The sequence below is a fragment of the Pelophylax lessonae genome (assembly GCF_965119305.1).
Source record: "Pelophylax lessonae genome assembly, chromosome: 3".
In the NCBI taxonomy this organism is placed as follows: domain Eukaryota; kingdom Metazoa; phylum Chordata; class Amphibia; order Anura; family Ranidae; genus Pelophylax; species Pelophylax lessonae.
In genome coordinates this window covers 249,120,705-249,264,883 of record NC_138770.1, presented here as the reverse complement: position 1 = coordinate 249,264,883, position 144,179 = coordinate 249,120,705, and the positions used below count along the sequence as shown (strand labels likewise).

The window sequence follows — 144,179 nt, the reverse complement described above, 5'->3', positions numbered from 1 at the left end:
CGCAAGTGTGAGGGCTACGAGTGCCCCAGATGGACAAAATGACTCGCGCGCGCCGAGACGACACTCTCAAAGAGAGGCGGTCTCCACCGTGCCGGGTCACACACAGCGATGAAGGGACGGGCAGTATCTTGTGTGAATCAATACAGCATGCAGGACTTTCTCTGTCCTTTTTTTCTTTTCCCTCCGTTTTTTTGTTTTTTCCCCTCGTTCCCTTTTCCCCCTCCCCCCCCTCCTTCCCCTTTTTTCCTCTTTTCCCCTCCTCCTTCTCTCCTCTTTCCTTTCCCCCCCCCCCCCCTTTCTCCCCTTTTTGCTTTCTACCCATTCACATCCATCTTAACTCTCTGTGTGATATATAATGGATCTATTTAAGCCTTTTTCGGATAGGGCTCTGTTTTGGTTTATGTTTCATATTGTATTTTTTGTATTTTGCTTTGGCTATTTATAAATACCTCCGTTGTTGACTCCCTTTTCCCCCTGTTTATTCCCCTTACTCATTTAACATCATGAGACCAATGTATTATATGCTTCAGGTTTTTTTGACATATCTATGTACACCAATTCCGCAGCCTTGCACACCCCCCCTCTGTGTTCAATGGTAGAGATACATTTTGTTCAAACTATTGCGGACACTGTGTGAGTTCCAGATAGTGTCCGCTTATTGCATGCTGTATTGATTCACACAAGATACTGCCCATCCCTTCATCGCTTCACATCACTCCACTCTCCCACGATCTTATTATATGGCCGCAAAAAACTTTGCTTCCTTATAAGAATACCATCATCTATATTTTTTTAGGCAACAGCCTTTCCATATTTCATTTGACACCTGAGCCTGCTGTTGTTTGGACTCCAGCCACACACAGTTTCCTATGGATGGGACCCTGTAAGTTCTATGTAATCTGAGAGTGGTCTATCCCTCTAGATACAGGTCTCTCTGATCTTACAGAAACCTGCCCACCACCTACACCACCTAATGGACACACAGGGGGATTGCCGAGTCTGCCGAATTGGTTTTAATCTATGCATGCAGAATTGTTCACATACAGACAGAGACTATGCAAGTATGTATTCCTTAAAACCTTTCTTCTAATAAATATGTAAAAGTTGTATAATTTTCCTGAAGAATATGTTAAGTTATACAATATAACTAACTGTCTCTAACATACTTCTATGTTGTTTTCATTATAGAAATTTGTGTGCAATCTTTCATATTACCCCTGAAGAAGAAGCGAATAGCTTCGAAACGCGTTGGGTATTTGTCCGTGAACCTAATTGCACGTCTCTATAGCTGTACTGTATTGCATTTTCTGCCCGTGTATATTCTATGCATATGTTCAATATTTGCTGTTTTTAGACCCTTATTGTCATTTAATAAAAATTTCGATACTTTTTCTTAAAAATTCTACACTCATACTTTTTTCATACTACCTTGAGTGCCTAAAAAGTCCTAACCCCTTAGGGGAACCCCTTTCCTTTGCTGTTTTTGCTTACCCGGGATGTGGCACCTGCCCTAAGGGGGTTCTGGCTGAGGATAATCTTTGTATACTATTGAGCATTTGTGGGGCATCCTCAAATGGAAGGTGGAGGAGCGCAAGGTTTCTAAAATCCACCAGCTTCATGATGTCGTCATGGAGGAGTGGAAGAGGGCTCCAGTAGCAACCTGTGAAGCTCTGGGGAACTCCATGCTCAAGAGTGTGAAGGCAGTGCTGGAAAATAAGGGTAGCCACACAAAATATTGACACTTTGGGCCCAATTTGTACATTTTCACTTAGGGGTGTACTCATTTTTGTTGCGGTTTAGACATTTATGGCTGTGTGTTGAGTTATTTTGAGGGGGAAGCAAATTTACACTGTTACACAAGCTGTACACCTACTACTTTACATTGCAGAAAAGTGTAATTTCTTCAATGTTGTCTCACGAAAAGATAAAATATTTACATAAATGTGATGGGTGCACTCACTTTTGTGAAATACTATATATATATATATATATATATATATATATATATACATGGGCGTCCGCAGAACTTTTATCAGGGGGGGCATCATTTTAAGGTAACCCATGCTCCGCCCCTTTTCAACAATGTCATGAAGGGGAGGGGCTTTGTCATTATACTTATTTTGAGTATTTATTTTTAAAAAGCAAACAGCAAAATGTATTTTTAAAGCATTTGTTAACCTAAAAAAATGTATCCTGTTCCCCTAAAGCATGTTATACAGTACAGTGCTTGTGCTGTGTAACTTGGCCCCTTCTATCACCTAAAATATGTGGCTGATCCTGCCTGGCTATGTCCTCCCCTCTGTAAGCTGACCACGGTATACCATGGCTGCTGAGCCTCAACACTGTGGTCAGGTTACGTGCCTCCGTCATCCGCAGCCCTCCTGTCCTCCTCTGTCCTCTCTCCCTGCCTGTCGGTTCCCTTGTCAGTGTCCGCCCCCTCCCCTCCCCTCCTGCTGCTGTAGTTTCATTTAAAGTTTAATATCCTGTCTACAGTCTGTTTAATAATCCTGTGTGCCCCTGGGTCTGTGCTTTATAAAAATAAGCCATAAGAAAGTTTTCAGGGCGCCACTCGCCGCTCACGTGACCAGCCGCCTCTCTCTTCCTCTCCCCCTCCCCTCCTCCTCCCCTCCCAACTGACATCAGTGAGGAATCCTCGGCCCCGCCTGCTGCAGGCAGCTGTCAGACAGGGATTGGGGAGAGTGGACGGGTCACGTGAGCGGCGCTCGGCCCTCTGAAAACTGGTAAAGAACGGCTTATTTTTTTAAAACAGGCACACAGGATTATTATACAGACCAGACAAGATGGTATAAAGTGGCTTAACAACCACTTGAAAGGGGAAGTTGAGATTCCAGGGGGGGCATTTGCCCCCTCTTGCCCCTACCTGCGGATGCCCATGTATATATACACACACACACATATATATATATATATACACACACATATATATATATATATAGGCTGAGGACTATACCATGTCAAACTGATATGGGGTATCCTCCCCGTTGTCATTTTTAGACTGCAGAGGACCTTCTGGGTATATTAGAGGCACTTATCCCGCCTATCGATTTATAGGTGGGTTCCTCTTCCTTCCCCTGTCTTTTGGAATATAGTCCACTCACTTCATTGTATTTACTCCTCACCTAACTAACATTTTCCATTATTTCTATCCTTGGGTTAGCCTTGTTTCTTGCATGCCACTGCACCCGCCTGGGAGACCTTTTGATGTGGTTTGAATGCCAAATAATTTCCATCTGTGCCCATTCCTTTGGGATTTAGGCATAGGGGGGAGCACACTGGTGTTGCTTTTGGGACGCAATCAATGAGCTGCTTTTATAATGTATGTACATGAGTTATGTTACTGACGCTGTTATTTTGTTTCACTGTAACTATAGCACATGTACCTGCTTATACAAAATACTTCTGAAAAAGCGGTCTTAACACCGCGAAACATGTAAAGTGTTGTGGATGGACATGGGAGTTTTTATACACCAATCACCGGATGTTGTGTTTTTTTTAAAAGTCTGTACTTTTCCATGTCCTAATGCATTTATATGTTGGAATGTACTCATTCTGTCTTTTGCACTTTTAAATGTCTTTTTTTGATGTAATAAAATAACTTTTTATTCACATTGTCTTGTTCTTACAATCTGTGTAAAACACCATCAAAATCCCACCTAGGCCCCCCCCCTTTTTCTGTCTTTTCTCTGACTACCCACGTTGTGGATGCGATGGCCTACTATACCTGGGGTGGATTGGCATCTTCCACCACTATAGTTGGGCAATCTCGCATCTGCTTCATGGAGAGTTTTTGAAACATTTACACATATATATATATATATATATATATATATACACATACATACATACACACACTATATAGTTATCAGCCAGTAGTTTTGTAGATGTTAATACTGGCAATTCTCAAAAAAATTTGAAAGGAATCTATATATGGGCTTGAAAAAAAAAAAATCTTTATTATGATCAGGACAAGGGAAATCGGTTTCTTACCTACAGTACTCTGGGTGACCTTACCATTATAAAATGCTTAAAATACTCACCTCATCTGTGGAGGACCCCGTGTCTGCATGTAACTTGAATCATAACCAAATTGTATGTGCTGAAGATGTAGTCGTTATGAATGATCTTCAATACATTGATATGTGTAAACGTATTCTGAACAAATGATCTTGGTACAAAAAGGTAGAAAGCTCCTGTCTAGCTAATATTTCATGTGAGTTCTATTAATTGATTGATTACGATTATACTTTGGGTACGATAACCGAAGAATTACTTGAATTTCAGAGAATTAAAGAACCACCACTCCTACATTTTAGGCACTCCCCAAAGTGCATAAATGCCAAAAAAAACCTCCAGGACGTCCAATTGTGTCTGGCATTATTAGCCTTACACAAAATGTGAGTTCCTTTATTGACATATACCTTAGACCTCATGTTGAATCTCTCCCTTCATACCTAAAGGATACAGTGCATATGCTTATGACATTGGCTGGTGTTGAGGCTTTCCCTGATACAGTTTTAGTGTCTATTGACGTTGAGGAACTTTATTCAAATATTCCACATAAGAAAGGTATAGAGGTAGCTGAAACTTTCCTAAATGAAAGCGGTTTGGAACAGAGAAATCTGAACAGATTTGTTGTGGATATATTGTACTTGTACCTGGAGGGGGGGAGTGGGAACACTGGTTGTTTTCTTCCGAACCCATGTCACGATATCTCCGCCACGTTGACATGTGGAGAAGATATATCAATGACATTTTCATTTTGTGGTCCAGGACCGTTTATCTCCTGAGGGAGTTTGTGTGTGAGCTTAATAGGAATGTCTTTAATTAACAATTCACTTTCACCTATGACAATCAAAAAGTCTCCTTTCTGGATTTAATGATATAAAAGGGCCCTCACAACATTTTATCTACTACCCTGTACCGTAAGCCCACGTCTACCAATTCATTGTTACATGCCAATAGTGGCCATCCTAAACATGTGATCAAAAGTATTCCTATGGGACAGTATTGCAGGATCCGCAAAAAACGTTCTGAATACGCTGATTTCAAACAGTAGGCACAAGATCTGCAACGTTTCCTACAGAGTGGATATAGTAATAAGAGAGAAAGATTCTGCCTTTAATAAGACAAGAATCATCACAAAATTCAATGCACAATCAGAACAGACACGTAAGATCTTGATGAAACATTGGCATATTTTGGTTGAGGATGAGGTATTAACTGAATTCGTTGATCCAAAACCCAGGGTGACCTACAAATGTAATCAATCAATCAAAGATATGGTAACTTCTAGCCACTATTATAGGGGACATAAAAATGACCCCTGTCGCAGACTGCCCCTGGATATGTTCCCATGTGAGAACTGCGGCTATTGTTCATATACAATCCACAAATTCTCCCAAATACTACATAATGGGAAAAAAAAATTTCCTCTCGACATTTCGTATCATGCCAAACAGTGGGTTTAGTTTATCTAATGAGGTGTACATGCTCAGCATTCTATGTAGGTAAAACGAAACGCCGAATATGGTAAAGGATATGCGAACATGTTGGCTATGCTAAGGGAGACGATTTGGAAAGCCCCATAGTTTGACTCTTTGCACAAGCTCATGGCTATAAATTTCAAAATTTCCATGTGGGCATACAACGTGAATGCTGCAGGATTTTCAATCTAAATTCATGCAAAAAAACAGGACTGAATGAACAACTCAGCTTAGCTCCCTTTTTGGAGAGTTAGACTATATATAAATTATTAAAAAAAAAAAAAAAAAATTTCTTGGAATTTTCTTTCTCCCTCAATCACAATTTTTTATCTATTGTAACAATATTTTTGTGACAGCAATGATGGAAGCATCGGGATGAGCAGGTCGGCTATAAAGGCAACTCTCACAATGAAGTAGGATATTAATATACTCATGTAACCCTTTTTTTACTGAGACTTTGTGAATAAATTATAAGTAGGTGTTATGGTTTGAATAAATATTTATCTAAACTTATTAGATAAAACAAATGGAACTATAAAAAGGGGGAGAGGAAAGGGAGAGAAGAGAAAAAAATGGATTTTTGTAAGAACTTACCATAAAATCCTTTTCTCTTGAGTCCATTGACAGATGCAGTTCTTATGCTTTTTATACCGTTGGGTTATGCTGCCCCCTGCAGGAGTAGTACTAGGCAGGAAAAAAAGCAATTCACTATGCCCACGGGGGCTGTCCTTAATGCATTTCCCCACACACCCTGCTCCAGCAAACCAGTTTCGTTGCAAGCGGTGAAAAGAAGACACAAACATCCCCATATCAGAGGGGAAGGTGCTGCGCCTGTCAATGGACTCAAGAGAAAAGGATTTTACGGTAAGTTCTTACAAAAATCCAGTTCTCTCTTTCGCTTATTGACAGATGCAGCTCTTATGCTTCTTATGCTTCTTATACCGTTGGGACGTCCCAAAGCAGTGTAGGCATGAGGAGTGGGGAGAAACGCAACCAGATAGTAAACAAACTCCAAAGGCTAAACTTAGCCAACCGGGTAACAAAGCTCAAAAAAACAGGAGCTCACCCATGAAAGAAAAAAAACCCTAAAGAGAAATAAAACGATTCTCTTATGAAACAGAAGCCGGCAGAACCTTGCTGCCAAAGGAAGCATCCGAAGATGGCAACAAATCTACCTTCTAGTATTTTGTAAAAGTGTGCACAGACGACCAACGGAGGAACCTGACCCTTCAGTGAATAAGCCTGAACAACCGTCTGCCTGATACATCTGGATATGGTCGCTACAGACGCAGCCAAACCTTTTCGAAGTCCTTCGATAAGCACAAAGAGAGAGTCCGATTTCCTAAAAGACTCAGTTACCATCAGATAAACCCTTATCGCACGAACCACATCTAGAGAGTGCAAGGCAATTTCCTTGGGATGCTTGGGCTTAGGACATAGGGAAGGCAACACAATGTCTTCATTGAGATGAAAATCTGACACCACCTTAGGAAGAAAAGACGGATTAGGTCGGAGTACCACATTATCTCTGTGGACCACCAAATAAGGAGAACAACGGGACAGCGCCGCCAACTCAGACACTCTGCGGGCAGAAGTATTTACCACCAGAAAAGCCACTTTCTGTGACAAAGAAAGCAGAGAATTCTCCCTAATGTTCTCAAAAGGAGGCTTTTGAAGAACAGACAAAACTAGATAGAGATACCACGGAGGAGGACCTCCTCGGAGAAGCCAGATGACGCACCCCCTGAATAAAAGTGCAAATCAAGCCATTAGTAGCCGATGGACGTTGGAAGTAAAATGCCAAGGCCGACACTTGGCCCTTGATAATGCCCAAAGCCAACTGCTGTTCAACCACTTTATGTAAAAAGGCCAAAACCCTAGCTATAGAAAATAAGCGAGGGTGCAGCTGCAGCGATTCACACCTTGAAATGTACGATTTCCACGTACAATGATAGATCTTCCTGGACTTCGACTTCCTGGCCTTCAAAAGTGTAGGAATCACAGAGTCAGAAAGACCTCTATCTCTCAACACAACACCTTGCTTTCAACAGCCATGCCGCTAATGCCAGCGACTATAAAGCAGGATGGAAGATCGGTCCCTGGGACAGCAGATCCTCCCGCAGAGGAAGTCTCCACGGAGGATCGACGACCAATTTTACTAGGTCTGCGTACCAAGACCAACGAGGCCAGTCTGGGGCCACCAGAACAACCGGGATTCCTTCCACCGCCACCCTGCAGAGAAACCTCTGCAGAAGTTTGATCGAAGGGAAGGCATAAATCAGCCGATACTGGCTCCAAGGAGCCACCAAGGCATCTGTGGCATCGGCCAAAGGGTCCCGAGACCTGGCCACAAACCCCTGGACTTTTTTGTTGAGGCAAGGCGCAAACAGATCTACCTACGGAGTTACCCACCGGACACACAGGAGATGAAACACCTCCGGATGAAGGGACCATTTCCCTTGGTCCAGCACTTGACGACTCAGGAAATCCGCTTGCCAATTCTCCACACCCGGAATATGGACTGCAGAGAGCCGGAACATTGTCTTCCGCCCATACCTGAATCTCAGCCACCTCCGTGGCCGCCAGGACACTCTTCGTGCCACCCTGATGATGTAAGCCACAGCCATGACATTGTCTGATTGGATCCGAACCAGAGAACCACGTAGCTAATTCGTCCAGTGGAACAGGCAAAGCTTGATTGCTCTGAGCTCCAGAATATTGGTCGGTAAGGAAGACTTCTCTGTCGACCAAGTCCCCTGGGCAAATAGCTTCCCCAGCACTCCACCCCAGCCTGACATACTGGCGTCCGTGGTGACCACCGTCCAAAATAGCGGCAAGAAGGACTTGCTCTGACACAAAGCTGGCAACTGGATCCACCAGGATAGAGCAAACCTCATGAGGTGGCTCAAATGTATAATCTTGTCTAAAGACCGTGGATCCCTGTTCCATTTTGCAAGAATCTCTTTTTGCAGCAGAGGTCAAGTGAGACTGAGCAAACAGGACCGCCTCGAAGGTTGATACCATCAGACCCAGGACTCTCATGCTAGTACGTATGGAGGACTGATCGGTTTCAAACAGCAACCCGATCATCCCTACAACTCCTGAAGCGTTTCCAAGGGAAGAAAGACCCTCGCCAAGGGGGAATCTAGGGTCAGCCCCAGATAAGTCAACCGTACTGAGGGCGTCAGTGCAGATTTTTTTTTAAATTGATAGTCCACCCGAATTCCTAAAGAGTCTGAACTGTAATTGACTGGTCGCCCAACAGAGCCGACTGAGAGTCTGCTCTTAACTAGTGTTGAGCGAACACGGACTGTATTATTCGTGTTCGTACCGAATAATTGGATTTTTTTTACCCGAACACGGACACGGACACTTTACTGTATGTTCGGGTAAAAATCCGTGTTCGGTCGTTTTATTTCCGGGTTTTGCATGCTTTGGCGCTCTTTTCATGGCGGGCTTTCAACAGCCAATCAACAATCGTTTAACTGGTGTGCCTTAAGCCATCCCAGCCATGCCTGCAAATGTCTTAGTAGCTGTGATTGGCCGTCTGAAGCATGTGACCAAGTCTTTATAAGTTCGAGGCAGCCGCCGCAGCAGCGTCATTCTGCTGCTTAGCTAAGGGACAGAGCACACATCAATGTGCTGGCTGCTGATTAGGGAAAGATAGGCAGGAAAAAACCATTTGTGTCCGGATAGAATTGAGGGACAGGTCGGAGTGTTTAGGCAGGGCGAGTTGTAGGCATTTTAGGGATAGAGTCTGCTGAATTATAGGGTCAGTGTCTTCTACAAACTACAATCGATATTGCTGTGTGGGGGGTGGGGTGAATCTGCACTCAATCCTGATCTACGATCTCTTCTCAATCCTGTTAGGGACAGAGTCTGCTGAATTTTAGGGAAACTGTGTTCTACAAACTACAATCGATATTGCTGTGTGGTGTGGGATTGGAGATAGGCAGGTGTCAGTGATCCACATCCATTTTTCTGTGTGTGAGCTGCAGTGAACACAATCTTTTTGGGCTGCAGTGAACACAATCTTTTTGGGCTGCAGTGAACACAATCTTTTTGGGCTGCAGTGAACACAATCTTTTTGGGGTGCAGTGAACAAAATCTTTTTGGGGTGCAGTGAACACAATCCTTTTTGGTGTGCAGTGAACACAATCTTTGTGGGGTGCAGTGAACAAAATCCTTTGTGGGGTGCAGTGAACACAATCTTTTTGGGGTGCAGTGAACAAAATCCTTTTTGGGGTGCAGTGAACAACATCCTTTTTGGGGTGCAGTGAACACAATCTTTGTGGGGTGCAGTGAACAAAATCCTTTGTGGGGTGCAGTGAACACAATCTTTTTGGGGTGCAGTGAACAAAATCCTTTTTGGGGTGCAGTGAACAACATCCTTTTTGGGGTGCAGTGAACACAATCTTTTTGGGGTGCAGTGAACAAAATCCTTTGTGGGGTGCAGTGAACACAATCTTTTTGGGGTGCAGTGAACACAATCTTTTTGGGGTGGAGTGAACAACATCCTTTTTGGGGTGCAGTGAACAAAATCCTTTTTGGGGTGCAGTGAACAAAATCATTTTTGGGGTGCAGTGAACACAATCTTTGTGGGGTGCAGTGAACACAATCTTTTTGGGGTGGAGTGAACAACATCCTTTTTGGGGTGCAGTGAACAACATCCTTTTTGGGGTGCAGTGAACACAATCTTTTTGGGGTGCAGTGAACACAATCTTTGTGGGGTACAGTGAACAGAATCTTTGTGGGGTGCAGTGAACACAATCTTTGGGGGGTACAGTGAACACAATCTTTTTGGGGTGCAGTGAACACAATCTTTGTGGGGTGCAGTGAACACAATCTTTTTGGGGTGGAGTGAACAAAATCATTTTTGGGGTGCAGTGAACAACATCCTTTTTGGGGTGCAGTGATCAAAATCCTTTTTGGGGTGCAGTGAACACAATCTTTTTGGGGTGCAGTGAACAAAATCCTTTGTGGGGTGCAGTGAACAGAATCTTTGTGGGGTGCAGTGAACACAATCTTTGGGGGGGTACAGTGAACACAATCTTTTTGGGGTGCAGTGAACACAATCTTTGTGGGGTACAGTGAACAGAATCTTTGTGGGGTGCAGTGAACACAATCTTTGGGGGGTACAGTGAACACAATCTTTTTGGGGTGCAGTGAACCCAATCTTTGGGGGGTACAGTGAACACAATCTTTTTGGGGTGCAGTGAACACAATCTTTGTGGGGTGCAGTGAACACAATCTTTGGGGGGGTACAGTGAACACAATCTTTTTGGGGTGCAGTGAACAACATCCTTTTAGGGTGCAGTGAACACAATCTTTGTGGGGTGCAGTGAACAACATCCTTTTAGGGTGCAGTGAACACAATCTTTGTGGGGTACAGTGAACAGAATCTTTGTGGGGTGCAGTGAACACAATCTTTGGGGGGTACAGTGAACACAATCTTTGTGAGGTGCAGTGAACACAATCTTTGTGGGGTGCAGTGAACACAATCATTGTGGGGTGCAGTGAACTCAATCTTTGTGGGGTACAGTGAACACAATCTCATACTTCTGAAGATTTGAGGGTGCTGCCTGTTCCATACTCCCCCTACTCCTCATCTAGCCTTTTAGGGGTACAAACAATAGTAATTGGGGCCTAGTGTGGTTGTGTACGTGTGATATACATACACTTTTTTTGGATCATATTTTCTATTCCGCTATTTAATCAAAAACCTTTGGGGATCAGTTAAATTGGGGGATAGTCTGTGTTGGTACGTGTGAGAGAGATCCACCTTTCCAAGTTGTTGGGGTTCATCTCATACTTCTGAAGGTTTGAGGGTGCTGCCTGTTCCATACTCCCCCTACTCCTAGCCTTTTAGGGGTACAAACAATAGTAATTGGGGCCTAGTGTGGTTGTGTACGTGTGATATACATACACTTTTTTTGGATCATATTTTCTATTCCGCTATTTAATCAAAAACCTTTGGGGATCAGTTAAATTGGGGGATAGTCTGTGTTGGTACGTGTGAGAGAGATCCACCTTTCCAAGTTGTTGGGGTTCATCTCATACTTCGTAAGGTTTGAGGGTGCTGCCTGTTCCATACCCCCCCTACTCCTCATCTAGCCTTTTAGGGGTACAAACAATAGTAATTGGGGCCTAGTGTGGTTGTGTACGTGTGATATACATACACTTTTTTTGGATCATATTTTCTATTCCGCTATTTAATCAAAAACCTTTGGGGATCAGTTAAATTGGGGGATAGTCTGTGTTGGTACGTGTGAGAGAGATCCACCTTTCCAAGTTGTTGGGGTTCATCTCATACTTCTGAAGGTTTGAGGGTGCTGCCTGTTCCATACTCCCCCTACTCCTCATCTAGCCTTTTAGGGGTACAAACAATAGTAATTGGGGCCCAGTGTGGTTGTGTACGTGTGATATACATACACTTTTTTTGGATCATATTTTCTATTCCGCTATTTAATCAAAAACCTTTGGGGATCAGTTAAATTGGGGGATAGTCTGTGTTGGTACGTGTGAGAGAGATCCACCTTTCCAAGTTGTTGGGGTTCATCTCATACTTCTGAAGGTTTGAGGGTGCTGCCTGTTCCATACCCCCCCTACTCCTCATCTAGCCTTTTAGGGGTACAAACAATAGTAATTGGGGCCTAGTGTGGTTGTGTACGTGTGATATACATACACTTTTTTTGGATCATATTTTCTATTCCGCTATTTAATCAAAAACCTTTGGGGATCAGTTAAATTGGGGGATAGTCTGTGTTGGTACGTGTGAGAGAGATCCACCTTTCCAAGTTGTTGGGGTTCATCTCATACTTCTGAAGGTTTGAGGGTGCTGCCTGTTCCATACTCCCCCTACTCCTCATCTAGCCTTTTAGGGGTACAAACAATAGTAATTGGGGCCCAGTGTGGTTGTGTACGTGTGATATACATACACTTTTTTTGGATCATATTTTCTATTCCGCTATTTAATTTAACTGGGCCTCCATGCGAGACCTGTGTGCCTTGTTGCGCTGTTTTGAGTACTCCACCAACATGGCCAGTGGCAATGACGCCGTTCTCAGCTTAACTATCCCACTTCTATGCCTCCTTGAAAAAACAATTCGGGCGATGATGGAAGAGGATGTGGCACAGGATGAGGAGGAGGAGGAGGATGAAGAGGTAACATTTCCAAGGCTTTCAGGGCAGTCATTCGCAAGGGGCTCCGAGGGTGGGTTCCTGCACACGCAAACGCCAGGGACGCAATTGTCCAGCAGGGGCACAGTTCTGGAGGATGAGGAGGATGAGGAGGAGGAGGAGCTGGAGGAGGAGATGGAACCATGTTCACAGCAGGGTGGCACCCAGGCCAGCTCATGGCCATCACTGGTGCGTGGCTGGGGGGATACAGAGGACACGGACGATACACCTCCCACAGAGGACAGCCTTTCGTTGCCTCTGGGCAGCCTGGCACACATGAGCGATTACATGCTGCAGTGTCTCCACAACGACCGCCGAGTTGCCCACATTCTAACTTGTGCTGATTACTGGGTGGCCACGCTGCTGGATCCCCGTTACAAGGACAACGTACCGTCCTTAATTCACTCACTGGAGCGCGATCGCAAGATGCGCGAGTACAAGCGCACGCTGGTAGACGCCATGCTGCTGGCATTCCCATCTGACAGCGGGGCCACAGTGGAAGCACAAGGCAGAGGAGGAGGAGGAGGAGGTCGCCAACGCAACCAGGGCACCGCCAGCACCTCAGAAGGCAGGGTTAGCATGGCCGAAATGTGGAAAAGCTTTGTCAGCACGCCACAACAAACAGCAGCACCAGCAGCTCAGATGGAACGTCTTAGCAGGAGGCAGCATTTTACCAACATGGTGGAGCAGTATGTGTGCACACGCCTACATGTAGTGAATGACGGGTCTGCCCCCTTCAACTTCTGGGTCTCCAAATTGGGCACATGGCCTGAGCTTGCCCTTTACGCCTTGGAGGTGCTGGCGTGCCCTGCAGCCAGTGTATTATCTGAACGGGTATTTAGCACGGCTGGGGGCGTTATAACAGACAAGCGCAGCCGCCTGTCCAGAGACAATGTGGACAAGCTCACGTTCATTAAAATGAACCAGGCATGGATCCCACAGGACTTTTCGGTACCTTATGCAGAATAGTAATGGATACCGACCTTACCCACCCATTGTTCCATTTTTGCTCTTTCTCACTCTTTTGGGGTGTACCCTCATTTAAAATTTTTGAAAAGAAGCAGTGTTGGCTACCTCGTCCTCCTCCTCAGGGCCAGATTAATGTAGGGGCTATTAGAGCTGCAGCTCCAGGCCCCTACCTTTTATATAGGCCCCGGGTTGGCCATATTCACTGTTACCGCTCTTCTGTCACTTGTAAACACAGAAGTCTGGCTTCTATGCTCGCTTCCCCAGGCAGCACCCTCAGAACCTCCCCACACAGCGTGAAGGCCGGAAAAGGAGGGACAGTTGGCGATGCATGGATGTGTTTATGGGCTTCAGAGACAGCATCCCATGTTGAATTAGGCATGCATGGCTGCACCCTTCCTCCTCTGGGTGCATGGCAAGGCACGGCCCTTAAGGCCCTTCAAAATCCTCAGCACCAAGCCCATGATGCTGTTAATCCGGCCCTGGTCCTCCTCCACCGCCGCTTCCACCTACACCGCCCATAGGTGTGCGCAGCCTATTGCATTAAGGTGTGCACCCCAAAGTTGAAATACACATGCATGTGTTTGCCAGCAGGGAGAGTAATGTATCGGGGCCATGTACCTGTAGGCAAGGAGAAATAGAGCAGAGCAGGTCCCAGGGAGATCTTTCCCATCTCCTCACTGGCAATGCTATGTGCCCTAGGTGATTAGGGTGTGCCCAGGCACACCCAGCACACCCTGTGCGCACGCCTATGTCACCGCCACATCCACCACCACCTCAACCTCCCTCCTACTCCATATGGGCCTCGTCCTTCAGAGATGAAGAAGAACATTGTTTTATTTTTCTGTTTTTTTTTTGTTGTTTTAAGTTATTTCCCTATCCACATTTGTTTGCAGAGCACTTGCCATGCTCTTAATTACGTTTTGCTGCCATTTGCAGCACTCTAGCCCTTTCCTTTGGTGTTTTAGAGCCATTTTAGTGCCTTAAAGTTCGGGTCCCCATTGACTTCAATGGGGTTCGGTGTCCGGGAAAAGTTCGGTAAAAGTCCGGGACACGGACCCGGACTTTTTTTTAAAGTTCGGCCGAACCCGTCGAACACGGACATCTAGGTGTCCGCTCAACCCTACTCTTAACCACTTGCCAACTGCCTAACGCCGATCTACGTCGGCAGTCAGCCCCTCACAGGCAAAGTGACGTAGGGCTACGTCACTAGCTTGTGAGGGTCTAGGGAGCGAGCGCGCGCCCCCGGAGGCGCGCTCCCGCGTGGTCACGGACCCCCCCGCGCGTGTGACCAGCGGACCCGATGTCCGCCGGTCACTCGGCGATCGGCGGGGGAGAGGGAGAATGTCAGGCAGCTTGTGTAAACAAGCCACCTGTCATTCTCCTCACTGTAAAGACACTGATCAAACGGATCTAGTATGTAGATCCGTTGATCAGTGTCCTTACAAGCCACAGCCAATCACAGTAGAAAGCACGCCCCTAGGGATACACACAGCCCCTCCCTCCCAAATAAAGTTAACCCCTTCACAACCAGTGTATTTTTACAGTAACAGTGCATATGTATAGCACTGATTACTGTACAAATGTCACTGGTAACCCCAAAAGTGTCACAAATGTCAGTCAAGGGTCCGATCTGTCCGCCCCAATGTCGCAGTACCGCAAAAAAAATCGCAGATCGCCGCCATTACGCGTTAAAAAAAAACCAACAAAAATGACAAAAATCTTTCCCTTTGTTAGTAAACGCGATAACTTTTGCGCAAACCAATCAAAATACGCTTTTTGCGATTTTTTTTACCAAACATATGTGGCATAAAACAAATTGGCCGAAAATTTTAAAAAATTTTGATTTTTACTTTTTTTTTGTGGGGAATTTCATATAAAAAAATGTGAAAAATATTGTTATTTTTGCAAAATTGACGCTCTTTTTTTGTTTATAGCGCGTGATCAAAAATTCGCACAGGTGATCAAATACCACCAAAAGAAAGCTCTGTTTGTGGGAAAAAAAGGACGTCAAATTCGTTTAGGTACAGCGTCGCACGACCGCGCAATTGTCCGTTAAAGTCACGCAGTGCCGAATCGCAAAATACCCCCTGGTCAGGAAGGGGGTAAAATCTTCCGGGGCTTAAGTGGTCAATAGGAGATCGTCCAGATCTCCCAGGATCGCAATCCCTTTCCGATGTAACAAGGCCAACCCTGGGGCCAGAACCTTGATAAAGACTCTGGGAGCGGAGGCGAGACCAAAGGGTAACGCCACAAATTGAAAATGCTCCTCTGCCACCGCAAAGCGGAGAAATCGCTGGTGTCCCTCGTAGATGGTGATGTGGAAATACGCGTCTTTGATATTGATGGAGGCCAGAAAATCCCCCTGATTCAAAGATGCTACCACCAACCGAATGGACTCCATTCAAAACTTCTGCACCCGTACAAAACAAAACGGTTCAGAGCTTTGAGGTCCAGGATTGGACACACCTTGCCCTCTTTTCTGGGCACCGTGAACAGGTTTGAATAGAAACCTTGAAAGGGTTCCTGAGGAGGAACCGGCACAATCACTCCTTGAGCATGGAGATCCTGCACTGCGCCCCGAAGATCCTTCAAACGATCCGGAGAGAGGCGAAGATTTGACTGAAAAAACCTTTCAGCCAGCCAGGACTGGAATTCAATCTTGTACCCGGAACGAATCAGTTCATGAACCCATTCGTCTTAAATAAAGGAAGTCCAGGGTTCCTGAAAGAAGTGCAGACGTCCCCCTACCCCAGAACCGGGTGAGGGCACCCCTTCATACTGAAGAGGACTTTTCCACAGAACCGGACTGACTGGTCTTGGGCTTGCCAAACAAGGACTTCTTAGCCCCTCTGAACAGCTTACCTTTTTCTTGCGCCCCGGAGGCACGAAAAAATCTTCTATGAGGTGTGAAGGAAGGCCCCCGCTTATTACAGGGTGCTTTACCTTTGGAGGATTGAGGAAGAAGAGTATTCTTCCCACCAGTTAGACCCTTGATCAACTCCTCTGGCGAGTCGCCAAACAATCGCTCTCCCAGGAAAGGAAGATCTGTTAAGGCCTTTTTGGAAGCCTGGTCAGCCGACCAGCTTTTCAGTCACACCATGCGACTTAAGGCAATCCCCACAGCTGACACTCTGGCAACCAGGGGAGCCGCATCCAAGAAGGCATCACACAGGAACACCAGGGCCTGGGCCATCTGGTCCATAAGTTCCATCAGATCAGGGGGAACTAAGTCAGGAGTTAGTTCCCCTTCAGAACCTTTACCCATTCCGTAACCGTCTGTGATACCAAACAGACACAAAAACCGGTTTCAGGATAGAAACATCCAACACATGAAGGTGGCAGGAAAGGGATTCCACCCACCTGTCCACTGGATCCGTAAAAAATGGGGAATCTTCCACAGGCACTATAGTAGATTTTTTCAACCTGGAAACAGGATGATCCACCTTATACGGTACCGTCCAACGGTTTGAAACCATCTCAGCAAAAGGATAATGGCGTTTAAAGTGCTTAGGCACCACTAGCACATGCTTGATGCGCCGCCAGTGGTCATTAACAATATCATGAAAAATCTTGGGACAAGGGGAAACCCTGCCCGATTTTTGGGCCTTGCGGGAGTCAGAAGACAGCCGTGTCCCTGCCTGCGTGGGCTCATCTGCCATTTTTAAAGTTTCCCTTTCTGAAACAATCAGGGCTTCCACCAAAGCATGTTCCCGTGCTGCAGCTGAAGAGGACAGGTCCTCTTCACCCTCCAATTGTGAGGACAGCCACCCCTCAAGTAGGGGGAGTCCGTGGCGACCATATTAGTCTCTGAGTCAGAGGACCCCACCAATGATGGTGAAGGCAGCGACCGTTTTCAGGTAGTGACTGTTTTCAGGTAGTAACCTTTTTCATCGCAAAAATCGACCTTGGTCACCATGCTTTCCAGTGTTTCTGAAATCACGGCCAGCGACTGCGATCCAGAAGATCCGGTAGTCGCACTAAGGGGGTCTGAGGGTGAAACCACTGCCTGGGACTCCATAATTAATGCAACAGAAAACAGGAGTACCGTCACTTTAAAAGCGCAGATCCCCCTTAAATATATACAGATAGAGTGCGCAGGGATATGCCCACAGAGACCCCAGTACTATACCACCTTCAGAAAAAACTTCCTTAACTGGACTGTGCAACAGGAAAGTGAGAGTCACAGGATAGGACATCAGCCTGGACAACATGTGAAAGGTCACGCTGCCTGTGCAGCTCCATAGGGCTACACAAAAATGGCTGCCAATGCAAGTCAATGGGAAGCACAGGGAAAATGGCTGCCCCATACAAGTCAATGGGAAAAACTTTTCTATTGCCCACACTAAAGAGGGCGGCTCCCACGGCGCGCCATGCGGACAGGGGACCCCCAATATGGAGGCCACAAGGGGTCTAAAACCAGACCCAGCAGAAAAAGGTACCATTTTCACCCCCCCCCCCCAGAACGCCAGGCACCGCAGCTATAGCACCCCCAGGGGGTGGGAGAGGGGGGTAGGGCACAGGGCCAGGTATCCTGATAAGCCAGAGGGATCTTTTAGGAAGTACCAGGTCCCATTATCCCCAGGAGAGGGCCCACGTCCCCCTAGAGACCACCGAGGGACAGGGCAGGGCTGGATTTACTAACCATACCATCTGCTCCGCTCCGGACAGACCACCTCCCATCCGAAGTAGGGTGCTGCCAGTCGAGGGGTACGCTGCAACTCAGGGTGTTCCAGGTCGTCGCGTCCCAGCGAGACATCCACTCGCAGGCTCATCCCCATCCAAAAAGGGGACTGCCGTTGCGAGGCCTAGTGGGGGACTATAACCTGCTCACACGCATAGGCCAGGTTGGGAGACCTTAAGAATCTAGATTATCCAGTGCGAAACCTCAGCCAGCATTGCTTGTAGATCACCAGGAGGATCCCCCCTGAATACTAACTAGCAAAGTGAGTAAAGATAAATAAAACAAAATATTCTTAAAAGAATAAAAAAACTGAGACCGAAGTCCCAGCAGGAAGCCTGGGTCCTACTCCTTCACTAGACAGAAACAAACTGGTTTGCTGGAGCAGGGTGTGTGGGGTTATGCCTATAAGGACAACCCCCATGGGTGTGGTGAATTGCTTTTTTTCCTGCTTAGTACTACTCCTGCAGGGGGCAGCATAACCCAATGGTAGAAGAAGCATAAGAGCTGCGTCTGTCAATGGACGATAGAGAAAGGAAATTTTTTTTTCCCCTCCCTCCTTTTCCCTCACATTCCACAACCCCCCCCCCCCCTTTTTTTCTCTCTTTTCTCCCAGTGCTGGATGCTGGATCTGGCCATTGTCCTCCCTTTTTGGTCTCTGGATCACAGCTGCGGTAGTATACTTATGAATAGATTATGTGCATTTATCTATATTTCCATATGACAGTGGCCATCCTGATGGGGTCTATTTTGGCCCTTTGTCCTGACTGTACTTATTTATAGAGGGTGTTTCTGATTCGCAACTAGATGACTATGTTTTAATGTGGTCCGTATGTTTAGTTGTTTATTATTTGCTTTACTTATTTCCTCTGTAATGGCTGCTCCTATATTATTGACTGGCTGCTCTGCTGGGTGGTCTCTGTTGTGGTTTGTTATTCATTTTGGCCATCTTCCCAGTGTTATTGTCACGTCCGGTTCTTTTACCGGCAGTGCTACCATGAAGGGTAGGAACGTCCATCCACGTGCACGTGGGTTTTTATTTATGGGTAGGTGTATGGGTTCCTGCTGTGCTCCCCTCTTTTTGATTTTTACATTTATATCTGCCATTTCTCATCATAGATATAGGCACTTCTTGATGATGGATTTGGCCCTTTGATCCTTGTATATTTTATCAGGGGATCTTGTCTGGGGCGCTCTTCCCTGTTTGTTGAATCCCTTGTTTGGAATCAACATTTTGGTTCCTTTCCTTGTGGTGAACTATACAAGTTTTTCAGGTGTAGAGTGTTTGTGGTTGGTTTTATAGTTGATTTTGATGCTCACATTTGGTGTTTTATTGGCAGCAAGTTTCTTAGTAATCTGTCTTTTTTTTCACTCTTATTTATGGCACACATATGGTCTTATTTTTTAGTTTTATTATTCACACACTATTTTCATGCGTCACCTAATTTTTCCCACTTTTTTTTACACATCAATATAAATATATAGAGTGTTTTTTTCCTTTGTTGTACCTCCGTTTTATGCAGCTATTGCCATTTTAAATTCAAGATTCTGTCACATTTTCGTAACTTCAGTTGAGCTAATCACACTAAGGGTAAGGTTTTATTTGCATTTGTTTTTGGCTCCACCTTATTTACTCCCTTGCCATGTATTTGCCCCCCACAATGGCTTGTTCCAGTGCAATCTCCCACATTCCACCCACCCCTCCCCCCCCTCCTTTTTCTATCTGTTCCTTTCTTCCCCCTCCCTTTTTTTTTTGCTGCCAGCTCCTCTGTGCTTTCGTTATTGCTAATGTGCATGCTTAATTGTATTCTATGATTGATCATGTATATTGTGGGATTTAAATACATTGATAACACTTACTGTATAGTTTTATCACAAGCTTTTCTGTATGTACATATTTGGATCCTGCAACAGTTCAACGGTTTGAGCAAAACACGTCGATCCACCAACCAGATGATGACGTATTATACAGTTGTGCTCATACGTTTACATACCCTGGCAGAAGTTATGATTTCTTGGCCATTTTTCCAAGACCATGAATGATTACACAAAAACTTTTCTTTCACTCATGGTTAGTGTTTGGCTGAAGCCATTTACTATCAACTGTGTTTACTCTTTTCAAACCATAATGACAACCGCAACTACCCAAAAGATCATAATCAAAAGTTTATATACCCTCATGATTTTGGCCTGACTGATAACGTTGACACAAAGGGGTTTGAATGGCTATTAAAAAGGTAACCATCCTCACCTGTGATCTGTTTGCTTTTAAATTAGTGTGTATATAAAAGGTGATTGAGTTTCTGGACTCTTGACAGACACTTGCATCTTTTAGCCAGTGCTGCACTGACGTTTCAGGATTCTGAGTCATGGGTAAAGTAAAAGAATTGTCAAAGGATCTGTGGGAAAAGGTAGTTGAACTGTATAAAACATGAAAGGGATATAAAAAGATATCCATGGAATTGAGAATGCCAATCAGCAGTGTTCAAACTCTTATCAAGAAGAGGAAAATGAGGGGTTCTGTTAAAGCCAAATCACGGTCAGGTAGACTAAAATTAAAGCCACAACTGCCAGGAAAATTGTTTGGGATGCAAAGAAAAATCCAAAAATAACTTCAGGTGAAATGCAGGACTCTCTGAAAACATGTGGTGTGGCTGTTTCAAGTTGCACAATAAGGAGGCAGAAAGATGGGCTGCATGGTCGAGTCACCAGAAGAAAGCAATTACTACGCAAATGCCACAAAGGAACCCGCTTGCAATATGCCAAATAGCACAGATACAAGCCTCAAACCTTCTGGCACAAAGTCATTTGGAGTGATGAGATCAAAATTGAGCTTTTTGGCCACAACCATAAATGCTACATTTGGAGAGTAGTCAACAAGGCCTATGATGAAAGGTTCACAAGTCCTACTGTGAAACACAGAGGTGGATCGCTGATGTTTTGGGGGTGTGTGAGCTACAAAAGGCACAGGAGATTTGTTAAATTGATGGCAAGATGAATGCAGTATGTTATCAAAAAATACTGACCACAATATCATTGAGCCACTCTGGGGAAATCTCAAACCTGCAGTTCATGCAAGACAGCCCAAAAATTTACAGGAACTGGAGGCTTTTTGCCAGGAAGAATGGGCAGCTTTACCATCCAAGATAAAGAGCCTCATCCACAAATACCACAAAAGACTTCAAGCTATCATTGATGTTAAAGGGGGCAATACACTGTATTAAGAACTGGGTTATGTAAACATTTGATCAGGGTCATTTGTGTAGTTTGTTGTCATTATGATTTTGGTAAACACAGTTGTCTGATAATAAATGGCTTCAGCCAAACACTAACCATGAGTGAAAGAAAAGTTTTAGTGTTATCATTCATTCTCTGAAAAATGGCCAAGAGATCATAAATTCTGCCAGGGTATGTAAACTTCGGAGTACCACTGTATGTATATATCTTGACATGTTCATATTGACCGTCATTTTTTATTGGCTGTTACTTAATATTTTGGGCACACTTAAAAACTCCCCATTTCCAGGATCTACTGGCCATTTTCCCATTCCACTCTTTTTCCCCTTCCCCATTTTCTGTGTCACTGCCAGACCTGGGCTATACTTTACATTTTCTGAATTTCCAGGGGACAGTGCCAGTATTGTATTGACAGACTTACTCTCCACCCAATTTGTACTCTGGAAATCCATTATTGTATAAGAAATATTTGAAAAACAAAGGATTTGAGTACAAATCCCCTATTATATAGGTTTTATCTTTTTGTTTTTTGCATTAGAGGATTAAAAACTATTAGGTCTATAATAGGTGTTACAAACTCATACTCTGTCAACATCATTTTGCCATACATAGAACCAGTTTTATAAGCTAGTCTCATCCTCTCATCCGCCAGGTGACGTCATCAGGAGACCCCGCCCCCTCATGACACAGATGACGTCATCTGTGACATGAGGGGGTGGGGCCTCTCGATGACCTCACCGGGAGGCCACGGCCCTAATGGCTATATAACAAGCTGCAGAGACCGGAGATCGGCATAATCACCGGGGACAGAGGACCGGAGGAAGAAGAAGAGCGAGGGCAAAAAAGCAGAAGAGTGGACAGCAAAAGAGCAGAAGACCAGAAGAGCAGAGGGGGAGAAGACCAGAGCGGAGAAGACCGGATGAAGATTTTTAATAAACTTTCCAAACCGTCTCCTGACGTTATTTACATACACTGCCTTTTATGGGCTGAATGGGTAGGGGTACAGTGTACCCCATACCCATTCACATAGGGAGGGGGTCCGGGATCTGAGGGGCCACCCTTGTTAAAGGGGGCTTCCAGAATCCGATGAGCCCCCTGCCCGCAGACCCCCACATCCACCGGCCAGGGTTGTGGGGATGAGGCCCTTGTCATCAACATGGGGGCAAGGTGCTTTGGGGTGGGGGGTGCAGAGCTCCCCCTGCCCCAAAGCACCAACACCCCCCCCCCCCATGTTGAGGGCATGTGGCCTGGTATGGTCCAGGAGGGGTGGGGCCGCTCGCTCGCCCCCTCCCCCTTCCTGCCCTACCCGGCTGCATGCTCGGATAAGGGTCTGGTATGGATTTTGGGGGGGGACCCCACGCCGTTTTTTCGGCGTGGGTCTACCCTCAAATTCGGCGTGGGTCTACCCTCAAATTCCATAAAAGGACGCGAAGGGCCTGGTTCCCCCTCAAGATTCTCACAGTGCAAGCCACACCGCAAGTCCTGATCCGACTTGCAGTGCGCTTTCCATTCAAATCAATAGGCTCCCATAGGGAACCATTGATTTTGAATGGAAGAAAAAAAAAAAACGTATAACGTGGCTGAACGTACTTCATCACGTTCGGTCGCATTCGGTCCCGTTTTTGCGTTTGAAACGCCGGGAAACACGTTCGAAAGCAAATAATTGCGTTCCAAAAAACGTCCCTGAACTCAACTGCCTGCAAATGACTGTAAATGACCCCGTGTACATGGACAGATAAGATAACATGTAGGTGGGTTCAGGGGCTTCTGAAAAAAATGCTCAACTGCTCCTAAACGGCCATTTACAACGTCCCATGTACATGGAGCCTAAGGGTCACTTCAAATAAATGTTCGGGGGTTCATTTCAGGAGTAAGATTCACGTGGACCTGAAATCAAAAAGTGAAGATTTGCTGGGAACATTTTGAAATGTTAAATAAAACAATCAGAACCCACATCTAGAACACCATCTGAAAAATAAGTGTACTTCCCTGCATGTGACTCTGCTTAGACACACCTGTAGCTACAGCCTTATACAGTGGGGAGAATTATTTTTGATCCCCTGCAAAAAGGGGCTAATTTTTAGCATAGGTGTATTTTAAAATAAGAGACAACTATAAATCATAAATTTAGAAAAAAAAAAAAAAATCAAATGATAAAAATTGAGTTGCAGTTCCGCGAGTTAAAAAAAAAAAAAATTTGACTTACCCTAAAATCCATTTCTCTGATGTTCATTGACTGACATCTTCTTGACCATTGGGTTATAGTGCTTCCTACAGGAATAGGACACTAGGCATAAAAAGCACTAAACCACACCTATGGGCAGTCCCAGGAGGTAAACTCCCCCTCTCTGCTATATGTACTCAGTTTTGTTACAAGCAGTGTCAGAAATAATACAACTCCATAGAGGGGTGGGTGCTGTGTCCATAAATGATCAGAGAAATGGATCTTACGGTAAGTCAAAAATCCAATTTTCTCTTTCATTGACGGACACAGCTCCTGATTTTCTTGACCATTGGGACATCCCAAAGCAGTGTCAGACTACAGTTTAGCCCAAGGCTACACCATAGCCAACTAGATAACAGGAGCTCAAACAAAACTAGAGCCCACCTGAAAAACAATACACCCCCAAAGAGGGAACAATCCCCCTAAAACAGCCGCCTGCAAAACATTACGGTCAAAAAAAAGAGGCATCCACAGATGTAAACACATCCACTTTATAAAATTTTGTGAAAGTGTGCACAGAAGACCAAGTAGCTTGCCTTCCACACCAGCGTCACTGATGCCGGTAGGCCCAAGAAGCACTAGGCGCCCACGTAGAGTGTGCCTTTACAGGGAAAGGAGGAACCTGACCCTTAATCGAATAGGCCTTAGTCACCGTCTGTCTGATACATCTAAAAATGGTCGCAGATTAAGTGGATAGTGCTTTTTGAGGCCCATCCGTAAGCACAAATCGGGAGTCTGACTTCCTAAAAAAAAAAAGTGTCTGTACCTGCCAGGTGCACCCGAATGGCCGAAACACATCTAGGGAATGCAACGCAATTTCCTTAGGATGTTTTGGCCTGGGACACAGGAAAGGCAGCACAATGTCCTCATTCAGATGGAAATCCGCCAGCTTTTGAAAGTAACGATGGGGATGGACAGGCGCGAAGAACCATCTTATCCTTGTGGATCACAAAATAAGGGGGACACGACAACGCCACCAATTCCGACACTGCGCGCGTTGGAAGTGATAGCAACCAAAAAGGCCACCTTCTGAGACCGCATAAGCAGGGGAATCTCCCAAATGTTTTCAAAGGGAGGCTTCTGGAGAGCTGAAAGCAGCAAATTGAGATCCTACGGCGGTAGCAGGGACTGCACTGGTGGGAGTCAAATGTCGAACCCCCTGAAATAAAAGTAGGCACCAGGGAGTGTGTGGCTAAGGGTCGTTGAAAGACAATGGTCAAGACCGACACCTGACCCTTAATGGTACTCAAGGCCAATTTCTGCTCAACTCCCCATTGAAGGAAGGTCAAGACCTGAGCCACCGAAAAAGAGCGAGGATGAACGCCAAGTGACTCACACCACGAAATGTATGCTTTCCACTTACAATGGTATATCCTCCAAAAGTAGACTTCCTAGCCTTCAAAAGCCTCTATCCTTCAGCACCTGGCTTTCAACAGCCAAAGCCAATGACTAAAGCAGGATGGAAGATTGGCCCTTGAGACAGCAGATCCTCTAAGAGGTAGTCTCCAAGGGGCGTTGGCGACCAGTCGCACCAGGTTGGCGTACCAACCATAGTATGTCCGTCAAGGGAAAAAGATCAGCTGCAGGTAGGCCACAGTCCATGCTGGTGACTAGTCATTTCGACTTAGCCTGCCTTATGTTTGACAACTTCCATTGTTTATTTCCTCCTTCGGTGTTCTGGCAGGGGGAGGGTTAAATGTTATTGGTTTTAAAGAAAAATCTACATTTTATGGACACTTCTGGAAGGTTAGGAAATGTATTTTTGGCAACGAAATTCTGTAATAAAAAAAACCCAGCAAGAAAGATGAAGACTTAACTATTAAAAAAAGTTAATCAATTTTATTTTCAAAAATGTTTTATTTTATTTTCAAAAAAAAAAAAAAAGAAGAGGAATTTCCTCCCATGTTCAAAATACAATTTTAACAGTTTCAAACATTAATACAGTGTATTTAATGAAATAGAAAATCACACATTACATAGAAAAATAATCAATGTAAACATTTCTAAGGTAATACAATATATTCTCACAAATTAGAGTGGTCTCAGGTACCCATTCCAAGACCAGACTTTCCATATAGCAGCACACACTTAGTTGGATAAAATCTAGATATTAAGCTTCATTAAGTCATAAAATTTCAGCTATGTGCATTTTCTTCCATTGGCACATTTTCTTGCATTGCACATGATTTGGTTACAGGTAGGTAACCTATAGTTACCAAAATGAGACTTCCACAAACTGCAGCATGTTCAAAAAAAAAAAAAAAAAAAAACTTTTTAAAAATAAACTATATTTATTCAAACACCAATGATACCATTTAAATTCTTAAAGTATAACTTTGTTTTTATTCTATTTGATACTATAAAGACAAGACAGTGAGAAACTATGTAAGAATGTTATTTTTGTCTATGCTGGCTGTCAATGCATCCATTGTGTCCAATCCAATTACGATTAAATTTCTCCTGGCAGACATGTCTTCAGTTACAGTACCTATGGATTGCCTCCACAAAAGAAGGCACTGGCAAAGCATTGTCAACTACTTACCAATAACAAACATTCCAGCATTTCCCATAAGACAGAAAAAAAAAATTACTAGAGACATAAGACAGGAGAGAAATTGTATATAAATTGTTCTCACTGTAGTGTATTACAATATTAATATGAAAAAGGATACTCTACTCTAAAGTGATCCTATGGCCTGGCTATGGTCATAGTATTTACATATTTTAAAGACAATTTAAAAACTAGCACCCTATACCCTTTTAACTGCAGCCACTGTGGAGTAATTTACACCAGAACCATGTAGCCCACACAGCAGCTCATCTCACCTGGCTCAACGAGGGCAAAAAGTTAATTTCCGGTTTACAATTATGTGAATACCCAATTGTCCATAGCCTGGTCACAAGTTCACATTAAATGGGTTTTCTACGTTTCCTACAAAATTATGTGATTCGTACAACAAAAATGAAATTGTAACACTTATTCTACAGGAGGGATAGATTTTATATATAAAATCAACAAATATTAAAAATACTGTAACATGACACCTGATGAAGTTTATTTGGCATGATATGTTTTGTAGCATTGCTAATGCTCCCACTAGTCGCTTTTGAAAAATTCCCATTTCCCAATACTTCTAGTTACTTACCAGGTTTTTGTGCATACGCCAATTTGCATTTAAATGTGAAATCTGAACCCCTTGAATCACGTTATGTGACAATTTCAGTCAAAAGTCTGTTACATATCCAATACAAAAGAAACTTCGGTCCTGATTAATTAAGCTGTAGCAGCACATGGTGAGAAAAACAAAACTGCTCAAGTATGAAGTGCAGACACCTCAGGGTGCCCACGCATACCTGCAGTCACCTTCCAAACCTTCTTGTCAGGCTGTCCTGAGGCTCCTGATGTAAAATTCCAACACTTCTAGGTTGTTTTGGTGCAGGAGATGGGAATGGGCAGGAAAGCATCAGGAGTGATAAAACTTTGCCCATTAGCATGGCCATGTAAACGGCCACTGAGAGGTGTGTTTGGCAAGCTGCTGCAGTTTTAGATGTAGCAGTTTAGTTCCAGCAATGACTCAATTTCAGTGCAGTGCATAAGATTTCACATTACATGCAAAAGATGAAAGGAACATAAAAAGTCCAAGATCAAAATGAACACAATTTGGAAATGTATTGTTTTAACTGCTGCAAAACAAAAAAACAAAAAATCAACTGTAAACCCCTATACATGTCACAATGAGTGATTAAAATATGTCATTTAACCAAGACACCACTCATCCTAGCACACATGGACCAGAAAACAAGAATTTCGATTCCAATTTTAGGTCCACTGAGCAGGCCATTCAAATGAATATGTTTCCAAAGGTTACCTATATTTTTGTCTTTCCTAGTTGGTGGGCACTGTGTGGCTGGCACCCTGTGGTCGGTGGCTGGCTGGCACCCTGTGGTGGGTGGATGGCTGACACCCTGTGGTGGGTGGATGGCTTGCTGGTTGCCACCCTGTGGTGGGTGGCTTGAGCTATTTTGCAAAAAAGAATGGGCAGAAATGTCACTCTAGATGTGCATAGCTGGTAGAGAAACTCAAAAAGACTTGCAGCTGTTATTGCTGCGAATGGTGGTTCTACAAAGTATTGACGGGGGGGGGGGGGGGGGGGGGGGGGCTAATAAATGCATGCCACAATTTTCACATATTTGTAAAATTTGAAAAGCATTTTTAAATTTCCTTCCACTTCACAATTGTGTCACATTGCGTTGGTCTATCACATAAAGTCCCAATAAAATACATTTATGTTTTGGGTTGCAAGATGACAAAATGTAGAAAATTTCAAGGCACTGCATATAAAGCAGAACTTGGCTATACATTTCATCCAAAATCAAAAAAAAAAATCAACTCCTGTATGGCTAGCAGTAAAACTACCTGAATGCAGTTCAGTTACTCTACCTCACTCATGTACAGGTGTTTCCCAAAAACACACAGCTGAGTATCATACGATTTGCTGGTGTCATAACTAAGAGGTGACTTCGATATGCAAGGGCGGTTTGTATAGTGTTTTCTTTGTAGGGACTCAACAGCAGTAACAAGTGTACCAAATTTTAAACTTGGTCAATGTTTAACACTGCTTTAACCTCGTACAGAAGGTGAATGTGATCCATTAGGCACATAAACGGATTTCATAGTAAACCCACAAACCAATCTTTCCAAGAGAAAACAACTTGTACTAATGTGTGCACTTATTTCAGGACACTTCTGTGAGCCAAAGATGACAAGTGGGTGCAGTAATGATCTGGCAGCTGTGAAAGAGAAATAAAAAAAAAAAAAAAATTGAAAAAAATGTATTAGACATACAAAATATGCAAGATATTTAGAGGGTGTAACCTCAAAATGAAAAATGTGTGAACAGCATTAAATAATGCAGAATTGTATTAACTAAAATATATCGGGATATTACTGGCTATTTTGGTAAGGGAATTGCATTTAGTTAGGTGCCTTTCTTTAAAATTTTGGTAAATATCACAACAAAGTGGAATACAAGATACTACATTTTAGTGTTTAACCACTTAAGCCCCGGAGGATTTGGCTGCTTAAAGACCAGGGGGTATTTTGCAATTCGGCACTGCGTGATTTTTAACGGACAATTGCGCGGTCGTGCGACGCTGTACCTAAACGATTTTGACGTCCTTTTTTTCCCACAAACAGAGCTTTCTTTTGGTGGTATTTGATCACCTGTGCGATTTTTTGATCATGCGCTATAAACAAAAAAAGAGCGTCAATTTTGCAAAAATAACTATTTTTCACATTTTTTATATGAAATTGCCCAAAAAAAAATGTAAAAATCAAAATTTAATATTTTCAGCCAAAAAAAAAAAACCAAACAAACCGCAAAAAGCGTATTTTGATTGGTTTGCGCAAAAGTTATCGCGTTTACTAACAAAGGGAAAGATTTTTGTCATTTTAACACGTAATGGCGGCGATCTGCGATTTATTTTGCGGTACTGCGACATTGGGGCGGACAGATCAGACCCTTGACTGACATTTTTGACACTTTTGGGGTTACCAGTGACATTTCTACAGTAATCAGTGCTATACATATGCACTGTTACTGTAAAATTACAATGGCAGTGAAGGGGTTAACTTTATTTGAGAGGGAGGGGCTGTGTGTGTCCCTAGGGGCGTGATTCTAACTGTGATTGGCTGTGTCTTGAGCTGTAGGAACAATGATCAACGGTCCTACATAGGAGAACTGTATGTTCAGTGTTCCTACACAGGGGAGAATGACAGGCGGCTTGTTTACACTAGCCGCCTGCCTTTCTCCCTCTCCCCCGACGATCGCTGAGTGGCCGGCGGACATTGGGTCCGCCAGTCACGCGCGCAGGGGGGGTCCGTGACCGCGCGGGAGAGCGCCGCGCGCTCGCTCCCCAGAGCCTCACAGGCTAGTAACATACCAATACGTCACTCTGCGTGTGAGAGGCTGACCACCGTAGTATATGTACTTGCGGCGGTCAGCAAGCGGTTAATAGAGTAGGGAAGGATTATATCATTGTCAGCTTTTTACTACTGGGAAGATGCTAGGAACACAGCAATACAAACACTCCTTTTTAGTAAAATTTAAAATGAAAGCTGCCTTTGTTTTTTAAGTCTCTGTTGGGGGAATGTCCTCTTTTCCTGGTGAGGACTGTCAGCCATCCAAATACCAATAAACACTCTTGAAACCTAGAGAAGTGGCAACTATTCCACAGAAAAGTTTAATTTGTCTGCTTTCCTCTGGTTTAACCTATGATGAATGGAAAAAAAAACCAAAAAAAAAAAAAAAACCACATTGCTGAATGACATTAATCGCTTTAGAATTCTGTCAGCAAACATTTGCTGCAGGTGAATCAATCACCAAGATAAATCTGCAAAGAATATTTGGTTATGGTTGCTTTCACTGCTTTATATATGCCCTTCAATTGAAAATGATTTTAAAAACAAAAGCGTGGGGGTCCTATTTTGAGAACTGTGCATTCCATTTCTCTTTTCCCAAAGTAGAATTTTAATATTTGCAATAAATAGAAATTTCCCCTAAAGCTTTTTAAAGAAGGTATTTCTGATCTAAAATTTTAGTAAACAAAAACTGAAATCAATATTAAAGTGGCGGATGCAAAAAAAAAAAAAACTAGTAGCCAAAATATTTCATCAGTGTCCTTCCTGCTATAAGATCATTGTTTGTCTATGAAAGGCATGCCGTGTCTCCCACTACTACTGGCACCAGTGAATGCTGAGGAAGAGGAAATGGCGTTCGGCATTAAGACTGTTAGAGGCATAGAGGACTAGAAATAGTAGTGGATCTTTGAACTTGCTGTAAAATCCATTTCTAAGAGGGACACAGGTTTCAGATAACTGGCTTCTAGTGCCACCTATTGGATGATTTGGACACTGACAAACAAAATAAATAACCAATAAAGTATAACTCCTTCCACTCCCAACATACCTCAGCTTTGTAGCAAGAAATACTTAGAAGATCAGTGCACAAGAGTTGGACATGTGTCGCTCAATGAAGGGGAAAAATAATTTAATTACTAAAAATCAAAATTTTCGGGGGGGCGCTCAACAGTAGCGAAAACTAACAGGCACACATAACAAATAAAACCGAACAGGGGCTGATAGTTGAATGAGGACATCTTACACAAGGCTGGCATCAGATGATGCTTAAAAAAGTGCACCTAGTAAAACTTAAAGCGGAGTTCCACCCATTTTTAATAGGTTGGAATACATAGATCTATGTAATCCCCTTTAAAACGGCTTTTACCAATGGAAACTTTTTTTTTGCTAGTAAATACCTTAATTTCGGCTTTACTCCTCCTCTCCTCACTTCCAGGTCCGATCGGCGATGACGTCATTCGGCGATTCGCAGTGTGTGCTGGGATGTATTCTATTCCAGAAATCTCGCAGTAGCTGTATCTGTACTGAGCCGTGCCTGACCCGCCTCCGCCCCTCTCATTGAGTTGCATTGTATGAATGTATTAAGGCCGTTCTCTGCCCCGCCTCCTCTCATTGAGTTGTATTGCATACAATACAACTCAATGAGAGGAGGCGGGGCGGAGGCGGGGAAGAGAACAGCCTTAATACATTCATACAATACAACTCAATGAGAGGAGGCGGGACAGAGAACAGCCTTAATACATTCATACAATGCAACTCAATGAGAGGAGGTGGGGCGGAGGCGGGACAGGCACGGCTCAGTACAGATACAGCTACTGTGAGATTTCTGGAATAGAATACATCCCAGCAGACACTGCGAATCGCCGAATGACATCATCGCCGATCGGACCCGGAAGTGAGGAGAGGAGGAATAAAGCCGAAATTAAGGTATTTACTAGCAAAAAAAAAAAAAAAAAAAAGTTTCCATTGGTAAAAGCCATTTTAAAGGGGATTACATAGATCTAAAGTTCCAAAAATGGGTGGAACTCCACTTTAAAGAACATGTGCACAGAAGATCAGATGTCAGCCTTTCAAATCTGGCAAACATTTGCCTACAGCCCAGGAGGCACTGACAGATCAAGTAGAGTGTCACTAAACAGAAAGGGATGGAACCTTGTCTTTTAGACCATGCCTTTTAATAATGAGCTACTAGGAAATGTTGGAACAAAAAATCTGGCTTTCTTTGGCAGGGACCAAGAATGACAGTCAGCTTCTCTAATGGAAGCACTGGCTGGGGGAGCTACAGGAGATACACCCTGCATAAAAGGTGTTAACAGAAGCCATGGAAAACTAGCTATCTTTGGAACAAGATCACAAGTTCCAAGATGTGGCTCTTAATTCTCAGGGTTAAATGCAGATCCAGTCCTTATTGCAAGAAGGTCAGGATTCATTCCATGGAGGAGTATTTCCTGTGATGAAAGCTTCTTTTCTCACACCAAATGAAGTACGCCTTCCATGTGTGCTGGTAGACCTTGCAGAAGTAGAGTTTAAAGGTTTTCAACAATGTAGGAATTAAAGATTCTGGCCTAAAATTCAAACAGCCAAGGTGATAAAGCCAGCAACCATGAAGCAGAATGGTAAACTGGTCTTTGTGACACTAGCTAGATGGTCCAGAAGTGCCTATGGAACATCCACCAGGAAACTAATGAGGTCTGATTGCGATATCCACCTAGGTGTGCACCTTGATCATGAAGAGCAGATGAGGAAGAAGTTTTAATGGTAGGAAAGAGGAAGATCAGGCTGTACCAATCGCACCAGAGCATACACTGCTTTCGCTAGCGTAATCCTGCATCTGTAGACATACAGTACCTGTCCAGTTTGTGGTTAAACCTGGAGGCCAGTATATCAACATCCACCACTTGTAACACCTCTGTGTGTACAGCCTATTCCCATTGATGCAAACTTTAATATCTAATGAAGTTTGTCTGGTAACTGTCCACCCCTTGGATGTAAATGATGAACAGGGCTAAACGTGAAGCTCTGCCCATAAAGCATTCAGTCTTTCTTGCTGCATAAAGATGTCTGTTTTCCCCCCTTCAGCTGGAAGGGTCCAATGTTGATCGGAAGACCAAGTCCCCTTTATCAACAAGATCTCTAGGACTCCTCCCCGGCCCTTTAGGCTGGCACATGAGGCTCTCCTAAGAGATTGAGGAAGGATTTTACCAAACCCAGAGCTGGATTCCTGAGCCAACAGCCCAGAAGCAACCTGGACCTCGGTGTCAGATGAATCGGTTTTTCTAGAGATTTGTCTCAGTCACAGGCTGTTGAGTTGCAGGGCTCCTGAGTACTACTGTGCAAACAATACTGCCTTGTAGGATGCTACCATCAGCCCCAAGATTCTCAAAGAAGTGAAGAGTACTAAAGCATTCAAGTCTGAGAAGTGGAGAGTTAGCAGTTTGTCTTGGGTCCAGGATAAGACCCATATATTTCAAGAGGAGTCACTTTAAAAATGTGGAGTTCTGAACATCCAAGGTTTAACCAAACCTTTTTAAAAATGTCTGAACTGTCCTTATACTGTTGTCAGCAAGAACCTGCACTAACTATTCCCACAACAAGAGTTTGTCCAGATCTCGTGAAGACAGGAGGTAGAACCTTGGTAAAACACACTTCGTGCAGAGAACAATGAGGTCTGAGTACCACATCCACCTGGGCCAATCCAGAGCTTTGAAAATCACTGGAATGCCCTGCACCAATGGCTAACAGATGCTAAGGCCAATCAGGAAAAATCCCTAAATCACTTGTGACAAGCAGTAGTATCAGGAATCAATTACATCACGCAGAACAGCAGGAACTTTTAACCAAGTGTGTCACTTATTTCTTCAGTATTAATACTTTATGTGGTAAACTGACAAAAAAAGAAAGAAAATAAGGGCACCAAATGGTCTACCCCCAGTGCTTGGCCCACACGGCTACTCAGAAAGTAAGTCTTTAGAGACTGGGTCACAGCAGAAGCTTTGCCACAGAAAGTGCTCTGCTCCTAACAGTACACTAAGGTCTGGAAAGCACCACAATGTGTGCCAACACCACATTGCAGGATAGTCCTACAATTGTCCAGTCCAGAGAGGTCAGGGTAGGGTAGCCTCCCCCCACCAAAGCTATCACTGAAGACACCAATCCAAACTGCTGCATCTAGAGACAAGCTCAAGTAATGGAGCAGGGAAAGGCTGAGTGATGAAAAAAAGAAAAGAAGAAATGGCAAGTCAAATTGGTTAAAATTTTCTGAATAGGGGGGGGGGGAAACACCCTCTTAAGCCACTAGAAAAACACAGAGGAATGCTTGGAATGGAAAGGGCTAAGAGCTGGGCCCCGTATTTTTTTTTTTGTCAGTGTCCAAATTCCCTTGTGGTCAGCAGTACACACAAAGGTCTCTGAATCCAGTGTCCTTCAATTATTGAGCAATACATGGACTTTCTGGCGGTAGGTTAAAAATAACAGTCTCAAAAATGTCATGATCAGGTAAACATTACAATAAATTTAAGTAGCCAACTATAGAAGCTAATAAAAAAAAAATAAATAAAAAAATAAAAACCTAGTGAAGCCTTTCTTACCACTACAGCTGGTCCACATTTACCTTACAGAATCCCAATTCACCTATATGTATATGGAAAAGTTTTAGACATATAGCCATTGGGCTGTAACAGCCAGATTGACATGTTTGCAACACAGTTTAGTGCCCCAGCAGGGATTTAGCGCAATGCTGGACTCCAAAAAAACAATAAATTGTACTGATTAACCACCCAGTGAAGTGCAGGTAAATATACCTTTATTGGGCTTCTATAATGTTATAAACATAGTCAAACATACCTTTGCTCCAAGTCTGGACAAATATCTAACCCTCAAAGCAAAAGCACTCAGTGGACGAAGCCTACTTTCTGAATTCTGCCGCCTCAGTCGAGCTTGCTCAGCCCTACAAATAACATATCGCTTGGTGAATAACAGAACATACATGGTCAGGCTAGGGAAAAATAGCATTCAACTGGCATTGTGCATTAGAGAAAAAGGACAATACAATTTTATTTCTTTTGTAGATCTTTTATTTAATCAAAAAACAGACAAAAAAAGTGCGGTTTCAGAAAAATGTAACATTAAATGATTTTAGAAATACAAATTAATAATCATAAAATATTTTTAAAAAAGAAAGAAACATGAAGTGCTAGTTAGCCAACATAGTTAGAAACTTTAAGGGCTCTTTCACACGGGCGTTCCTTTTTTTTTGCCCGATCAGGTCCTTTTTTTTTTTTTTTGTAACGGACACGGATGACACTTGTGTCCTCCGGTCCGTATGTCCGTTTTTCATCCCATCCTTTTGCGGATGAAAAACTGACATAATGCATGTCTATGTAAAAACGGATGTCTGCGGATGACACCACTGACATCCGTTTTTGCTTCAGTTCCGTTTTTTGAAAGGAAGAAAAAATAGGGTTCTCCTCCGTTCAAAAAAACTGAACTGAACTGACAAAAAACGGATGTCAGAGGATGATCATCCTCTGACATCCGTATTTACATAGAGATACATTATGTCCGTTTTTCATCCTCGAACGGATGGGATGAAAAACGGACATACGGAACGCCCGTGTGAAAGAGCCCTTAAGATCATTCCAACCAAAAAAAACCTGAGTTTAATGAACAATGGTTACAAAATAAAAAATAATGCAGCCAAGAAGGGATTAAAGCTCAAGAGTGGAACTTTTGTTTTAACTGGAAAAAATGTTTTTTTTTTTTTTTTGTATACACCAGAAATTTCCCTTTATTATGAATCACTTTATGGAAAAAAAATGTAATTCAAGTAAAAGGCAAGTCATAGATTCTATTTTCTTTCCTGCCACCATGGCTTGCTGGAAAGAAAAAATTAGATTTTCCAAATCCATCCCGTAGCACTATAGTGTTTTGCTATAGCCTCCAGCAGTAATCGCATGCAAAAAAAAATCCAACAGGCTGGTTGTATTCAAGTCAATCCACGGATTGACTTCAGTACAACTAGCTTTCCCATAGATAGATCAAATCTTGGCTGCTCCCTGCTGAACCAGCCGAGATTTGATCCATCTATAGCCGGCATAAGCCTTTACCTTTTCCCACCCATATTCTATGCCTAGTCTATCAACCCTATAAAATGAAAGTCTATACTTGCCTATTCTGAAGTCGATCCGGTCACATGAGCTCTCCAGTATCGGCTTCAGTGTAGAGGGGAGATTGGAGACAACGGCTAAAGAACCTGGGCAATTGCATCACCCATAGGCTTACTATGTGGAAACCATTGTCGGCTGTCCCTCCTCTACACTGGAGCCAGTGCTGGGACCCAATCATGAGCCTGGACCACAGCCGACTTCAGAATAGGCAAGTATAGACATCTTTCCATTTACAGGGTAGATAAAATAGGCTTAGAATGGGAGTGGGAACAGGTTTAGACTTGGTTAGACTTAGAATAGACCTGAATTACACTTTAACCTTGCTGATTAACTTCAATGCCCCACAGATTTTTTTTTTAAATATGACTGGCATTCCGATCAAAACAATTACACCAAATAGCAGGAAGTGGAAAATTACACACGTCCTCAAAACTTTTCAAAGACATATGATGTAACCATAATAGAGTATTCCATATAATTTCAATAAGTACAACTGCTCCTTTGTAATGCTGATAAAAACAAAAAAACTATGGGTTGTTTTTTCTTATAACTTGTTCCACAGCCAAAATTGCAGTCTTAAAGAAGGTGTCCACATCTTATCAATATGGTTCATTCACACTTACACGTTGTGGCAATATGCAGCAACACACACATTAAATTACAGCCCCCCCCCCCCCCCCATCCTTGCCATTCATTCTAAATATAAGCACTGTACTGTGGAGTGCAAAGCATGACACACCACACTGCACCACAGCAGACATACCATACTACAAAACAAAACAAAAAAATAAAGGCATTTTTTAATCCACTGTGGTGCATTGTACATTGGCAGCCCATTCATTACAAATAGGCTGCCTTAAAACAATGTGCGTTAATGCATCGCAACAGATTGCTTAAGTGTGCACAGCCCTCGGTAGTTCATAAGAATGCCCACAACACAAAACACAGAAAAGGCACATTTGACATGTCACAAAGATGTACCAGTAAAAAAAAAAAAAAAATAATTTTCATGTTTCATGTTTAAAGTAAACATGATGCAACAATACAATTATTTCAACTGCTAAAGTGTCTCAAGACCCTTGAAGCCAAGGTGCTGAGTGTAAACTCACACTTCAAGCAGGTAATTTTATTTCTGGTTTGACCCCTCTCATACCTTACTATTGGCTCAAACCTATGATAGGTGTTCCCAGAGGCAAACAGTGAGGCAAGAGAGGAATGCCAGGGCTTGGCAAGATCAAATCTGAGATATAGAGCATTATATAGAACTTTATAAAAGATAAAGGGTTTTTCATAACATTTCTCTAGGTTCAGAGTAATTTTAAGATCCACACTGTGGCCTACAGATAACTGCACAGCCCCCCGGTCCAAATGTTCATCTGTACATTTGAGGAAAAAATGCACTCCTATGGAGAGACCACCTATCAATAGGACATGAGGGCTGGGTGAGGTTGCAGATGCTAGCGGCTGTGCCACAGCAATGATCTGGCAAGAATGAAGGAGGGAGTAGTTTAAGACTTGAGGGCAGAGAAGGGTATAGAAATGTGTACTTTTCCTTTATGCTGGTTACATTTCACTGAAAACTGGTTCAGGTTAACCAAAAACTGGTTAACCACTTAAGGACCAAGTCTATTTCTGACAGTAAAATCAGTATTTTTTGCTAGAAAATTACTTAGAACCCCCAAACATTTTTTTAGCACAGATTCTGGAGAATAAAATTGCGTTGGTTGCAATATTTTTTGTCATGCGGTATTTGCGCAGCGGTCTTTCAAATGCAATTTTTTTTTTTTTTTTAGGAAAAAATACACTTCACTAAATCTCAAAAAAACTCAACTGTAGTTAGCCCAATGTGTTTGTATATTGTGAAAGACGAGGACACCCCGAGTAAATAGATATTTAACGTTACGGTTTAAAATTGTGCACACTCAGGGAATGACGACAAAATTACGGTACTTAAAAATCTCCATAGGCGACGCTATTAAATAATTTTTTATTTTTTTTTCCAAAAACTATTAAATAATTTAACGGTTACCAGTTTAGAGACAGAGGGAGTCTTTTGCTCGAATTATTGCTCTCACCCAGACAATTGCAGCAATACCCCAAATGTGTGATTTGAACACAGTTTAAATTTGCGGGAGCGACTTACGTATGGCGTTTTCTTTGGTGCGCGAGCTCACGGGGACAGGATCGCTTTAATTTTTATTTTCCTATTTAAATTTTAACACTGTTCCTTAAAAAATAAAAATCTGATCACTTTTATTGCTGTCACAAGGAAAGTAAACATCCCTTGTGACAGTAATAGGCAGTGACAGGTGCTCTTTATGGAGGGATCTGGGGTCTAAAAAGACTCCAAACCCCTCCATTGCACTTCAAAGTATTCAAAACGCCGAAATCGGCAGTTAGTTTTTTTTTTAAATCAGTGCCGTTGCCAGCCGAGTAAACCGGAAGGGACGTTGCTTCTGGGTAACATGATCAGAGACCCGATCGAAGCCGAATACGGCTTTGTTCGTGACTCTAACCAGCTGGCAGAAGTGCTCGGGTCTCCCGGTGGGACGTGGGGGGGGGGGGGTAATTAAGACGTCCCCGCTTGCTGGGACAACGGCCGAGCCACATCGGTTGTTATCACCAGAAAGCCGACTGCTGGCTCTGAGAAAAAAAAAAAAATATGGCAGCCTCAGGCATCACCCCGGTACAACCACTTCAAGCCGAAGTACGGGTACGTCAGTTTGCGGGAAGTGATTAATAGCTTTCAGGAAATAAAAAAAGTCCTTCAAAAGAAAACAGCACCTACATTTTATTTAAACAGAAGTCCTAATTTCATCCCCCAGTCAACAGAAAACCTAACAAAGTCCAGGCAAAATAACATTGAGTTGTAATCATTACAAATCACATGTTCAAAACTAACCCATCATCCTGGAATATATCCCTTTTATTAATCAAAGTCACTTTACACTTTTTGCCCTTAGAAACAGGACAGAAAATGTGATTTTTGTACTTACCGTAAAATCCATTTCTCTGAGTTCAGCGGACACAGCGCTCCACAAATCATAACCACTGGGTTATATTGCCTCCTCCAAAAGTAGGACTAGGCAGAACAACCAAACACTGGCTACGCTGATGGGCCATCCTCAGCTTGGTATGCAACCCCCTTCTCTGCTCTAGGTAATCAGTTTTGTAGCAAGCAGTATTAAAAGTATCAGAACTCTATAGAGGGGTGGGTGCTGTGTCCGTTGAACTCAGAGAAATCTATTTTACATTTCTGTACAAAAATCCCAATTTCTCTTTCGTTCATCAACAGACACAGCACTCCATAAATCATAACTACTAGGACATCCAAAAAGAAAAAACGAGGGGTGGGGAAAATAACCCAAGGCTAAACAGAAGTGCCCTCATCCAGGACACAGGAACCCCATCAAAAAAAAAAAAAAAGTTTAAAGAAAAAACACCCCTTTAAGAGCGAACAGCCCCTCCTAAACAGCAGCCTGCAAAACTTTGCGGCCAAAAGAAGCATCCACAGATGCCAAAGTATCTATCTTACAGAATTTTGTGAAGGTATGCATCGACGACCAAGTGGCCAATTTGCAAACTTATATCGATATTGATGCCTGATGACAAAAGGCCCAAGTAGTACTCAGCACCCGAGTAGAATGTGCCGTAACAGGGAAAGGTGGAACCTGACCTTTAATAGAATAGGCCTGAGTCACCATCTGTCTGATCCTTCTGGGGATGGAAGCCGAAGAAACAGCCAGCCCTTTTGTTGGCCCGCAAGTAACCACAAAAAGTGAGTCCGACCTCCGAAAGGACTCGGTAGCTGCCAGATACACCAGAATCGCCGAACCACATCCAAGGTATGCAAAGCAAATTTCTTTGGATGAGCCGGCTTGGGACACAAGGCAGGCAACACAATGTCCTCATTCAAATGGAAGGCAGAGACTGATGGACAGGGACGAAGAACCACTTTATCCTTATGGACCACTAAATGGGGACTGCGACAGGATAATGCCTCCAATTCCAATACCCTGCGGGCCAAGGTAATAGCCACCTAGATTGCCACCTTCTGGGATAACGTAGGCAAGGGAATCTCCCGAATATTCTCAAATAGAGGTTTCTGGAGAACCGAAAGCACTAAATTTAAATCCCATGGTGGCAAAAGAGACCGTACAGGTGGGGCCACACGTCGAACACCCCTGAATGAAGGTAAACTAAAGAGCACATAGCTAAGGGTTGCTGAAAGAAGATTGCCAGGGCAGACACCTGACCCTTGATGGTACTCAAGGCCAACTTCTGAACGCCCTGTTGAACAAAGTTTAAGATCCGAGCCACAGAAAAGGATCGAGGAGGAGCGCCAATCCACCAAGAAATGTACGCTTTCCAAGTACGATGGTATATCTTGTTGGAAGACAACTTACTTACCTTCTCCATAGTAGATATCACTGATCACTTTTTTTTAATATTTATATTTATTTTTGTATTTGTTTACTGTATAATGTTGTAAAATCAATAAAAAGTTATTAAAAAAAAAAAAAAAAAAGATATCACTGATCCAGACAGACCGCTATCCCTCAGTACCTGGCTTTCAATAGCTAAGCCATTAAAACCAGCGACTGTAAAGCAGGATGGTAGCTCAGCCCTTGGGACAACTGGTCTTCTCTGAGAGTAAGGCCCCAAGGGACGTTTACAGCCACCAGGATGACTGGAAGATCCTCTTGTTTCCTCACAGGAACTGCAGAAGAAGCCTTAGCCAAAGATGATACTGGACTTACCGTGGCCCTTGGATGCCTCTATGGGCTGAGGAGGAGGAGGGCCCCCATCTGCAATGAGGCTCCTTCCCTTTCCTGTGGCAGGAAGGTAGTCTTCCCCTTCCCCCGTGATACCCTAAATGTTATCTAGATTATCCAGCCCGTCGCCCAGCCTGACAGTTGATTGTAGATCTCCCGAGAGAAAACACAAAAAAGATGTAAGGAAGGAAAAAAAATTGCTAGGATCAGAGATCCGAGCCGGGAGCCTAGGTTCTTACTCCTGACTATACAGATTAAAACAGATTACCTAGAGTGGTGTTTTTTGTTCTGCCTAGTCCTACTCCTGGAGGAAGCAATATAACCCAGTTGTTAAGATTTAATTCAGCGCTGTGTCCGTCGATGAATGAAAGAAATAGCATTTTATGCTTCCCACTATAGATCTAGCAAACATTAAATATTTTCAATGTATAAAATAGCCTCATAAAAACTATACCTCTCTGCACTAATAGTTATATAAAAATCTGATAATATACAAAATCTGGCCTGTTCCTTACACCTGATGACAATTCCAACTACTGTAGATATTTGTCTCACAGAAACCACAATTAACTTATGTTAATTCTATATTCTAGACCACAAGCATATTCTCTTATGTTCGGCATTGTTTTTTTTTAACATTTGGTTGGGGCTATCTCCCACTCTTTTACCCATGTGTAATTCTGAATAAAAATTGTTGAATTTTTCTATACTGTCTACTACTTTACCTACTTCTTTGGCTGGCCTATGCCCTTAAAATCCCTGTGGGACTTTTTATATTGTAGAATTTTGGGATGTGGCAATTGTGCCGCCATCAGCCTCGACACCCACCTACTTGCAGTTGTTCACCCTTAACTTATGATCTCACACTGATGATTTGGAGAAGTTGCTGAATGGCTTCTTATGTCAGACAGAAAAGGATCCTTGTATGGGTTTAGTCTGAGTGATTTACATGTTATAGAGGGATTCCCACATACAGATGGAAACACTAATCTGTGATTCAATAGAATAGATCGTGTTTATTTTTAAGGCCCCATGCAATGTGCAGCCATTCGTACCAGCTACAGCGATTCCACAATTGTTAATACAACAGAAAATCTTATCAGCCAGCTTGTAATATCGGATTCTCAGCCCCCATCTTCTAGCCATGATTATCTGGGCTTTAAAATAATTCTTCTCGCGCTGCTACTAACCACTGAACTCTGCCATCGCTGCTACTGACCAGTGTGCTCTGAAGATGGTAATCTGTGTGCAAAGGGATGCTGTGCCTTTTGCTATATTCAGCAAAGCATGGTAGACTAATTATCATATTGCACAATATTTTTATTTCTCTTTGCACCTGCATGTGACTCTCCACAGATAGGCAAACTTCAAAGCTGGGACATTCACCACATAGGATTCTTCACAAAAGTCAGGGGCAATCTATGCTCCCCTGGCAATGCCTGAGCAGCTGCAGATAAAAGCTCACTCATCAAAGCGGACCCAAGAACCAGCCCACTGAATGGCCATGCTCTAGGGCAGTGGTCTCCAAACTGTGGCCCTGGGGCTAGATGTAGCCCTTTGCTGGCTTTTATCTGGCCCTTGGGGCACTATTTTCATGCACAGACACCAATGGGGCATAATTCACCCCCACTGACGCTAAAGAAAGTGAAGAAGTCCTCCCAATGACACCATTGATGGGGTGCCATTCTTCCCAACACCACCAAAGATGGGGCACAATTTCTCCCAATGACACAAACAATGGGACCCAGTGAAACCAATGATGGGGTGCAATTGCTCCCAGTAACACCAAAAACGGGGCTATAGTCCTCCCACTAATACCAATGATGGGGTATGGTTTATTCTCACTGACAGCACTGCCTAAAAAGGTCCTGGCAACAGGGGAAGCAGCAATGGTCTTCTACCAGCAGGAGAAGAGACAGTTATCGCTAGCGGCTATAGCAGCCGCATGCGAAAATCAAAACTGAATCCGTCAGGCTGGTTGTACCAAAGTTGATCAAATCAATCAACTAGGTACAGCCAGCATGCCCATAAATAGTTAGATTCTCAGTTGGTTCCTGCTGAAACGGCCGAGAATCAAACCATGAATGGCTGGCCTAAGCTTCCAGCTTTAAATAGGTTAAAAATAAGGGGGCTGGGAAGTTATTACATTACACAGAAGAAAAAGCTCAGTAAGGTTTTTAAAACATGTAAAATGCTATGCAGCAATTTTTAATTTTGCTATGTGAAACAACTGAGTACAGTGACATTTTTATAATTTGCACATCAGGCCCCTTTCACACCAGTGGTCTGATCGGGTTTGCCTGTGTTTTTAGGCTGCAGATAAGCCCACTCATCAAGGTGGATCCAAGAACCAGCCCACTGAATGGCCATGCTCTAGGGCAGTGGTCTCCAAACTGTGGCTCTGGGGCTATTTGTTGCCCTTTGCTTGCTTTTATCCGGCCCTTGGGGCACAATTTCCATCCACAGATACCAACGATGGGGCATAATTCCCTCCGCCGTGTGTTTTTCAGGCGGACCCGAGCAGACCCTCCATTCTTCATGGAGCGTTAGGTGTAAAGGAACATGTGTCCATTTACACCTGACCGCCATCTGATATGATAGACTAATGCGGAACAAATCTTCCATCCGTCTGTTTTTATCAAATATGATTGGATGTCTGTGGGCGTAAACGGACATGTCCATTTACAAATGCTGCTCCATAGGGGAAAACACGAGCAGCTGATTGGGTCCACTTGAAATACTGACAGACGGACCCAATCAGTCCACCTATGTGAAAGGGGCCTTAAGTGTATCCTCATGAACAGCAAACCAAAGATGCAGCAAGCATTTTTAACAGATTAAAAACATGTAACACATATAAAAGTGCTATCCCAACTTGGCTGCCAAGGTTTAAGTACACTTTAAAAAATGTATGCCCACAATCTAGACATTAATACACGTGGCATTTAGATTAAGTGGGGGGGGGGAACCTGACCACATACCGAGAACCTGGTTCACTTAGTTTGAGCTCTTATAACCTGCTGGAGGGCAGCACACTCTAGTGGTACAAAAAAAAAATGTAACACTACAAACTTAACTAGCAAAGATAAAGCATGAGTTTTCCATCAACATGAGAACCACAGTAACTGACAGAAAAGATTACAATATTGTTACAGCAGTTCTGAAACTAGCTTGCCAATAACAAAACAGAGGCCTCGGGACCAAAAACTACCCAACTGTACTTTTACCTCTTGAACTGTCACAATAAAAACTTAACCATTTAACATCTTTCAGATTACCCCATCACTATAACACAATCTAGGATGTGTATGAAAAAAGACAAATGCATCTATACCCCTACACCCAACAACCAGTTATCTAGAAAGACTAGATAACTTTTCTTACACAATTTCTCAGTTACTTTTTAAATTAGCCCAAGTCAAGTATATCTATGGCCTCTTACTAAAATCAAACAAAAATGTGTTACAACTCTTATAAGTGCATGTGCACTCAAGTTCTCTTAGTACTCCCTGCAAACTGCCATCCTGTGATGGATTGGCAACCATGCTACACTGCTCTTAAATCCAGAGCAGAGTTGCCACCAACATGTAGGCTGCTTCTGCTTGCATGGCAGTAGGATGAAAAACGGTTACAGGGGGTGTGGCCATCAACTCGGTCACTGTTGATTCACAAGCTTTAATCAACACCTGGCCACACCTAGTCCCACCAACTGCTTTCTGGACTGACCGTTCTGTTTCTTTAGCTAACCCCCCCCCACACACACACACACACACACACACACACACACACTGTGAGCTACAGTGTCTGAAGGGGAAGCGTGTGAGAAACCAATAAAGGAGAATTTGACTCAAAGTAAAGGAAGTTTTTGAGGCGTGTGCATCACATAGTAACTGAATTTGGCAACTGCCAAGACTGTCATACAGAAGTTTTAGTGGTACTTAAATAAGCCAACTAAACTAAAAAGTGCATTTTGATCAGTTCATTTTAAGTGCTTTTATCTCACTGCACCACAAACGTTTTAGGATATCAAAATTAAGTACTGTTTAAGCTTTAGAACATTAAATTTAAATGAAATCAAATAAAATAGTTTAATGCACAATATAATTTTCAGTCCCAATGGAGACTCCAAGAATCTGAAAAATAGCATAATAAAAACCTTAAAAAAAAAAAAAATGTATTGAATGCCAGAATTTAAAGGCTACCCCTTCTGAGTAAAACAGGCTATACAGGCAAGGGTACAAAGTAGATAAAAATACATTGTGCAGTAAAGGCTTCAAGGGAGGTATGCCAGCTACATTCAGCAGCTTTTTACAAATCTGCACACTGAATTTTAATCAACTTGGACCCCTTGTCTGCAAAGTCTTTCGCTCAGAGGTGGGAAAAAAAAAAGAAGGAGTTCCAAAAGAATTTAAGCGCTCAAGAAAATAAAGTGACTTTTTAGGCAAACAGCAACTACTTAAAAAGTTTAAGTTACTAAAACAAGATAATTAAAATTAAGAGTCCCAGCCTCAGTACCAACAATTTGTGTATGTTGCCCTAGGCAATGATAATGTGCAAATAGTCCAAGATGACCATTATGGTCTATAGCCCAAATTCCTCACTTATTACAGTATTACTGTAAGTTACTTAGTTAAAAAAAGTAAACCGATGTTAACACCAATTTGACTATTCTGCAGCAAGCTCTGAAGACACTAAACTCTTCTGAGTTGACAGCTTGCTGACCTCTTTCTGCATACAGGAAGATGAGATTTTGCTATTCAGTTTCTTTTCTGCAAGAGATTATTATAAAACGGTAAGTTAAAATGGGCAGTTTAGTTCTGTTGGTTCAACCATAATAGCTGAATGATTTAAAATCAAATATATGAAAGTAAGCCTATCAGACGTATGCTATAAAAGACTAGAGGGGACAATTTACATGCCATGTGTTGCTCTGACTTTACCTACATCTTAATGGACAAAAATTAAAAAAATAAAATCCTTATATGAATATGGAATAAGCTTTCTGAATAAAACCACGTTAGTATTGGGTTACTGCATTTTGCAGTACTGCACTTCAGAAGTACATTATTAATGTGGTAGTAAATTCTTTGGTGGGGGGGGGGGATGCGTTTCCTCCTGCAAGGCAAAATCATAATGTGCTAGTAAACCCCGCATACTAGCACATTATGAAAGACTTACCTTGAAATGCAGCCCTTCAGTGGTGCGCTGTCAGCTGCAGAGGCTTCTTTCTAACTTAACCTGGTCTTCCTTCTGGGTTGTAGGTGCGGCCACCTGAATGGCTGAACCGTAATGACATCACTCATGCACGCATGTGATAGCCACAACACAGAGCACTGAAGAAAGGCATGGGTATGCTGTTCCTTCAGAGTGCACCTCCTGGTGACATCACCAGCTGCTGCTAACTAGAATATCTCCTAAACAGGCCCTGTTTAGGAGATAAATGGATTTTTGTAAAATCTTACCGTAAAATCCTTTTCTCTTAAGCTCATTGACAGACGCAGTCCTCTTGATTAATAACACATTGGGTTATACTGCCCTCTACAGGAGTAGGACACTAGACGGAAGGAAAACGTTCTGGCCACACCTTAGGGGCAGTCCCAGAGGGTATATCCTCTCTCTCTCTCTCCGCTACAGGAAGTCAGTTATGTCACAAAGCAGTGTCAGAGAATTTAACCCAACCCAACTCAAAAACAGAGGGGCGGGTATTGCGTCTGTCAATGAGCTTAAGAGAAAAGGATTTTACGGTAAGATTTTACAAAAATCCATTTTTCTCTGTCGCTCATTGACAGACGCAGTCCTCTTGATTAATAACACATTGGGACGTCCCAAAGCAGTGCCACAAATGAGGGGTGGGATAACAGAAATCAAAATCCAATCTAGAAGGCCCAACCGGTGCCAACTAGAAGTCTTAAAGGCTCAAACCAAAGGATGAGACTCAACTGAAAATCCAACAGAAAAAAAACCCTCGAGGTAGACCACCGTTCTCCTCAAATTGCGGCCTGCAGAACCTTGCGGCCAAAAGAGGCATCCGCCGATGCCATCACATCAACTTTATAAAATTTTGTAAAGGTATGAACCAACGACCAGGGAGCCGCCTTGCAAACCTGGACCACTGACGCCTGATGGCGGAAGGCCCAGGAAGCACTAAGCACCCGAGTGGAGTGCGCCTTAACAGGGAATGGAGGATCCCGACCCTTAATAGAATAAGCCTGTACCACCGTCTGTCTGATCCATTTGGAGATAGTCGCCGCAGATGCAGGCAACCCCTTTTTGGGGCCATCCGTGATCACAAAAAGTGAATCCGTTTTACGAAACGAGTCCGTAGTCTTCAGGTATACCCTGATTGCCCGAACCACATCCAAGGAATGCAACGCAAACTCCCAAGGATGACTGGGCTTAGGACACAGGGAAGGTAATACAATATCTTCATTCAGATGAAATTCTGAAACCACTTTAGGAAGAAAGGATGAATTCGGATGAAGAACCACCTTGTCCCTATGAACCACCAGATATGGGGAACGACTAGATAATGCGGCCAGTTCTGACACCCTGCGTGCAGAAGTGATGGCCACCAAGAAGGCCACCTTCTGGCATAAAGTAAGCAAGGGAATCTCCCTAATATCTTCAAAGGGAGGTTTCTGAAGAACCGACAACACTAAATTAAGATCCCAGGGTGGTAAGGGCGCGCGCACTGGCGGAGCCAGGTACCGCACTCCCTGGATGAAATTCCGCACCAGGGAATGAGTAGCCAAAGGTTTCTGAAAGAAGATTGCTAACGCTGAAACCTGACCCTTGATAGTGCTCAAGGACAGTTTCTGCTCAACCCCCTGTTGCAGAAAGGCCAAAATTCGGGTGACCGAATAGGTACGTGGGGGAAATCCAAGAGATTCACACCACGCAATATAAGCCTTCCATGTGCGATAATAGACTTTGCTAGAAGTCGCTTTCCTTGCTTTAGAGTAGGAATAACTGAAGCTGACAATCCCTTGTCCTTCAGTACCTGGGTCTCAATGGCCAGGCCGTTAAAACCAGCGATTGTAAAGCAAGATGGAAGATCGGTCACAGACCGCAGATCCTCCCTGAGAGGAAGTCTCCAAGGAGCGTCCGCGACCAGTCTGCCCAAGTCGGCGTACCCGGCTTGACGAGGCCAGTCCGGAATTACCAGGATAACTGGAATTCCCTCCACCTCTATCCTGCGGAGAAGTTTCAGCAGCAACTTGAGAGAAGGGAAGACATACGGTAGCTGATACTGCCCCTACGGGGCGATCAGCGCGTCTGCTGCGTCCACTAGAGGATCGCGGGCGCGAGCTACAAACCTCCGCGCCTTCCTGTTGAGCCGAAATGCCAACAGATCCACCTTCGGGGTGCCCCAATGAAGGCACAGCTGGTGAAATCCTTGGTGATCGACCTAAGCCACAGCCATGGCATTGTCTGACTGTATCCGAACCGGGCTACCCTAGAGCTGCTTGGTCCAGGAAATCAGACAAAGTCTGATCGCTCTCAGTTCCCACACATTTATCAGAAACTTGAGTTCTATCAGAAGTAGTGACTTCCCCTGGCTGAGCATTGGAGACCGAAGCCACCAGACCAGAGGCTCCCTGGTCCGCTCGCTCAACCAGATCAGATTCCTGGAGGGAACTGGGAATGATCTTTGGAAAAAGTAAAGAAAACGTTCTGCTCAAGGAACAGAAACTACCGCTCCCTGTAGCATCTGAATGTTGGAATGGAAGAATCGCACCGGTAGAAGTGATCGACACTCGATCTTGTATCCCGATCGTATGATCTCCTGAACCCCTTTGTCCGGTATTCAGGAAAGTCATGGATCTGAAAACTGGTGAAGACGTCCCCCCACCCCAGAGATGGGTGGGGGTGCACCTTCAGGCTGTATTGGTCTCATCTTCAGGTTTGGCTGAGTCGGCCTTTTGTTTACCCGACCAGCGCCTTTTGAAACCCCCTGAAGGGGCTTTGCCCTTCTCGCTCGTGGAGCGAACGAACCTTTTATGAGCGGAAAAGGAAGGTCCTCGCCTGTTACGAGGTCCTTCACCTTTAGTAGTCTGCGGCAAAAAAGTGCTCTTGCACCCAGTGACATCCTTTATAATCTCATCTAAGGTGGCCCCAAACAGACGATCCCCCTGAAAAGGGAGATTAGCCAAAGCTTTCTTGTAACCTTGATCCGCCGACCAGCACTTTAACCACAGCACACGTCTGAGGACTACTGCTGACATTGATGCATGCCCTAACAAGGGAGTGGTATCCAGGGCTGTGTCACAGACGACCTGTAGTCCTTGTATAATTTGCTCCATCAAATCAGATGCTGCCGGGGGGATACTTCTCCCCTTTAAGTCACGGCGTAACAATTTGGCCCATTCTGTTAATGTTTGTGAAACTAAACCAATGGTAACCACTGGCCTAAAGGTTGACCTCATCAGGGAAAAAATGGTGCGGGACTCTGCTTCCACTTTTCGATCCACCGGATCCTTAAAGGACGGGGCGTCCTCCAACGGGATAACAGTGGTTTTATTTAGTCTGGAAATCAGTGGGTCCACCACTGGTGGTACCGTCCATTTTTTAATGAGGGATTCCTCAAACGGATAGTGTCTAACAATGCGTTTGGAAATAGCAAGGGTTCGTTTCGGATGATCCCATTCCTCTAATTTTATTGCCAAAACATTTGGGCAAAGGAAAAACCTTCGCCATCTTGGTACGTTTACTAGTACCAAAAAGAATTTCCATCTCGGTTACCTCTGTCGGTGTAACCTCAAGTCTTAAGGTTTCCCAGACAGACACAACTAGTGCGTCCACCAACGCTTCTTGTGCTATGGCGGAGGCAGAAACGTCCTCCTCACTGTCTAAGGAGACATTACCTGAGACAACAGCCCCAGAAGAGGGACCTGCAGCTGCAATGACCAGCTCAGAATCTGTATCTGAAGTATCAGATGAAATAGGGGTAGGCGGGGGTCGCTTTCTTGACCCCCGTCCCTGACAGGCCACCTACACCCGGGATACCAAAGACTCCAAAACATCAATAACCAGTGGGGTACTGGAGGGTCCTGTGGCCACCTCGAGGGGATCAGGTGGGGATACATGTGTGGCAGGGTCCATAATTATACAAGACACTTGCCAGCAAACAAAAAAATAATTGCAAAGAAAAAAAACGGAATTTTTGTAAAATCTTACCGTAAAATTCCTTTCTTCGAGTCCTCCGACAGTCGCCGCCCACTCACAAGTCTTCACCAATGGGTATTGACCTTTGCTCCGCAGGAGTAGCTAGGCAACAAGAATTGTTAATACAAAAGCTTTTAGCATAGACACACCCCTAGGGGCTGTCCCCTCAGTCAATACCTCCCTGCACCAGCATTCGCAACTCAGTTTGGTAACATAGCAGTAAGAGTACACAAAAACCCCAAAAGAGGGGCGGGGGGCAGCGACTGTCGGAGGACTCAGAGAAAGGAATTTTACAGTAAGATTTTACAAAAATTCCGTTTTCTCTTACGTCCTCCGACAGTCGCCGCCCACTCACAAGTCTTCACCAATGGGACGTCCCAAAGCAGTGTAGACATGAGGGGTGGGAGACGCAACCGTAGAAAAGGCAACGCAGTACCCACATCAGAGAAAGGAACCTTACCATAGTAAGAGAACCAACTGGGCAACAGGACAAACGTGCTCAACAGGAGCAACAACCCAGGAAAACAAGTAACCCAGGGGTAAAACACCCCAATAACCAAGGGCCCAAAAAAACAAGGGTCCCTAAGAAACTGCCGCACTGAGAACCTTACGGCCAAAGGAGGCATCAGCCGATGCCTGAACAGCCACCTTATAAAATTTTGAGAAGGTGTGAACGGACGACCAAGTCGCCGCCTTACACACCTGGGCCACAGAAGCCTGATGCCGGTAAGCCCAAGACGTACTCAAAGACCTGGTAGAGTGCGCCTTCACAGGGAAGGGAGGAACCTTCCCCTTCAAAGAATAGGCTTGCTCAATGGTCTGTCTGATCCATTTGGCGATGGTCGCAGCCGACACCGCCATGCCCTTCCGAGGTCCCTCAGAAAGGACAAAGAGGGAATCCGACTTGCGAAAGGATTTAGTGGACGACAGTTAAACCCTGATCGCCCGGACAACATCCAAGGAATGCAAGGCAACCTCCTTCGGATGCTTAGGCTTCGTGCAGAGCGAAGGCAAGACAATAACTTCATTAAGGTGAAACTCCGAGATCCTTTTCGGAAGAAAGGATGGGTTAGGTCGCAAGACCACCTTATCCTTGTGAAGCACCAAGTAGGGAGAGCTGCAGGACAAAGCCGCCAGCTCCGACACCCTGCGAGCCGAAGTGATCGCCACCAAAAAGGCAACCTTCTTGGACAACAGAGACAACGAGATCTCCCTGATCTTTTCAAAGGGAGCCTGTTGCAACACGGACAGAACCAAGTTCAAGTCCCATGGAGGCAAAGGTTCCCTCCTAGGAGGAACCAAATGTCGCACCTTCAATGAATTAGATGCCACAGGGCATTGAAAAAGAACGGCCAGCGCAGAAATCTGACCCTTAATCGTGGCCAGCGCCAAACGCTGGTCCACTCCAGTTTGGAGGAAAGCCAACACTCTTGACACCGAGTATGAGCGAGGGGAATACCCCCTGGACTCACACCAGGCAAAGTACGCTTTCCAAGTACGGTAGTAAATTTTTCCAGAGGAGGCTTTTCTAGCCTTTATCAAGGTGGGAATGACCTCAGGGGAGAGACCCCTGTCCTTCAGGACCTGGCTTTCAACAGCCAGGCCGTTAAAGCCAGCGACTGTAAAGCAGGATGGAATATCGGCCCTTGAGACAGAAGGTCTTCCCGAAGTGGCAGGCGCCAGGGAGCGTCGACTGCCAGATTGACGAGGTCTGCGTACCAAGACCGGCGAGGCCAGTCCGGTGCCACCAGAATCACCGTATGCGGTTCCGAGGCCAACCTGCGAAGGAACCTGGACAGTAGTTGAATCGGGGGAAAGGCATACATCAGACGATACTGATGCCAGGGCGCCACTAACGCGTCCGAGGCGTCCGCTCGAGGATCGCGCGTCCTTGCCACGAACCTTTCCACCTTGTTGTTTAGACGAGACGCGAACAGGTCCACATCTGGGGAACCCCACTTCGCGCACAACATCTGGAAGACCTCCGGGTGGAGGGACCATTCGCCCTGGTCCAGGGTCTGGCGACTCAGATAGTCCGCCTGCCAGTTTTCCACCCCCGGTATGTGAACTGCCGTTATCGCCGGGACGTGCGTCTCGGCCCAAGACAGAATGTCGGCCACTTCCCGAGCCGCTCGGGCACTCCTGGTGCCCCCTTGATGGTTGATATAGGCCACCGCGGTGGCATTGTCTGTCTGAACCCGAACTGGACGGCCCCGAAGCCGGTCCGTCCATCGCATTAGACAAAGTTTTATCGCCCTCAATTCCAGAATGTTGATCGGAAGGGAGGACTCCTCCTGCGACCAGGTTCCCTGGGTGGACAGAACGCCCAGACCACCACCCCAGCCCGACAGGCTGGCATCCGTGGTGATCACGGTCCAAAATAATGGACGAAAAGACTTGCCCCCCGACACTGCCGGGGACTGGAGCCACCACAGAAGACCCCTTCTGGTACGTTGGCTAAACGAGATACGCAGATCCAGAGATTGCGGCCGCCCGTCCCACTCGGCAAGAATCTCCGCTTGGAGACCCCGCGTGTGAAACTGGGCAAAGGGGATCGCCTCGAAAGCCGAGACCATTAAACCTAGACATCTCATACATGTCCGGAGAGACGAGTGCCGGTTGTCCCTGAGGGACCTGACCTCGTCCTGAAGTGTCCGGAGCTTGTCTTCCGGTAGGAAGACTTTTGCTTGAACAGAGTCCAGAATCATTCCCAGGTAGGGAAGACGAACCGAAGGACACAGAGTCGACTTCGGAATGTTTATGGTCCAACCGAACTCTTGCAGCGTCCGCATCGTGGTGGACAGGTCGGTCACCAGGTTCTGACTGGCATTTGACCTTATCAGGATATCGTGCAGATACCCCAAGACAGCAATGCCCTGTGCACGACACAGGGCCAGAACCGGCGCCAGCACCTTGGTAAAAACCCGCGGAGCGCAGGGATTCCATGCGGAACTTGCGAACCCGCACAAAGCGGTTCAGAGCTTTCAAGTCCAGAATCGGACGCACCTTGCCCTCCTTTCTGGGCACAGTGAACAGATTGGAGTAAAACCCCCGAAATCTGTCCCGATGAGGCACCGGAACAACCACCCCTTGGGCCCGCACCGCCAGGTGCAGATCCTGCAAGCGCTCCGGAGACCGCTGAAGATTTGAGGGAAAAAATCTGCCCGCCGGCCGAGAGAGAGATTTGATCTTGTAACCGGATTGAACGATTTCCTGAACCCAACTGTCCCGAATTTGGGTCAGCCAAGGTTGTAGGAAAACCGCGCAGACGTCCCCCCACCCCAGAAACGGGTGAGGGAGCCCCTTCAGGCGGAAGTGGCGTGGGAAGTCGAACCGGACTGGCCGGACTTCTGCTTACCCACCCACGGCTTCTTCTGGGAGCCTGAGAAGACTGGTCGACCGACCAACTTTTCAGCCATATCAGACGACGGTTCAGTATCGCCACTCTGGACAGGCGCGCAGCCAAGGGAGCTAAATTCAAGTCCGCATCACACAAGTACATGACACCTTGATGAATTTGATCCACCATAGCCAACGTGGCAGGCGGAGCTGAATCAGCCACCAGGGTGCGCCTGAGCACCTTCGTCCAATCTGCGACAGCCTGGACCGCCATAATGGAAGCAAAAATAGGCTTCAGCATAGAACCAGCAACCATATATTCAAAATGGCCACCCCATGATCCACCTGAGGCGCCACACACCAACGCTCGTCGGTGGAGGGCGCGAACGGATAAAATAGTTTAAACTTATTCGGCACCTTAAACAGTGTCTTTAAAATTGCGCCACTGCTCATTTACAGTATGATGAAATTCTGCAGGGCAGGGAAAAACCTGCGCTGATTTGCGGGTCCTCTGCGTTCCAAAGGAGGACACCCTAGCAGGAGGAGTAGGCTCATCCTCTAGGTGCAGTGTCTCCTTGATAGAAGTAATCAGCTCATCCATGAGTGCAAGCTCTTCAGGCGAGCCAGGGGGAGAAACATCAACCCCCTCCACCTCTGCCTCCCCTTCAGACCCCATAAGGTCCAGAGATGAGCGAGACCCCGAGAAGGGTACGCCAGCCACAGCAGCCACATCGCCCTCTGATTCAGAGGAAATGGATAACCTGGCCCTTTTTGCGGATTGATCAGCCATCAGCATCTGCACCTGAGAAACCAAGGATGCCACTACCCTGGCCAGATCAGCCCCCTCTGGGGGCGCAGCAGCCCCCTGGTCCCCCACCAGGGCGGGGGGGAAACTTGCTATCCTGAGAATCCATGCACCAGCAATGAAATGAAAAAAAAGGCACTGGCCCTTTAACACCACGGCGAGCGCAGCCCACCGAACACCGCTGTATGCACCGATCCCACAGGGATAGAGAACACTGAGCAAGGAATGACAGGACAATGAAGGTAAAAACCTGGAGAGAGCACAAACAGGCTGCTGCCACCGATCGCTGTTCCCAGAGAAGAGGAAGTGATGCAATAGCTGGCTGACTGATATAGCCTATGAAGGCTCCAGCAAAATGGCCGCTCGCCTGAGGGATGAGGCTACAGGAAAATGGCGCCGACATGTGCCCGAACTAGCGCGGCCCGCCAAAATGGCGGCGAATGGCGCCAAAACACGACGCTGTACAGGGACAGGGCCGGCCACAGCATATATGCAAAAAAATGGCGGATCGCAGCAGCAGCCGCCGCACAACACATGTCTGTACCTACAACAGCACCCAGAGTAGAACTCACAGCAGAGCAGGATGGCCCCCCCTCGCAGCCCACAGGCAATGCATCCATACAGGGATCTGACAGGGAGCCCGCATTTACACAGACATGGGGGTTCTGCACAGCCACAGACTGACACCCACACAGAAGGTCCCCACACAGAAGGTGCTTACCGTACCAGATGGCGTGGGGAGCCGTCTCCAGCGACAAACCGCTATCAAGGCAGACAGGGAGTGCCGCAGCCAGGACGCTTGTCAGCCACAGACCGCAGCATGGCGTCCAGTGAGGTAGCCACCTCAGTCAGCATCCCTGCAGCGAACAGGGATGGCTCGTTCAATGTGCCAGGGCAAACCTAAACTGAACGCTCGATGGCAGGCTGGGGATCCATCTGGCACTCAGCCCTGAGATCCAGGGCCGCCAGTCCGAGACCCAGCTCCGCATGAACATCTTCACCTGAAGAACCCTAAACTAAAGCTGACAAAATAACAGCTAGTTAAAAGGAAAGAAAAAAACTTTGAAATAAAATCAAAAGGGTAGAAGGCTGAGACTAAAGCCCCAGCACAGGAAAGCCTGCTACTCCTAAGCTAGGCAAGATTAAACTGAGTTGGGAATGCTGGTGCAGGGAGGTATTGACTGAGGGGACAGCCCCTAGGGGTGTGTCTATGCTAAAAGCTTTTGTATTAACAATTCTTGTTGCCTAACTACTCCTGCGGAGCAAAGGTCAATACCCATTGGTGAAGACTTGTGAGTGGGCGGCGACTGAGGACGTAAGAGAAACTTTTTTTTTTTTTTTTCTGAAATCCCCCAGCACAACAGCGCCCCTCAGTGTTACCTGCTCTGGACCCCACAGAGAGAGAGACCCCAAGGCTCACCACCTGATGCACAGAAGTTTCTATCAACCTGCCTCAGCGCTGTCTTACAGACAGGAAGTCTTTGGCTTGCTTTCCCGGGTAAAGGAGGCGGCTCCGCCCCTTTACACGCCCTCAGGCGCCTCCCAATTACTCCTCGAGGTGTTTGGTCATCTCAAACATGGCCGCCCCCATGCTGGAGACACGAGGCTACGCCAAGATGGCGGCCCCGTGCGACCTGCGGGAAAATGGCGGCGGCCTGTGGAGGATGGCAGCGCGTGTGCAAGATAGCAGCGGCCTGCGGAAGGTAGTCATCGGCCTGTGCCGCCTACAGGAGATGTGCGGTCTGTGGGAGGATGGCGGCGGTCTGCAGATGGCTGTAGTCCAGGCACAGGCATTGGCCTGTATTGCAACCTTATCAGGTAGGATGCTATCATCCTCATACATGGCCATTATCACAGAAATGCCCCATCACACAGTGACTTTTAGATAGTCAGCTCCCAAACCAAGCCTCCTGGCTTCCTACTCACCAAATCACACTCAATTGGGGGATCAGTGACACCTGTTATAGGATAGAGGGGGGACCCAGAACCTGAGCGTCCGACCATCCCAGGGAGGGGCCCACGTCCACCAACAAACCCGACAGGGGCAGAGGGGGAACATTTTACTCGCCCTACCGGAACCAGGCGGGCGCCACCTCTTGACAAAACCCCTCTCCACCGAGGTGAGGGGGCTGTCGACCAATACGGACGCCGTGACTCAGTTTCCAACTGGTCGTTGGCATCCAGGCGAGACGTTTAACTCGCAGGGTCAGTCCTCGTCCAGTGGGACTATGTCACGGCCGACCCAGCGCGGAGCTAGGGCCTGCACGCGCTCGCAGGCTGACTGGGGTGACCACTGGATCTCAACATCCAGCCCGTCGCCCAGTTTCAGCGTACTTGCTTGAAGATCTCACAGGAACAACTGGAGAAAAAAAAAGCTGCCTAATAAAAAGTTTTTCTAAAAAATCCTGCCAGGACCAAAGATCCCAGCAAGGAACTTAGGTCCTTACTCCTAACTAGACAGAAAAAACTGACTTCCTGTAGCAGAGAGAGAGGATGTACCCTCTGGAACTGCCCCTAAGGTGTGGCCAGAACGTTTTCCTTCAGTCTAGTGTCCTACTCTTGTAGAGGGCAGTATAACCCAATGTGTTATTAATCAAGAGGACTGCGTCTGTCAATGAGCGACAGAGAAATTCATTTTAGCTACCGGTAAGCTTCACCATAGGCTTACCGGTAGGTAAAAATAAAAAAAAGTTTACTACGGTTTTAAATAAGTATTTCTTACCCTTCAGACCTATATGTGGCAGGAGATTTATATGTGAAAGGGTCATGGAAGTGATCTACAAAATAAATAAAAAAAAAAAAAAAAAAAAAAAAATGGATTTTTGTAAAATCTTACCGTAAAATCCTTTTCTCTTAGCTCATTGACAGACGTAGTCCTCGGTGATACACCACCTTCGGGTTATGTTGCCTCCACAGGAGCAGGACTAGACAGGAAATTAAAAAGCTCTGGCCACACCCTAGGGGCAGTCCCAGAGGGTATATCCTCTCTCTCTCTCTGCCTCAGCAAATCAGTTATGTGAAAAAGCAGTCTTTAGAGATTTTAACCCAACCCAACTCAAAAAACAGAGGGGCGGGGACTACGTCTGTCAATGAGCTAAGAGAAAAGGATTTTACGGTAAGATTTTACAAAAATCAATTTTTCTCTAGCGCTCATTGACAGACGTAGTCCTCTGTGATACACCACCTTCGGGACGTCCCAGAGCAGTATCACAAATGAGGGGTGGGAAAATGAAATCAAATCCCAATCTAGAAGGCCCAACCGGTGCCAACTAGAAGTTTACAATGCTCATCCTTAATGATGAGACTCAACAAAAGAGAGAAAAAAATTCTTTTTTTTTTTTCAAACAGAAAAAAAACCCTCGAGGTAGACCACCGGTCTCCTCAAATTGCGGCCTGCAAAACCTTGCGGCCAAATGAGGCATCCGCCGATGCCGTCACATCAATTTTATAGAATTTTGTAAAGGTATGTACCGACGACCAGGTGGCCGCCTTACATACCTGGACCACTGACGCCTGATGGCGAAAGGCCCAGGAAGTACTGAGCGCTCGAGTGGAGTGCGCCCTAACAGGGAACGGAGGATTCTGACCCTTAATAGAATAAGCCTGTACCACCGTTTGTCTAATCCATTTGGCAATGGTCGTGGCAGATGCAGGCAAACCCTTTCTGGGGCCATCCGTGATCACAAAAAGTGAATCCGTCTTACGGAATGATTCCGTAGCTTTCAGGTATACCCTGATTGCCCGAACCACATCTAAGGAATGCAACGCATGTTCCCGATGATGCTTGGGCTGAGGACACAAGGAAGGTAGTACAATATCTTCATTCAGATGAAAATCTGAAACCACCTTAGGAAGAAAGGATGGCTTAGGATGAAGTACTACCTTATCCCTATGAATCACTAGGTATGGGGACTGGCATGATAATGCAGCCAGTTCTGACACCCTGCGAGCAGAAGTGATAGCTACCAAGAAGGCCACCTTCTGGGATAAAGTAAGCAAGGGAATCTCCCTGATGTTTTCAAAGGGAGGTTTCTGTAGAACCGACAAAACCAAATTAAGATCCCAGGGCGGTAAGGGTGCGCGGACTGGTGGAGCCAGGTGCCGCACCCCCTGGATGAAATTCCGCACCAAGGACTTGGTAGCTAAAAGGTTTCTGAAAGAAGATTGCTAATGCTGAAACTTGACCCTTGATGGTGCTCAAGGCTAGTTTCTGCTCAACCCCTTTTTGCAAAAAAGCCAATATTCGAGTCACCGAATAGGTACGTGGAGGAAATCCTAAAGATTCGCACCACGCAATATAAGTCTTCCATGTGTGATAATAGACCTTGCTGGAAGTCGCTTTCCTTGCTTTAATAAGGGTAGGAATGACTGAAGTAGACAAACCTCTGTCCTTCAGTACTTGGGTCTCAATGGCCAGGCCATTAAAACCAGCGACTGTAAAGCATGATGGTAAATTGGTCCTTGAGACCACAGACACTCCCTGAGACGAAGTTCCCACGGAACGTCTGCGACTAGCATGTCCAAGTCGGCCAGGCCGGCTTGAGGAGGCCAGCCTAGAATTTCTAGGACCACTGGCGCTGATAGAATCTGAACCAGGCGTCCCTAGAGGTATCTGGCCCCGACCATCCGAGAAAGTCTGGTCGTTTTCTGTTCCCACACATTTATCAGATACCCGATTGTTATCAGGAAGGGTGATCTTTTCTGGTTGAACCTCAGGGACCGAAGTCACCCGACTAGAGGCTACTTGGCCTATCTGGTCAACCAGATCCGATTCCTGTGAGGTATAGGGACTAATCTTAGGAAAGGGTAAAGGAAAAGATCTATTCAGGGAACGGTAACTACCGCTTCCTGTAGTACTTAAATGTTGGAAGGGAAGAATCGCACCGGTAATAGTGGTTGATGCTCGATCTAATGTCCTGAATACCGGTGAAAACGTCCCCCCACCCTGAAACCGGGTGGGGGCGCACCTTCAGGCTGTGTACTCCTTTTCTTCGGGTTTGGCTGGGTTGGTCCTCTGCTTGTCCGACCAGCCCTTCTTGAACCCTCCTGGAGGAGTCTTGCCTTTCCCGCTTGTACCAGCCGGGCGCCCTTTATGGGCGGTAAAGAAAGGTCCTCGCTTGTTGCGAGGTCCCTTAGCTTTAGCAGCCTGTGGCAAAAAAGTGCTCTTGCCCCCAGTGGCATCCTTAATGATTTCATCTAGGTTGGCCCCAAATAGACGATTCCCCTGAAAAGGGAGATTTGTCAAGGTCTTTTTGGAACCTAGGTCAGCTGACCAGCATTTTAACCACAGCACACGTCTGAGGATCACCGCTGACATAGATGCATGCCCTAATAAGGGAATAGTGTCCAAGGCTGCGTCACAGATAAACTGTAGCCCTTGTATAATCTGTTCCATCAAATCAGATGTCTCCTGGGGAATATCTTTTCCCCTAAGGTCTTGGCGTACCATTCTCGCCCATTCCGTAAGTGTCTGGGAAACTAGACCAATAACAATTACTGGTCTAAATGCTGACCCTATCAGAGAGAAGATGGTGCGGGACTCTGCTTCCATCTTTCGATCCACCGGATCCTTAAAGGACGAAGTGTCCTCCACTGGGATAACCGTGGCTTTATTCAGCCTGGAAATAGGTGGATCCACCACTGGTGGTACCGTCCATTTCTTAATGATGGATTCCTCAAACGGATAGCGTCTAGCAATACGCTTGGAAATAGTAAAGGTACGTTTAGAATGCTCCCATTCTCCTTTAATCTGATTACCGAAACATTTGGGTACAGGAAAAACCTTCACCGTTTTGATGGGCTTATTAGTACCAAAAGGAATCTCTGTTTCAGTTGCCTCTGCCGGTAAAGCCTCAAGTTTTAAGGTTTCCTGCACTGCCACAACTAGTGCGTCCACCAATGCTTCTTCCTGAATTATAGCGGGAGAAGAAGCGTCCTCCTCACTGTCTGAGGGGGCTTTACCTGGGATAACAGCCCTTGCAGAGGAACCTGCAACTGCAGTGACCATCTCTGAATCTGAGTCAGAGGTGTCAGATAGTATAGGGGTAGGCGGGGGTCGCTTCCTTGACCCCCGTCCCTGACAGGCCGCCTCCACCCGAGCCACCATAGACTCCAAAATTGCTGTAAATGACTCTACACTCTGTGCACCGGCGGGTCCCGTGGCCCCCTCGAGGGAAACAGGTGGGGAAATATGTGTGGCAGGGTCCATGATAATTCCAGTCACTTCCTGGATAATATAATTCAAAAATAAACTTTTTTTTTTTTTTTTTTTCAGACCCCCAGCGCCACAAAAAGCCCCTTAGTGTTACCTGCTAGGGATCCCTATCGATCGAGAGAGAGAGAGAGATAGACCCCCAGGCTCACCACTTGATGCTCAGAGTTTAACTGCAACAGGTTACAGCGCTGTCTTGACAAACAGGAAGTCTTTTGGCTGGCTGCCCAGGAAGAAAGGAGGCGGCTCCGCCCCTCTGCACGCCTTCCGGCGCCTCCCCTAGCTCGACGAGGTGTTTGGATCACCTCAAACATGGCCGCCCCCATGCTGGAGACACGAGGCTACGCCAAAATGGCGGCTCGTGCGATCCAGCAAAAAAAATGGCGGCGGCCTGTACTGAATAGCGGTGTGCTGCAGGCACACAACACTCTCTCTGCATGGGGATTTGGCGTGGTTGGCGGTACCGGCCCTGGCGGACCGCATGGCCATTCGGGAGGCCTGCTAATAGCTGGAGATCTGATTAGGAAGGCAGTCTACATGTCCGTGGCTTCTGACTGGTAGGTAGCTTATTCTTATCACCGTAAGATTCCTAGAATGCCACTGATTACAATCTTTTTAACATGTATGCAATTAGATTGTTAGCTCCCAAACCAAGCCTCCTGGCTTTTTGCACATAAAATCACACTCAAAGTAGGAGGATCTGTGTCATGTTATAGGATAGAGAGGGACTCTATCTTACCATACAGAGAGGGGCCCGCGTTCACCACAAGACCCGTCAGGGGAAAAGGGGGAACATACTACTCACCATACCGGAACCAGGCGGGCACCAACTCCTGACAGTACCCCTCTCCACCGGGGCGGGAGGGCTGTCGACCGATATGGACGCCGTGACTCATGGTCTTTGGCGTTTCAGCGAGACGTTTAACTCGCGGGGTCAGTCCCTTAATGGGACTTTGTCGCGGCCGACCCAGCGCGGAGCTATGGCCTGCACGCGCTCGTAGGCTGAACTGGGGTGACCACCGGATCTCAACATCCAGCCCGTCGCCCAGTTCAGCTTTCTTGCTTGAAGATCTCACAGAAACACTGGAGAAAAAAAGCTGTCTAAAAAATCTTTTAAGAAAAAAATCTTGCCAGGACCGAAGATCCCAGCAAGGTATCTAGGTCCTTACTCCTAACTAGACAGAAAATAACTGATTTGCTGAGGCAGAGAGAGAGAGGATATACCCTCTGGGACTGCCCCTAGGGTGTGGCCAGAGCTTTTTAATTTCCTGTCTAGTCCTGCTCCTGTGGAGGCAACATAACCCGAAGGTGGTGTATCACCGAGGACTACGTCTGTCAATGAGCGCTAGAGAAAAAAGGGAGAGAAAAAAAGAAAAGGCAGACTGAAGAAAAAAAAAAAAAAAAAGGCAAAAACTTTAGTTTTAGATAGGAGAGCGTTAGAACCTCTGTCAGGCACTCTGTCCATATCCAAGCAGGGGATATTACCGATAACATTTTGGCTCTGCTTTGGGCATGAGGTAGGGGGGAAATGCTACTGAGAAAAAAACAGTAATATTACAAGTGTTTAGCAGAGTGTGAAAGGTGTAAGACCTTTATCAGATTATTGCAGTGCTTTGGTTACTGGGAAATGTGCCAAACACTGTCTTGGAAACACCTAATTCAGGGCATCACCAGGACAGGAAGTGATGGGAAATCTAACAACATGGTCACATACAGCAACACAAATCTCACAAAAAAGGTAGTATCCCATTCTGTCCAAAATGCAGAAAAATCTGTTTCATAGACTATCAAAAAGGACAGAATACTAGAAGGGTGATGGGTCACTGTAATTAAAACAAGGTCATTATATTTTAACAATCTTGGACACATCTACAGTACTTTGTTATCTTTGCACAAAAGCCAAAGCACAGAACTCAAAGCAGGTTTCCAGGATAAATCAACACAGATCCCGTTTGTGTGTTTCCAGAAAGCAATTTAGGGACTTTTAGGATCAAATTTACATGGACTTTGAAAGACCAGCTGTACACACATGAAACAAAGCTGAAAGTGAATCCTCTGGTGTGGCAGGAGTTAACTGAGGATGGGAAAATGTTTGAAAGATCCACCCCTCCATTTAAGATCATATTTCACAGATATAAGCTGTAGTATGAGTTCTACTAATGGAGGAGCTGGATGGAAAGGACAGGCATACTTGGGCACTCGACAAGAAAAGTTTTTTTTGCAGGCTAGCTGGCAAGTGTGCTGGGAAAACTTGTTTGCACCATTGTGTGCCTGTAACAGTTCAGCTGGCTCCATTAACCGCCACACTAGGATTAGAGAAATGGCGGTGGTTGGGGGGAATTGGAGGATTTCTACTAAAGGAGGACACCGGCACAAGGGGCACATGGCATCAATCATAAGTAATCATGTGCAATTTTGTTTTTCGTAAACTAAAGCAACCCATAGTATAGTCTTTGTTCAACCATTCGTTTAAACAAAAAAAAAAAAAAAGAAAAAGACCCCATCCACCTCGAGTGTGGGTGGCAGAATCCTCCCCCCTGAGCTGTTGTATTCTTACAGTGGGGAGACTTCCCCCACTGTCAGAATACACTAATCAGCACTGCCAGCTATAGCCTGCGGTGCTGATCAAGCAGAAAAATACTGACAGGTTGGTTGTACAGAGGAATGAGCTGCCTCCAGGTATACCTACCCCCCTACTCTTAATTTATCCATTGCTGTTGCACACCTTGAATGTGTGTATGGCAGAATCACCCCCACTGAGCTATTGTATTCTGGCAGGTTGATAAATCCCCATACACCCAATTCTGTGAACCCTCCAGTCTTATAAGCTTTCAAATCTGTTCTGAGGTCCTTTGAAACCTTGAGATCTGCCATACTTCATGCAACCGTTTTAAATATTTAGTAATACTTTGTCCATGAGTGGCTTTGATTAAGTAATTAGTAGACATAGGATATAGCAATGTAAAATGTTATGTGGATTTTTAAATTTGATTATTATTGGTATGTGGAAAACAAATCCGACCACATTTTAGAAGCCATTTTTGTAGACATCCAGAAAATTGCTAAGAGTTGACAAAGTTTTCTTTATAGGGATTACTAAACAGATATGTAAAAACAAGGGGACACGTTTTTATTTATCCTGGAATATGCAGTAGAGAGAAGCAAAGCACAAAAAGCAGCACCCCAATTAAATATTCGCATCTCATCGCACAAACATTATAAAAACTATTTCTGAAACTTAAGTTTTGGATCATGACATTCAAAAAGCAGTAAAAAAAAAAAAAAATTGGATTTTTATCTTACCGTAACATCCTTTTCTCTGATGTTCGTTGATGAACACAGCGCAAGATCTTCTTGACCAGTGGGTTATACTGCACCCTACAGGAGTAGGACACTAGGCAGGAAACATCTTTACGCCTATGGGGCAGTCCCAGGGGATATACTCTTACTTCCTGCTATAGGCACTCCATTTTGTTGCAAGCAGTGTAAGAAGAAATATAACCCAACTCAAAATGAGGGGTGGGTGCTGTGTCAGTCAATGATCATCAGAGACAAAAATCCAAATTTTCGCTTTCGTTCGTTGACGGACACAGCTCCAGATCTCCTTGACCGATGGGACCTCCCAAAGCAGTGTCAACATGAGGGGTGGGAAAAACACAGCAGGAATAAAACCTTATTCCCAAAGGCTAAACTTAGCCAACCAGGTAGCCAGGAGCTCAACCAGAAACAACAACTGGAGCTCACCTGAAAAGTGCCCGATTTCCAAAACGACTCAGTTGCCGCCAGGTAAACCCTGATTGCCCAAACTATATCCAGAGAATGCAGGGCAATCTCCTTAGGGTGCTTAGGCTAAGGACACAAGGAAGGCAACACGATGTCCTCATTTAAGTGGAAACCAGAGACGACCTTAGAAAGGAACGACTGGCAGGGACGAAGCGCCACTTTGTCTCTGTGAACCACCAAATAAGGTGAACGTCAAGACAACGCAGCCAACTCCGATAACCTGCGTACAGACATAATAGCCACCAAAAAGGCTACCTTCTGGGACAAAGAAGGCAGAGGAATCTCAAAATTTTTTCGAAAGGTGGTTTCTGAAGAACCGACCGCACCAAACTAAGGTCCCACGGAGACAATGGAGACCGTACTGGAGGAGCCAAGCAGCGGACCCCGTGGACAAAAGGTGTGAACCAAAGAATGCGTAGCCAATGGGTGTTGAAAGACAATCACAAAGGCAGACACCTGGCCCTTGATGGTACCTAAAGCCAAACTATGAATCCACACCCCTTTGGAGAAACTCCAAAATGCGAGTCACCGAAAAGGAACAGGTAGAAACCCCCTGAGACTCTCACCACACAATGTACGCCTTCCAGACCCAAATAATAAATCTTCCTAGAAGTAGATTTTCTAGCTTTTAACAGTGTGGGAATTACGGATTCAGACACCTCTATTCTTCAGCACCTGGCTTTAGATAGCCAAGCTGTTCAAGACAGCAACTGTAAAGCAGGATGGAAGATCGGCCCTTGAGCCAATAGATCATATCTGAGAGGGAGTCTCCAAGGGACATTGGCGAGCAGCCGTACTTGATCTGAATACCAAGACCGGCAAGACCAGTCTGGGGCCACTAGGATGACCGGAATTGCCTTCTGCCTCGATTCTTCACAGAATTCTCGGCAGAAGTTTTAGATGGGGAAATGCTTATATATCAGAAGATACTGGGCCACCAGAGCGTCTATGGTGTTGGCCAGAGGATCCAGAGACCTTGCCAGGAACCTCTGTACCTTCCTATTGAGACGAGAGGCCAACAGGTTCACTTCAGGAGTTCCCCACCGGAGACACAGCTGATGAAACACCTCCTGGGTGAAGAGAGCATTCTCCCTGGTCCAACACTTGCCAACTGAGGTAGCCTGCCTGCCAATTTGCCACCCCTGAATATGCACAGCAAATAGGGCCGAAACAAAGTGTTCCACCCACCTTGGAATGCCGGTCACTTCCCAAGTCGCTTTTGGTGCCCCCTTGGTGATTGATATACGACACGGCTGTGGCATTGTCCGATTGAATCTTTATTGGGCGCCCCTGCAGACAATCTGTCCAATGGGTCAGACAAAGCCTGATCACCTGAATTTCAAGGATATCGATCGGCAGTTTGGACTCCAGAATCTAAACCCACTGAGCACAATCCGTACCAAATACGCCTCCCCACCCGGACAGGCTGGCATCCGTGGTGACCGTCCAGTACAGGGGAAGAAAGGATTTTCCATGTCGAAGAGCCAGAAAGCTAAGCCACCAGATCAGGGACTCTCTCGTACCCCGGCTCAACAGGATCACATTGTCTAGAGACTGGATTCTTGTCCCGCTTGGCAAGAATCTCTTTGCATAGGTCTCGTATGGAACTATGCAAACAAAACCGCCTCGAAGATGGAGACCATCAGGCCCAGCACTTGCATAAAAGTCCTGAGAGATGACCTCCTGTTGGACAACAGAAGCCGAAACACATCCTGAAACTTCTGGAGTATTTCCACCGGCTGAGGCAGAATCCAGGGTCAGGCCCAGATAGTCCAGCTTGGTGGATGGAACCAGAGCAGATTTTTGGAAGTTGAGTTTCCATCCAAACTTTTGTAAGGTGCGCACAGTAATGTCCAGGTTGTCCTTCAAGGCAAAGACTTTGCTCGCAGAAGGTTGTCCGAGGCAGTCGAAGACACTGCTTGCAGAAGGAGATCGTCCAGGTACCCCAGTTCCACAATCCCCCGCTGTCACAGCAGCGCTAACACCGGGGCCAAAACTTGTGTGAACACCCGAGGATCTGAAGCGAGACTAAAGGGTAATGCCACGAATTGATAGTGCTCCTTGCCCACGGCAAAGTGAAGAAAACGTTTGATAACCGACGTATATTGGGATATGAAGGTAAGCGTCCTTGATTTCGATAGAGGCCAGAAGATCCCCTTGAAGGGATGCCACTGCCGTGCGGAATGGACCCCATCTGGAATTTTTGTACCCGCACAAAGCGGTTCAAGGCCTTGAGGTCCAGGATTGGGCGAAATTTGCCTTCCTTCCTGGGAACAGTAAAAAGGTTTGAATAAAACCCCTGAAAGCGTTCCGATTCTTAAACCCTAAACCGGTAAAATGGCCCTTTGTAAAAGCAAATCTTGCACTGCCCGAAGGAGACCTCGAAGGCAAACTGGGGACAAATGACGGTTGGAAGGAAACATCGAAACTCAATCTTTTAACTGGACCAAATCAGCTCACGGGTCCGGAAAGAAGCGAAGACGTCTCCCCACCTCAGATATGGGTGACGGCGCCCCTTCAGGCAGAAGAGGGCTTATTTGCCGGTCTGGAGGGACCTGCTCTCGGTTTACCAGGCCAAGGCCTCTTGGAACCTCCTGAGGGGGTTCGAGCGGATTTTGATCCCTTGTCCTGGAGATCCTGAGGAACAAAAGGGCCACTTGTGAGCGAAGAAGGGCCACGTTTGCGGACGAGACCCCTTGCTCTGGGTAGTCTGCGGGAGAAGAGTACTCTTTCCCTCTGTAAGACCCTTAATGATCTCATCCATAGAAGCCCCGAACAGGTGATCTCCAACAAAGGGGAGATCAGATAGGCCCTTCTTGGAAGCCTGGGCCGCAGGATCACTGCCGTCACAGACACCCTGTAGACTAAGCGAGCCGCATGCAGAGAGGCATCACAGATAAACTGCAACCCCTTTGCCCCATTCCGTTAAGGTCTGGGATACCAAAGTTATGGTAAACACTGGTCTGAGGATCGAACCTTCCATGGTAAATCGGTATCGGACCAGAGTTTCAGCTCTCCTGTCAAAAGGGTACCCTTGGACACTAGTGACTCCAGGACTAGTGAAAGCAGGCTAGGACCCAGAGAGTCCCGCAGCCCCAGAGGGGATTAGTTCACAATATACCGCAAAAGGCCACCAGGGGTGGGGGACGGGACACACACACACACACACTACTTACCACACCATGGAACCGGGCACCACTCCAGACAGACCACCGCACCATCGGAATGGGGGTGATGTGGGTCAGAGTTATGCTGCGACTCAGGCCGTGGGTGCCCTCGCGAGCCGTTTAACTTGCTGGCCAGCCCCCATCTAGTGGGGCTATGTCGTTGCTGACCTAGCATGGAGCTGGCCACACTGGGAGACCATAAGGATCTAGGATATCCAGTCCGACGCCCAGTCCAGCAGTTGATTGTAGTTCGCACAGGAACAGAAAAATAAGAGTAAAAAAGAGAATTTTTGTAAGAACTTACTGTAAATTTATTTTCTCTTACGTCCTCTGACAGTCGGAGCCCGTTCAGTATTCCTTCACGAGTGGGCAATGCGCCCTCTGCAGGAGCAGGCTAGGTAGTTAAAAGTTTAACAAAAGCTTTACACACGACACACCTCTAGGGGGCTGTCCCTCAGGCATTACCCATCAGCCTCTAGGTGCTGCTCTTCAGTTTCGTAGCAAGCAGTACAGGAAGACAAATAACTCCAGAAAAATAGAGGGGCGGGTGCTGCGACTGTCAGAGGACTCAGAGAAAAGAATTTTATGGTATGTTCTTACAAAAATTCTATTTTCTTGTACGTCCTCTGACACTCGCAGCCCGTTCAGTATTCCTTCAAAAGGCCGAAACCATCAGACCCAGGGACCGCATGCAGGCCCGTAGAGGAGAGATCCTTGTCCCTGGAGGGACCTGATCTCTCCCTGCAGGGTTTGAAGTTTTTGCTCCGGGGAGAAAAACGTTTGAGCGGAGTCCCGGACCATCCCCAGGTAACAGACGAACTGACGGGGTCAGTGCCAACTTCTGGAAGTTAATGGTCCACCCGAACTCCTGGAACGTCTGAACCATGACCGTCAGATCACCCGACAGAGTGGCACACAAACTCGCCCTCAACAGGAGATCCTCCAGATAACCGAAGGACCGCAATCCCCTTCATGAGCAGCAAGGTCAGCACCAGAGCCAAAATGGTGAATATCCTGGGAGCCGAAGCGAGACCAAAGGGTAATGCCACAAATTGAAAGTGCTCCTCTGCCACTGCGAAGCGGAGATACCGCTGATAGGGATGTGCAGATCAGCATCCTTTAAGTCGATGGAGGCCAGAAAATCCCCCGGACTCAATGATGCCACCACCGACCGGATAGATTCCATCCGGATCTTCTGCACCCACACAAAGCGGTTAAGAAACTCGAGGTCCAGATTCGGACGCACTTTGCCCTCTTTCCTGGACACCCTGAACAGGCTGGAATAGAACCCGTGAAACCTGTCCCGCTGAGGGACTGGCACAATAACTCCTTGGGCAAGAAGATCTTGCACCGCCCCCCTTGAGATCTTTTTAAACGATCGGGAGTCAGATGGAGATTTGATGAAAATAATCTGTCTGCAGGGCGGGATCGAAACTCGATCTTGTACCCTGAACGAATCAATCAGTTCTGAACCCACCTGTCCCGAAATTGGGACAACCAGGATTCCTGAAAGTAACGCAGACATCCCCCCACCCCTGAAAAGGATGAGGGCGTCCCTTCAGGCGGAGGAGGACTGGGCTGCCGAACCAGCCTGACCAGCCTTGGGATTCCCGGAACACGGCTGCTTGTGACCGCCTGAGGTCTTGAAGGATTTTCTTTTCCTGTGCCCGAGGCACGAAAGGACCCATGAAGAGCCCTGAAGGAAGGACCCCGCCCTAGCACGGGGTGATTTTCCTTTAGTGGTTTGGGGCAAAAGGGTACTCCAACCACCCGTAAAACCTTTTGATTAACTCATCTAAGGTATCCCCAAAAAGTTGATTACCCATATAAAGGGACATCAGACACAGTCTTCTTGGAAGTGTGGTCAGCCGACCAAATTTTTAGCCAAATAATGCAGCGGATTTCGACCCCAACCGCAGATAACCTCACGACCAAAGGAGCCTCGTCCAAGGCCGCATCACATAGGTACAGCATGGCCTGGGCCATTTGATCCACCTGGTCAAGGACAGTCGGCAGGACCGACACCGCCATTAAGGTGCGCCGAAGCACCTAGAACCATTCCGTGACCGCTGGAGAAACCATCACAGAAGCGAAACAAAGATTTTAGCAGGGAGCCCGCCACCAAATATATGTGGCGGGAAAGCATCTCCACGCGCCTATCCGCCAGGTCTTTGAACACCGGGGAGTCCTCCATGGGCATCAGCGTGGATTTATCTAACCTGGAAACAGTGTGGTCCACCTTTGGTGACACGGTCAAACGATTGTCGACAGGATCCGTAAAGGGATAAATGGTGTTGAAAATGCTTAGGCACCGCCAGCATATGTTTGATGCAATGCCATTGCTCGTTCATGGTTTTGTGAAACTCCTCGGGGCAGTGGAACCTGGGCTTTGCGGGACCCGAAAGAAACCCGCTTACCTGACTGGGTGGGCTCATCATCAATATTTAAAATCTCCCTTACGGAGCTAATAAGTGCATCCACTATAGCGTGCTCCCACGCCGCAGTGGAGGAGGACTCCTTCTCCTCCCTATCCAAATGTGAGGACTGGGCCCCCTCAGGGGGGGACGTTGTCCGTGGCAACCATATCAGGCTCGGAGTCGGAAAACAGAGGGCATTGGCCATTTTTGAGTAGTGCATTCAGATATCAGCAGATCCACCTTGGACACCAAGGTCGCAAGTGCAGCAGATAAGGAGGCCATGGAAGAGGATTCAGGAGTTCCTGAAGCAACCACCAGTTCTGGTGTGTGGGGAATTTGCAATCGTGGGACTCCGTTTTGCAAATAACGTAATTTTTGTAAAACCTTACCTGTAAAATTCCTTTCTCTGAGTCCTCCGACAGTCGCCGCCTCCTCTAAGTCATCACTGATGGGTATTGTCATCTGCTCCGCAGGAGTAGCTAGGCATATAGACTTAGTTAAAAACAAAAGGCATTTGCATGTACACACCCCTGGGGGCTGTCCCATCTGGTCAATACCCCCCTGCAGTGACCACTCCCAACTCAGTTTTAATTTGCCTAGCGTCAGGAGTAGTTAGGCTTCCCTGTGTTGGGGCTTCAGTCTCAGCCCATCTTATTTTTTATTTGATTTTCTTTGAAAATGTCAGTTTTTTTCTTACTTTACTAGCTGTTTATTTTGTCAGCTTTAGTTTTTAGTCGACTCTTCGGACGAAGGTGGACCATGCGGTGCTGGGATTCGGACTGGCCGCCCTGGTTCTCCAGGGCAGAGGGTCAGATGGACCCCCAGCCTGCCATCGAGCGTTGAGCTATGGTTCGCCCTGGCACTATGAACGACCCATCCCTGCTCGCACAGCAGGGATGCAGCTGTGAGGTGGCTACCTCACTGGACGCATCTGCGATTCAGCAGTGCAATGTCCCTGGCAAACGGCATTCCCTGTCAGAAGAGGACAGCGGCTTTCCGTTCCGAGAGGCTCCCCACGCCATCGGGTACAGGTAAGTACTTCTGTGTGGGGCCTCCGTGTGGGATGGCAGTCCTGGTTGCTGTGTGTTCCCCATGTCTGTGCCTTGTGACTCCCTGCTGCGATCCCTGCGGGGATCGCTTGTACAGGCGCTGCGGCGCTGTGTGTGTTTGGAGATCCCCTTCCCTGGGTCACTTCGGTGTTTGGGGGTGCAGACTGTGTATGGACCGCGGCGGGGTGACACCGCGCGGTCCACCATTTTATTACATTGGGCAAGCATGTGGGCTTCTCTGTGGGCTATACAGCATGCTGATTTGGCGCCATTGGCCGCCATTTTTGCGGTGGACAAACGATCGGTTCGGCCGCATGTCGGCGGCCATTTTGGTGGAGCCTCCCATGCATTCCTATGGGGCAGCCATTTTCCTTGGATCATGCAGCATATTAGTTCAGCCTACTTTTGCAGCACTTCCTCTTTCCTCTGAAGCAGGACAAGCGGTGGCAACACTCTGCGGGGCTCTGCAGGTTATTGCTCTCAATATCTCTCTGTACTATCGCTTCTGTCTCCTTTCCTGTTGGGGGTCTTTTGTCTTTATAGCTGTAGCGGTGGGCTGCGCACTCCGCAGCGCTTTTAAAAAAGGGACAGCACCTAATTCTTGTACTGTTCTTTTTTCTAACTTGAGCATGGATTCTCAGGATAGCAAATTCCCCCCAGCCTTGGTGGGGGCCCCCAGTTCTCCTGTGGCCCCTCTGAGACCTGATTTGGCCGCTGTAGTGGCGACTTTGGTGTCGAATATGGAAATGCTGATGGCTGAACGTGCTGCTCGTAAGAGGCCCAGATTGTCCCTCTCCTCTGATTCAGATGGCGATATGGCTGCTGCGAGCGTGCCCTTTTCAGGGTCCCGCTCATCCTTGGACCCGCTGGGGTCTGAGGGGGAGGCGGAGGGGGTTGATACCTCCTCTCCGGGGTCGCCTGAAGAGCGGGCGACCATGGATAAATTAATTGTTTCTGTGAAGGAAACTTTGCATTTGGAGGATGAGCCCAGTCCTCCAGGCGTTGTGTCCTCATTTGGGACGCACAGGACCCGCAAGTCAGCGCAGGTTTTTCCCTGTCCCGCTGAGTTTCATTACAGTGTTAATGAACTGTGGCGCACGTTAAAAAGTCTGTTCGTGGTACCTAGTCGGTTCAAATTGCTTTATCCCTTTGCACCGGCTACAGAATCGCGATGGTGTGTGCCTCCACAGGTGGATCACACGGTTGCTGTGTTGAACAAGGCTACCTTGGTTCCTACGGAGGATTCCCCGGTTTTCCGGGATCCAACGGACCGGCGTTTGGAGTCTTTGGCCCGCCATTCCTATACTGTGGCGGGCTCTCTGCTCAAACCCATTTTCACGTCCGTGTTGGTGGCGCAGGCGGTTGCTAATTGGACTAAGGTGCTTAGGAGCAACCTCGTGTCTGATGATGTTCCGTCTGCCCGGCTGGAAATGGTGGATCAAAGCCATCAAGGAATCATGTATCTGTGTGATGCGGCCTTGAATGAGGCCCCCTTAGTGGTATGCCTGTCTAGTGTCTCTGTGCTTAATCGTCGACTGATATGGCTGAAGAGCTGGTCGGCTGACCAGTCCTCGCGGAAAACGGTTGCTGATTTTCCCTATGCTGGCTCTCGCCTTTTTGGCGTTGGATACCCTGGTGAAAGGCATCACGGGGGGCAAGAGCACTATGCTGCCCCAGAACCCGAAGCACAAGTCCTTCCGAGGCAAGAGGGGTTCTGCGCCTAGATCCAATCAGGGGTCCTTTCGTGCCTTTCGGAACCAAGCCAAGGGCAAGCCCTTCAAGTCCCAGGGCGGACAGAAGAAGCCCTGGGCGGGTAAGCAGAAGTCAGGCAATGCCGGTTCGGCGAGTCAGTCCGCCTCTGCCTGAAGGGACGCCCTCACCTGTTTCAGGGGTGGGGGGACGTTTGCGCGGTTTCCTCCAACCTTGGCTGCTCCGGATTTCGGACAGGTGGGTTCCGCAAATCATTCGAACAGGATACAAGATCGAATTTCTTTCCCGGCCAGCGGACAGATTCTTCCCCTCGAATCTTCATTTGCCTCCGGGGCGTCTGCAGGACCTGCACCGAGCGGTTCAGGACCTCCTTGCTCAGGGAGTGATTGTCCCGGTGCCTCACCGGGACAGGTTTTGGGGCTTTTATTCCAATCTGTTCACTGTGCCCAGAAAGGAGGGCAAAGTGCGTCCTATTCTGGACCTGAAAGCGCTGAACCGCTTTGTGCGCGTTCGAAAATTCCGTATGGAGTCTCTCCGATCGGTGGTGGCTTCCCTGAGCCCAGGAGAATTCCTGGCTTCGATAGACCTCAAGGATGCGTACCTGCCTGTTCCCATCTTCGAGGGTCATCAGCGGTACCTTCGGTTTGCCATCGCGGAGGACCATTACCAGTTTGTGGCGTTACCTTTCGGTCTCGCTTCGGCTCCAAGGGTCTTTACCAAGGTATTGGCGCCGGTTCTGTGCCTGCTGAGGGCTCAGGGCATCACGGTCTTGGGGTATCTGGACGATTTCCTCATAAGAACGAGTGTCAGCCAGGACCTGGTGCGCGATCTGTCCACCACGGTCCAGACGCTCCAGGAGTTCGGATGGACCATCAACGTTAAGAAATCGTCGTTGTCCCCTTTGGTTCGTCTTCCCTATCTGGGAATGATCGCAGATGCGTCCAGTGAGGTAGCCACCTCACAGCTGCGAGCAGGGATGGGTCGTTCATAGAGCCAGGGCGAACCATAGCTGAACGCTCGATGGCGGACTGGGGGTCCATCTGACCCTCTGCCCTGGAGAATCAGGGCGGCCAGTCCGAATCCCAGCACCGCATGATCCACCTTCGTCCGAAGAGTCGACTAAAAACTAAAGCTGACAAAATAAACAGCTAGTAAAGTAAGAAAAAAAACTGACATTTTCAAAGAAAATCAAATAAAAATAATATAGGCTGAGACTGAAGCCCCAGCACAGGGAAGCCTAACTACTCCTGACGCTAGGCAAATTAAAACTGAGTTGGGAGTGGTCACTGCAGGGGGGTATTGACCAGATGGGACAGCCCCCAGGGGTGTGTACATGCAAATGCCTTTTGTTTTTAACTAAGTCTATATGCCTAGCTACTCCTGCGGAGCAGATGACAATACCAATCAGTGATGACTTAGAGGAGGCGGCGACGTCGGACGTAAGAGAAAAAAATGTTTTTTGGACACTGGCCCTTTAAAAATCGGTGGTTCCTGCGGCCCACTCCGCAAAAATCTGTACCGCCGGTGGAGAGCCCTTTAAAACTGATATAGCAACCGAGAAAGTACAGTTTGCAGGGAAAATGCCCGAAAAACAAAAAAAATCAGCCCCACAGTGTACTTGCCAGACCTCACACGCGCTGTTGCAGTGAAGGAATAAGTGAAAAGGAAGTGACCTCATGCACTAGAGGCCAAGGCTATGCCCTGAGCCACAATATAATGGATGCCTACAACAATGGGAGGAAGCACTCGGCAAAATGGTCGCCGCCCTTACTAAGCGGCCCCCCCATAGTAAAGATTGTGCTTGAACCAGCGCCAAAAGGGTCAGAAAATGATTGCTACCCACACAAGGAAGCCAGAAGCCTGCCCTCGCCCAAAATGGCGGCCGATCGCACAAACCCAAGTCAGCACAAACACAGGAAACTGGCCATCCCAAGACATGTAACAAGCCACCACATCCACCATTCAGGCTTTTGAGCAGCGCGTTCAGCGCATAGCCCCCCCAGGGGGGGCAGGGAGGTAGGGGCGGCCAAAACGGCCAGGGCAGGGGACACTACAGAGACCGTTATTTCTGCCTTCCCCAGGAGTCGGTCCACATAACACCCCCACATGACAACTGTCCCAGGGACACGGGGGTAGCACCACTCACCATACCATGGACCGCAGGCTCCGCTCCAATACGAAACACCTCCCACCCTGAGTGGGGGTGCCGTCAGCCAGGAAGGGATGCTAGCAACACAGGGCGTTCCGGAGTTGAGACATCCCGGCGAAGATGGTGTTCTCCGCAGGCTGGTCCACGTCCATAGTGGCACCCTCGTGGCGAGGCCTGGGCGTGCCAATAACCTGCTGGAGGCTCGGTGGCAGTCTGGGACACCGTAAGGATCTATATTATCCAGTGTGAGGCCCAGCTCTGCTGATGCTTGTAGTCCTCCAGGCGATCCCCCTGACTAACTACTGATAGTGAGTGAGAGAAAAGAAAAAACTTTTTTCAAAGAAAAAAGACAAAAAAACTGAGACATAGGTCCCAGCTGGGAAATCTAGACCTACTCCTGACGCTAGGCAGCAAGAAACTGAAGAGCAGCACCTAGAGGCTGATGGGTAATGCCTGGGGGACAGCCCCCTAGAGGTGTGTTGTGTGTAAAGCTTTTATTGTTAACCTTTTTAACTACCTAGCCTGCTCCTGCAGAGAGGGCCCATTATCCACTTGTGACGGAATACTGAACAGGCTGCGACTGTCAGGACGTAAGAGAAAATTCCATTTAAAAAAGGAAAAAAATGCTAGGACCAGAGATCGCAGCAAGAACTAGGTCCTTACTCCTGACTAGGCGGAAAAAAAAAAAAAAAAAAAAAAAAGTGCATATAGCAAGAAGTGGATCCCCTGGGACTGTCCCATAGGCGTGGTAAAGATTTTTCCTAGCTAGTGTACTACTCCTGTAGGGGGCAGTATAACCCATCGGTCAAGAAGATCTGGAGCTGTGTCAATCAATGAATGAATGAATGAAACGTAAACCTTCAAAAGCTTTGCGCTCCATTTTATACAAGTTGTTGTTAACATACCTTTCTGCAGAATCACATGCAGACTTCGAGCTACCTTGGCTTAATCTTGATTAAAAGCATGCCCATTCTGCAATATATTAGCGGAACAGAACAGTGACGGCACAATGTCTATACAATGTCAGTTTTTTGAAAGTTGCTGTCTTGGTTAAAAAAAAAGAAAAAAAAAAAGGTTCTCTTGAAAAGTATTTTCATATAAAACTGGTGTAGGTACATGTAATTGTGTTAGTATCAGCAACAAGATGGGGACAGAAAGATGGCTTTACTACTTAAAGAATGTAATTTTTTTTCCTTTTAAATATTATTGTACATACACCCTGTGGCTACATCACCATGTCTGCAGAAAAGTTGCACTGACATTATATGCAGTATTGAGGCCCATTCATCATTGCTGGGGGGATATCCACATGCACACAGTGCGTGGAAACCGTGGCCAGATTTACATCCTGTACAAAACAACGGCCATTGTGGCCACTGTTTACATGCATCATATATCTATCTATACACACACACACACACTGCTTTTTTTCAGCTGGAACTTGGTGGAGCAACCACCTTTGGCTGACAACCCCAGTAAATGATCTCCCTGCAAGTGAGAGAGGCAGAGCCAACTACAGTGTGCAGGGAAGTAACGCACCCCCAAACTCTGCACACTATTTGTAAACCCCCTGAACTCTGCACTCGGTACATAATGCCTCTTTAAAACCCTATCACTGTTAGTGAAATTTGACCACGCCCACTATTTGATGCAGTTTGAAGTGTGTGTTATATACTATATATATATATATATATATATATATATATATATATATATATATATATATATATATATATACACACACACTAATATATATATATAATATATATATATATATATATATATATATATATATATATATATATATATATATATATATATATATATATATATATATATATATATATATATATATACACACACATACATACATACATACATACATACATACATACATATGCACACACATACTTTTAAAACTGCATATTTAGCTTTTACAGCAGGTTCAGCTTTAACCACTTGCCGACCGCCGCAAGTATATATACTGCGGCGGTCAGCCCTGGCCAGGCAAAGTGACTTGTGAGCCAATAGCGGGCGCGCCCCCGCCCCGTTCCCTAACAAGTCAGTGCGTGTGACCGGGGGACCCGATGTCCGCCGGTCACTCGCGATCGTTCGCCGGGAAGGGAGAAAGGCAGGCGGCTAATGTATACAAGCCGCCTGTCATTCTCCCCTGTGTAAAAATGGAGATCAGACGGTTCTACTATGTAGGACCGTTGATCTCTGTTTTTACACTAGTAGCCATGTCCCATCACAGTTAGAAACACGCCCCTAGAACACACTTAACCCCTCCCTCTCCAATACAGTTAACCCCTTCCCTGCCAGTGTCATTTTTACAGTAACAGTGCATATGTAATAGCACTGATTACTGTAGTAATGTCACTGGTAACCCCAAAAGTGTCAAAAAATGTCAGTCAAGGGTCCGATGTGTCCGCCGCAATGTCGCAGTCCCGCAAAAAAAAAAAAAAAAAAACGCAGATCGCCGCCATTACGCGTTAAAAAACACACCAAAAATGACAAAAATCTTTCTCTGTGTTAGTAAACGCGATAACTTTTGCGCAAACCAATCAAAATACGCTTTTTGCGATTTTTTTTTACCAAACATATGTAGCATAAAACAAATTGGCCGAAAATGTTAAAAAATTTTGATTTTTACTTTTTTTTTTGGGAATTTCATATAAAAAAAATGTGAAAATATTGTTATTTTTGCAAAATTGATGCATTTTTTGGTTTATAGCGCATGATAAAAAAAAAAAAAAAAAATCGCACAGGTGATCAAATACCACCAAAAGAAAGCTCTGTTTGTGGGGGAAAAAAAAAAAAAGGACGTCAAATTCGTTTAGGTACAGCGTCGCACGACCGCGCAATTGTCCGTTAAAGTCAAGCAGTTAAAAAAAAAAAATATTAAAAAAAAAAACCCTGGTCAGGAAGGGGGTAAAATCTTCCGGGGCTTAAGTGGTTAAGTTTTACCCAGAGGTTGACTCTAGTGCTAAAGATTGTATTATTAGGAATGTTCACAAATTTACATGACAATGCTTGCGTAGCTAAACATTTTTTTCAACAAAACAAGCAAAAAAAAAAAAAAAACTGGAAATCACCGTTCAGGTCCCCACAGCACAATACATGGTCCTAAAAGACACCGATATAATGCGGTTACCACAAAACATTTTAAAGTTGCCAAGAGCCCTAAATGGCCCAAAACAATGCCGGTTCCAAAAGACCGGCTAGACAACTACAGGCCTGATAATGAGATTGATGAGATTACACTGTATAGGCTTGTAGCTGTCTGCAACAAATCAGCAACCAATATAATACCACCAAAAAAAGTGAAAGGCACACTTTTAAGGCCTCATGCACACTGGGCGTTTGTACAACTGCTGTTTTTTGGCATCAGCCATTTTTTTTCTGCAGCCAGTAAACTCCCCAGCACATTATCCTATGTGTCCATGCACATATAGGCTGTTATCAGAACTAATGTTTTTGAGAGGAGTGTTTAGCCTGTAAAAAAGCTCTAACGCTAATAAAAGCTGAAAAATGCCAAAAAACGTGGCTATTCGACACTTATCAATGTTTTTGAGCCATAAGCTCTGTGGGGAGTATAGTTTAGCTAAAGAAAAAAAAAAAAGCTAAAAACTCCTACAGCTTCGGTTTTGATAATTTCCAGTGTGTGTGAGGCATAAAAAGCAAGGGTAGCTTCTAATTCTGTTCTTATGAAGTGCTAAATGCGCCATAGACATATATGGTGGAAACGGAGGCACTTTTTCATATAGTCCAAGACAAGAGTATACAAATATACTTCAGACTGGGCCTGTTGGATATACAAAAAAACTCCTCCAGAATTCTAAAGTGTAATGGCCTGACAAAGGGTGATCAACAAGCTCTTCGATCTTAGACTGCTCAGGATGGGGGCTCCCCTGTGAATTGCCAATTACCAAAAAACGCACAAAGCTAGATATGGGGAGTCCTTTCTTTGATCGCTATTCCTACCCACACAATCCCTCTTTATCCCACTAATGTCCTCCCTCCCCACCCTTTACCTTTTTATTTTTCTCTTTTAGCTTGCCATCATTCTACCCCTCATTTTCAACTACCCCATCTGGGTCTTTCCCCAACTTTTGGTTTTTAGCTCTGGAATCACTTCACTAACACTAGGCAGTTTTTTTTCATCCAAGCTTGTAATCTCAAAGTATGGTAATTATAGTTGACAGTTAGAACTACCTTATGGCTAACACAACTTTTATACCTCGCCCCCCCAAAGTAGTACTTCCTTTCTCCCAACCTTTCCATTTGTTCTGTTTTACTGATTTTTTCTATGTACTTTGTTGGGGATATAGAGATGCACACCAAAAAAAAACTAAAAACTAATAAAAAAAAAAAAAAAAAAACACTTTTACAGTAATGCTTGTATCCTATTTAATACGCATAAAGCATTAATGATAGCATTTAAAAGTAAAACTCCAGTCAAAACTTCTCCCTACTGCAGGAAAAAAGACCAAATTCTAAGCTTTCCATACTCCATCGGTAAAAAAAATAAAAATAAAGTCGTTGCGTGTCCATTGGAGAGAGACCTTTTGGAACAGGATGCAATGAAAAATACACCCTAAAACAGCAATAAAAACCAAATTGATTATGTTCATTCTTCATTCTAAAAGGAAACAAGATGTTTTGGCTGGAATTTCGCTTTAAGATAGGTTATAATTAAGAATGCCTAAGAGGTTATAATTAAGAACGCCTAAAACAATTAGCAGTATGTGGTGTAGCGCACACGATAGCTATGCAGAAGCAGCAGCCACCACAGGCACAGACATTTCTACCTCTTGACAGCTACAACATAAAAAGCAGGAAATATATCAAAGAAATGAGCACTTACTCAATGGCAGCCTGTTTCTGCAGTCTTTCCCTCTCCCATGTAGATAAATTAAGATCGCCACCTACAAAAAAAAAAAAAAGAAGTTTTACATTCTGAAGAAAAAAAACCCAAGATGCCCATATTCCACGATCTATTCTCAAGTTATACTTCCAGTATAGTTAAAAATAAATAAAAACAGAAATTTGTACAATGGGTAACTCCCTTTTACTTCTGAATCCTTTATAAAAGAAACACACACACACACACACATACATATATATATATATATATATATATATATATATATATATATATATATATATATATACACACATATATATATATATACACACATATATATATATATACACACACATATATATATATATACACACATATATATATATACACACACACACACACACACACACACACACACACACACACACACAAACCTCAAAACAAATTAAAGGAACACTTTTTGATCAGAGTACAGCATCAAGTCAATTAAACTCCTGGGATATTGATCTGGTCAGTTAAGGAGCAGAAGGGGTTGTTAATCAGTTTCAGCTGCTTTGGTGTTAATGAAATTAACAGGCACAATAGATAAGCAACATGACAACCCCCAAAACAGGAATAGTTTTACAGGTGGAGGCCACTAAAATTGTTTTCCCTACTCCTTTTTTCTGACTGTTTTTCACTAGTTTTGCATTTGGTTAGGGTCAGTGTCACTGGTAGCATGAGGTGATACCTCGACCCTATAGAGGTTGCACAGATAGTCCAACTCCTCTAGAATGGCACATCAATATGTGCCATTACCAGAAGGTTTGCGGTGCCACCCAGCACAGTCTCAAGAGCAAGGATGAGATTCCAAGAGACAGGCAGTTTCTCTAGGAGAGCTAGACAGGGTCTTAGAAGGTCTTAAACCCATCAGCAGGACTGGTATCTGTTTCTTTGTGCACGGAGGAACAGGATGAGCACTGCCAGAGCCCTACAAAATGACCTCCAGCAGGCCACTGGTGTGAATGTCTCTGACCAAAACAGAAACAGACTTCATGATGGTGGCCTGAGGGCCCGACCTCCTCTAGTGGGCTCTGTGCTCACTACCCGGCACTGTGGAGCTCGACTGGCATTTGCCATTGACCACCAGGTGCCCTGTACTTCTCACAGATAACAGAATGTTCACCCTGAGCACATGTGACAGATGTGAAAGGGTCTGGAGAAGCTGTGGAGAACGTTATGCTGCCTGTAACATCGTTCAGCAAGAACAGGTTTGGTAGTGGGTCAGTGATGGTCTAGGAAGGCATATCCATGGAGGGACACACAGACCTCTACAGGCTAGACAATGTCACCCTGACTGCCTTTCGTAATTGGGATGAAATCCTTGAACCCATTGTGAAACCCTGTGCTGGTGCAGTGGGTCCTGGGTTCCTCCTGGTGCATGACAATGCCCGGTCTTATGTGGCGAGAGTATGCATCCAGTTCCTAGAAAATGAAGGAATTGATCCCATTGAATTGCCCCCACACTAGCCTGATCTAAATCCAATAGAACACCTCCGGGACATAATGTTTTGGTCCATCCGACGCCACCAGGTTGCACCTCAGTCTGTTCAGAAGCTCAGTGATACCCTGGTCCAGATCTGGGAGGAAATACCACAGGACCCCATCCGTCCCCTCATTAGGAGCATGTCCCGACGTTGTCAAGCATGCATACAAGCACGTGGAGGCCATACAAACTACGGAGTATAATTTTGAGTTGCTGCAATTAAATTTCAGCAAAATGGAGTAGCCTCCTACATCACTTTTTCTCTTCGATTTTTGGGGGTGTCTGAGTTCACCCCTCTGTAGGTTAATTCTCATTTCCATCAAACGATGTGGCATCCTTTCATTCCTAACACATTACCCAGTCCATATCAGTATAGATATCAAGCATGATATTTTTCCCCATTGAGATCTGATGTATTTTTAAAGTGTTGCTTAAATTCTTTTGAGAAGTGTATATTATATATATACTGTATATATATATATATATATATATATATATATATATATATATATATATATATATATATATATATATATATATATATATATATATATTATATATATATACATACACACACACACATATATACACATATATACACACACACACACATACACACACATACATACATACATACATACATACACAGAAGGACAATGCTTACTTACCACCAAGTAGGTTCACAAAATACAGCATAACAACTGCTATAATCGCCACTACAAAAAAAAGAAAAAAAATAGTTCTGTATCAGAGGAATAAACAAATTAAATTGCTTTGTTTTAAGCACCGGTCTGTACAGGGGTGGGGGACCTGACACAACACATATGCCAGTTGCCAACTTGACAACCACTTACACCTTTAACCATGTAAATCCAACAATCAACATATTTTAGAGGCTTCCTGACAGGTCTATTCAGAAATCTTTTCATGCAAGATTCGCACATTTTTCAAATTGAACCCAGTATGTGTGAATCTTAGATGAAAACATGTTTAAATATGAGCCTTCCATAAGCCCACAATAATTCTCCTCGTTACCTATCAAGGATGTTGAGACTTGCGTTTCAATATACAATATACAGAATATACTGAAAATTCTAGTAATAGCTCCAGAAGAAGCTTTCTGAAGTAAAGCGAAACATGTTGAGCCAATGCTGAACAAATTATGGTGAATCTATGATAAAACATCAGCACCTCGGCTTTTCGGGTATCCAACCGCAGGAATCTCCTGATGTGAAGTATTCTTTGACTGCTTTATATTGTCAATATACTCTTATATTATATTATTCTGTATGAGAATTGTGATTTTATACATTACCTTATGGACCTATCAGAGGCCCTTCTTAGTATTTAACACATGTCTGTTATGAGTTTTGTGATTTTATTTTTGAATCTTAATAAAAAGTGTTTTTATTAATATAGTGTACCCGAAATCCTTGTTTTACCAACCCTTCCATTTTGAATAGGCTGTAGGATGTCTTTCGGCTATAACACAGGCAGGAAAAGTTAAGCTTTGAAAATGAAAGCTAGTAGCTGATTGGTTGCGATGTACAACTGTGCCAGATTCCATCTACTGTAGCCTTTGTAAATTCCCCTCAATGTATGTAACATACTATAGTAACATAGTGCAAATAGATTTAATCTATTACATGCTTTCTTATCCCAAAGTATGCTTTAGGTTTTACTGCATTACTGTTTCTCTTTGCATATAACAAACTCGCAGCAGACAACTATTCTCAAAACATTCTCATCAAAAACTATCAGATAAGAAAAAAATGTGGAGGACAAAAAGAAACTTACAGCAAATGCAAGCACTGAAAAAGACTTCAAGGAATAGGTAGCCACGGGAATCGAGGATGACACCAGCAACAATGGCAATAATAGCCAGACCAAGGTTCTGGATGGATTGCATGCTGCGTGAAAAAAGGAGGTCAGAGGTAAAAACAGGACACCTGAAGATTTGTAAATCTAGATGAAAAACTATTTACTACCATAAAAGGTACAGATTTATATTACAACTTAAGACTATCAAACCCAACTTTTTTAACTACTGGTACAAGTAACCAATATGTTTTTTCCCAAAAGGATCTTGTGGTGCTTCAGTGTATTAAAGCGATTTAAAAAAGAAAAAAAAAAAAAAAAAAAAAGAAAAACCTTTACATGTTATACTTACCTGCCCTGTGCAGTGGTTTTGCACAGAGCAGCCTGGATCCTCCTCTTCTTGGACCCCTTTTAGTTGCTCTTAGCCCCCCCTCCTGTCAAGTGACCCCACAGCAACCAGCTTGCTATGGGGCACCCGAGCAGAGTTATAGCTCCATGTGTCCATTCAGACACGGAGCTGAGGTTCGACCTCGCCTCCTGACTGTGTCTCAGCCAATCAGGAGGGAGAGTCCCAGGCGGACCAGGGACTTGTGCACAGAGATGGGGCTCAGTTAAGTAGTGGGGGTGCTGGGGAGACTGCTTCACACTGAATGCATTAAGAAAAAAAAAAAACCTTCTGCCTTTACAACTCACAAAATGGCTTTAAAAATGTTGGCAGCGACAGTGGTTATATATATGAATAAGATTAGTTTCACTGCCTCAGAACTAGTAAACAACCCAAGTCAAGGAGTGGCTTCAAGTCAGATTTAATGGCTTAATTCTCAAATATCAATTAAGGTCTCTAAATGACTATAGCCCCTACGTGGCCTGTAAGTAAACAAGATATTTGCACAAAACATAGAAGGAAAAAAAATCACTTACAATCCATAAGCAGTACCCAGCTGGTGTTCAGGAACCACAAATGCCACCATAGGCCACAAGGCACAGGCCAAAAGAGAATAGGAAACGCCCAGTAAGCTCTGGAAAAACAAGCATATTTCAGAAAGGCAATAGACTCCCAAAGCAGATCTTTCCTTTAATAAGCTCAGATGACAGATTTTACAATATTAGAAATGTATTTTTGACTTACATAAAATCCATTTTATAAAATCCATTTCTCTGATATTCATTGACAGACACAGCACTTCATCTTCTTGAGCATAAAGTTATACTAGGCAGAAAAAGAGCTTGAGCACGCCTATGGGGCAGTCCCTGGGAGTATACTCTCACTTTCTGCTATAGATCTTCAGTTTTGTAACAAGCAGTGTCAGAAGAAACAAACCCAACTCCATAGAGTGACGGGTGCCGTTTCCGTTAACCACTTTACCACCGGAGGATTTTCCTGCTAAAAGACCAGGGGTTATTTTGCGATTTTTTACTGCGTGACTTTAACGGACAATCGCGCGGTCGTGCGACGCTGTACCTAAACGAATTTCACGTCCTTTTTTTCCCACAAACAGAGCTTTCTTTTGGTGGTATTTGATCACCTGTGCGATTTTTTGATCACGCGCTATAAACAAAAAAAGAGCGTCATTTTTGCAAAAACAACAATATTTTTCACTTTTTTTTATATGAAATTCCCCCCAAAAAAAAATGTAAAAATCAAAATTTTTTAAAATTTTCGGCCAATTTGTTTTACGCTACCTATGTTTGGTAAAAAAAAAAAAATCGCAAAAAGCGTATTTTGATTGGTTTGCGCAAAAGTTATCGCGTTTACTAACAAAGGGAAAGATTTTTGTCATTTTTGGTGTTTTTTTTTTTAACGAGTAATGGCGGCGATCTGCGATTTTTTTTGCGGTACTGCGACATTGCGGCGGACAGATCGGACCCTTGACTGACATTTTTGACACTTTTGGGGGTACCAGTGACATTACTGCAGTAATCAGTGCTATATATATGCACTGTTACTGCAAAAATGACACTGGCAGGGAAGGGGTTAACAGTATTGGACAGGGAGGGGTTAAGTGTGTCCTAGGGGCGTGATTCTAACTGTGTAGGGACATGTCTACTAGTGTAAAAACAAAGATCAACAGTTCTACATAGTAGAACTGTTTGATCTTCACTTTTACACAGGGAGAACTGACAGGTGGCTTGTTTACACAAGCCGCTCTGTCTTTCTCCCGCTGTAGCGGCGATCGTAGTGTGACCGGCGGACATCGGGTCCGCCAGTCACACTCCCGCACTCCTCCGTGAACGAGCCGAGGCGGGCGCGCGCCTCGGCGGGCGCGCGCCCGCCCGCTATTGGCTCTGGAAGGAGTGACAGGCGAGCGACGTAGACCTACGTCACTCTGCCTGGCCGGGGCCGACTGCCGCAGTAAATATACTGTGCGCAGTCGGCAAGCGGTTAATGAACATTAGAGAAACGCAAAGTCAAAAATCCCATTTTCTCTTTCATTCATTGACGGACACAGCACTTCATCTTCTTGACCGTAGGGACTTCCCAAAGCAGTGTCAAACATGAGCAGAACAAAACAACTTCCCCAAAGTTGAACCTAGCCAACCAGGTAACTTGGAGCTCAAATGTCAACAACTGGTGCTCACATGGAAAAAAAAAAAAAAAAAAAAAACACCCTCAATGAGGACAAGTCCTCTAAACTGCAAAACTTTGTGGCCAAAGGAAGCATCGGCAGATGTCAACACATCCACTTTATAAAACTTTGTGAATGTGTGTTACATAGTTACATAGTTAGTGAGGTTGAAAAAAGACATCAGTCCATCCAGTTCAACCTATGTTGTGTGTTTGTGTGTGTTTGCTTTTAACCGTACATTGTGTACCCCTGTATGTTGTGCTCTCCAAGGTGCCCATCTAATAGTTTTTTGAAACTATCAATGCTCCCAGCTGATACGACTGCTTGTGGAAGAGAATTCCACATCCTTACAGTGAAGAACCCCTTACGCATTTTAAGGTTAAACCGCCTTTCCTGTAGCTTGTAGTCTTTCCTCATAGCAGATGTCCTCCATTCCCCTAATTATTTTTGTTGCCCTTCTCTGGACTCTTTCCAATTCCAGCACATCCTTCCTGAGGACCGGTGCCCAGAACTGGACGGAATACTCCAGATGTGGCCGGACCAGAGTCTTGTAGAGCGGGAGAATAATCTCTTTATTTCTGGAGTGAATCCCCTTTTTTATACATCCCATTATTCTGTTGGCTTTGCTTGCAGCGGCTTGGCATTGCATGCTACTGCCAAGCCTGTTGTCTAACAGTACCCCCAGGTCCTTTTTCATCCTAGACTCACCCAGAGGTTCCCCCCCTAGTGAGTAGCTTGCTTTCTGGTTTCTGGCCCCCAAGTGCATTACTTTACATTTTTCAACATTAAACCTCATCTGCCATGTAGTTGCCCACCCCGTTATTTTGTTCAGGTCCGCTTGTAAGGTTTCCACATCCTGCATAGAAGATATTGGCATGCTTAGTTTAGTATCATCCGCAAATACTGAGATTGTACTAGATATCCCCTCCTCTAGATCATTTATGAATAAATTAAACAGGATTGGTCCCAGGACAGAACCCTGGGGGACCCCACTTTCCACACCCGCCCAATCCGAGTACTCCCCATTAATCACCACCCTCTGGACTCTCCCCTGGAGCCAGTTCTCTATCCAGGTACTCACCCTATGGTCCATACCTACCTTCCTTAGTTTGTACAGTAAGCGTTTGTGGGGAACGGTGTCAAAGGCCTTTGCAAAGTCCAGATACACTACATCCACAGGCCTTCCCCTTTATCTAGGTGGCAGCTCACTTCATCGTAGAAGGTTAATAGATTGGTTTGGCAAGAACGATTTTTCATGAATCCATGCTGATTACTACTAATACAGTTTTCATTACTAAAGTCTTGTATGTGGTCCCTTAACATCCCCTCCAAAATCTTGCAGACTACAGATGTTAGGCTGACCGGCCTATAGTTACCCGGGATATATCTCGGCCCCTTTTTAAATATTGGTACCACGTTGGCTTTTTTTCAATCAGCTGGCACCATACCCGTCTGTAAACTATCCTTAAAGATCAAGAATAATGGTCTGGCAATCACCTGGCTGAGCTCTTTCAGAACCCTTGGGTGCAAGCCATCCGGTCCCGGTGATTTATTTATGTTAAGTTTCTCTAGTTTAGTTTTAAGTCCATCTTCTGTTAGCCATGGCGGTATTTCCTGAGGTGTGTTGTTTAGTTCGGCCTTACAAGCTAGGTTTGTGTAGCCCCCGATTCTTTTGTGAAGACTGAAGAGAAGAAATTATTTAACACTTCCGCCTTTTCTCTGTCCTCAGTGGCCATATTTCCTTTGTCATCTTTTATGGGGCCAATGTGTTCTGGCCTCGCTTTCTTACTGTTTATATACTTAAAAAACTTCTTGGGGTTCTTTTTACTCTCCTCCGCTATATGTCTCTCGTGTTCTATTTTAGCCGCCCTGATTTCATCTTTACATTTCTTATTACACTCTTTGTAATGCTTAAATGCTGCCAATGACCCCTCAGTCTTGTATTTTTTGAAGGCCTTTTCTTTAGCACTAATATACATTTTTATGTTGGAGTTTAGCCACCCAGGGTTTAATTTTGCGCTTTTAAATGTATTTCCCTTTGGAATGCACTGGTCAATCCCTTTGTTAAGCATGCTCTTGAAGCACTCCCATTTTTCTTCCGTGTTCTTTGTTCCCAGGGTTCTATCCCAATTGATATTTTCTAGCAGTGAGCGCAGTTTTGGGAAATTCAGCGTCTTAATATTACCCTTGTGCTTCCTATTACTGTAATTAATACTGTAACTTATTGACCTATGGTCACTGTTTCCTAAGTTCTCCTGCATTTCTATATCCGTGAGCAGGTCTGCATTGTTCGTAATCAGTAGGTCAAGTACCGCATTGTTTCTTGTCGGTGCATTCACCATCTGACCCATGAAATTGTCCTGCAAAACATTTAGGAACTGCCGAGCCTTGGCTGAATGCGAGGTTCCTTCTGCCCAGTCTATATCAGGATAATTAAAGTCCCCCATTATAATGACATTTCCCATCCTTGCTGCCAATCCTATCTGTAAAATGATGTCCACCTCCCCCCTCCTCCCTCTGGTGGGGGGGGCCTATAGCATACGCCCAATATTACCTTCCCCACCGTGCCTTCCCTTTGAAGCTCTACCCATAGGGATTCTGCCTCGTCCTTAGCTCCATTAATATCATCCCTCATATTTACCTGTATACTGTTCTTAATATACAAACATACCCCTCCCCCTTTTTTACCTTCTCTATCTCTGCGATAAAGGGAATACCCCTGAATGGTCACCATCCAGTCATGAGAGCTGTCAAACCAAGTCTGTTATCCCCACAAAATCTAAGTCCTCCTCAAACATCAGCAGCTCCAGCTCTCCCATCTTGTTGGCCAGGCTTCTGGCATTGGTATACAAACCTCGTAATTTTGACCGGTTACAAATATCCTCATTTGATGTTTTTAGGCTGCTCTTGTGATTTTTCCCCATACCCACCCTGGGTATAGGAGCTCCAAACACCCTACCGCTAATGCCCCCATTTCTGCCCTCTGAAACTTGCTTTCCACTGGCTAATTCTACATCTGTACCCTCCTCCCCATTCCCTAGTTTAAAAGCCCCTCTAACTTTGTGGCCATCCTCTCACCCAGTACGGCTGCACCCACCCCATTTAGGTGCAATCCGTCCCTACCAAAGAGCCGGTGACCGACTGAGAAGTCGGCCCAGTTCTCCAGGAACCCGAAACCCTCCTTACTACACCAGCTCCTCAGCCACTCGTTAACTTCCCTAATCTCCCGCTGCCTCTCTGGTGTGGCTCGAGGTACAGGTAGTATTTCGGAAAATACTACCTAGGAGGTCCTACTCCTCAACTTAGCGCCTAAGTCCCTGAAATCGTTTAGGACTCTCCATCTTCCTCTGCCTATGTCATTGGTACCCACGTGTACCATGACAGCAGGGTCTTCCCCAGCCCCACCCAATAATCTGTCCACCCGATCCGCAATGTGCCGAACCCGAGCGCCCGGCAAACAGACTGTTCGGCACACACGGTCTTTGTCACAGATTACACTGTCTGTCCTTCGAATAATTGAGTCCCCTACCACCAGAACCTGTCTTTCCTTTCCCTTTCTCCCAGCCTCACTGGAGGAGTTCTTCCCCTGGCAGCTAGGGGCGTCACTCTGCTCCAGCAATGCTGGTCCCTGACTGGTTTCCCCAACATCACGCAACGGGGCGAATTTATTGGGGTGCTCCAGCTCAGGATCAGCCTCCTTGCCTTGTCCCCTTCTACCCCCCCTAACTGTCACCCCTCTACTCTGCTCTGATGCCTGCACCTCCAATACTCCGCCCACCTCTGTGCAGACCCTTGTCTGCACCTGACTGGTACGATCCCGGCTCTCCTCCGGTATGGACATTCGTCTCAGTGTTGCCAGCTGCTTCCCTAGATTCAGGACCTGAGCTTCCAGGGAAGCAACGTGCTTACATTTTGCGCATTTGTATTCGCCCTTGATCACATGTCTGAGGAACGCATACATATTACAAGATGTACACCGAGTCGCATCTCCACACCCGCCGGGCATTGTACCTACTAATCTAATGGGGATTCAGTAATTTAAGTCTATCCTATGTGGCTATTTCCTGGCTGCCAGTCGCACAACACTCGCCGACACACAGCCCGGTCAGTCGCACTCAGGAAGTAATAATAATAGGTACTCCCAGACACTCAGGTAGTAATAGGTACTCCCAGACACTCAGGTAGTAATAGGTACTCCCAGACACTCAGGTAGTAATAGGTACTCCCAGACACTCAGGCAGTAATAGGTACTCCCAGATACTCAGGCAGTAATAGGTACTCCCAGATACTCAGGCAGTAATAGGTACTCCCAGATACTCAGGTACTACACTATACCCGTGTGTTCATGTGTGCAGACGAACAAGTGGCCACTTTGCAAACCTGCATCACTGAAGCCTAAGGACGGAAGGTCCAGGAGGCACCAAGTGCCCGAGTGGAGAGCGCCTTCACAGGGAAAGGAGGAACCTGCCCCTTAATAGAATAAGCCTAAACCACAGTCTGTCTGATCCACCTGGAAATGGTCGCAGCAGAGGGAGCCAGCCCTTTGCGAGGTCTATCCGTGAGGACAAATTGTGAGTCTAACTTCCGAAAAAGACTCAGTTGTTGCCAGATACACCCTTATTGGGTCCCCAGATCACTTACGGGTCTCTTTGGGGTAGTGCAAGACTTGTTCCTTCAAGGCCTGATCGTTCCGATTTCAGAAAGTTTTTCAGAGGTTTTTACTAAAACCTCTTTACAGTTCCCTGGAAGATAGGCAACGTACGTCCCAATTCTGGACCTCAAGGAGCTAATCTGCTGGTGCGAGTACAGAAGTCCTGCATGGAGGCCATTCACACGGTAGTGGTGTCCCTACATCAGGGGGATTTCTTCTCACTTCTATTCACATCAAGGACACCTGCCAGCTCATTCCAATATGTGCCATCGCCAACACTTCCTCCATTATGTCACAGGCAAGGAGCATTATCGGTTTGTGGCATGGACCTTTGGTCTCGCCTCCACTCCTCGGGTCTTCACAAAAGTGTTGGCCCCGGAGCTGGCATTGTTTGAGTCAACGGGGGATTGGGGTACTGGGGTACCTGGATGATCTTCCACGAGCCGAGACTCCAAATGCTCTGATGGCCAACTGAAGATTACTCTGCGAACTCTAAGGGAGTTCAGTTGGATTCTGATCCTTCAGGAGTCTGCTTTGGTTCTGTCCATAAAAACTGGACTATCTAGGTCTGATTCTGGACTCGGCCTCAGCCAGTGTTTCTTCCTGTGGGAAAAACTCCAGACATTGCAGGAGGCAATTCAGCTTCTGTTCAGCAGACGGTCATCCCTCCGGGCTTACATGCAGGTGCTGGGTCTGATGGTGTCCACCCTCGAGGTGGTCTGTTTGCACAGTTCCACACAAGATCGCTGCTAAAGAGATTCTGATGAAATGGGACAAGGATCCAATCTCTAGAGGTGGCTTCGTTCTCTGGCACTTCACAACAGGGAAAATCCTGTCTCCCCTTGTACTGGACGGTTGTCACCACGGATGCCAGCCTGTCCGGGTGGGGAGGAATCCTCAGCACATTTGTGCTCAAGGGGTCTGGTCTCTGGCCGAGTCCAGAGTGCCGATTAATGTTCTGAACTCTGAGCAATAAGCCTTTGTCTGGCTCACTGGACAATTCATCTTCAGGGGTGTCAAGTACGAATTAATTTGGACAATGCCATGGTCTAGGTCAATCACCATGGGGGCACAAGTAGTGTCCTGGTGGTTCGATAAGTAGCCGACATTCTAAGCTGTGCAGGATCAAAGCAGAAGGGATTCCATCCAGGCTGACCTTGCCGGTCTTGGTACGCCCATTGGGTACGCTGGTCATCTGTGCACCTTGCGGGGCTCTCAGGGAGGATCGGCTGACCCAAGGACCGATCTTCCATCATGCTTTATAGTCGCTGGCTTTGCGGCTTGGCTGTTGAACGCCAGGTGCTGGAGGATGGAGGTTTGTCTGAATAAGTGATTCCTACGCTGTTGAAAGCTAGGAAATCTACTTCTAGGAAGGTGTACCATCGTACGTGGAAGACATACATTGTATGGTGTGTGTCTCTTGGGGGTTCATCCTCGCTCCTCCGTGGATCGGATCTTAACCTTCCTTTAACAGGGAGGGGGGGGGGGGGTTGAACAGAAATTGGCCTTGAGTACCATCAAGGGCCAGGTATCGGCTTTGGCTGTCACAATCCCTGGTGTGTACTTCACTATAGAGTGTCCGACATTTGGTTCCTTCAGTGCGGGCTCTGTTGCCGCCCTGGGATCTTAATGTGGTGCCTCCAGCTCTACAGACCCCTCCCTTTGAAAATATTCGGGAGGTTTCCCTGATTGCGCAGCCCCGGAAGGTGGCCTTTTTTGGTGGCTATCACCTCTGCTCGGAGGCTGGCAACGTTATCCTGTTGACCTTATTCACAAGGGTATGGTGGTGCTTCGCCCATGTCCGTCCTTCCCTTCTCAGGTGATCTTGGACTGTCATTTGAATGAAGACATTGTGTTGCCTTCCCTGTGTCCCAGGCTAAACATCCAAAGGAAATTGCCTTGCATGCCTTGGATGTGGTCTGGGCACTTAGGGTGTACAGCTACGGAGTCTTTTAGGAAGTCAGACTCTCTATTTGTGCTCACAGACGGACCTCACAAAGGGTTGTCCGTTTCTTCCGAGACCATTTCCAGATGGATCAGACATACATTGACTGTTGCACCAGGGGTCAGGTTCCTCCTTTCCCTGTCAAGGAGCACTCTACTAGGGTGTTTAGCGTCTCATGGGCTTTCCGTCATCAAGCGTTAGTGACACTAATGGTTAAGAAGAATCAGAAGCTGTGTCCATCATATAAACGAAAGAGAAAAAAAATTGGATTTTTGACTTACCGTAAAATCCATTTCTCTGATGTTTATTAAAGGACACAGCACCCACCTCTCTGTGGAGTTAACTTTCTTCTGACATTGCTTGTAACATTACTGAGTGCCTATAGCTGAGAGTGGGTGTATTGGGATGGGCCACATTTGAGGTATTCTATATCAAGAAATTTAACCACCGCTGCTCTAGATCCATAGTGGATTCTGATTTTCACAACTGACCTTCTGAAACCTATGTATTGGGGAAAGGATTAGGACTTGACAAAAACGGATGCCTGAGCTGCCTGCTTATAGCAGTTAAAGCATTATTAAACCAAAATGCAAGCATTATATTGCCAGTAGGTCTGTTTTTCAAAAGAACAAGCTTACTTGAAGGTATAACAGTTACAGGGATGAGGCAAACAATTCAACACTGGCAGGGGTGCTTACAATGATCAGCTTTATCCCAAAAGGAAAAGGGAATGGTTTGCTGTAACTGCTTATAAATGTGTAAACTGGAGTTTAGCTTCAGTTTGTTAGTGTTAGTACAACACCCCCCCGATTAACAATGCCGATGTCTGTTGTGCCCCTTCAGGTATGTTAGTGACCAGATCACTAGGTGAAACAGGAAAAAAAAAAAAAAACCACAAAAACAATAAAATGAATGCAGCCACCACATCGAATGATTGGTAAGCTACAAGAGATTACATTTTTGGCTTTGGGTTAATACTGCTTTAATGATTACGGATTACATGAGCAGCATAAAAAGTCATCATTTAAGACTACAGTAGTGTTCAAAATTATTCAACCCCCACTGAAATTGATTGTTTTGGCCAGTTTCACATTGATTTTGATCATTCAGTCATAATGCTTACAATTAGATGAAAGAGGCACGTGTAGGTCAGACAAATATAACATAACATTTATAATGAAATAACCACAAATGTCTTTTCTTTGCTCACATCATTATCAGTTTTATTCAACCCCCAAGTGACATTCAATCTTAGTACTTAGTACAACATCCTTTTACAGTTATAACAGCTTTTAAACGTGAAGCATAGCTTGACACAAGTGTCTTGCAGCGATCTACGGGTATCTTCGCCCATTCGTCATGGGCAAAAGCCTCCAGTTCAGTCACATTCTTAGGCTTGTGCACTGCAACTGCTTTCTTTAAGTCCCACCAGAGGTTCTCAATTGGATTTAAGTCTGGTGACTGATGGCCACACCAAAATGTTCCAGCCTTTAATCTGCAACCATGCTCTAGTAGACTTGGAGGTATGCTTGGGATCATTTTCCTGTTAAAAGATCCAACGTCTCCCAAGCCTCAGGTTTGTGACGGACTGCATCACATTGTCATCCAATATCTCCTGATACTGAAGAGAATTCATGGTACCTTGCACACGCTGAAGCTTCCCTGTACCTGCAGAAGCAAAACAGCCCCAAAGCATGATTGACCCCCCGCCATGCTTCACAGTAGGCAAGGTGTTCTTTTCTTCATAGGCCTTGTTCTTCCTCCTCCAAACATAGCGTTGATCCATGGGCCCAAACAGTTCTAATTTTGTTTCATCAGTCCACAGAACACTATCCCAAAACTTCTGTGGTTTGTCCACATGACTTTTGGCATACTGCAGTCGACTCTTCTTATTCTTTGGAGACAGCAAGGGGGTGCGCCTGGGAGTTCTGGCATGGAGGCCTTCATTACGCAGTGTGCGCCGTATTGTCTGAGCAGAAACTTCAGTACCCACATCTGACAAATCTTTTCTCAATTCCTCAGCAGTCACACGGGGACTTTTCTCCACTCTACGCTTCAGGTAGCGCACAGCAGTCGAAGTCAGCATCTTCTTTCTGCCAAGACCAGGTAGGTAGCGTTTCAACAGTGCCCTTTGCCTTGAGTTTGCGAATGATGCTTCCTATGGTGTCTCTGGTATGTTTAACATCTTTGCAATCTTCTTATAGCCATTGCCCTTCCTGTGAAGAGTAATCACCTCTTCTCTTGTCTTCCTGGACCATTCTCTTGACTTCACCATGTTTGTAACCACACCAGTAAATGTCTAGAAGGAGCTGAGTATCACAGTCATTTTAAAGCTGCCTAATTGGTGCTTATTAGGCTTTATTGCTGCTCCCTGACATCCACAGGTGTTTTCAATACCCGATTGAAAACACTTCAATGAACCTCTGTTCTTCAGAGTGGTAGTCTTTAAGGGGTTGAATAATTGTGTCAATGAAGAATTCACAAAAGAAACATTTACTACTGTATTACAAAACCAATTGATGTCATTTTAGTTGCATATGTAGGATTTAATTCTGAATACAATTACAAATGTACACTAAATTCCCTAAAACCCTTTACAGCATTGGGGGGTTGAATAATTTTGAACAACTGTATATTCAGTGAAGACAATAAATCCAATAAGTGGTGCAGTCTCCTTCCATCTCAATCTTTGTTAAAGTATCAAAAAGCTCAAGCGGAACAAATATCAAATGTTTACATTAGGCCGTTTAGGCAAAGTAATTAACGCTAATCTTGACACGAGTGTATCACGTGGTAACATCCAGGTAAAGTCTTAAGGGTTTGTTTCCACAATGTCCACTGACCTGCCGTTTTCTGCACACCATTGCATATGTATAGTGTGAACAGAGCACGTAGAAAACAATTTTCTTAGTGCCTTGCTCATTACATATACATGCAGGGGGACAGGTACCGTATTTTCCGGCGTATAAGACGACTTTTTAACCCAGGAAAATCTTCTCAAAAGTCGGGGGTCGTCTTATACGCCGGGTATCGTCTTATACGGCGGATGCTGGAGCCGAACTGGAGAATATGCGGTGGGGGAGTGAGAGCACTTCAGCTATGCTGCCACACAGACTGCCTAAGCTAACAGAACTCCCATCCAGGCTCCCCCACCCCTACCTCTGCCGCTGTCTAAGTTACAAAGCCTGTGATTTTTTGTTGCTAGGGGCGGTCCTAGCAACCAATCTGCCTGTTAAATGGAAAGTTGGACACTTCCTGCCTTATGTTCGGACATGCTGCATCCTCTATCTGCTGTGTAAGGTAAGGGGGGGGGCTGTAAAGGGCACTGTGAAAGGGAGTAATGTGCAAGTAAGGGGGGGGACAACTGTAGAAGAGACTGGGATACAAGGAGGGTGACTGTGGAGGGGATTGGGAAACAAGGAGGGGTACTGTGGAGGGGACTGGGATGCAAGGAGGGGGGTTGTAGAGCATGGCAGCTCCCATGGATTTATTGTTTTATACTTCCTTACAGCTTTAGAGTGAATTTGTAAAAGTTTAATCCACTTGCACTGTTTTATGCATACTCTATATTTTAACTGGAAAAGTTGGGGGTCGTCTTATACGCCCAGTCGTCTTATACGCCGGCAAATACGGTACTCAAAATGCAGCTAAACTGACATCGTGTGAACAAGCACTCAAAGTTACTGCCTCTCAACCAGCTGACCTCCTATAATGGGCACTTAGTAGATGGGTAAATGTGTGTGTACCTCACTGTGTGTTGTGGTGCCATACATTTTCAATAGACCCTAACATACCAATACATGCATGCTGCGTTGCAGCAGTATACCACTATTGAAAGGTCTTAATGGGCCCCAAGTATTTACATTCTGGGATTCCTGTGAAAGAGCGGAGTAATAGTAGCTGTGAAATTTGCATTTATCTTTTTTTTTTTTTAAATAAAAAGGTTACCAGCAGGAAACCCTGCATAATAGTAACAGAACTATGTCCATCATATTTTTGTTGCCACACACATCACACAGTTAAGGCCCGTACACACGTACCGATCGTCGGCATACAAACGTCGGTGGACGAAGGATCTACCGATTGTACGCGTGTTAGTATGGTGCCTCCGACAGATGTCTGCGCACAATCCGCGGACAAAAGTCTTTCTTGCAAACATGAAAATTTTTGTATGCCGACACCAGAACGGACGATTGTTCGCCTGTCAGTACACAATTCGGCCGACAGACCGCAGATTTGCAAGACTGGGCATGCTCAGAAAATAGAAAACACAGGGAAAGTTAACCATTACATGACATCACTTCTGCAGTCGGCGGACAAAATTCTTGTGCTGTCCTTGTGCTGTCTTTGCACTTTTCAGCAGACACCGACATCCCGGGGAGAAAAGAGGAACATTTGTATGCCGACCATCGGTACGTGTGTACGGGGCTTTAGAAAAAAATATTTGGTAGACATGGCTGTGTCTTCAGTTTATCTGATTTGTTATACATTGTGGACATTTTCAATTCTGTACACTTCAGGGGAAAAAAAAAATCTATTTGCAAAGTTAAGGATTCAGTCTTCTTCTGCCTAACCAATTTGCAAACAAGTTGAAAAAGCTTTCCAATTATGTAGCTAAACACTGACTTAAGCCTCCCACTGTTACTACAGTCAGCTGTAGCAAGATGGCACACAATATAAAGCAAGAAAAGAGGGGAAAAAAAAAAAAAAAAAAACACAAAAGAAACCTATCCTCTCACTTACCATAGCTATCCAGGGATTCCAGAAGGTAAAGGCCAACATAAGGTGAGCAGCAAGCGTGCACACCACAGCACACATGACCCAGATTATGTTCTTTCCAATCCGGTCGACCATAAATCCGAATACAGGTGACAGCGGTGCTGAGATTATGTAGACCACACTGTAAAGGCAGATAAACATGATAAATGTATACTGCAATACCACAATACGAATATTTTCATTTTCAACCATTAGCATACCTGTTTATTGCACCTGCTTGCAGAGGTGAGAACTCAAATTTCTCAATGAAGAAAACTCTAGATAAATAAAAGAAATTAAAAGTCAAGTTTTAAAATACATTCTTAAAATATAAAATACTTCTATATACACAGGCCAAAATCATTTGCTATGCGAGCAGAAAAATATTTCCAGCCAGATCTATAAACATTGTATGAAATATTGATATATATGTATCCAGACTGAACTGTGATGGGAGTGTCCCTGACAGTGTGGTGCATAGCAGTGAAATATAAAGTTAGCAAAATTTCAGTCTTCTACGATTTCTAAAAAAAAACACACACACACACACACACACACACACACACACACACACACCTTTTTTCCCTTAGCAACACCTAAAACTGCTACTCTCTAAGCCCCGGTTCACACTTGTGCGTGTGCGGGGTTCGCATGTAATGTCGGAGCGCACTGCTCCGACATTACATGCGATCGGCTGTGCGGTGCGAGTTTAGCCATACAAACTGTATGGCTAAATTCGCATCGCACCCGCAGCAAACACGCACAGGAGGCATTTTTGCAGCCGCATCAGGATCGGATCGCACAGCAGTTCACACTTGTGCGATCCGATCCTGTGCGAACTGCACGATCGCACTGCGATATGCGATCAAACTGGGGGTGTCGTTAAGATTACATTGACACCCCCAGCGTATCGCATATGGCAGTGTGAACTGCCGGGGGTGCGTGTGCGATGCGGGAACAGGCTGCGAATTCGCAGCCTTCCCGCATCGCATAAATGTGAACCGAGCCTAAGTGTAGATAAGTCTTACAAATATTTACTCAGAACTCTTCAAACTGGAAAATGCTATAACTGTAAACAGCCTAAATTCTTTAGGGTGTGATTTTTCCATGAGGTCTTAAACCTATTCATGCCACAAAGCATATAACCTACCGTTAATGGTAGAGTGCAGGACCTGTACTTGTCTTAAATAGGATGTAAACCCTCACACATATGCCCAGTGAAAAGCCTCAGATGATACACAGATTAGACAAATTTCCCTACATAAGCTTTACATGTGTACCTGCTGTCTTCAGCTTGCTATATTCTTTAGAAAGTGCACATCGTGTTAGAGATTTTTTTTCCTGTTCAGCACTGGGTGTGGATTCTTGGTATACACTGTGTGACAGTTGACTGGAGGAAAGGTACACGCCCCAACTCCACATAGGCAAAGGAAGGAAGGAATGTGCAAAGTTGTGCTGTGAATAGACTAGCTCTCTGCTATTTATAGCACCCACCCCAACACAAATTTCAGGCAAGTTTTAGCTCGATTGTCAGGGAACTTGTCAGAAGTGATCATGCTGATAAAAGAAGAACGGAGCAGCAGAAAGCCACAAGAATTAGGGTTTTGGAGAGAGGTAAGAAAACACTAAAGATATTTGCTTAGGTCAAACTGAATGAATCAGGTTTACATCGACTTTAAGCCAAGTTCCTTGGTGTCTGACCCAGATAACAGGCTTGCTAAAACATACATGTTTTCAACTTCAAGAGCAGGCACTCCCTCTAAAAGCCCTTACACTGGCCACCCATGGCATTTTCTTTTTTTAAATGATAAATTCAACAAATGTGAAGTTATCTAAATTGTAAGTTACTTTGATCCATTCAGTAGTTTTTGGAGGTTAAAAAAGCCTAAATTTGGGCCTCAAATGGCAGGGCTTGTATGGCCATCATAGTCTCTGAAAATAGCAGGGGCTCTTTTTTTTTACATTCTTAGGAGCTCAGAGAGAGTGGAAGGTGAGGCCATTGAACAAAGTGAAATTAGATTTTCTCATTCAATATGTTTGAGGGAAAAATAAAATGGAGATATACAAGACACCGCACACTCTGTTCCAAATATTTGGTTTTCATGTATAGCAGCTGCCTTGCTTATGAAAGTTTCCCAATATGGTGTGTTTAGGTTTGCTTTGATCGAACCAAACACTTTAGGGTGAATAAGACCCCGTTCACACTGGGGTGACCTGTCAGGCGACCTGGGCGCCTGACAGGTCACCTGCCCATAGATTAGCACAGGACCCGTTCTAATAGGAGAGATACAAGTCGCTCCGACTTGGAAAAAGGGTCCTGTACTACTTTGGGGCGACCTGCATAGACTTCAATGATATGAAGTCCGTGCATGCTGCTCCGAGGTCGCGGTGCGCAGCGGTCACCCCGGCAAGTAGCATCGCCCCTATGTGAACGGGGTCTAATGGTCACAGGTCAGTTGAAGACTACTAGTATTTACATTCTTTCAATCCAGTGAAGAATGATTTTCCTAAAAGGGAACTTGTGTTTACAAAAATATGGTTGTTAAAATTGCAAAGTTTGTTTAAAGATGCAAGCTGCAGGGCTGTAATATCCTTGGTACCCCAAATCGTGAGTCACTGACCCAGGAAAAAAAAAAAAAAAAAAGTTGGTCAGAAGTTTAAAGTTTAACTGGCTACATACACGTTTCAGTTCGGTGACTTACTAAGCACTGAAAACAAAGATAGTAATAGAAGCCTTGGAACTTTTATAGCAGAATTAAACCTTTACCTTTTTTTTTCTTTTTAAATTATAGGTTCCAGGAGCTGTTGGTTATAATGTGCAGGTACACATTATTGTGGGTTTATCTGGTAAGTGATCCTCTCCTGGGCTGCGCTGCAGGTGTTCCCGTCAATCAAGGGAGCACAGGAGTCACATTTTCTTAGCTCAGTGCTATGAAAATGTGACTCCTGTGCTCCCATTAATGCCAGGAGCACCTACTGTGCAGTGCTGGAGAGGATTGCTTACCAGATAAGCCTACCATAATGTGTACCAGCAATTTATAACAGCCGTACTATAAAAGGTGCACTAAGCTAGACGCGTGTGGCAGGGAAAATTGTTTATTTACAGAACAGACCCATAGGGTTATTATTATTAAAACTGGAGAGTCCACAATCTGGAGCAGCTGTGCATGGTAACCAATCGACTTCTAACTTAAAGCGGAGTTCCGGGCACAGAATCGTTTTTTTTTTTTTCAATCTCCCCCTAACAATCACCCTTACACATCGATACATCCGCTAATCCTGGTTAGAATGGTGAAATAATGAGTTTGCAAGAATAAAATCTTACTTTATATAATTTCTGATGTGCGGCGCCATCTTTGTTGTGGATTGCCGAGTCCGTTGTGGGGAAATGTCTTCCCTTCTTCCTGATTCCAGTGGGCGTAGGCCTGTGAGTCAAGAAATGAGAACAGTGGTCGGCCGCCCATGTGACTGCAAAGTGCATCATGGGAGGGCCGAGGAAGAGCTCCCAGGACGCATTGCGGCAGGAAGGGACGAGGAGAGCCGAGGCACAGGAGGGAGGAAGTCCTTTGAAAGGTGAGTATACAAACCTCTGTAAACAGGTAAGTGAAAAAAAAAAAAAAAACTATGGGAATATCCAATTCTGACTCAGCGGAGAGTAAGGAATACAATGCAGTAATTATTAGAAATTGAATTTTGTGCCCGGAACTCCGCTTTAAGCTTGGTCAATAAAACATGGAAGCTAACGGGTTTCAATGCAGAGCTGCACCAGATTTTGCACTCTCTAGCTTTAGTAAATCAACCCCATAGGGTCTCTGTTCTAAAAATACTATCAGCGTGCTTTTTTTTGTATAGTTATGCTTTAGCTATAAAAAAAAAAAAAAAAAAAAGTCAGCAATAGCATTGTGTTTATATACCCACATATTTTTCACTTGATGAGCAGCAGCATCTAAGGGATTTTTTCACATATTACGTTTTTTACATTATTAATTTATTTCACATACGTGCAGGGTGGACCTTTTGGTCTTTTATTTTATTTAATAGCATTGTGATATTTGTGCCAAGAAATCCATCCATATAGAAATATTAAGCATGTTTAATATTTGGAATGTCAGAATCAGCAATGAATTTATAGAATATGAATACTGCTTGTACACTTACTTGCCAAGACCAATAAAAGGAAATACAGCAACATAGTAACAAACACATATCAAAAATATTAGCCAGAGACTGAGAGAAAAGTCCTTGACATCGGTCAGTTTGATGACTTCACCTAGAATAAAAAGATAGAAAAAGGCAATCATGAGAACTACTGAATGCAGACAGCAGAGTTGTGATAGCAGTGAACTCTCTCAACAGCTTAACTTCATATGCATAAGTAAAAAAAAAAAAAAAAAAAAGCAAATAAAGTTATGCGATGTGTGACTTTAATTTTACTTTATAGGTTTAAAGCATAACTCCAGTTCTCGGTCACTTTAAAATAGTTTGTTTGAACCAAGCTTTTCAAAATAAACTATTACCGTCACTAACAGATGTGATCGCTGTGAGCACTAAACTGTATGTAGCTCCCACTGCCAGAACAGTGCTGCGTACTGTATTGTAGCTGATGCTGCATACAGTTTCTACAGCTCTCACAGAGTGCACATCTGTTAGTAAAGGTAAGTTTGTTTGGACTGGCTTGGTTAAAATTGACTATTTTAAAGTGACAGAAAGCTGGAGTTCCGCTTTACACATGATAAAAAAAAACAAAAAAAAAAAAAAACACTCTTTGTTTAGACTAAACTTAACACACCAGTTTTTCCTTGTTCTTTATTCAATATTTTTTCTGCTCTCTTATCCAGATATCCAAGTACAAGAGCACAGATCAATGAGAAGACACATGTTATTCCACCTGTGAAAAAAAACAAACCAATAGAGTAAAAACAGAGCAAGATTACGCAATGAGTCCCTTTTGTTGCTGGTGAATCGTACAGTGCTCTTTAATTGCAATTCATTAAATTGCCTGCATTATTCTACTCACCTTCTGCTCTATTCAGTGAAACCTCCAGGACATTTCTGTAAAATACTGCTGTGTTCCCTACTGCACCCAAGTGCTTCCCTGACAGTACTAGGCTTTTCAGCTTCACAGCCAAATTTCCAGCATGCACAGGTGCATCTCATAAGATTAGAATATCAAAAAGTTAATATCAGTAATTCAATTCAAAAGTAAAAAAACTAATTTATTATAGATGCATTACACACAGATTTTTAAGCATTTCTTATGCCAACATTTCTGTATTAAAATCTTTTTTTTTTTTTTGATCTTATGTAATATTGCCTTTTGTTTCACTTGACCCTCCCTTCTAGATTGTAAGCTCTAATGAGCAGGGCCCTCTAGTTCCTCCTGTTTGAACTGTATTGTAACTGTATTGTCTTCGCTCACATTGTAAAGCGCTGCGCAAACTGTTGGTGCTATATAAATCCTGTATAATAATAATAATCTAATTTTCTAAGATACTGAATTTTGGGTTTTCACTAGGTGAAAGCCATAATCAAAATTAAAAGAAAAATGCTTAAATTATATCACTCTGTAATGCATCAATATAAAATAGGATTCACGTTTGGAATAGAATTATGGAAATAAATTAACTTTTTGATGATATTCTAATTTTATGAGATGCACCCATAAGTGAGATCTACCGTATTTTCCGGCGTATAAGACGACTTTTTAACCCAGGAAAATCTTCTCAAAAGTCGGGGGTCATCTTATACGCCGGGTATCGTCTTATACGGCGGATGCTGGAGCCGAACTGGAGAATATGCGGTGGGGGAGTGAGAGCACTTCAGCTATGCTGCCACACAGACTGCCTAAGCTAACAGAACTCCCATCCAGGCTCCCCCGCCCCTACCTCTGCCGCTGTCTAAGTTACAAAGCCTGTGATTTTTTGTTGCTAGGGGCGGTCCTAGCAACCAATCTGCCTGTTAAATGGAAAGTTGGACACTTCCTGCCTTATGTTCGGACATGCTGCATCCTCTATCTGCTGTGTAAGGTAAGGGGGGGGGGGGCTGTAAAGGGCACTGTGAAAGGGAGTAATGTGCAAGTAAGGGGGGGACAACTGTAGAAGAGACTGGGATACAAGGAGGGTGACTGTGGAGGGGATTGGGAAACAAGGAGGGGTACTGTGGAGGGGACTGGGATGCAAGAAGGGGGGTTGTAGAGCATGGCAGCTCCCATGGATTTATTGTTTTATACTTCCTTTCAGCTTTAGAGTGAATTTGTAAAAGTTTAATCCACTTGCACTGTTTTATGCATACTCTATATTTTAACTGGAAAAGTTGGGGGTCGTCTTATACGCCCAGTCGTCTTATACGCCGGCAAATACGGTACTGTAAGAGGCTCCATCTTCAGCAATTACTGCAACAGCTTGTTACAATGACAATAGTAGATTTAAATTTTATTTTTATTTCTTTTTTTATTATATAATATATATAAAGAGTAAACCAAGTCAGCTATAAAAACGCAGATCTCAAACTTACTTTGTGCCTTAAAAGGAGAAGTCCAGGCAAAACCTAACGCTAAACCTGCTGTGTGCCACATTCTAAACCTAATCTAACCCTGTAAAGCAAAAATCACTGTACTTACCTTTTCTGCACCCAATCTGGTCTGGTCTCCAGCAGGGGAAGCTGTGCAGGAGAGGACCGACAACAGCTGTGATATGCCTGGGAAGGGACGTCACCTATATACTTCCTATGGGGCTTCCATTGTCAGATAACACTTCAGCATACAGCTCTTCATGTGATCACATTATCATCCAACATTCATTAACCACTTTACCACTGCTCACATTGCTGCTACTGCAGCAATGTGGCTCGTTATCGTCCAGCGACGTAGACCTATGTCGCTGGACTCAGCCCCTTGTGGGCGGCGCTCGCTCCCGCTGTTTTCAGTCACAGAGGGAGTCGGGCCAGGGGAGGAGCGGCGGGGATCGCCGCTGCTCTTCCCCGATCGTCGGGGAATCTAGTTTGGAGATCGGCCCGCTTGTGTAAACAGAGCGGGCGCATCTCCTCAGTGACAAGGAGTGACAGATTACAGTGTTCAGCATTGCTGAACATGCAATCTGTCCTTGTGTCACTCAGTCACCTCCCCCCACACGTTTGTAAGCACCAGGCATACATTAACCCCTCCCTCTCCAATAAAATTAACCCCTTCCCTGCCAGTGTAATTTTTACAGTAACAGTGCATATATATAGCACTGATTACTGCAGTAATGTCACTGGTACCCCCAAAAGTGTCAAAAATGTCAGTCAAGGGTCCAATCTGTCCGCTGCAATGTCGCAGTCCAGCAAAAAAAAAAAAAAAAAAAAATCAGATCGCCGCCATTACGTGTTAAAAAAAAAAAAAACCACCAAAAATGACAGAAATCTTTCCCTTAGTTAGTAAACGCAATAACTTTTGCGCAAACCAATCAAAAAACGCTTATTGTGAAAAAAAAAAAAAAAAAAAAAAAAAAATCGCACAGGTGATCAAATACCACCAAAAGAAAGCTCTATTTGTGGGAAAAAAAGGACGTAAATTTCGTTTGAGTACGGCGCCGCACGACCGCGCAATTGTCAGTTAAAGTTGCACAGCGCCGAATCGCAAAAAGTGGCCTGGACGTAAGACAGCAAAATCCTCCGGTGGTAAAGTGGTTAAATGTTTTATCTTTTACTTATTACTGTGTTTCCATTTCCTGCTTGAGTGAGGCATAGGTGATGTAACCCTGGCCTCATTAGGTGCATCCTGGGAAGTTCCTGTCACATTTTCCAGAGCTCTAGGCAGAGTTCCAGGAAGTAAAGGGAGATAGACTTCATCTACCCTTCATGAAAAAACGGGCACCATGAAAAGAATGGGGAGGAAAAGAAAAAAATGAGGTATACAAAAGAATAAAAAGCCTGCAACCATCAATACATATTTGTATCAATGATTGTCTTAGTTGTGATATTCTGATTCTCCCCACCTGAAGATAAACTCTGGCTAAATATTGTAAAATATATTATTTTAGGCCAGGATTTAGCAGCTTTATCTATTGCAATTTATGCTTTTCCTAAAATTAACCCACCAAAACTTAGAGTATCAGGGTTACACTAATGGCATGGAAATACATTTTATCCAAAACCAAAAACATGAACAGATCCAAAGTATCCACTCCAACAAGACTTAGACTACTGCAAAATACGCTTCTCTGTTTGACTGAATCCAACCGGGTTAACATATGTATAACAATCTACCTTTGCAATTTAAATATCATTTTGAACAAATGTAATAAATATTCAAGTTTGAAAAATTTCGATCCCAGTAAACCTATAAAAAATACCTACTGCAATTTGGCATTACATGATCAACTATAATGAACAACCGAGGAGAGTAATTTCTTTTTTTTTATGGTTTACTATCGCATTCGAAAGGACAGTAAAAGCCCACATCTGATTAAATGGGAAGTAGATCTAAAACAAGAATTTTCCTGAGTCAATGGCAGAAGGCTATACAGATTACAAGTAAAGATTTCTCTTGCATTGAGCACTGGGACAACACACAAAATATTTTAAATATACCCTTCCACTTCACCAATATGCTGGAGATGTAACCCCATATGCTGGAGATGTAACTAATAGGCAACCTGCTCCATACCTTATGGAGCTGCAGAAACTATCAAAGTTTTTGGAAAACCGTATCCTCCTTCATAGCTTCATATTACGGATAACTTAACAAAATTTACCCCTGCTATGGCATTTTTGGGTATAAATATGGACATCTACCCCATATACTAATAGCAGCAAGATTAACCATAACCAGTCTATGGAAATCCACAGAATCACCAAACCTCTCGACCTAGATTAAATATGCAAGCACAATATGAACTAATGTTAATGTTAGCGTATAAAAATGATTCCACTAACATCTTTAAAAATAAATGGCAACATCATTACACAGGCAAACACATGACACAGGGTACATAGCTACAAAAATACCTGGTAAAATAAAAGAAAAAAAAACACTGGATGCATGAAAACAATAAGCCCAAACTACCAGCAGAATGCACTACAGAAGCACAGCAGTCTTCCCTATTCTTTTCTCTTTTTTTGTGGAACATGATTATAGTAGTGTTTTATGGAGTGTAAACTGTACATATAGTGGTTTAATAGCGACCACTAGTCACAAACTAGTACTTTTTGCTATATATATATATATATATATATATATATATATATAAAAATCATAATAAAATGAGGTTTTCAGAAAAGTGGAAAAGTTCCCTTTCTCAACTTTATGCAGATCAGCCAGTGATATTCATGACACATCGTATTTAGCAATAGTTCAGTGTAATATGGACACACAAATGCTCATAATTAGGAATTACCTATCATGAGAGTTACACCGAGTGTTGTGTAACCTGCAGAACCCATCGCATCCTTTATCCGAGCATACACCAGCCCCATGACATTCATATTTACTGTGCTACCCTGAAACAGAACAACTATTGAAATCACAGGGAATATGCTTAAGTTCATAATGCATAATATATAGGTGCTAAATAATCCATTTTGTATAGTAAATCTATACAAAATCACTTACATTTTCAGCTGCACGTAGGAGGTATCAAAAGGTACATAATTTTCCTAGAACACTGAGGCTCAAGAGGGGATAAGAAAGGAAGAGCCTCTTGTTCCTCAGTCCTCATACAAAAACAGTTTAAAGCGGTAATATACAGATTTTTGTGACTTCTACCTCTAGATAAGCCTATAATAAGGCTTACCTGTAGGTACAATTTATATCTCCTAAACCTGCACGGTTTAGGAGATATTTGCCCTGCATGCAGCTGCTGACGTCTGCGGCGCATGCGCTCTGAAGGTCCGGCGGACCTTCAGAGCTGCTTGCCGGAAATTGACTGCCGCGCGCGTGCGCGGGAGTGACGTCATCGCGGCTCCGATACATACAGTATACAGAGCTGTGTTTCAGTAGTGGTATGGGGACTTCCTGTCCAATGCTCGAACAAAGTCGGGATGGGCTGAGCGCTGCTCAGCCATTCAAAGGAGGCATTATTTTATAAAGGGATACAAGGCTTCCTCTGATTGACTGAGGTTGAAACAGAGCATGACAGAGCATAACATACAAACTGAATGTGATAAGCACAGGTTTGCTTTATCGATGGTGTACCATATGAAAATGTGTGTTTGGACTAAGGCCTAGCGGCACAGAAAAATCAATGGGCTGCAAAGCACACCAAGTGTTGCCAAATACATACATGTTTATAGACAAAAGGCACACACTCATGACATTAATAATTCAAGGTTACACTTTTACCCACCACTCTAGCCATACTGAGCTGCAGTCCAAAAACCAAGTTCAGTTCCTTCCCTTTGAACCAGCTGACAGCATATGTATTTTGTGCAACTGCAAGCGATTCTCCACCAATCCTGAAAAACAGCAACCAAAACATAACTTTTCAGTTTCACTAAAAATGGATAGTGGTATTAAAATGCACACAATCTTTTGGGAATGTAAAAAAGTGATATGATTTTCTTTAAATTCTTCTTTTGGCAACCCTTTGAGTGAAATGAACTTACAGGACTAACAGTGGGTAGCTTACAATTGACAGTCAGCTACATTCTGCTATTGGTTCTCTTACTGCAAAATTCTGACTCTAAAGCTGCCAAGGGACCTTTGCAGGTTTTCCACTCCTGCATACAGGTAAACTCCATCCCCCAACTCTACAAGATCATTATTATGCAGGAAGAAATAGACATGTTTACAACATGTCTGTGCAAAACTCTGAGTCTCCTTTGCAAGGATTCTCAAGGGCTCTGGACAAAACTGGTTGTTGCTGTAGCTGCTGATACTTTAAAGGGGATTTGCTCAAGTTATGGTAAAACCAAAGCCATTTTTTTTCTGGTTAAGTAATCGAGTGTTATAACCCTGGCCAGGTTTTTCGTCTGTCTGTGTCCCATTGGGGAGATTTCCCTTCACTTCCTGTCCCACAGTCACAACAGTAAACAAGAGGAAATTGCTTCAAAGTTAGAGAATCCCCGATTGTCAAAGCCAATGCCAACTTTTTTTTAGCTCTACAGATGGAGTCACATAATTTACCTGTAACTAAGTAGATCACACAAAAATGGGATTTTTGACTTACCGTAAAACCCATTTCTCTGATGTTCATTGACGGGAACAGCTTCAGATCTTAATAACCGTTGGGTTAAACTGCCCCCTACTGGAGTATAGCACTAGGCAGAAAAAAGTCTGGTTAGTCCCATGGGCAGTCCCAGAGGGTAACTCCCTCTCTGTGCTATAGGCACTCAGTTTAGTTACAAGCAGTGTCAGAAGAATTACAACTACATAGAGGGACGGGTGCCGTGTCCGTCAAGGAACATCAGAGAAATGGATTTTACGGTAAGTCAAAAATTCAATTTTCTCTTTAGTTCATTGACAGACACAGCTTAAGATCTTCATAACTGTTGGGAAGGTCCCAAAGCAGTGTTAAACATGAGGGGTGGAAAAAGCAAAAAAATTCAAGGCTAAACACTAGCCAACCAGGCAACAGGAGCTCAACCAAAACAACTGCAGCCCACCTGAAAAACAATTCACCCCCGAAGAGGATCAGGTCCTCAACAGCAGCCTGCAAAACCTTGCGGCCAAAGAAGCATCCGCAGATGCCAACACATCCACTTTATAAAACTTTTTGAAAGTGTGCACCGACAACCAAGTGGCCGCCTTGAAAACCTGGGTCACTAATGCCTGATGATGGAAAGCCCAGGAGGCACTAAGCACCCGAGAAGTGTGCGCCTTAACAGGGAAAGGAGGAACCGGACCCTTGATGGAATAGGTCTGAATCACTGTCTGTCTGATCCATCTGAAAATGGTAGCAGAGGAAGCGGACAACCCTTTACGAGGCCCATCCGTGAGCACAAAGTCTGACTTCCTGAAGGACTCCGTAACTGCCAGGTACACCCTAATTGTCCGGACCACATCCAAGGCATGCAAGGCAATTTCTTTCGGATGTTTAGGCCTGGGACACAGAGAAGGCAACACAATGTCTTCATACAAATGAAAAACAGAGACAACATTTGGAAGGAATGACGGACAGGGACGAAGAACCACCTCATCTCTGTGAATCACCAAGGAAGGTGGACAGTATAACGCCAGTTCTTACACCCTGCGCACAGATGTGATAGCCACCAAAAAGGCCACCTTCTGGGACAGCGTAAGCAGGGGAATCTCCCAAAGATTCTCAAAGTGAGGCTTCTGGATGACCAAAAGCACCAAATTGAGGTCCCAAGGCAGCAACGGAGCCTGCACTGGAAGAACCAAATGTTGGACACCCTGAAGAAAGGTACGCACCAGGGAACGTGCGGCCAAAGGTCGTTGGGAGAAGACCACGAAAGCCGACACCTGGCCCTTCATGGAAATCAAGGCAAATTTCTGTTCAACCCCCCCAGTGAAGGAAGGTAGATAGAAAAAAAAAAAAAAAAGTCTATAGCAGAGAGAGGGAGTATACCCCCTGGGACTGCCCATGGGCATAGCCAGACTTTTTCTGCCTAGTGTCCTACTCCTGTAGGGGTCAGTATAACCCAATGGTTATGAAGATCTGAAGCTGTGTCCGTCAATGAACGAAAGAGAAATGCAATTTTAGCAGTGCGTTTCCCTTGCAAAATGCACAAGAAAAACAAAATTATATTTTCCCTTTAAATAATATGGAACTTTTCACCCCGATGCTTTTCACACAAAAATGTAGTGCATTTTGAAAAAAATCCTGCAAGCTGCATCTTTAGTGCACTTTTCAAAACCCCAATTTGTTGTCCAGGTTTCACATGTGCATGCTGGGACAGGCAACAAGAAAACGCATCAAAAAATGCATGCGTTTTTTTAACTGAGCAGTCCTTAAAGTGGTTGTAAAGTCAGCAGGTTTTTTTATCTTAAAGCATTCTATGCATGAAGATACCCAAGCCCCATCTCGATCCAGCGATGTTGCAGGAGTGTCTCAGCTGCCTTAGACTCTCCCCCCTCCTTGGCTGAGAAGGCAGCATGGTGCCACTGGCTCCCACTGCTGTCAAATTCAGAGAGCCAATGAGGAGAGAGAGAGGGGGCAGGGCCAGGCCACAGCTCAGTGTCTGAATGGACAACACAGAGCTGCAGCTCTGCTGTGGAGGCACTCACCAGGAGGGAGGGGCCAGGAGCACAGAAGAGGGACCAGAGAAGAGGAGGATCAGGGCTACTCTGTGCAAAACCAACTGCACAGAGCAGGTGAGTATTACATGTTTTTTTATTTTTTTGTTTAAAATAACAAAGACTTTACAATCACTTTAAGGGCCCTTACTGCACTTGGAAGTACCTCCCCAACATTCCCACCGTGGTTTCTGGTACTTCCGTCCCTTACAGAGTGGGGAGTGGGAAGAGGTTGGGGAAAATCCGTTTCCCACCCTCCTCTGACTATTGAACCCAGAACCAACAAGCATTTCAGTATTTCTGGGATCCATTTGAAACCGTTGGGCAAATGCCTCTGCTTTCAGAAAATATATATCACAGTTTGGGGGTTTTAAACAGTTTTCAGATCAGAACTTGTGAAAAAATTGCCCCAAACAAAATAGGTAAAGTAAATGTTAAAAATGTATGGTTTACACAGTACATGTTCCAATGTTTCTTGCTTACTGCTTTTGTCCATCAACTCACCCAAATACCAACCGACCAGCTTCCATTAACCAAAAAGCATTAAATAGAGCTCCTGCTGCAAATATAACCTAAAACAGAAAAAATAAACATAAAATGGATGAAGAAAAAACACACACACGACTTTTTGCTTTAAGTTTGTTTTTTTACAAGGTCTATGTAAACAAAAAAGTAAAGCAAAAAAAAGGATCTTATTTGTTGATACGAACACAGTTTCTGATGGTTCTAGGACCTTAAAAAGGCGTCAATTGTGTGGAAATATGCTCTACCATTAACAGACCTTTAAAGATCCAATAACTAGATGAAACAATTATATTTATTGATCCTAGGGATGTTGTTGTCTATCCCCGCAATCCTGGCATCAGCTAGATATATATGTAAAGCTCTGTTGCATGCCTATTACTGCTGCATTAGGATTGTGATTTTGCAGTAGTTCAGCAAGGATGCCAAGTAGCTGAGATACACAAGGGATTCTACAACTGTATAGGATAGATCAACAGAGCAATACTGATAAGCATGTTATTATATTTTATCAAAAGTCACTGTCAGATAAACACCAATATTAGCCAAAGTAATTGGTAAAATATTTGGTTTCCTCTTTTCTAGGCTAGCTTCTCAACTTCCAGAAGGATGATATTGTCATCTGCACTGTACTTGCACGTTCCTTTCTTACACTGTTTGAAAACCACTGAAGACCATTTTGTGTACTGGGGGATATTTCATTAAGCAGGGATACAGAAACTTTTCATGTACAATAACCCAACAGAAATCAGTTTTAAGTTATTACATAAGCTTACATCAAAAGAAGAAGAAAAAAAAAAAAAAAACCAACACATGTTAAGTAGAGAGCCGTGATCCACCAACATGAAACAGATGACCAAGTAATCTTCCCTCCATTGGAAACCAATGGCAAAGTACCACATTAGAAACGAATGAGAAAAAAGTACCGCTTTTTTTTTTTTATTAGGCCAACCAGAAAGAACAAAGCAGGGGGTACTGTTGTACAGTACATGCTTAATAAGCATTTAGGGAATGACTGTATAAGTATGACACTAAAGAATGCTTACCTGTCCAGCACATACAAAGAGACTAAATATAATTGTTCCCAATCTAAAAAAGGGAGAAAAAAAAAATTGTTAATCAACTGTGCACTTTGAAGCCAAATAGGAATAGTCTATTCCATATGCTGACAGCTAAAATGTAAAATATTCAAATACATTCTTAAAACACATGCTTTAAAAGCAACTACACCTCCTAGAACAGTCTCTCAACTCCGGTCCTCAGGGCACACTAACAGGCCAGATTTTAAGTATTACCTTGGGGAGATGCAGACTAGAATACTGCAATCACTGAGCAGCAAATAATATCACCTGTGATGCATTTCAGTTTTCTTGCAAACCTGGCCTGTTAGTGTGCCCTGAGAACCGGAGTTGAGAAACACTGCCCTAGAATATAGGATGAACCAGCCACAGAGGTTAAACACTCAGCAAAGGAGGATTAGAGAGACTCTGGTTCATTTTTACAAGAAACCAAGCAAGACTAAAAAGAGGCTCTGCCAAATTAACAACAACAAATTCTGACAGGTATAAAGTACACAAACTTGCAGCAGACATCAGTGTTGCCACTCTGAATGCCAGCCCATTCTGACCAGGCACAGCTCAGAAAATTCCTAGTAATGTTAAAACCTGCCTGTCTACATCTGGTCCCACACATCTTGTGAAGCAGTCTATGACAGTAATACAGCGAAAGAAATATGAAAAATGGCAGCAAAGGGTTCCGGGGAAGGCAATTAACACTTCAAGCATGTATCCAAGCTTTGCTGACCAGAACTTCCGGAGAGATGTACTGATAGCTGTGCAGGTATATGCAGAGATCCTTAGTGGCTGGCAGTTTACACCCGTCAGCAAATAGTTTTTTAGTACAGTGCAACAGTCCCCAGTAACCAATCAGAAATCCTCTGTTGACTCCAGTAAAGGTATAGCTGACTGGTCATTTTTGGGTTAGTGTGTGCAACGGACCCCCAATACTTCGACCAAGTATTTCCGTCTTAGGCCTCCCGAATCCCACGTGATGCAGTGACTATGGCCCCCAATTCCCCCCAAACGTCAGCCTAAGCTGGATGAAGGGTAAAACAAAAGACTCTTTATTCAACAACAACTCACTTCCAATATATACAGTCTTGGGTGCTTGATTACATCATATGCAAATATATTGTATACAGAACATAATTAACATAACTGGCCATCTGGACAGAAACAATAGGTGAATGACACTGCAGGCTCAGACAGGATTAGCATTATCATAATTGACTCAACAAACAAGCCTAAAACATAGCCGAATACGCATTCCTAGAAGTTTGAACACACACCACCTCTAAACAGATGAAAGCAGAAGACATAGGCTCGCAGACTGCACGCCTCCATTTTCAACACACCTTATTATAAGTGTCAATACACATCCCCAGATTAGACAATAGCTGAGTCTTGTGTCATTAGCATCTGTTCAGTCTCTCATTGTGTGAAGTCCTTTGTTGTAATAGGCAGCTTAGGCCCAGAGTCTGTGTCTCTTGGGGTGACATGGACTTGAATTCAAAAGTAACTACTCCAAGGGTCCCCCAGCAAACAACCCCACATAGAGCCACACTCCCCTACAAGCCAGGGCCCATAGTCCGTGGGCAGGAGGCTGGCCTCAACACTCCTCCAGTAGCCCGTGGCGAACGTCCCAGCAAATGGGCGTTCGTCACAGTGTGCTTTAAAGGAGAAGTAGGGCCAAAGCTCTGCATTCCAGTGACTCAGATTCAGTTGACAGCAAGCTAAAGCCCACTGTCAGACATTACTCAGCCAGTCCAGACTTTATAATGTTGGGATACATCCAAATGTCTAATTTGCAGCTGGCTCAGCCTCTCAGCTCGTCACAAAGCCTGAGCCAGCCGTTTCCACCCCTCCAAAGCCTGGCACACCAGTGAGCACTGGAGAGGTAGAGCAGAGAGACAGTGACTGACAGTCACCAGGCTCTCTGCTCAGTGAAGATCTAAGAAGAGAACTAAACAATCAGCAGTCTTTGATCGCCTAGTTCTCAATCCTCGAGGCAGTGAGGGACCGATGCTGCAGCCACCTAGGCACTTTTTTTGATCCCAAAATCCAGGAAGGAAAAAAAAATTACAAATACCCTGAAATAAGCAAATATAATGGGCATATGCTGGTGTGCTCTGTGCATTTTTTTTTTCCATATCTGTATAGTAATTCAATGTGAAACTTCTACTCTGTGCCGAAGCTTCCTGTAATAAAGACCACTGCCGCTCTCTCCCCTTGTGCAAGGTAACTGGTCTTGTATCACCAAAAATATTTCACTGTATACATCCATCACGGTCATCTTGCTCACTGCGACTACACCAACACACACCGCCCCAATACATATTTATTCACTACCCACACTGCAGACTTCTTCACTACTTCCCATCACAAAGTCCAAAATGCACACTTCAACCAACCCCCCCCCCCCTACCGCACCACCAAACCTCTTCACTACCCCCCAAATGCACTGAAGCACACTTCTTCACTACCACAACTCACACTTCTACCACACACCCCCTTTAATGCCCCAATGCACACTTCTTCACTACCCCCCAACTGCACCGGAGCACACTTCTAAAAACTATAATTTGCAATAGCCTCAATTTTGCCTGTTCTGGAATGGGCACTCATGCTAGCATTTATAAAAAAAAAAAAAAAAACACTATTACAAACAAAAAGCTTTTTTTTCCACTTAAGTTAAAATAGTTTTATACCTTTGCTGTACCTCTTCAGTGCTCCTGGAAACACTGACTGATACAGTACAATGCTCCATGTAATTTTCTCTAAAAGTTGCCACCTACTGCCACAATTCAACACTAAGAATCCTTGTAGGAGAGAGTTCTCCCGCATACAAGTCATACAAGCATAAGGTCTGTTACCCCACTGCAAGTGCCAAGATTATTTTTCACAAAAGCTACACAACTTTCCTGGAATTTAGCAACACCTTACAACTCTCTAAGCTTTCTGTTGGGACCAAAGTTTAGAGCCTTCATTTTTGTAGTAAGGAAAACCGCTAAGAAGTTCTTTAAGAGGTATGTAGTCCTTTTTTTGCAGAATGTCTGCATACCCTTTAGGACATTAGGCTCTAAACTTATGAAAATGATCAACAGTATAGCATATCCAACAGTGATAGTATATACAAGTTGGACTAGAGTTTAATACCTATTGAGCACATTTCCTAGGAACTAGAAAATTGTGGAGGAAAAAAAAAATCCCTGCATAGCAATTGTTTCTAATGGGAGTTAAATTTGATAAAACCTACCGGATTCCAAATACCCGGTCAAGCAAAAATCCTCCAAAGAAACAAAGAACAACATTGGGCCAGGAGTAAAATGCATATAACTGCATGAAATCTGCGGTGTTCACCTTCATGTCCTGAAAGAAAAAAAAAAAAAAAAGAAAGAATTTACAGCTCAATATAACAAGAGTTTAAAGTGACACTTGATATCCTTATTTTTCACTGCTCTATGCACACTACAAATCCCATAGTCTATAGTACATAATCCACCTCTGAATTAGGGACACATCGTGTTTTTTTTTTTAACTAGAGTTTAGTGTCACTTTAAGAGGACTTATGAACTCACTGAACATTACCACAACTTTAATGTTCATTTACTTAATTTAAAGGAGTTTCGGTAGGGTTTCAAATGTCAGGACAAGCGCACTAGCTTTTTGTTTTGCAAATTGCAGGTTTTTACTTTTTTTTGCAAATCGTAGTGATTTTACAGGAAATGTGGAATGGTTTTAATTTTATTTTAACCACTTGACCAGGCCAATTCTAACATTCCTCTCCTACATGTAAAAACCTGTGTTTTTTTGCCAGAAAATTACTTAGAACCCCCAAACATTATACACTACTCAAAAAAATTAAAGTTTAAAAACAGATTTCAATGGGGAAAAATATCATGCTGGATATGCCTACAAAGGGCTAAATTAAAAGACACCCCCTTAAAAATCAAAGTGAAAAATAATGCAGCAGGCTAAAAATGATGCAGCAGGCTACTCCATTTTGCTGAATCTTGATTGCAGCAACTCAAAAGGGTACTCCATAGTTTGTATGGCCCTCACATGCTTGTATGCATGTTTGACATCGTCGGGGCATGCCCCTAATGAGACGACAGATGTCCTGGGGTACTTCCGCCCAGATCTGGACAAGGGTATCGAGATCCTGAACAGACTGAAGAAGTGCAACCTGGTGGTGTTGGATGGACCGAAACAATGTCCTAGAGGTGTTCAGTTGGATTTAGCTTAGGCGAGCGTGGGGCCATTCAATAGTAACAATTCCTTCATTCTCCAGGAACTGGCTGCATACTCTTGTCACATAAGGCCGGGCATTGTCGTACACCAGGAAGAATCCAGGACACACTGCAACGGGTCCAAGGATTTCATCCCGATTCCTAAAGGCTGTCAGGGTGCCATTGTCTAACCTGTCTGTGCATCCCTCCATTGATATGCCTCCCCAGACCATCACTGACCCACGACCAAACCAGTCGTGCTGAACGATATTACAGGCCGCACAATGTTCTCCACGGCTTCTCCAGACCCTTTCCCCTCTGTTAAATCCACTCAGGGTGGACCTGTTCTCATCTGTGAAAAGCACAGGGCAACAGTGGCAAATGCCAATCGAGCTCCACGGTGCCAGGCAATGAGCACAGGGCCCACTAGAAGACGTCGGGCCTTCATACCACCCTCATGAAGTCGGTTTTGGATTTTTTGGCTCTGAGACATTCACACAAGCGGCCTGCTGGAGGTTGTTTTATAGGGCTCTGGCAGTGTTCATCCTGTTCCTCCTTGCACAAAGGAGCAGATACCGGTCCTGCTGATGGGTTAAGGACCTTCCTTGGCCCTGTCTAGCTCTCCTAAAGTAACTGCCTGTCTCCTGGAATCTCCGCCATGCGCTTGAGACTGCTGGGAGACACAGCAAATCTTCTGGCAATAGCAGGTATTGTCGTGCAGTGTGGTATAAAATCAGATTATTTTAATTACTAAAAGGCGGTGTCTGAATTATCAATAGAATTCGCAGTGCCTCCAGCCGATTACGGTAAATAATTTAATAACGAAAAAAAAAAACCCGATCAATTTTGTTCAGACACTCAATAGTATACCACAGCAATTTCCTGAGTTCTTGGAGCTTATGCCGATTTCTTACCAATATATAAATATCTCCCAATTAAATGAATAAATATAAATTTATTAAAATACAAGTATACTTATATATTTACATACAAAACTAAATTTACTGGTGATTCATATTGCATACATAACATCAAAGATATGTTGCACAGTTACAATGTGATTAGAAATACATTTTTGAAACCAAAAACAGAATTAGATACAACCAGACAAAGTAAGATTAACTGAGATTAAAAATAGCCAAAACAAAATGCCTGACCACTCTTAAGGTAGTTTCTCACTTTCCGTGGCCGTAGGAAAGAAAGAAACTTCTCTCAAAGAGCAACGCAGTATTATACCCAAAATACGTCCTAAATTCAATAAATCTGCTAAATTAGCATTAACCTTTTTCAATTCATAAAATGGATTAAGTGGGGGAAAAAAAAAATTAACATAAATTTGCTCTACCCAATGGAAATTATCAGATAAAAGTTCATACATACAATACAGTTCCTACTATCTTGGAAGCAAAGGTGTTAAGGAAAAATTATTAAGTCTATATCTCACCATTCCTTCCAAGGGAAAAGAAAATGTTCAAGGTATGGTGGTTCATCTTAACAGCAAGAGATCAGCAAGGTGGGCAGTGGTCACTGGCAGCGGTCTTTTCCTGTGTCATCCCTTAGGTGTGTTTTTTTTTTTTTCAGTGTCTTCTCTTTTTCCAGGTTTCCTCTTTTATATGATCAGGAACTATTGATTGCATTGACCACTCCCCAACCAATATTGGCTGTCTCCTCAGTGGTGGTTTCAGAAGTGGGCAGTATATGCACGCACACACACACACACACACACACACTTAAGCCCCGTACACACGCAGATTGTTGGCCGACCGATCGGCCGTCTTTTGTCCAGTGTTTGTTGGTTGCAATGTGCTCTAGACTTAAGCCCCGTACACACACGCAGATCGTCGTCATAGAAATGTTCGTCTTTTCTCCCCGGGATGTCGGTGTCTGTTGAAAAGTGCAAAGACAGCACAAGGACAGCACAAGAATTTTGTCTGCAGACTTCAGCTGACTGCAGAAGTGATGTCATGTAATGGTTAACTTTCCCTGTGTTTTTTATTTTCTGAGCATGCCCAGTCTTGCAAATCTGCGGTCTGTCGGCCGAATTCTGTACTGACAGGCGAACAATCGTCCGTTCTGGTGTCCGCAGACAAAAATTTTCATGTTTGCAAGACAGACTTTTGTCCACGGATTGTGCGCAGACAGCTGTCGGAGGCACCATACTAACACGCGTACAATCGGCAGATCTTTCGTCCGCCGACGTTTGTATGCCGACGATCGGTACGTGTGTACGGGCCTTTACACTGGACTTTTGTTGGCCAACAAAAACCAACTTCAGAAGTGATGTCATGTGATGGTTGACTTTCCGTGTGTTTTTTCTTCTCTGAGCATGCCCAGTCTTGCTCATCTGATTTTTGTCTGCCGAAATCTGTACTGACTGAGGAACAAATCGGCCTGTTGTTGGCCAACAAAAATTTTATAGCCTGCACACCAGATTTTTTTACGGCCGAAAATTCGCAGTTGGTTGTCGGAAGCATCATACTAACAAGCCTACAATCAGCCGATCGGACGTTGGCCGACAATTTACGGCCAACAATCTGTGCGTGTATACGGGGCTTTAGACTACTGCAAAATACGCTTCTCTGACTGAATCCAACAGGGTTAACACATGTATAACAATCTACCTTTGCAATTTAAATATATAACTGAACAAATGTAATAAATATTCAAGGTTGAAAAATTTAGATCCCAGTAAACCTATAAAAAATACCTACTGCAATTTGGCATTACATGATCAACTATAATGAACAACCGAGGAAAGTAGTTTCTTTTTTATGGCTTATTATAGCATTCGAAAGGACAGTAAATGCTCACATCTGATTAAATGGGAAGTAGATCTAAAACAAGAATTTTCCTGAGTCAATGGCAGAAGGCTATACAGATTACAAGTAAAGATTTCTCTTGCATTGAGCACTGGGACAACACACAAGATTTTAAATATACCCTTCCACTTCACCAATATGCTGGAGATGTAACCCCATATGCTGGAGATGTAACTAATAGGCAACCTGCTCCATACATTAAAAAAGACAGTTTATTGCTTTGTTCCTTTGTTAATGAAGTTTCCTCTTTCACTTTGAGTTTCAAGTCCTTATCACATCTCTGTATTTACAGACCTTGAAGATGGGAACGTTTTTGTATTGTCAATTGTGACTGAATAGTTACCCAAGCTTGTAGCCTAGTTTGCACTATTAAGAGTTTGTCAACATTATTGTGTGTGGGGCCCATCTCTCAAGGCTTCTCTTCCTGCACTAAATTTAATCGTGTCAGACAAAGGTCAAATTATATATGGCAAATTTATGTTTCATTAACTTTATAATTTTATATAGATATAACCTGACAATATTGATGTGCCATCCTGGAGGAGTTGGACTGCCTGTGCAACCTCTATAGGGTCCAGGTATCGCCTCATGCTACCAGTAGTGAAACTGACTGTAGCCAAAATGCTAAACTACTAAATAGTCAAAAAATGAGTAGGGAAAGAAGTTTCAGTGGCCTCCACCTGTAAAACCAATCCTGTTTTGGGAGTTGTTTAATTGTTGCCCATCTAGAGCACCTGTTAATTTCATTAACACCAAAGCATCTGAAACTGATTAACAACAACATTTTTTAGCAGAGACCATAGGGAATAAAATGCCAGGCCGTTGAAATTTTTTATGTCACACACTTTCATGAATAAAAAAATAAATAAAACACTAAAAGTTAACCCAATTTTTTGTACAATGTGAAAGATAAAATGTTACGCTGAGTAAATAGATACCAAACATGTTACGCTTTAAATTTGCGCAAGCTTGTGAAATGGCGACTAACTACGACACTTATAAAGAGGTAAACCTATGCGCTGCCAATAGAAATAAGGGAAGCGGAAATAAGGAGGAGGAGGCTAAATGATAAAATGGGGCACCCGGACTCTGCGGCCAATTCCATAGTGTCACCACATACAAAGTCAGTCAAAGGTAAAAAAGGAAGAATCAGCGCAAGATGTCCCTACTAGGTGAACCATACAGTGCCTTGCGAAAGTATTCAGCCCCCTTGAACTTTTCGACCTTTTGCCACATTTCAGGCTTCAAAACAAAGATACAAAACTAATTTTTTGTGAAGAACCAACAGCAAGTGGGACACAATCATGAAGTGGAACGAAATTTATTGGATATTTCAAACTTTGTTAAATAGAAAAACTGAAAAATTGGGCGTACAAAATTATTCAGCCCCTTTACTTTCAGTGCAGCAAACTCTCTCCAGAAGTTCAGTGAGGATCTCCGAATGATCCAATGTTGACCTAAATGACTAATGATGATAAATAGAATCCACCTGTGTGTAATCAAGTCTCCGTATAAATGCACCTGCACTGTGATGGTCTCAGAGGTCCGTTTAAAGCGCAGAGAGCATCATGAAGAACAAGGAACACACCAGGCAGGTCCGAGATATTGTTGGAGAAGTTTAAAGCCGGATTTGGATACAAAAAGATTTCCCAAGCTTTAAACATCCCAAGGAGCACTGTGCAAGCGATAATATTGAAATGGGAGTATCAGACCACTGCAAATCTACAAAGACCTGGCTTTCCCTCTAAACTTTCAGCTCAAACAAGGAGAAGACGGATCAGAGATGCAGCCAAGAGGCCCATGATCACTCTGGATGAAATGCAGAGATCTACAGCTGAGGTGGGAGACTCTCTCCATAGGACAACAATCAGTCGTATACTGCACAAGTCTGGCCTTTATGGAAGAATGGCAAGAAGAAAGCCATTTCTTAAAGATATCCATAAAGTGTTGTTTAAAGTTTGCCACAAGCCACCTGGGAGACACACCAAACATGTGGAAGAAGGTGCTCTGGTCAGATGAAATCAAAATCGAACTTTTTTGGCAACAATGCAAAATGTTATGTTTGGCGTAAAAGCAACAACTCATCACCCTGAACACACCATCCCCACTGTCATATATGGTGGTGGCAGCATCATGGTGTGGGCCTGCTTTTCTTCAGCAGGGACAGGGAAGATGGTTAAAATTGATGGGAAGATGGATGGAGCCAAATACAGGACCATTCTGGAAGAAAACCTGATGGAGTCTGCAAAAGACCTGAGACTGGGACAGAGATTTGTCTTCCAACAAGACAATGATCCAAAACAAAGCAAAATCTACAATGGAATGGTTCACAAATAAACATATCCAGGTGTTAGAATGGCCAAGTCAAAGTCCAGACCTGAATCCAAATCGAGAATCTGTGGAAAGAACTGAAAACTGCTGTTCACAAATGCTCTCCATCCAACCTCACTGAGCTCGAGCTGTTTTGAAAGGAGGAATGGGCAAAAATTTCAGTCTCTCGATGTGCAAAACTGATAGAGACATACCCCAAGCGACTTACAGCTGTAATCGCAGCAAAAGGTGGCGCTATAAAGTATTAACTTAAGGGGGCTGAATAAATTTTGCACGCCCAATTTTTCAGTTTTTTGTTAAAAAAGTTTGAAATATCCAATAAATTTCGTTCCACTTCATGGATTGTGTCCCACTTGTTGATTCTTCCAAAAAAAAAAAAAAAAAAAAAAAAATTACAGTTTTATATCTTTACGTTTGAAGCCTGAAATGTGGCAAAAAGGTCGAAAAGTTCAAGGGGGCTGAAAACTTTCGCAAGGCACTGTAAATACATGAATAAAACTGATGAAATATGTAAAATTCTTCTTAAATCTTCTAAAATAATACAAATATGTGGGTGAAGTGCAACCGTGATCAATAAGGTGCTTATTGTGTTGAATAAATATCAATAATAAAATTCTTATTGCGGTGATATAAAAGGTGCTCCTATGTTAAATAAATATGACTCTAAAAGTGAAAGCTCTTATACAGATCATAAATGAAGTGATGAATAAAAAAGCAAAGTAAAAAAGTGATGATGCCCTATGAAGAGTGAACCACTACAACCAATAGGTTGCACAATGGGTATATAACATTGAAATAAAAAATGAGCCAGTGAAAAAACAAACAAATGACAGTTGATCTTCAAATGTCCAGTGAATAAAAAACGTAATAAATAAAATTCTCCAATCAGGAAGTCCCACAAAAGCAAAAAGCAGGTGGGTGCAAATAGTGCACACTGCACAGAAAAGTGCACACTGCACAGAAACAAATTTATCCAAAAAAAGTGACAAAGATAATATCTTCTAATAAAAGTTCATAAAGGTGCAGTGACACAGGACACTTCCGGTGACAACCCAGTGCGGACTTGTGAGCTAGGAAATCCACAATTAAGTGTAATGGCCGCTCACCTCCATTAACACTCAAATTAGCGTTTCAGGTATACAAGGTCAACCTGCAGACCCTCTAGATCAGTTTCCAATTGATCGTGCTCCTCAAATATGGATACACTGGATGGATAGGATGGTTTGTTCTCCAATAACCTCCGGTGTGTAGAAATGGCTGTATAATTCCTGGGATACTTCTTAGTACCTTTCCATTCGATTGCTTTTGGGTTGATATGAAACTGTTGATCTTCTGGAGCCCAGGGTGTAAAGTTTCCTACTTCCTTATAATTTACAATATAGTCATCTCCAATTATCCAATTTACTATTCTGTAGTGATAAACACATTCTCCGTATTCATTAAAGAATGGCTTTGGATCGTTTGAGTCAAAACGGAATTTTTGTAAAATCTTACCGTAAAATTCCTTTCTCTAAGTCCTCCGACAGTCGCCGCCCCTTCATAATCTTCACCAATGGGTATTGACCTTTGCTCCGTAGGAGTAGCTAAGCAACAAGATTTGTTAATACAAAAGCTTTTATCATAATCACACCCCTAGGGGGCGGTCCCCTCAGTCAATACCTCCCTGCTTCCAGCATCCTCAACTCAGTTTGGTAGCATAGCAGTAGAGTACATAAACAAAACCCCAAAAGAGGGGCGGGGCGGCGACTGTCGGAGGACTCAGAGAAAGGAATTTTACAGTAAGATTTTACAAAAATTCAGTTTTCTCTTACGTCCTCCGACAGTCGCCGCCCCTTCATAATCTTCACCAATGGGACGTCCCAGAGCAGTGTAGACATGAGGGGTGGGAAACGCAGCCGCGCACAAAGCAACGCAGTACCCACATCAGAGACAGGAACCTTACCAAAGTAAGAGAACCAACAGGGCAACAGGAAAACGTGCTCAACAGGAGCAACAACCCAGGAAAGAACAAGTAACCCAGGGGTAAAACACCCCAACAGCCAAGGGCCCAAAAACAAGGGTCCCTAAGGCACCGCCGCACTAAGAACCTTGCGGCCAAAGGAAGCATCAGCCGATGCCTGAACATCCACTTTGTAAAATTTTGAGAAAGTGTGAACGGACGACCAGGTCGCCGCCTTACACACCTGGGCCACAGAAGCCCGATGATGACAGGCCCAAGACGTACTCAGAGATCTGGTAGAGTGCGCCTTCACAGGGAAAGGAGGAACCTTCCCCCTCAAAGCATATGCCTGCTCAATGGTCTGTCTGATCCATTTGGCGATGGTCGCAGCAGACGCCGCCATGCCCTTCCGAGGTCCCTCAGGAAGGACGAATAGGGAATCCGACTTGCGAAAGGATTTAGTCGACGAAAGGTAAACCCTGATCGCCCGAACAACATCCAAGGAATGCAGTGCAACTTCCTTTGGATGCTTAGGCTTCGCGCAAAGCGAAGGCAAGACAATGTCCTCATTAAGGTGAAACTCCGAGATCCTTTTCGGGAAGAAAGGAAGGGTTAGGTCGAAGGACCACCTTATCCAAGTGAATCACCAAGTAAGGAGAGCTGCAGGACAAAGCCGCCAGCTCCGACACCCTGCGAGCCGAAGTGATCGCCACCAAAAAGGCAACCTTCTTGGACAACAGAGACAACGAGATCTCCCTGATCTTTTCAAAAGGAGCCTGTTGCAACACGGACAGAACAAGGTTCAAGTCCCATGGAGGTAAAGGTTCCCTCCTAGGAGGAACCAAATGTCGCACCCCCTGAACAAAGGTGCGAATCAACGAATTGGACGCCACCGGGCGTTGGAAAAGAATGGCCAGCGCAGAAATCTGACCCTTAATCGTGGTCAGCGCCAAAACGCTGGTCCACACCAGTTTGGAGGAAAGCCAACACTCTCGATACCGAGTATGAGCGAGGGGAATACCCCCTGGACTCACACCAGGCAAAGTACGCTTTCCAGGTACGGTAGTAAATTTTTCCTGAAGAGGCTTTTCTAGCCTTAATCAAGGTGGGAGACCCCTATCCTTCAGGACCTGGCTTTCAACAGCCAGGCCGTCAAAGCCAGCGACTGTAAAGCAGGATGGAATATCGGCCCTTGAGACAGAAGGTCGTCTCGAAGCGGCAGACGCCACGGAGCGTCGACTGCCAGATTGACGAGGTCCGCGTACCAAGACCGGCGAGGCCAGTCCGGTGCCACCAGAATCACCGTATGCGGTTCCGAAGCCAGTCTGCGAAGGAACCTGGACAACAGTTGAATCGGGGGAAAGGTATACATCAGACGATACTGACGCCAGGGCGCCACCAACGCGTCCGAGGCGTCCGCCCGCGGATCGCGCGTCCTTGCCACGAACCTTTCCACCTAGTTGTTTAGACGAGACGCGAACAGGTCCACATCTGGAAGACCCCACTTCGCGCACAACATCTGGAAGAAATCCGGGTGAAGGGACCATTCTCCCTGGTCCAGGGTCTGGCGACTCAGATAGTCCGCCTGCCAGTTCTCCACCCCCGGAATGTGTACTGCCGATATCGCCGAGACGTGCGTCTCGGCCCATGACAGAATGTCGGCCACTTCCCAAGCCGCTCGGGCACTCCTGGTGCCCCCTTGATGGTTGATGTAGGCCACCGCCGTGGCATTGTCCGTCTGAACCCGAACTGGACGGCCCTGAAGCCGTTCCGACCATTGCAGAAGGCAAAGCTTTATCGCCCTCAATTCCAGAATGTTGATCGGAAGAGACGACTCCTCCTCCGACCAAGTTCCCTGGGCGGACAGAACACCACCCCAGCCCGACAAGCTGGCATCCGTGGTAATCACCGTCCACAAAAATGGACGAAAAGACTTGCCCCCCCCCGACACCGCTGGGGACTGGAGCCACCACAGAAGACCCCTTCTGGTGCGATGGCTCAATGAAATCCGTAGATCCAGAGATTGCGGTCGCCCTTCCCACTCGGCCAGAATCTCCGCTTGAAGACCCCGCGTGTGAAACTGGGCAAAGGGAATCGCCTCGAAAGCCGATACCATCAAACCCAGACATCTCATGCATGTCCGGAGAGACGAGTATTGAGTGTCCCTGAGGGACCTGACCTCGTCCTGAGCTTGTCTTCCGGCAGGAAGACCTTCGCCTGAACAGAATCCAGAATCATCCCCAGGTAGGGAAGACGAACCGACGGACACAGCGTCGATTTCGGAATGTTTATCGTCCAACCAAACTCCTGCAGAGTCTGCACCATGGCGGACAGGTCGGTTACCAGATCCTGACTGGCAGGGGACCGAAGTAGGATATCGTCCAGATACCCCAAGACAGAGATGCCCTGAGCTCGCAATTGAGCCAGGACCGGCGCTAGCACCTTGGTGAATACCCGCGGAGCTGAAGCGAGACCGAAAGGTAACGCCACGAATTGGTAATGATCCTCCCCAACGGCGAATCGAAGGTACTTCTGGTGACCCTCGAAAATGGGGATGTGTAGGTACGCATCCTTCAATGGAGGCCATAAATTCCCCCGGAACCAGGGCAGCCACCACCGAGCGCAGGGATTCCATGCGGAACTTGCGAACCCGCACAAAGCGGTTCAGAGCTTTTAAGTCCAGAATCGGACGCACCTTGCCCTCCTTTCTGGGCACAGTGAACAGATTGGAGTAAAAACCGAAACCTGTCCCGATGAGGCACCGGAACCACCACTCCTTGGGCCCGCAGGTCCCGCACCGCCAGGTGCAGATCCTGCAAGCGCTCCGGAGATAGCTGAAGATTTGAGGGAAAAAATCTGCCCGCTGGCCGAGAGAGAAACTCGATCTTGTAACCAGAGCGAACGATTTCCTGAACCCATCTGTCCCGAATGCGGGCCACCCAGGGCTGCAGAAAACCGCACAAACGTCCCCCCACCCCAGAATCGGGTGAGGGCGCCCCTTCAGGCTGAGTTGGTGTGGGAAGTGGAACCGGACTGGCTGGACTTCTGCTTACCCGCCCACGGCTTCTTCTGGGAGCCTTGGCCTTTGAAAGGCTTGCCTTTGGATTGCGACCGAAAGGCACGAAAAGAACCCTGAGCGGGCCTAAACGAGAATTCCTTTTACCGCGAAAAGACTTATTCTTGTGAGAGTGGGGCAAGAGAGTGCTCTTACCCCCTGAAACACCTTTTATCAGTGAATCCAACGGCTCACCAAAAAGGCGAGACCCCTCGTAAGGAAAATTAGCCAGCGTCTTGCGAGAAGTTTGGTCAACCGACCAACTCTTCAGCCATATCAGACGACGGTTCAACACCGCTACACTGGATAGGCGCGCCGCCAAGGGGACCAAATCCAAGTCCGCATCACACAAATACATGACACCCTGATGAATTTTATCCACCATAGCCAACGTGGTCGGCGGAGCTGAATCAGTCACCAGGGTGCGCCTGAGCACCTGTGTCCAAACTGCAATAGCTTGGGCTGCCATAATGGAAGCAAAAATAGGCTTCAGCATAGAACCAGCAACCGTATAAGCATGACGGGCAAGGGACTCCAATCTCCTGTCCGTAGGGTCCCGGAACACCGGGGTATCCTCAGCAGGAATCGCAGTAGACTTATTCAAAACGGCCACCGCGTGATCCACCTGAGGCGGTACACACCAACGCTCTTCGGTGGAGGGTGAAAATGGATAACGCAGTTTGAACTTATTTGACACAGAAAAGGGATTCTTTAAAAATTGCGCCATTGCTCATCAACATCGTGTTGAAATTCCGCAGGGCAGGGAAAAACCTGCGCTGATTTGCGTTTCCTTTGCGTCCCATAAGAGGACATCAGAGCAGGAGGACTTGGTTCATCCTGCAGACGCAGCGTTTCTTTAATAGAAGTAACTCATCCATGAGTGCAAGCTCTTCAGGCGAGCCAGGGGGAGAAGTATCAACCCCCTCCACCTCAGCCTCCCCCTCAGACCCCATAAGGTCCAGAGAGGAGCGAGACCCTGAGAAGGGCACGCCAGCCACAGCAGCCCCATCGCCCTCTGAATCAGAGGAAATGGATAATCTGGCCCTTTTTGCGAATCGATCAGCCATCAGCATCTGCACCTGAGAAGCCAAGTTCGCTACAACAGCAGCCAGATCAGCCCCCTCGGGGGGTGCAGCAGCCCCTTGGCCCCCCACCAGGGCGGGAGGAAACTTGCAATCCTGAGAATCCATGCCCCAGTAATAAACTGAAATAAAGGAACTGCCCCTTTAACACCGCGGCGAGCGCAGCCCACCGCACACTACTGAATGTACCGACCCCGCAGGGAAAATGAGCACTGAGCAAGGAAATGCAGGATAAGGAAGGTAAAAACCTGGAGAGACCACACAGGCTGCTGCCACCGATCGCTGTTCCAGTGAAAAAGGAAGTGATGCAATGACTGACCGACCTATATAGCCTATGAAGGCTCCACAAACATGGCCGCTCGGCTGAGGGATTCAGGCCACAAGAAAATGGCGCCGACATGTGCTTGCTCGATCGTTCGTCGGCAAAATGGCGGCGGTTTGGCGCCAAAACACAGCGCTGTGCTAGACAGGGCCGGTCACCACACATTAACCGAAAAAAATGGCGGGCCGCATCAGCGGCCGCCACACAGCATGTCTGAGCCCAGTCTGCCCCATACATTACACACAGCAGAGCGGGAGAGCCCCCCCCCCGCAGCCCACAGAAAGGCAGCTACACAGGGATCTTAGGGAGCCCACACTTAGACATGTGGGTCACACAGTCACAGACCGACACCCGTACAGACAGGTCCCCCCATAGAAAGTTACTTACCCACCGGATGGCGTGGGGAGCCGTCACCAGCGAACAAACCGCTATACAGATGACAGGGAGTGTCGCAGCCAAGACGCAGCAGACTGCGGTGCGAAACCGCAAAAATGGCGTCCAGTGAGGTAGCCACCTCACAGGCAGCATCCCTGCAGCGAACAGGGATGGGTCGTTCAATATGCCAGGGAAACCTGAGCTGAACGCTCGATGGCAGGCTGGAGAACCTTCTGGCTCTCAGCCCTGGGATCCAGGGCGGCCAGTCCGAGACCCAGCTCCGCATAATCATCTTCATCCGAAGAAAACTAAACTAAGGCTGATAAAATAACAGCTAAGTAAAAGAAAGAGAAAAATACTTAAAATAAAATCAAAAAAAGGATAGAAGGCTGAGACTGAAAGCCCCAGCACAGGAACAGCCAGCTACTCCTAAGCTAGGCAAATTCAAACTGAGTTGAGGATGCAGGAAGCAGGGAGGTATTGACTGAGGGGACCGCCCCCTAGGGGTGTGATTATGCTAAAAGCTTTTGTATTAACAAATCTTGTTGCCTAGCTACTAATACGGAGCAAAGGTCAATACCCATTGGTGAAGATTATGAAGGGGCGGCGACTGTCGGAGGACGTAAGAGAAATTAATATTTAACTTCCTTTAGCCGGTAGTATAGCTCAGTTTTCACATGGCTATTTAAAAAAAAAAAAAAAAAAAAAAAAAAAACCAGGGCTCGACAAACCCCAGGCACCAGGTCGCTTTGGTGACTAGAAATAGCGGTCTGGCACCTGGGTTACACTGCGGGAGACTCCCGCACCTCGCAGGAGCTTTGGGATGTCTGGGGACAGAACAGTGTGTCAGCTGTGACAGAACGGAGCCAATGCTTCCTGTATAGTTCCGTCCTGTCACAGGCGGAGTGATATCAAATATCAGTTCTGCATGCTTCCGACTCTCCGTTGTCTGTCATGTGTCTCAGGAGCCAGCATTACCAGCCTGCAGTACCCGCCAGCAGTAAGTCACATGTGCTAGGGGGTGCAACTAGCACCCAGCCCATAACTAAATATCACAGCATGTGCTTATTTCTGACTCCTACCATCATGACCACTTCAAATCACTGAAGTGGTCATGGTGGTTGGAGTGTTCCTTTATTATCTCTCAGAAGTAGTAAACAAGTACAAACAGGTCGAATTCAGGGCAACATCAGCCGATTCATTAAAACTGTCTGCCATTGGGTCCGTGTGTATGGCAGCCAGTCTGACAGAAGCCAGCCATTCGGCATGCATGAAAAAAAAAAAACTGGCTCCTAACTTTTTTAGCTGGCTCCTAGATTACAAGCAAATTTGTCAAGTCCTGCTTTAAACATTTTTACAGGTTACCAGTTAAGCCTCCGTTCACATTAGGTCGCTCCGATTTAGGGGGCGACCTGTGAAGTCGCGCGCAGCGCGACTTGCACGGACTTCACATAATGGAAGTCAATGCAAGTCGCCTCCAGGTCGCCCCGAAGAATTACAGGACCCTTTTTCTAAGTCGGAGCGACTTGTGTCGCTCCTATACTACACAATGGGAGCGTGAGGACCGCGACTTGTCAGGCTGACAAGTCGCGGTCCAAGTTGTACCAGTGTGAATGCGGTCTTAGAGTTACAGAGGAGGCCTTTGGCTAGAATTATTGCTCTTGCTCGAACGTTCACTGTGACGGTACGCACTGTCACTGAGATTGGAAAAAAATGATGTGACAGATAAAATTGATGGTTTGGACTGCTTCAGTTGGTCAGACTTGTAACAGATGCATGTCATCAGCTCAAACACCTGTCTCCCACGCATTGTAAATTATGCTGATTTGCTCGCCTATTGTTTACAGTGGGTTCTCAGTATTTACACTATGATATGTGTATTGTATCTTGTTTTAGCTTTGGTGCCAGCAGTCTGGTCTTCCAGGCTGGCTTAAGTGTACCAAGTTACTTATGTTTATTGGGATTAGCCATGAGTCAGCTGTACCTCGTTATCTCACCATTGTTTGAGGTTTTGGGTAAATAATCATGTAGTGACTGACCCATTTCTCAGGTGAATAAAAGTCTGTTTCTTGTTCAATAAAAGAGTTAGTTGTTTCCAGTATACAAACTAAGTGTCAGGCTAGCTTTGTTTTATGGCGGCTGGGATTTGATATCCATGTTCATGACTGGGAGGAAAGACCACAAGTACAGTGTGGGTCATCGGATTCCGTTTCATTCACGGTGATACCTATGGTGTGGTTTGAACGCTTTTACATATGTGGGCGCAACATACGTATGCGTTTGCTTCTGCATGCAAGCACGAGGGGATTGGGGTGCTTATAAAAATTATTTTTAGTTTTTTTTTTTTTTTTTTTAAACACTTTCCCTTAAAATGTATTTTTTTTTTTATCATCACTTTCATTCCTATTACGTGGAATGTAAACATTCCTTGTAATATGAATAGGGCACGACAGGTCCTCTATGAAGAGATCTGGGGTCTAGAAGTCTTTGGTAAAAAGCCCAATCAAAAAAATTTTTGATCTTCGCTTCCAAGCAAAAAAAAAAAAAAAAAATGCTGCGTGTACATCATAATGTTGCTTCCGGCCTCCGACGGTCAGAGATGGCCGGGGACCATCTGGTCCTCAGTCAGCTCTATGGTAAACCGCGAGGGGGGGGGGGGCATCCCCTCCCGCCGCTATGAAAGCTTTTACAGGAAACCGCAGAAAAAAAAAAGATATCCGATTCAGACATAACCACGTAAAGTGGTTAAAGCTCACCTCAAAACAACATTTTCTATTCCCACATCTAAAGCTAGGTTCACACAGTAAGAAAAAAAAAAAAACCCTGAGAGGTTGTTGTACACATTCAATGTTGTTGCAACGATCTTCTCCTGCTGTGCTATTGTGTTCGGACAGGGGGCTCAGGGCAGCCATAGCAGGTCCCACGAAGTAAAGGGGAGGGTAGAGAGCTGACCCGCGTCCTTGTTGATGAAGTCACAAGTCACTTCCAGGTCCCCGTTGACAGTTTCCCAAGTCATCAAGCCTGGGAAAGAATGTAATGCAGTGCGATGTGCATTGCATTACATTCAGTGGAGCACAGGGGAGACGTGGATGTTTAATGTCTCAAACCACTTCAAATCTGGAAGGTTTCTAACCCTTAATGACCAGGCCATTTTTTCAGCACTGTGTTGCTTTAACTGATAATTGTGTGGTCGTGTGACACTGTACCCAAATAAAATTGATGTCCTTTTTCCCCCCACAAATAGAGCTTTCTATTGGTGGTATTTGATCACCTCTGCGATTTTTTTTTTTTTTTGTGCGCCGACAATTTTGAAAAAAAATAAACAATTTTTTACTTTCTGCTACTAAAACATAAAATATCCCAATTAAAAAAAAAAAAAAAAAAAAAAAAAAAAAAAAATTTAGGCCAATATGTATTTTGCTACACATTTTTGGTAAAATCCTAATAAATGTATATTGATTGGTTTGTGCAACAGCTATAGCGTCTACAAACGATCGGATACATTTATGAACTATTTTTTTAAATTGTTTTTTTACTAGTAATGGCAATGATCAGCGATTTTTAGCGGGACTGAAACAATGCGGCGGACAGATCTGACACTAAATTACACTTTTTGGGGACCAGTGACACCAAAACAGTGATCAGTGCTAAACAAAAAAAAAAAAAATGCACTGTTACTGTATAAACGACACTGGCAGGGAAGGGGTTAACACTAGGAGTGATCAAGGGGTTAAGTGTGTTCCTAGGAAGTGCTTTCCAACAGTACTGGGACTGGATGTACTAAAGGAAAAGAGAGATCTGTGTGTGTGAGATTGTTGCCCACACTGACATGCTATTCTTTATGAATCATCCTAAATATTTCTCAAAAGTGTAAGACAATGACCCATTATAATTAAAAAGAATAAAAAAAAATAAAAAAAAAAAAAAAAAAAACACACATTCTATTAAAAGAACAATGTTCTACTATCAGAACTCCCATTAAAGTCATTAAAATATAACTAAAAAGGCAACTTTTTTTTTTTTCTTAGAACATCTTTAAGTTTTTTCATGGATGTCTGTCCACATGTTATGGAGATTAACCCTCTCCATTTGTCAGGCTTACGGTTATAAAAAGTGAAAGAAAAAAAAATTAAATAAAAAAATTTGGGGTTTTTGCCAGTACAACAATAGAGCAGAAATATTCCAATGGGGACACTAGTTCTGGTGACAACCAGGGAGGGACCTGGAACCACTTCACTTTGGACGAATTTCCTTCACTTCCTGTCCCATAGCCAGAACGGGAGTTGGAAGGGAAAATGACCCCATTGGGGCAGAGATGGATAAAAAAAACCTGACAAGGGTTATAACCCTCCCTTACTCTCCAAAAAAAAAAAAAGTGTTGCCTTTAGTTCTACTTTAACTTTGGGGCATACAATGTGACATTTAGTAAATATCCCCTGCATGTAGATCTTCCAGGTGTGTGTGTTTTTTGAATACAGTGACTGATTAACCCACAGTGAATGTTTACTGAATGTCACATTAGTTTTATACAAATAGTTTGGATTGGCTGTCTTCACTGTCCAGACAGGTAATGCAGACATGCACAAACAGCAGAAGGAGGAAAACCAGCAGTCCTTTGGGAGCAGGTATAATGAGAGAACTAAAACCTGTAGCTTAGTTAACTGCAGAAACACTTACCAACTGGACCTGTGTTTGTAGTGCTGCTGGGTTGTCATAGCAGAAATAGCTACCTATAAATGGAAAAGTGAAATGTCACAAAAATATTGAACATGCAAAATGAAAGAAACAAACAGCACAAGCTTATGCACTATTACTACTACTATTTTTTAAGCAGCTACTCTGTAAACCAAAATCTCATAACACAATTCATGTTTCACATGTTGTCTGGGCTTGCTCTTTAACATTTGTTCACACCGGGCTGTCTCAAGTTCTCCTGAGACGATGCAAAAAGTGACCGATAGTTACTGTTTCTGTCTGCTCCCACATTACAATTACCAGGCCTGTTACTTCAGTTGCAGAGCAGTCACTGCACTGCAGGATGGAGGCAAGGGTGGTACACTTCCTCCATTTCCAGGAAGTAGAAACAAAATGGGAGGAGTCTGGGCCAGCAATATAATATGTCGTTTGCTTTTAACCCATCCCCATTTTTGCTTTATATTAGTTTATTTAGTAAATATATATTTTTACTTGGCTGCCCCATGCCTGTATAATATTTGCAGAGCTAAAGTCTTTCACCCTAGTGACAGTTTTTCTGCAACCCTTTAGAACACCTAATCAACAATTTCTGTGAACACCATACAAGGCATTTTGTGAATCGGTGAGCAGAAAAGAAGCAGAGTCAACAATTCCTGCACTGCATAAAAACCAAAATTATTAGTCGCAGTGCTGGAAGAAAAGCAGTATGTGTAGTATTTGGCATGAATGAACTGTCATCTCTACGATAACAGCAGTGTCCTGAATCTATAGCATACGTTCAGTAATCTGGACTCCATGTGCCAAAACAGCCGGAGAGGATTGTTCTAAAAACCAGACAAATTGTGAATTTTATAGGTAGACATGCCAACAGAGAAACATGCAATAAAAAAAAAAAAAAAAAAAAAAACACAAATGCCTAGAATCCTAAACTGCATCATTTCAAGCAGATGAGAAATTCAAATATTCATATTTACATTTAGATATTTAGGAGAATCAAATATTGAATTCCACATTCTCAAGAGCAGGTTATTATTGTATGAATTTCCAATAGCATGAACTTTCAAAACCATAGGCGCAAACTACCCTCCCCTTTCTTCTTGTGGGACAAAACCATCTGTAAGCTCTGTTTCTCTCACAATATAGAGTCCATGACCCCTCTCTGGGAACTCTGCGTTATCCCCTGCTCTGACCCATTTTATTTTTTTGCCTGGGAAAAGGTTTGTCCCAGATTTCACAACAAAGATCCCTCCTGCCCCTCTAGAACATACTTCCGCACACCTCCCCAACCGCACTTATTTTATGAATTCACTATCTGAGAAACAGAACAGTCTTCCTTGTTGACTGTTCAGGAGTCTCCTTCAGAAATCTCTCCCCCCCCCCCCCCCCCCAAACATGTAATTTCCCTGATCTCTTCTATCCTATCCTGTGCCGATGGTGTATTTTTCATAGGTCATATGACTCAAAAACAGCATCAAAAACGTAACACGTGCATTATTGATGCGTTCTTGCTGCGTTTTCAATGCATTGCAACAGGGAGAAGTGTTTTTGGGGCGTTTTTTTTTAACCAAAAATGCAGCAAGATTTTTTAACATCACAACGGAAACGCAACAGACAAGTGTGAATTTAAAGGGAATGCATTTTTGTTGGGCTTTTCTTCTGCTAAAGGTGCCGATAATGGCCAACAATTTCATATTCATTTAAATTCACGATATTAAATAAAAAGTCAAATAAATACAAATCATAAAAATATATATTTTTTTTAAAAACGGTTATCTTTAGTTTCGTTTTTTCAGCCAAGCGCATCCTGCATTTTTGGTTCCAGTACCAAAATTTCCATTGCGTGCACCTCTAAAAAAGAAATATGATCTTCTCTATACGATTGTAGGCTGTAATTTGTTTATTTGTTATGAATGAATCTGATAAGCTAGATTGTAAGCTCTAACGAGCAGGGCCCTCTAAGAGTCGGTTCACACTGGGGCGACATGACTCTGCACGAATTCGGGAGGCGACTTGTCAGTCCCGTGCACCATGACTTCGGAGCGACTTGCAGGGACTTCACATAATGGAAGTCTATGCAAGTCGCTCCGAGGTCGCCCCAAAATAGTACAGGACCATTTTTCTAAGTCGGAGCGACTTGTGTCGCTCCTATTAGAACGGGTCCTGTAGCGGTCAATGGACCGCGACATACTGCAACTTGTCAGGCTGACAAATCGCGCTAATGTGAACCGAGTCTATGTCCTCCTGTATTGTCTTCCCTCATATTGTAAAGCGCTGCGCAAACTGTTGGCACTATATAAATCCTGTATAATAATAATAAGTCTTCTGTTCTACTTTCACCAGTGTTGTGGAATAGCAATAATCAATTGCCTGTCTGCAGCAATTGAAGCCAGGCCTAAGGATCTATTCTAAACATGGTTTTCTGATATGAGCTGGGATGGGACCAAGATTATGAATAGGTCAGTAAAGCATCACATGAAGGGTGTAACCTCACAGAGAAAACCTCCAAAGTTTCTAATGTCAGATTTGATAAAAAGAAAGCTGCTATGATATATATATTTTTTTACCATGAGTACTACCTTAACATTCCTCTTTTAAAGATTGTACTGCAGACTTGGAATGGTTGCTTCTGTCCTTTCAGCACTCAGAAATCAAAATGTTACCAAAGTGCAGTGTAGGATTTGCAACTGTCCTAGCATGTTCCATAATCTGTCACCTGATGCCATTATTGTTGAGTTGTTCATTTTCTGGGCCACATACCAGGTTTCTTGACTGACATCAGAACTTTGTCCATACAAAGACCACACACTCCAGTATTAAACCATACTACAAGTTTTTTTTTTTTTTGTAAAACCCCCCAGCAGGTTGGAAAAACAAAAAAACAAAAACAGTCAGACGCTGTACTAACGATTGGACATTAGTACAATGATTCCCCCCACCCGCTCAGCTGTCATGTTCTGTACGGGCACCAGAACACTCTGATCAATCAGTGCTCTCCAGCGTTGGCTGAGAGCACTGATCAGGAGTCAATCGGCTGCTGGTTTTCCAGCATGCAGGTCTGATACACACATGGGCCGAATTAGTCTTTTTATTTTTTTTTTTAACCAGCCGATGCCTCCCGAAATTCGGCCCATGTGTACCTGGCTTTAGGTCCCTAGGACCCTCTCACAAATGTTCAACAATGACGTGATGATATGAGGCAAATCACTATAGATTACTTGCCACACCACTGATTTACTACAATGTATATGATAAGCAGCTGCTTTATAATTCAGTTTCAGAGAAAAAAAAAAAAAAAAAAAACACAACATTTAGCTGACCCATTATTTTCCAGCCTACTTAATAAATAAGGCACAACAAAAGCCGTAGACTAATCCTTTATTAACTGCATTAGTGACTCCAGCTGCCCTTTCCCTTGTAATCCACTGTTTACATACTAAATACCTAGGCATATCCCTGTGTGTTCATGGCAGTGGGGGAGGTTTCTAGGAGAATCCTAAGAGGTCATGATTCGTTCTTTCACAAAAACATGGACATAGTAAGATTATGGCATAGAACCTACAGAAGACATTCAGGTTTACCCAAAACAAGTACTCTGAACGTTGAGAATAAAAGGCCATGTTTGGTACAATCACTTCAGAGGGAATTTATGGAGGCTGGAGCAACTGTGCATGACAACCAATCAGCTGCTAGCTTTAATTTCTATAGCCTAAGGGTTTGTGTTTACTTATTGCCCTCTCAAAATCAATCGGCAACAAAATGCTTTTTAAAGTTTTCTGACGGGGGGGGGGGGGGGGTTTGACGGTTACAGGGGGGGGCTGGTGAAAGCATTCTGTCGCTTGTGGGACAGATCAGAGTGATTCCGATTGGTCATATGCTGTTGACCAACAGGAATCGCTTTGAATAGGAAAGGGAGGGATAAGTGGCGCTGCCTAATACCAGGAGAGGTGTGAGCCAATAGGAAAAATTGAGTGAGTCTGACAAGTATCAATCATCCAAAAATCTGTATATAAATATAAAGTGCAGCAAGAGGTGTGTATAAATATATGTATACAGAAAAACAGTACCAATGATGGTGTTATGGCTAAAAAAAAGGGTAAATAAACTAAGTATCAAAAAAAACATTAATAAAGTGACAAAGTGCAAAAAAAGTGACATCTGTGTAAAAAATATGTAAAAATCCAAAAAGGTAAGTCCATAAATCATAAGCCAAATGGTTAATCAATCTTCAATGGTGATTTGTGACTGAAGGCACATGTGCTCCCCTCTCTCCCAGTTGAAGATTGATTAACCATCTGGCATTTGATTATGAATTACTAATTTCTTTATGAACTTCGCTTTTTGGATTTTTACAGATTTTTTGCACAGATGTCACTTTGAGGTTTTTTTTCCTTTTTTGGGTACTTAGTTTATTTACCCTTTTTTAGCCATAACATCGTCATTGGTACTGTTTTTTCGGTATATATTATATATTTATACACACCTCTTGCTGCACTTTATATTTAAATACAGATTTTTGGATGATTGATACTTATCAGACTCACTCGATGTTTCCTACTCGCTCACACCTCTCCTGGCATTAGGCAGCGCCACTTATCCCTCCCTTTCCTATTCATGATTATATATCACTTTATTGGGATAATATGAGGTAGGCTGCAGCCTGTTACGTATACCATAGCATGGAATTTTTACACATTTGTTTAGGAATTGCTTTGAACCACCCCAGAAGCCCTAAGGAAAGAACCGTAGGGCTTTCAAATAACAGCTAATCACCCATGGAGGCAAGTGTAGCTGGGACAGGGATGGTGAGGCGGTCGAAGGGTGTTGGTTCACCTTTTTTTGCAGGGGGAGCAGTTGAGGAGTGGTAAAAAAGGTGGCTAAATTGCATGTTTCTACTGCCCCCACAAACACAAGTGTAAACATAGGCTCATGAAAAAGCTAAAGCTAGAAGCTGATTTTTCCTACACGAAAGCTGCTTATGATTCTGTCTCATCCAGTGCTGGTTTTTGGCAAGTCCCCCCCCCCCCCCCCCCCCAATCTCAGTTCCTAACTGCAAAGTTGGCGTGAGTGGGAAGAAAATATTGCAGCATGTATAATGACATGGCAATTGTTTTAAAAACAAATTTGCCATATGATTTACTTTTATAGGGTCTCATGATCATGGGTGCTTCTGGGTATACCCATGGACGCAGACTGATTCTAGGATTGTACACAGGTAGTGGTGTAAACCCCCATACAGACATTCGTTATTATAGGTGGCTGTACGCAGCAGCTGTGTATCCCAGACACTATGTTTTAACTGCTATCCAGGCTTCTCTTATGGAGATTAATTCTCACTTCCTGTCTGGCTGACAATTATCCTTCCACAGGAGGCAAGGGAAAACCAACAGGGAGACAAACAAATCTAAATAGGGGTTCTAGCTTCTACCTACTCTATTAGGCCTCATGTACACTGCTGCTAATAAACGGATGTTTAGGAGCAGTTGGGCATTTCAGCAGCCCCTATACTTTCCTCTATAGGTTATGTTATCTGTCCATGTACATTGAGTTTTTTAATAGTTGATTAGAGGCAGTTGCGCTTAGAGGCATTGTTTGTAAAGCATAAAAACGCATTCAGGACGGAAGCCTATTGGTATTTGAAATGCCAAATGCTTGTAACAGCGTGCAAACGCTGCTAAAGTGGTAAAATGTCTATGAGCATTTTCGTTTAAAGGCGTTTCTAATAAGGAAACAATTCTGACCATATGCAATAGGGAAAAACAGACAGGAGAGAGAGATTATGGTAGGGGAAGGTATAGTGATCACTACAATCTGCAAAATGCTTCTAAACAAAAACACTCGAACGCTGGCAAATGCAGCATGTAAATGTGGTAAACGGACGTTTTTTTAACGTTGTTTACTAGCTGTCAAGTTCCAGCATTAAGAGGAGGTTTTTCCAATGTCCAGTGTACATGAGGCCCTAAAGTTCCTGCTAGACAAACTATAAAACACAGATAAACCACTTGTTTTTACCACTCCTTTGCCACCCTTGTGAAACAGCCCTCTGTGTGCTAACTTTAGATGAAGTGATAGGAAAGATTCAAAGTACAAGCCCTTTCATCAGGATGCCTGTTGTAACCACCACCACAGTTGTCCCTTTAATTAAAGAAGTGTGTCAATTAAAAACAAACCTACTCCCCTAATGCTGCTGCTGTCCCCAACTACCCCCAAGAACAGAGTGGTCACATGACTGCTGATGACTCAGTTCTCCATCTTCAGTGAGCAGTGACTGTCAGTCATGGACTCTCTCTCCTCTGCCCCTTTTGCTCTCACTGGAGCACTGTACTGTGAAGGCAGCATCTTGCTCAAGCTCTCAGCAGCGCACTGAGAGACTGGGACTGCTGCTGGTCAGGCACCTGGGTGGATCCTGACATTAGAGTCAGGATTCTTGCAGAGCCAGGATTGGCTCTGTGAAGTTAACTGACAGCAGGCTTTAGCCCATTGTTGGCTGAATCTTGGTCACAGGAGTGCAGAACGAAGCTTACTTCTGTGACCAAGAAGAGAAATATAACCAAAAAAAAAAAAGCTTTCTTCCTACTTCTCTTCTAAAGTCAAATAGCTGCCAAAGCACATTTTTAGAATGGGGAAGAGGCTAGGACCTTTGTCAACTTTTTACTGACATATGCATCTCCTCACTTAGACAAGGAAGAGAGTGGGGGGGGGAATCCCTTCCTACTTCCACTGTATGACTGTATAATCCCTTCCTACTTCCAATGGTAGGACAACAAAACGTAATGGAAAATCCCTCAACTAGTGCACAAGCAGCGCAGCAACAAGACAAAGGGCAGGGGAGATTTTCAAACCCCAGTCAGGATTTTATTGCCATGTCCCCTCCACCTCTCCAGGGAAATTTCAGAAACAGTATTTAAAACCAGAGAGGAAGATTCATGCAACAGGACAGACAGCATTTACAACCTGATAAAGGTTATAATCAGAGTCATGCTGGAGGCTATTTTTAAGTCCCTTCCCCCAACAGGAAAGATGGCCACCAGCACACACAAATGCAGCTCCGTGCCATGGAGTCTGTTAAAAGTGCCGACTTATGATAGGAAGATGTACACCTGGTGGAAAATTGGTTCTACCGTCTCATAACTTGCCTATAATTGGCTTTGAACTAGGTCTTTAACTACATTTTTGGATACCATTTGTATTTATCCTTTTATCTGAGAGATTTTGTTTCTATTTAAATTGCTGATCTCGGAACTACTGAACATTGAATAAAAAAATACATTTAAAAAGTGCTGGTGAAGCATCACTGAGCTAAGTTTCCTGCGCCCGTCACCCTGGTCAGTTGCAGCGCTGTATTCAGTGCTGATGAACATTTTAACAGGCACTGCATCATGGAAGAAGCTTGGCCACTGCGCCTGGCTCTATAAGAGGTGACTGGGCAGGAAGCAATGTTGATCCTGTTCTAATAGTCTCATTGTTGTTGAGCTACCTAGTATTGACTGGACTCTCCAACCTCAGTGCCACCACCCCCCCACTGAATGCTTCATTGGGGGGGGGGGGGGGGTGCAGACATGCTTCTAACCCTCTAACATGACAGCATTAAAAAAAAAAAAAAAAAAAAAAGACAAATGTTTTGTCTGGAGTTGATCTTTAGAGTATCATCGTGTTACTTTAAGGATGCACTCAAACCTTGGCCTTTTGAATAGCAGGCAGCTTTGCCATGATTCTGCCAGCAATGTCAAAGCACCCAAGTATGAATGACATTGCAGAAGGCACATTTGAGATGCCAATAATTTGAATGCCACCTAAAAGTGTGGCGCAGTTCTGCCACAATAAATTACAGCACAAGTAATCACAATCTTATCGCCCAGAAGCTACTTTTGGGCGACATGTTTCACGTGATGCGGTTTGCCACAATTGCAGCGTGACAATGGCCTCTCAAAAGTGCATTCTGCAATTTGTCATTCACTTCTGGGCACTTTGAAATTGCAGCAAATTTGCCTGCGATTTAAAACGCTAAAAAGTAAATACAGCCTTAGGGCTCTTGCACAAAGCCGTACAGAGTAAAGCCGGTGTTCTGTCAGAATACCGCTACCTATCAGATTTGGCTACCGGAAGTGACGTACAGACTAGAACCACTTACTGCGCATGCATTCCAACATGACTGCTATGCGTTCCAATAGGTCTCCTAATGTGACAGAACACGAAGCAGATGCGGACATCTTCTTACAACCACACGTCTTGAATTTTACATTTATTTTAGCAGTGAATTCTCCTTATATAGTAAAATAGACTATTTCACCACGACTGAGTGAAATAGTCTATTTCACTATACAATTAGTTTGTCGCTGAGCAGTGCAGGGTGTACAAAGATGGCCGTCACCACCTTCTGGCCGCAGGTTTCTCGCTATATTTACTAGAATACAAAAATAATAGAAATGTAATACTGTGATTCATTCTATAAAGTGAGGTTACTGCTAAAAAAAATTCAAATTCAGGACTTGCTTGGGTGTGAGATGTCGTCCACCTTTGCTTCGTGTTCTGTCACATTAGGAAACCTATTGGAACGTATAGCGGCGATTATGAAACAGATGGCGCATGCGCAGTAAGTTGTTCTCGTCTGTACGTCACTTCCGGTAGCAGAATCTGATAGGTAGCACTATTCTGACAGAACACAGGCCACATATAGATGTAATTTTGGGGTGGTTCTACAGGGACTGGCTGAATTTGGATCCATGTGTGGGGAGGGTGGCTGTACAGAGATCCACTTACTAATCGACTTCTGTACAACCGCCCTGTCAGATTTGTGCTGCGCCAGCAGCACCGACCTGTGGATTGCATTCTGATGGTGGGGAAGCCTCCCTGCTATCAGAACACAATAGTGCAACAAGGAGGAATCACTCATCCACATTGAGTGTGTGAATGGGGGGGGAGTGAGTTTTAAGTGGGCTGCTTAAAAATACAATTGTTGTGGATCCCAGGAGCATACTCCTTTTCATAGACATATATTCCAGAAAAGAAAAACATATGCAGCTATGCGTGTAAACAGCCCTCGCGTTTACATGCACACACACACATGCATTTTTTTTTTGTATGTAAACTTTTAGTGCCGGTTCACATTTGTGCGATCACAGAGATCGCATGCAATTCGGATCGCACTGTTTCTAAAATTACATGCAATGTCTGTGCGGTGCAAATTCAGCCATACAGTTTTGTATGGCTGAATTTGCACCGCAATCGCACCCAGCCCGCACAGGACCCTTTGTTTGTTCCGCAGCAGAATCGGGTCGCATGGTGGTTCACACTAGTGTGATCCGATTCTGTGTGAACTTGCAGATCGCACTGCGATATGTGATCTGATCAGGGGGTGTCATTAACTTTTAATTGACACCCCCAGCGTATCGCATATGGCAGTGTGAACTGCCAGGGGTGCGGATGCGATGCGGGAACACGCTGTATATTTGCAGCGTTCCTGCATCGCACAAGTTCCGGTTCACATTTATGCGATACGGGAAAGCTGTGAATATACAGCGTGTTCATGCATCACATACGCACCCCTGGCAGTTCACACTGCCATATACAATACGCTGGGGGTGTTAATTAAAAGTTAATGACACCCCCTGATCAGATCGCATATCGCAGTGCGTTTTGAAAGTTCGCACAGAATCCGGATCGCATTAGCGTGAACCACCATGCGATCCGATTCAGCTGCGGACCAAAAAAAAAGGGTCCTGTGTATGTTTCAATGCGATTGCGGTGCGAATTCAGCCATACAAACTGTGACTGAATTTGCACCGCACAGACATCGCATGTAATTTAGGAGCACTGCGCTCCGAATTACATGCGATCTCTGATCGCACTAATGTGAACCGGTGTTCCGTGAGAATTACCTACCCATGAGAAAAACCTACCCCACCTCACTTCCGGTGCTCGGCACTGTATGTAATGCAGCGGTTACATTAAAACAGCTGTGCTGAAATACGAGTCATCTCCGCTCCTATCCCTGTCACTTCCCTGATCTCGGCTAATAAATATAAAAGCGGCGGCGGCTGTATGAAAACATAAATCACGGAGCCGAGAGCCGCTTTTATATTTACTTGCTGAGAGCAGGGAAGTCACAGGCACAGGAGCGGAGATGACTCGTATTTCAGAACAGCTGTTTTATGTAACCGCCGCGTCGGTAGGTTTTTTCAAGGTACACCGTGATCGTTTCATACTAGTGCATGCGCACTAGTCAGCTCCTCTGTTCTTCCATTAGGTATCCGGGGCTCTGAGCATGCGCACTGCTGCGCTGCTCAGCTGTTTCTGGCCGGAAGTGACGTAGGTAGGTTTTTCTCACGGGGTAGGTAATTCTCACGTTACACGGCAGTCTGTGTAACGCGAGCAGTTACATTAAAACAGCTGTGCTGCACTATGAGTCATCTCCGCTCCTATCCCGGTCACTACCCTGCTCTCGGCTACTAAATATAAAAGCGGCGGTGGCTGTATGAAAAGATAAATCACGGAGCCGCCAGACGCTTTTATATTTACTAGCCAAGATCAGGGAAGTGACCGGGACAGGAGCAGAGATGACTCATAGTACAGCACAGCTATTTTATGTCACCGCCGCGTCGGTAGGTTTTTTTAACGGACACCGAGATCGTTTCATACTAGTGCGCATGCGCACTAGTCTGATCCTCAGCTCTTCCATTAGGTATCGGGGGCTCTGAGCATGCGCACTGCTGCGCTGCTCAGCTGTTCCTGGCAGGAAGTGACGTAGGTAGGTTTTTCTCACGGGGTAGGTAATTCTCACGTTACACCGGCACTAAATGTGAACCGGCACTTACAGTTTGTAAAATACACTAGTACGAGCAAAAATACACTCCCAGAAGCCCAGAAGTGTACAGACGTATGCTGAATATTATACAGACGTGTGCAAGAGCAACACACATTTAAAAAAAATCATCACACAGGATCACCCTTCAATCAACAACTCTACTGAAAATAAAGTGTCCCTATTGACGTCCACATTGTATTGCACTACTGTACAGAGCAGGAATGTGAATATAACCCCCTCCCCTCCCCCACAGGATGTCCTTCTATACTCCATTACGTGTAGTCCCACCTAGCAGGCAGCCTGACTCTCCCCACATTACACCGCTTACCGAAGCCCAGAAAACACATGAGGCTCAGAACAACCAAACGATGGGCGAACCGACTGGGGTCACATATAGCCAACATGTTCCTCTGCGGTGTGCTGGCGGAGCCCCCATCTGATCCCTCGGGGAGCAGCGCTTCTTCCTCCTCCTCGTACCCCGCCATATTGTCTACTATCTAGTCACGTGACTGACCGGGATCACATGCTTCGCTCTCATGTGACCAGAGGGGGCGGGTTTGGTGTGCACTGTGCAGCTTCTCTATCTGCTCTCCCAGTACTATAGGAGGAAGTACAGTGCACTCACCTATACTACATGGATTTTATGGAGGCGTGTTTGCAATATTTACATTTAGACAACATATATTTGTACAGTAGGGGACTCAAGTCTTGTACTCATAGGGGCCACGGGTTGTAAGTCATAGCTCCCAAATGTCCCTGAGTTCCAGGGACTGTCCATGATTTCAAGGGACTGTCCCTGCTTTGGAACAAAGTCCCTCTTTCCTCCTCATGTGTCCCTCATTTTGGTCTGATTTATTAAGTTGTATATAAAGTGCAGTTTTTACCTTTCAAAAAGTGTTTCCCAGTGCTAAACCTTTCATCCAGTTTCTAAATTGCTGCATTTGTAAATTACAAAAGCCAATCTAAAGGAATAGTAGTGGTAAAAAAAAAAAAAAAAACACTTTTGGGTTTTAAAGAGGAAGTAAACTTCCTTTCCTGACTTTTACCTATAGGTAAGCTTATAATAAGACTTACCTATAGGCAGGGCTTTTTTTCTCAAAGAAAAGGTGACTCCCCTTTCAAGCCATCCCCTTGTCTCCGCCCCCTACCAACCTCTGAGCACCATCCATTGATTACTCCCTCTATCCACCTCCCAGTTCCA

At 44.6% G+C, this 144,179-nt stretch overlaps 1 protein-coding gene across 2 annotated transcripts; it reads right to left on the bottom strand.

Moving 5' to 3' along the window:
- Positions 1 to 28,334: 28,334 nt before the first annotated feature.
- MFSD1 (major facilitator superfamily domain containing 1) lies at positions 28,335 to 143,471 on the bottom strand. 2 transcript variants are annotated; one of them, XM_082249882.1, is made up of 17 exons: positions 143,307 to 143,471; positions 132,160 to 132,212; positions 114,587 to 114,699; positions 111,319 to 111,361; positions 110,255 to 110,322; positions 106,899 to 107,007; positions 105,951 to 106,053; positions 101,366 to 101,464; positions 100,735 to 100,846; positions 96,798 to 96,854; positions 96,562 to 96,718; positions 83,577 to 83,674; positions 82,635 to 82,747; positions 81,506 to 81,553; positions 79,313 to 79,373; positions 34,554 to 34,656; positions 28,335 to 28,582 (listed from the first exon to the last, which is right to left on the bottom strand). In XM_082249882.1, the coding sequence occupies exons 1-17, from the start codon at positions 143,461 to 143,463 to the stop codon at positions 28,523 to 28,525; spliced, it is 1,554 nt and encodes a 517-aa protein (XP_082106008.1). In that variant the 5' UTR covers positions 143,464 to 143,471; the 3' UTR covers positions 28,335 to 28,522. The 2 variants fall into 2 exon arrangements, with proteins under 2 accessions (XP_082106008.1, XP_082106009.1); XM_082249883.1 differs by lacking the exons at positions 28,335 to 28,582; positions 34,554 to 34,656 and adding an exon at positions 45,078 to 45,419.
- Positions 143,472 to 144,179: the final 708 nt, after the last annotated feature.

Bases quoted from the DNA above. Each gene is read 5' to 3' on its own strand.
- MFSD1 (XM_082249882.1), bottom strand. From the start codon at position 143,463: ATGGCGGGGTACGAGGAGGAGGAAGAAGCGCTGCTCCCCGAGGGATCA. The intron at 100,847-101,365 runs GTGTGTTAAGTT...TTTTTATTCTAG, and splicing joins TAAAGAACAAGGAAAAACTG to GTGAAGTCATCAAACTGACC. The intron at 82,748-83,576 runs GTAAGTGATTTT...TTTTTCACGCAG, and splicing joins CTGGGTACTGCTTATGGATT to CATGCAATCCATCCAGAACC.